Below are 144,179 nucleotides of genomic sequence, written 5' to 3' on the forward strand. Positions count from 1 at the left end.
TGTCTTAGCAGACACACACCATGGAGCCGTTAGGGTGAAGGGCCTTGCTCAGGGGCCCAAGCTGGTTCCTCTTGGTTGCCATTCCAGGTCTTGAACCTGATCCTCCAGACCCAAGCCCACTTCTGTAGCCACTAGAACAGAATACTAGAAGACCACCACCCATCATTAGGTCCAGGCTCTGGTCTCCACAAAGTCTGGTCAATTACATTCAATTCAATTCAATTTTATTTATATAGCGTCTAATACAACAGATGTTATCTCTAGACGCTTTCCAGAGACCCAGAACATGAACATAAACATGAACCCCCGAGCAATTATTACATAAACAATGGCAGGTAAAATCTCCCATAGTGGGAGCAAAGCCTTAAGCCAAACTGGTCCCAATTTGGTCAGTGATTTTATGATAAATGGTCCTAATTGTGTACCGGGTAGAGCCAGGGTATGGAAATGGGACTGGGATGAATGAGAAAGGAGTTTTGTTTTGCAAAAAAGCTTGGTTAAAGTTTTGTCATACCTGACTGAGTTAAAAACTGTAAAAGTGTCTTTGGATTGTCCCAGATGACCAACTCTAGTGGGTCAACCCCCTGAGGGTTATGGGCTGGATCGCAGCGGAAACACGTGGATCATCACACGCTACCGGTCAGACCAGCGGCATGTGAGAAGCTTTCATATTTACACGAGAAAGGTGAACAAATCATCAAACATCATCTCTACTGACCACGAGCATGCTGCCAGACTCTAATTATCTCAGTGATGGACACTGCTGAAGCTAGGAACTCTGGGAAAATGTCCTCACTGTAGCCCGGTGGAGCTTGCAGCGTTATAATCTACATGAGTCAGTAATGCCAAGGTTTTCTTACAGCCAGAGTCACAGTCGGAGAAGCCAGCTGAGAGGAGAAAGGGATGCTGGGAAAGAAAGGACAAACAGGAGGAGGAGAACGGTCCTTTGCTTTCACTCTGTCCCAAAACCTAAGCAGATGGACGATAGCAGTTTCCTGTCGCCTCATTTCTTCTTCTTCTCCTTCTTCTTCTTCTTCTCCTTCTGCTCCTCCTTCTTGGCCTCCTCTCCCTCCCTTGGTGACACCTCCACGGACAGAAGCTCCTCTCCTTTATGCCGTGGCGTCATCCTGATGATGACGGAACTGTCCGCCGTCTCCGCCACGGCCTCGTCTCCGTCCTCCGGCTCCAGGGTCCGGGGTACCGGGGAGCGCCGGTGCATCGGGGATGGAGGCGGCATGGGAGAGATGCGGGTAGGACCCTGAGGGACAAGGAACCAAGGGTGGACGGAGGAGGTTGTTACTTACAACAGTGTTTCCTGTCATTTACACACATCCTTTCTCTCAGTGACTGCGTTTCCATGCATCAATAACCCTTTTAAAACCCCAATATTGGCAATAACCCAAATTTGCACGGCCATGTAAACACCAATAACCCCTTTGAATAACCCGAATTTGCACATATTCAGGTTTTTAAAAACCCCAATATGAGCCCTGGGTTACTCATTTTAAAACCTGAATATTGGGTCATGTAAACACCTAACAGAATATCCCCATCAAACGGAACAGGAATTAGTTTTCTGCACATGCTCTGTTCACAAGGAATCCTGGTCTTTTGAGTCCAGGAAGTTCTTCTAAACACGGAGAAACCAAGACCAGGAGGAGACTAATCACTTCATAAATGTAATGAAGGATATGAACATTTCTGCATTTGTAGACGGTAGAAAGTACCGGGATAGAAGATTTACAAGAAGGTGAGAGAAAAGTTGCGCTAAGCAGCATTTGTTTTGAATTTGGATACAGGAAGAAGAAGCAGAAATGATGGGAATTGTGTCATCATGTTCTCCGTGCGTCGCTGGTTTGATCCAGATATCCCAAATGATTAATTACCATGTAAACGGAATATTCTGAATGTTTCAGTAACCGGAATATTAGCAACAACACGAATTTTGACTGCATGTAAACGTAGTCACTCTTTCTTTCTTCAGTGTACCTTTCAACCCTCGATGCTTTCCTTCACTCCTGTTTGCTTTTTGTTTTGCTTATTTTCTTTTTTCCTACTTCCTTCATTCTCCTCATACCCCACTGGTTCCTAAAGACCAAATCAATACAATATTTGCTTTCCTTCATCATCCCTCTTGTTCTTCCTCCACCTATGTATCCTTCCATCTCCTCTTCCTCTCTTATATCCTCTCTTTCTCCTCCTCTTAATTCTACCAGCTTTCCCTCACTCTATTCCTTTCCTTCCCACGTATTTATGCGGAATGTATCTATCAGCAGGTGTGTTGTCGTCTCCTACCTGTGCCTCCTCCTCTCCTCCCTCCTCAAACGGCTTGTAGGCCTTCTTCAGCTTGGCGAAGGTTCCCTCGATGCCGGCCTGCTCCGTCACCTTCAGAGCTGCCTTGAACATTTCCGGTGTGTCAGGTCTGGGCGGGATCACCTCCGGCTGCTCCTTACCCGCCGCCACTTCAGGCTTGGCGTCTTTCGTCAGCATCGTCCTGTAGAGACAGTCAAATGTGGTTTAAGTCCAACAAAGGCTGAAACGTCACAGCGTTGATCCAGGACAGACGTTGGGACTAAAAACAACACATCCGTCCAGCGTCTCCTCCGTTCACCTGCAGCACCGAGCTCTAAGTGAGCTGGAGGATCACAGCTCCGGTCTGACCCGGTTCTCTCACCCAAATGGAGTGACCGGCTTGAGCTGATTAGAGACAAGAATAATCCTGTCCAGGACGGAGGAGAGATCAGGCAGAGGAAGACACGCAGACAAAGGGGGGCCGAGGAAGGCTCCCAGTCCAGCTCAGGCTCCGGGACCAGTCCAGCTCAGGCTCCGGGACCAGTCCAGCTCAGGCTCCGGGACCAGTCCAGCTCAGGCTCCGGGACCAGTCCAGCTCAGGCTCCGGGACCAGTCCAGCTCAGGCTCCGGGACCAGTCCAGCTCAGGCTCCCGGACCAGTCCAGCTCAGGCTCCGGGACCAGTCCAGCTCAGGCTCCGGGACCAGTCCAGCTCAGGCTCCGGGACCGGGACCAGTCCAGCTCAGGCTCCGGGACCAGTCCAGCTCAGGCTCCGGGGCCAGTCCAGCTCAGGCTCCCGGACCAGTCCAGCTCAGGCTCCGGGACCAGTCCAGCTCAGGCTCCGGGACCAGTCCAGCTCAGGCTCCGGGACCGGTCCAGCTCAGGCTCCGGGACCGGTCCAGCTCAGGCTCCGGGACCGGTCCAGCTCAGGCTCCCGGGCCAGTCCAGCTCAGGTTCCGGGACCAGTCCAGCTCGCCCCAGATCAGGGGCCAGATTCACAAAACATTCTTAAGAAAAAAAATCTTCTTAAGTGTCATTTTTTTCTTAAGAAGAAAAAAGAGAAGTCATATTCTCCAAAAAAGTTCTAAGTATTTTCTCAACTTTCTTCTTAAGTTTCTTCTTAAGAAAAAACTTCAGAATAAATGGTATTCTTGAAATAAAAGTTCTCAAATTTGTTCTTGACTTTTTTCTTAACTTTAAGACAACCTTGACCTGTCTTAAAATGTCTTTTGTGAAAAGTCAATAACAATAATAATAATAATAATAATAATAATAATAATAAAAATAATAATAAAAATAATAATAAAAAGCCTCTAATTTCACCTTTTTCAACATATTTTAGACAAGTTTAGACTAGTAGGTCATAGTTTGAGGATATACTTTGTAATTAATTACACAAAGAGCCTGTTAACTGTTTGTTAGCATGTTAGTTAGCGTGGTAGTTAATTATTATTAATTTTCCCCAATAGTATTTTTTTCGCACATTAATCTCATCCACCATAACCTTGAAAAGTTCCTGCATCTCTTTTCTCCTTCTCCATGTTTAGTGAGTGACTGACGGTTAAGACCAAACTACCTGTATAAATGTTGTTTGTTGGCGCGTGCAATGCAATGACATATTTTAAGAACTTCTTAAGTATGAAAAATAAGAAATTCGTAAGAAATGACAGTTCTTAAGACGGTTCTTAAGAAAATATTGAGGAATTGCACTTAAGAACTTTCTTATGAACTTCTTAATTTTAGATCTTAAGACATTTCTTAAGATCGTTCTTAAGAACATATTGGTGAAGCCCCTGGTTTGCTGAGGGCCACTGAGGGCCACTGAGGCCGCTGAGGGCCACTGAGGGCCACTGAGGGCCACTGAGGGCCGCTGAGGGCCACTGAGGGCCGCTGAGAGCCGCCGTCCTGCTGTGGTGACCCCTAAAGGGAACATTTCCTCATTTTAATGAGGAGTCAGTAGTGGTCCAGGGGCCTCATGTTCCAAACGTGCGGTGCACAAAAAACGTGCGTACTCTACTTTCTACGCTCACCGTCGGATGTTCAAAAATTGATTTGAACGTAGAAAATTGCATTTAGGTCCTTCACGCACAAATCTGGTGTACGCACTTTTCTGAGGTTTGTTCCGTTGGCGACACTCACTGGTGATGCAGTGAAGTGCAGAATATGAGGAAACGTGACGTCAACAATAAGTTCACGACCAACGTAGGCCTCAACTTCTGACATGACTGTCTCCAGCTCACAGCCGATGTTTTTTTAATTTGTTTTACTTGTTTTTGCAAGTTCCTTGATAGGATGAGTGGTTTTTAATGGATAATTATCCTCATTATCATATTCAAATATATCTACTTGAGGGAGGAGACAGGGCGGAGTGTTGTGCTCCCACGTGTGCGCTCAAATCCACGCTGATTGTGATGTTCAAAGAAACCTGCGTGGATTTGGGCGTACACACAGTTTTGAACATCTGAATTTTTTTTTTGCGTACTCAAGAACTCCACGCACAGAATTACGTTGAAATCCACGCATTCGTTGTACATGAGGCTCCTGGTCTGGTCTGGGACTTACTTGGCCTTCTTGCGCAGGAGTTTCTGGGACTCGGGGTAATGAACCAGGATCTCAGCCAGGTCTTTCTTGTCAAGAATGAAGAGGTTGGCGAATCCATGGGCCTTCACGTTGGCCGTACGACGGTTCCCTCCACCTCCTGCCAGCAGACTGACCAATCAGAGAGGAGAGAGAGGAAATCAGGGTGATACACCACTGAGTTTCATGTGCAGCCCCAAATCAGAGACACCTGAGAAAAGACAAACTTAAAGGGGTTTAGGAGCAAAGATCATGGCCCCACAGTGATAGCACTGACACCACTGAAGGAGCTGGGACTCTCTGTTTGTTGGGCATACTGTATGTAGGCGAGGCGTGGGCCGTGGACTGATTCTAAGCCAGGGGTCGCTTAGAGGGCTCTTTAGCACTGCCCTAGTGGCTCCTTGAGCTTTTTCAAAATTTTTTTTTAATTCCTTTTTTTCTCTTTTTTTCCTTTTTTTCTCTTTTTTTTCTTCTTTTTTTTCTTCTTTTTTTCTTCTTTCTTTCCTTTTTTCCTCTTTTTTCTACCTTTTTCCTTTCCTTTTTAATCTCGACATTTGGACTTTTTTATCGACATTTGGACTTTTTCACGAAATTTTGACTTTCTCGACATTTGACTTTTTTCTCAAGATTGTACTTCAACATTAATTTCGACATTTTCAACTTTTTTCTCGACACTTCAACTTTTTTCTCGACATTTCGCCATTTGCCTTCATTCTAAGGCTTATACAAGACTTTTCATTTTTTGCGACTCGAGATAGATTTGTTTTTTTGTGTTTTTGGTCCAATATGGCTCTTTCAACATTTTGGGTTGCCGACCCCTGATCTAGGGGGGGCTGCTCAACAGTTTTGCTCCAATCATTCACCAAAGCCCTCAAATACAAAAGAAGTGGTGTGTTTTTGATCCAAATGATCAAAATCTCTGTAAAGCAGATAAAATTGAAGGAATGGAGAGGACAGGATCCGAGACATATAACAATAAGTCATCAGCGTAAAGTGGCAGCTTAAATTCTGTTCCCAATGGGGAGATCCCAGTAAAAGTGGGGGAGGACCTCAGAAAGATGGACAGGGGCTCTATAGCTAGTGCGAATAATAGGGGAGAGAGGGGACACCCCTGTCTGGTGACACGGGCTAGAGTAAAAAAATTGGACCGAATGCCATTAGTGCTTGCTTGTGGAGACAGGTAAAGGAGACGTATCCAAGAAATGAACCCATTCCCCAGCCCAAACTTCTTTAATACAGTAAATAAATAGTCCCATTCAACCCTATCGAATGCTTTTTCAGCATCGACCGAGATTACTACTTCGGGTGTTGTTGTGGCAGTTTTAGAGTGAATAATATTTAAGAGTGTTCAGATATTAAAGAATAACAACTCATTTGAGACAATAATTAGTACAATGTTGTCCAAGTGATAGGCCAAAGCTTTAGCAACAATCTTAGCATCTACATTTGTTAATGAAAGAGGTCTGTATGAGCCGCAGAGATTCGGATCCTTATCTTTTTTTAAGAAGAGACTTATGGAGGCTTGGTTTATTTTTGGAGTAATAAATCACCATCTTTTGGAACCCCTGCTTCCTGGTCTCTCCTGCGTTTGGGTCCTAACCAACCAACTCGTGACAGAATGGACCAGCCAGCATGGACCTAGCAGGAGAACAGATTACCCTCTGGTAGTTTTTCCGCCGGGAGGCAGAGAAGAACATGCCACAGTTCAAGGAAGAACGGGCCTGGCTTTTGGTGGACCCAAGAGCGTTCAGGCTCAGTGCAGGCAAAAGAGACGACTGCAGCGGCAACCCCCTCCTGTCCCTGTTTCGGGGGTGGTCCCGGACACACCCCAGTCTGTCCTTGTTCCCGAGGTGGTCCTATTCCTTTGCACAAGGGTAATAAAATCTCCAAGGATCAGTGCAACCGTTCTTTGCGGAGCGGATGGACACCATTAAAGGCGGCTCGGGCACAAGCCGTCTTCAGGTTGTGGTCGGGAAAGACCCGAAACACTCAACTCTCCGAACTTGATCCATTGGTGGGCCCTGGCTCGGCGCAATATGTCCACACAGTCTGCATGGTAGTGCAGACGGGCGATGATGGGACGAGGGTGCTCTCCGGGCTTCCGCTGGAGGGTGCGGTGAGCGCAGTCCACGAGAGGCTCCTTCTCCAGCTTAAAAGCTTCCTTGAGCAGAGAGGAAATATCCGTAGCAGCAGAAGAGGTGGAAAAATCTTCAGGAATTCCCACTATCCGTATGTTATTGCGCTGCGATCTCGCTTCCAGATCCTCGCATTTATTGTCCAGCCTTATCAGTTCAGTTGACAGATGCTCCAGTTTAGCCTGTAAAGTTGTAAAGTCATCGGTGCAGGAGGAAAGAGATGTTTCCATTTCACCCGCGGTGTTCTTCAGAGTGCGCACATCAGACTGGATGTTTGTAATGCTGCAAGATAACTCTGACTTCACTGCCTGTAGCTCAGCCTTGATGCTCAAGGCAGCCTGAAGCTCTGCTTTGAAGACAGCCGCCATCTCAACACGGAGTGATGCGAGCAGTTCAGCCGTCGTATGAAGGAGCGCCACCGGCGAGAGGGGGGGTCACCACGAGGCGGGGATGCGGCGTGCGAAGTAGGCCGCAACGGTTTTACAGGTGGTTTAGCAGGTACTCGAGTTGTAAAAAAAAATCAGGGGGGATGGTGGATTTTATTATATGGGGACAGATAATTTGTGCTGATTACAAATAATATAATATATTACAAATAATAGCAGTGACCAAAACATCAAATACATCAAAACACAACAATAAAAAACAGTTTTCTGAACTTATCAATATGCCTCTGTCCTTCACAGGATAAGTAAAATGGATCACTGCAAAAACTCAAAATCTTAACAAGAATATTTGTCTTATTTCGAGTTAAAATGTCTCATTTGAGTAAAAAAATCTCATTACACTTAAAACAAGACTCATCACTGGAAAAAACAACAATTTTCCCCTGTTTCAAGTAGATTTTCACTAGAAATAAGTAGAAAAATCTGCCAGTTGAACAGGATTTTTTTTCTTGTAATAAGAAGATAAATCTTGTTCCACTGGCAGATTTTTCTACTTATTTCAAGTGAAAATTTACTTGAAAAAGGTGAAAATTGTCAAATAAGTTATTTTTCTGGTGATGACTCTAAATGTTGAAATAGCAGTAAAACCACATTCATTGATGAAATGACATAAGGGATGGAAAGGAGGGATGGCAGTTTTACAGGGGGGGATGATTTGGACCGTTTTTATTTCAGGGGGGGTGATTTGGACCGTTTTTATTTCAGGGGGGGATGCCATCCCCCCTCATCCCCCCTCATCCCCCTCAACTCGAGTACAGGGTTTAGCTTTTGGAGGCATTTTGGTCGGCAAAAAGACAGCGTTAAAGTCGAATTATGTTGGTGGGGAAAAAACACACCGAAGAAAGATGAAAAAGCTGTACCAAAAATAGATTTTTTAAAGGTTGTTGCTGGAGTTCAAAGAACACGTCCTACTCCATTAGTCGCTACACTGGAAGTCCCTGCATGCAGCTTTCTAATTGGCTGACAGGATGGCAGGAAGCAGCACTGACCTGATCTCACCGAACACAGAGCCGGCTCTGATGGTGACGAACACCGTCTGCAGGTCGGGACCGCCCACCACCTGGACCTCCCCCTGCTTGATGATGTACATCTCCCTGCCGATCTCTCCCTGGAACACACGCACCACATGCAACATGCAACACATCAGCAAGGAGCCGTGAGGAGCAACCCAGACCCCCACACACCAACAGCTGAGCTCCAGAGTTATTATCGTTCACGAAAACGAACGGAATAACGAAAACTAAAATTGAACAAACAATTACGTTAACTGAACTAAATACAAATTTAAATTAAAAGACAAAAACGATAACTAACTGAAACTATATTGTGTGTTTAGAAAACTAACTAAAACGAACTGAAATTATAGATATAATTTCCTCTGTTTTCGTCCCTGTCAATATAAGCCTCTTGGTATGATCAATTTATTTCGCTCTGGCCGTTTATCTCCAACTGGCAGCTGCGGCAGCTTAACGCCTCACGGTCCGTGACGTCAAAACTAAAACTAAAACTAAGCATTTTTGAAAATATAAAAACTAGCAACCCCACACTAAAAACGAATTAAAACTAATTGAATTGAAGGAGAAAAAGTCAAAACGAAATAAAACTAAACTAAAATGAAAAATTCAAAACTATTATAACCCTGATGAGCTCTCACCTTTTTACAGACAAAGTCTCCAGGCAGGTACACGACGGACTTGAGCCTCGTCAGCATGTCAAACACCATCTGCCTGTCACAGCCCTGACACACACACACACACACACACACACACACACACACACACACACACACACACACACACACACACACACACACACACACACACACACACACACACACACACACACCTGAGTACAACACAGGAAGGCTCCAGGTCTTGATTCTTTCATTAACGTACACTCTTATGTCTTCAAAGACAGTCAGGTCCCAACATCGATTTATACGTTTCAGGCCTGCAACACGAGCCAATAAAGCCAGGACAGTAAAGCTTTTTCCGTACTATAATCTAGTCATTTCTTTTCACAGCACATAAAGGTCCGTCTGTCCTGGAGGAAACCAGGGCTGAAGGCTTCTAGGGGTTATTTTCTCTCCACAGGAGCGTGTGAGGGAAGTCTTCAACCTGAGAAGTGTGTATTTTAGCACTCCACAGTGTATTTTGGGGGCTGGTAGTCTAGTGGCTACAGGTGGGCTTGGGTCTGGAGGACCAGGTTCAAACCCCAGAATGGCAACCAAGATGAACCACCTTGGGCCCCTGAGCAAGACCTTAACCCTAATTGCTCCATGGTGTGTGTGTCTCAGATTTAAGTCGCTTTGGATAAAAGTATCTGCTAAATGACAGTAGTAGTAGTAGTACCGTATTTTCGTGACCATTCGGTGCACCATGTGGAAAGGCGCATCCTCAGTTTTTTATGTCATTTTTGGATTTAAAACACACACACGGCGCACCGACCGAAAAGACGCCATCTACACACACGGAGCGCCGCCTTACAACAACACACACGCGCGTCTCCTTCTCGGTAGCGAGGCCGAGTCGCGCCCCCCCCCCCCCCCCCCTCTCATGGTGGCCTCAATTACATCCGCCTTATGGATCTGCGTTAAGTCGACGCAGCCCTATCTGCGTCGGTGTAACGTGGAACCATAAATCAGCCTTTAAATAATACATTGGGTGCATTGCATCATTGTGCGCGCAGCACATTAAAAAAAAAAAAAAGACGTTTATATGCGCCTAATGGTCACAAAAATACGGTAGTAGTTTTCTGGGGTTTGCTGTCTGCAGTTGCAGACGGACTCTAGATGGCCAAGACCAGGACAGAGGTAGAGGGGGCCCCAGCCTACCAGGGTCCTGGCTTCTGCAGATTTTTTCAGGGGGCTCATATGCAACATAAGCGTTGCTAGTGCTCCTTTAAAAGGTCTTGCCTCTCCCAAGGTGCCCTTGTCCTGGTTTGTTGCTGCGAGCGATACTTTTAGTCAACTAAAGAGGGCCTTCCCTTCTGCTCCTATTTACATAACACCTCATCCACCTCTTAGGCTTGAACTTGAGGTGGATGCCTTGGTTGGGGGAGTTGGGGCTACGCCGTCAAAGACAGTAAAATGGATTCTTATGTTCACTGGAGGAGTGGACACACAGGTGGGAACAGCTAGGTGGGCCCTCTTTTCCTCGCGTGTCCTCTCATATGACCAGGTTTCAGGATTCAAACCTGCACTGGCCAGTTTTCTGTTGAGAGGGAAGAGTTGGAACCTCTGCACCATCATCCATCCCCAAAGGGATGTTATTCGTCCCTATGTCAGTCCTCTCTCAGGTTCTCGAGTGGGCTCACTCGTCACCCTGGGGTCCAGTGAACTTTGACTCGTCTCAACCAGTGGTTTTGGTGGTCTCGTGTGCCTGTTGTCCTGAAAGTTTGTACTTCTGCCTGTTTCCGTGGAACGGCCTCTACTCTGGCCTCTGATTCTGCCTTTAGGGCTTGTGGTTCGGGACAATGTCGTCTCTGCGTTTTCTGATTTGAGTTTCTGACCTGAAACAGGGCCACTTTGCTGACAATGGAGTAGTTGACATCCACGGCGATGTCCAGCCTCATCTTGTCAGGAAGCTGGACCAGGAGCTCCTGCTCATCTGTGCAGGAAGCACGAAGAGAATGAACTCAACATGAGGCTTTTATCTTCCAGATGTGCCTGAATCCATACCGTCTGTACACCAAATGTAATATAAACCATTTATCTCCAACTCTGAACCTGTTGCAATGTTTAACTCATTAAGCTGTTCAGCTTCTGTTAACATGGAACATGGAATGTCAACTTTTATTTGAGAAGGACTCTTCATATTCATGAAATTAAACCAGTTTTTCCTTACCCAGCATGCCTTGGATCTTCCAGGTGTAGTCAAACCAGGTCTTGATCCGGTTCTGGACATCCTTCGGGATGTGGTAGGAGTTCATGTACTTGACGGTGCTGTCCATACAAGCCCGGTAGTAGTTCTCTCCTGCTGTTGCTGCTCCGACAACGTCCCTCATCTGAGGCCAAGAGATCAGAGTGGAAGCCAGACATGAACCACATGAGTCCAGAAGTACCGCTCTGGGCCCAGACTGCCCATAGTTAGTGTTTAGTAAACCTCTAGCTGGTGTTGGTAAATCTCTAGGTAGTGTAAACTCTAGTGTGTTAGAGTCGCTCCTGTAGTTTCTTGTGCTGGCCCCCCCTTCTCTTCTCTATTTTCTCTATTGTTCATGGTGCAGCATCCTCTGCCAGTGGCGAAGAGCATCTCTGAATGCACAACACCGGAACCTGCAGCGTGGGAGTGAGAGGGGCAGGGTAAAGGCCCGGTCAGGCGGGGGAGAGATTTTTCCGTCAAGACTCCTCTCCCTGGCCCTGCCCCTTCTCAACCTTTCCCCGACCCTGCACTTAACCTGGGGCTTGCTGATTGGGCCGGAGCTTTGGGAGCTGTGTGCTGGCCTGCGGTCCCCACCCCCGGTCATCCCGCTGCGGCTTCCACCTGCCTGCGGTCCTCACCCCTGGTCATCCTGCTGCTGCTTCCACCTGCCTGCTGTCCCCACCCCCGGTCATCCCGGTGCTGCTTCCACGTGCCTGCGGTCCTCACCCCCGGTCATCCTGCTGCTGCTTCCACCTGCCTGCTGTCCCCACCCCCGGTCATCCCGGTGCTGCTTCCACCTACCTGCGGTCCCCACCCCCGGTCATCCTGCTGCTGCTTCCACCTGCCTGCTGTCCCCACCCCCGGTCATCCCGGTGCTGCTTCCACCTGCCTGCTGTCCCCACCCCCGGTCATCCTGCTGTGCTGCTTCCACCTGCCTGCTGTCCCCACCCCCGGTCATCCCGCTGCTGCTTCCACCTGCCTGCAGTCCCCACCCCCGGTCATCCTGCTGTGCTGCTTCCACCTGCCTGCTGTCCCCACCCCCGGTCATCCCGCTGCTGCTTCTACCTGCCTGCTGTGTGCTGTTGACGTCCCCGACCCCCAAGTCTGGCTCTCTGCAGGAGGGTCCCCCCTTATGATCCAGGTCCTACTCAAGGCTTCTTCCCTCCTAAAGGGGAGTTTTTCTTGCCACTGTTTGGCTTATAGAGGACATATTATGAAAAACACGTTTTTTCTTGTTTTAACATATATAAAGTGGTCATATATAAAGTGGTCACTAAGCACGGTGGCTTAGTGGGGCAGCACGGTGGCTTAGTGGGGCAGCACGGTGGCTTAGTGGTTAGCACTGTCGCCTCACAGCAAGAAGGTCCCCGGTTCGACTCCCAGGCCCGGCAGGGGCCTTTCTGTGTGGAGTTTGCATGTTCTCCCCGTGCTTGCGTGGGTTTTCTCCGGGTACTCCGGCTTCCTCCCACAGTCCAAAAACATGCATATTAGGTTAATTGATTATTCTAAAATTGCCCGTAGGTGTGAGTGTGAGTGTGATTGTGAGCATGGTTTGTGTGTCTATATGTGGCCCTGTGATGGACTGGTGACCTGTCCAGGGTGTAACCCCTGCCTCTCACCTAAAATGAGCTGGGATAGGCTCCAGCAGACCCCCGTGACCCCGCAAGGGATAAAGCGGGTAAGATAATGGATGGATGGATGGAAAGTGGTCTCCCCTCACCCTGCCAGCAGAGGGGAGACGAAATCCCATGAATTTCTGCAAGGTCTGTGACCCCCGCCCGACAGGATCCCCCAGTGTCACGTGATTTTTTTTGAGCCGATTAGAATCTGCGCCTAGGGTGACGTCACCATGGGCGCAGAGGTTCGGCCTCCGCTGCTGAAACCACGCCCACAACCAGCTCTCTCCGCCGGCTGGAGCTCCGCCATTGTTTAGAAGCGGTGGCTGTTTGAACAGCGAGGGAGAGTAGAAATGATATTTTGCATCGACATTTACCCTCATAAAAGGATCAGTTCCCACAGAACGGACCCGGCAACTGCACACAAGTCAGCGGTAAGATCCTTTTTTTTATGTTATTTATATTTGTATGATCTTTGCATGGGCTAAGTATTCAGCTTAGCTCCGGAGCACCGGCGCCGCATACGGAGCTGCCGGAGCTGCTCACGGACCGGGCCGGCTCCAGTGTTCCCTAACAGAGCCACTAACTCGTTAGGTAAATTAGTAATACATTTTTTCTGTCTGGTTTCAGATCTTCCAAGCACCTGAAGCTGTTCAACAACACCTTCAGAAAACGCACGGTCCTTCCTTGAGCCAGCAATAGTACATAAATGTTATTTATATACAACTCATATTTTATTTTTTTAACAATAAAGTTGCCATTTGTGAAAATTCAGTGTTGTGATTTATTTACAGTTAACATGATTCATCTGTCTTGTAACATAAGAAATGATGAGAAATCTTCCTGCGTGAAGACGAGGTGACTTAAGGTTGATTTATGGTTCCGCGTTACACCAACGCAGAGCCTACGGCGTAGGGTACGCGTTGATTTAACGCAGAACCGTAAATCAGGCTTTAAGATCCGTTTACAGCGTGTAACTGAATGAGAGCGTCCGACTATCAGGTCGAGCTGCGTGACATCGGACGCTCTCTGTCCACACTGAAACTGTTAAACTCTCTCTGTCCACACTGAAACTGTTAAACTCGCGGCCAGTTAGGACAGTCTAATACAAAAAAAAATAAAGCCATGGAATTGATTTTGTCGCAGAAGCTTCTCGCATGGGACACATTTTGTGTACGATGCAGCCGGCTGCTCTGGCCGGAGCAAGGTTTATTCTCCTCTCCTCCTACACGTCATTCAAGCAGCCAATCAGCACAGAGCCTCATTATCATAGCCCCCCCTGCCCTTAAGATGAAGCACAGAAAAAGGCTTTAGAAGCGGTAAAACTAGATACAGGGCCCACAGGCTGGATTTCTGATTTATGTAGAAAAAACAAGCTTTAGACTGTTTTTAAGACATTCAAGGCCTGTTTAAAATATACATTAAATGCCATAATATGTCTCCTTTAAGGTTTTTCTCCCACTAGGGGAGTTTTTACCTGCCATTGTTTATGTAATAATTGCTCAGGGGTCATGTTCTGAGTCTCTGGAAAGCGTCTAGAGACAACTTTTGTTGTATTAGACGCTATATAAATAAAATTGAATTGAACTGCCCCCAAAAAAACGTCATCAATGCCCTGGGCCCTCTCGCCTCTAACATCAGGCCATCTGTCAGAAATCTGGGCGTGATTTTTGACAGTGCCTTTAAGTTTGAGCAGCAGGTCAGTGTAGTAGTTCGTAAAAGCTTCTTCCACCTGAGAACTATTGCAAAGGCCAAACCCTACCTGCCACAGAGCGATCTGGAGAGAGTCATCCATGCTTTCGTCACTTTGCAACTGGACTACTGCAACGCCTGATACACCGGCATCGTCCAATCTCAACTCTGACGCCTGCAGTTACTTCAAAACTCAGCTGCTCGACTCCTTACTTGTACAAAGAAGCGAGATCACATCACCCTGGTCCTTGCATCTCTCCACTGGCTCCTCATCCGCTACCATATTCATTCAACTTCTCCTGACCGCTTACAAATCCCTCCATGGCCTGGCCCCCACATACATGTCTGAGATTCTCCACCACCACATCCCATCTAGAGCACTCCGGTCAGCTGACCAACTGTTGTTGGAAGTGCCCAGGACCAGCTTAAAACTAGGGGGGACAGAGCTTTGGCTGTGGCCCCCAGACGCTGGAACTACTGGTACTGTAACTATAACTGGTACTATAACTGGGGACAGAGCCTTGGCTGTGGCCCCCCTGACGCTGGAACTACTGGTACTATAACTGGTACTATAACTGGTACTACTGGTACTATAACTGGGATTATAACTGGGGACAGGGCCTTGGCTGTGGCCCCCAGACGATAGTACTACTGGTACCATAACTGGTACTACTGGTACCATAACTGGTACTACTGGTACTATAACTGGTACTACTGGTACTATAACTGGGGACAGGGCGTTGGCTGTGGCCCCCAGACGCTGGTGCTACTGGTACCATAACTGGTACTACTGGTACTATAACTGGTACTATAACTGGTACTACTGGTACTATAACTGGGGACAGAGCCTTGGCTGTGGCCCCCAGTCTCTGGAACTCCCTCCCCTACACATCCGGGCGGCCCAGTCTAAATATTTATAAATCTCAGTTAAAGACCCACCTTTTTTCTCTTGCTTTTTTTAGTGTCTTTTTATATTGTCTTATCCAGATTTTGTCTTTTAGCCCTTTTCTTTTCTTATATCTTTGAAAAAATGTTTCTTTTTATGTCTTCGCTTTTAGCATTTAAGCACTTTCAGTGAAGCACTTTGGTTGCGGCTCATCCGTTTGTATACTCTATGTGCTATACAAATAAAATTTGACTTGACTTGACAGAACAGAACCAGAGCCCTGAAGGGGTTGGGTATATTGTGTGGGACAGTTGGACCGACCTGACCGATCATGATGGAGAAAGCAAATACGCCAACGAAGTAGTTGATGAGCTGGAAGGTGATCTCAAAGACGGTGGTGGGGTCCGGCAGGCCTCCGATGGTGATGAGCGTCTTCACAGCAAAGTAGTAACATCGGATGTAACTATGGAAACCAAAGTGGTAGAGACAAAAATGTCTTTGAGACAATTACATTTATTTTCATGTCACAAAAAATGAAATATTTCAGGAACAATGAAGCCTTATTTTTTTGTTTATGTCCTCCTCCTGCTCTGCAGAACTAACCCCAGGTATATTGATCGGCGCCACATTTTGCGATTATTGTAATGGTGTATTATGAGTAGTGGTGTCAAATTAGCATGTTAATTGCGATTAATTAATTAGAGACATATTTAGCACGTTATGTTTCTTTTTTTTTTATCCCCATTTTTTCCATTTTATCACCCACTGCTCCTACCTAAGCAACAGTCCTGGGCATTGCCATCCTCTACCAACCCCGAGAGGGCCTACACTGAGCTCAGGTCTCCTTCTTAACCTGAGGAGTGAGCAGGCCGCTTCTTTTCCCCAGACAGGTTGGGGATTCTCTGGCCGGACGTAGCGCTGGAAGGATCACGTTATTCCGGCCAGATCCTCTCCACCCCATCTGGTGCCCCGGTGGGCCAGAGCACTCTGCCTCAAACCGCCCCAGCACATGCTGAAGGTCCCGGTCCAATGAAGCCAACAGGACAACGTCATCCGCAAAAAGCAGAGATGAAATCCTGAGGTTCCCAAACCGGATCCCCTCTGGCCCCTGACTGCACCTAGAAATCCTGTCCATAAAAATTATGAACAGGACCGGTGACAAAGGGCAGCCCTGCCGGAGTCCAACATGCACCAGGAACAAGTCTGATCTACTGCCGGCAATGTGAACCAAACTCCTGCTCCGATCATACAGAGACCGGACACGACCGGGACGAAAACCGCATTGTTCCTCCTGAATCCGAGGTTCAACTATCGTCCGTAATCTCCTCTCCAGTACCTTGGTGTAGACTTTCCCGGGGAGGCTGAGAAGTGTGATCCCCCTATAGTTGGAACACACTCTCCGGTCCCCCTTTTTAAACAGAGGGACCACCACCCCGGTTTGCCACTCCAGCGGTACTGTCCCCTTCCTCCATGCAATGTCTCAGAGGCGTGTCAACCAAGACAGCCCTACGACATCCAGAGACTTGAGGTACTCAGGGCGAATCTCATCCACCCCCGGTGCCACTGAGGAGCTTATGAACCACCTCAGTGACCCCGGCTTGGGTGATGGATGAGCACGCCCCAGAGTCCCCACTCTCTGCTTCCTCAGTGGAAGGCATGTCAGTCGGGTTGAGGAGATCCTCGAAGTACTCCTTCCACCGTCCGACGCTTTCCCCAGTCGAGGTCAACAGCTCCCCACCAGCACCATAAACGGTGCCGGCAGAGTACTGGTTCCCCCTTCTGAGGCGCCGAAGGGTCCTCTAGAATTTCCTCGAGGCCGACCGAAAGTCTTCCTCCATGGCCTCCCCGAACTCCTCCCAGACCCGAGTTTTTGCCTCCAGGACCGCCCGAGCTGCGGCTTGCGGCATTTTTTTTTTAACTCTAACTGAGAATAGAATAAAATTCAAGAACCAAGAGAGTGAATTCCAGTTCTCTTGATTAAAGCCTTTTAAGATTATCCACACCAGTGACCTGGAGGTGATCAAGTCCTGCTGCTACGTTCTAGAAATCTCATAAATCTGAAAGCTATCATTGTGGTGTAGCAGCAGAGGCCATGATGGCATCTTCATCATGTCCAGACACTAAGAAGGGGCATCTTACGCGTTTCCTTTTCCATTGTAGACCCACTTGGTGGATCCCAGTCCCTCATAGTCAGAGCCCCAGTAGAAGAGACAGGCGTTGATGTGGAGAGAGTACAGCAGGTAGGTGGAGGTCCGGAGCACCCTGAAGAACAAGAATAACAAAGACAACAACCTATGATCAGCAACTGTGGTTAGTGACAGAAAACACATATCGACGAAACCAGCAGCTGAAATGAGTTCTTTCTGCAGGGGGGCTGGACTCCCCCTTAAGCCGGGCATACACTGTGCGATTATTGTCTCATTTTGAGACGACTATTTTTTGGATCGGGCCGGATTTCGACCCAATCGTCGGTCGTGCCTCGTGCAGTAAACGTGGGGTAACGACGAGAGATTAACACCTCACGACGAGCTCCCGATCACAAATCGTGTGCTCGCAAGAAAATCAAATGTGTTTGAAATCCTGGTCGCTCCTCGTGAAGGACTCGCACAGTTGAAGCAGCTACGACCCGATTGGATCATCCTTTCGCAGAGAGCATGCACAATCTCTGATGTCACGTCAAGAACTATTATTTGTAGTTTAAAGTGTTGCAAATTCACATTACAAATCATGTTTTAATAGCAGAAAAAAAAGACCGCATTTCCCACGTCTACCCAGCCAATTCCTTGTCCAATCACGACATTGTCTAATCTTTTTTCATTTATCGCCACACAGAATAGCACAAATTGCTAAAGGCTGATTTATGGTTCCACGTTACACCAACGCAGCGTACGGTGCGGGTCGCCGCATACCCTACGGCGTAGGCTCTGCGTTGGTGTAACGCGGAACTATAAATCAGCCTTCAGTGTGTCTCTGTCTGCTGTTCTGAACTTCTCTGTTGTCTCATTCTGCTGGGACGTCGGGTTCCTCCGCCGAGACACAACTTTTACGGTATGCGTTCATTGTTGTGTCTAAAAATGATGCGCAGTGCCCACCCAATCAGAAACGGTACAGATATTTTGTGATTTTTTTTATATATATATAAAAAAATGTAATTATAAAAAAATAAATCGTGGGCTGTGAACTTTTGAACTCAGCGATCTAGTTTGAGATGGAGCTGAATCAAACGATTTCAAATATCGCACAGTGTATGCCCAGCTTTAAGGATAGGAAGACAAGTTCGGTCATCCAGGAGTCATCTGGTGAGGATGCCCCATGCTAGCTTCCTTGAGGAGGTATTTTGTGCACATCCAGCCTGTAGGAGGCCCCGAGGCCCCCCAGGATATGCTGGAGGGATTTTATCTCTTTGCTTAGGAACGCCTTGCTATTCCCCTGCAAGAGTTGGGAGAGGTTGTTGGGGTGAGTGAGGTCTAGACCTCTTCAAGCTGAAGTTAAAAGATGGATGAACGGCTGGTGTTTTTCAGTGACACCAGCCATTCCTCTGCTGTATCAATATGTTTTTTTTAACTTAGTTTTTATTTCAGTATCAGCAACTTATACATTCCTTTACATACACATTGTCTACCTTTTTACATTTTTTCCGTCTGTACCCACAGACTAGTTTGCACCATTTAATTAGCAAAGCAATAAAGATAAGAGCAATACACAGAAGGAGAGGAAAATAAAAATAAATAAATGAATAAGCAAAGTACATACAAATAAATAATATGAAAAAATAAATAAATGAATCATTAAAAAAAGGGTGGGGTGGGGGAGGGTATTAGTGTGTGTGCATGAGTGTGTCTTATGTATTTATGTATTACTCAGAATGTGTAGGAGAGTGTATTCACTGCGTTAACAGAGCCACGGCAGGGCTCCACACTTTTCTGAAGTCTAAGAGAGTATGTTATCTGTTCCATCTGAAAGATTTCACATACCTTTTCAGTCCACATGTTGTATGTGCTGTATCAATATTTTAGTATCAACTGGTTTTATTGTTTATACCTGTAAAGGTGATGCTCATATAATTACTGATCAAAGACTTAACGCAAAATCATTCATAGGTTTTCTGAAGAGCCTCATTCTGCTCATACTGTATGGCACCACATTATAAATGGACTGAATGAACAGGCCTGGGAAGGAGACTGGGACACGCCCACCTTATGCCAATCACAATTGGCCAGTTTAGTTAAGCTGACTATGTGACCTGTGGTGCTAATTACCTTACATTCATTCTATCCAAATCTGTCTGAACATCCTAACATCAAATGTCGCTACCAAAAAGACATCTGAGGCCAGTGCTGGCAGAGGTTAAAAAACAAGGACGAGCAGAGCTTCCGACCTCCCCCTTCACTCAGCTCATTGCTTGTGGGTTTTGACCTGTCTGAGATGGGAAAGCCTGCCAGCATGACTGCAGGTCCTGGACTTCTGCTTGGAATGGTCCTGAAAAGATCTGCAATGGCTCTTAGCTCCTTCCCAGATACCGAAATGTGTTAAATCAATGTTCAATTATGGTCAAAAAGGTAGATCTTTGGTTAAGGGTGACGATTGATGGTGGATCAACCATCAATCAATCATCCAATTCTAATGCCAACGTGTAATCAATTTTGAATCAACGTATTCTGTTTGTCGTGGACATGGCTTCAACATGGATTAAATGTTTCTGCCTAGCCATATTTCAACATTGATTCACTCATATTTTGCTATCAGGGTTCTGTGAAGCAAAAATGATGACAACTGGCCACTAGGTGTCCCTGCCCCTAATCATACATTGATATCTTGCTTTACATCATTTTAACTGATGAGATGTAATAACCCCAAAATGTGAAAATATTTATTTTCAGAATCTCCAAATGACAATGTTCCTGTTTTCTGTTACTTGTGACCCCTAATGTTGGGACGTTATTGACATGCCTGCAGTTACAGACCTGAGAATAGCTGCCTGTCTCGTTGAACTGTCCTCACCTGTAGATGTAGGCTTTCTTCATCACAGCTTCCATCCTGTCGTTGAACTCAAAGAAAGCCATGTACTGGAAGACAGAAGCAAGCGTAAGTCCAGAAGGATCTGCTGGGTACGAACGAAGCTCAGGAGTAACCTCACCTTCAGCAGACGAGGGAACCTCAGCAGAGAGTTCACTCCAGTGAAGACGTAGAAGACATCCATGGGAAACAGACTGATGACGTCCATCTGAGAAGCACACGGAGAAACAGTGGGAAATAAAACCAGGCTCATCTGAAAAATCTTTCAGAAATCTTCTTCTACAGCAGCAACAATTCTATCCAGAAATGTCATTTGAAAAGACATTTAGCTTAGGAATTCCAACTTGCCATTTGAAACTTGCTGTATTTTATAAATAAACACAATTCACACTGCAGTTAATAATGTAATGTCTTTTTGTTCCTTTATCAGTACCAAGAACCTTCTGCAACCGGTTCTGGCTTGGACTTTTAGGTTTGGGCATACATTTAGGAAAAGCCTAAAGCAGCTGTGGTCACAGCAGGTTGAAGGTGCTATCCTGCTGGACTACTGCTACAAGAGCAGGCAGCAAGAGCAGGCAGCTGGGTTCTCCTGTTAAGTGACTTTCACCTTGGATCATTCCAGGAACCTTTCAACTGGACTACTAACCGGTGGTAACCCAGGGGTCTGCAACCCGCGGCTCTAGAGCCGCATGCGGCTCTTTAGCGCCGCCCTAGTGGCTCCTAGAGCGTTTTTAAAAATGTCTGACCTTTTTTTTCCTTTTTTTCTTCGTTTTTTCTCTTTTTTTTCTTCTTTTTCTTCTTTTTTTCCTTTTTCTTCCTTTTTTCCTTTTTTTCTCTTTTTGTCTTCCTTTTTCCTTTCCTTTTTAATCGCGACATTTTGACTTTTTTCTCAAAAGTTTGACTTTTTTCTCTATATTTCGACTTTTTTCTCGACATTTCGACTTTTTTCTCGACATTTCGACATTTTTCTCGAGATTGTACTTCAACATTAATCTCAACATTTTTCCCTTTTTTTCTTATTTTTTTCCCTTTTTTTCTCTTTTTTCCTTCTTTTCTCTTTTTTTCTTCCTTTTTCCTTTCCTTTTTAATATCAACATTTTGACCTTTTTCCCTATCCCAGTGTTACCCTTGGAAAACAGGCACATAATACCATCTGTGTCGCCGCCGGTGTATCCGAAGTCAAATACATTGTTTTTCTAAACTGCCAAATAAACCTGATTCTGATTCTGATTTTTTTTCTTCTCTTTTTCTTTTTTTTCCTTTTTTCTCTTTTTTTTCCTTTTTTTTCTTTTTTCCCTTTTTTCCATTTTTTCTCTTTTTTTCTTCCTTTTTCCTTTCCTTTTTAATATCAACATTTTGACTTTTTTCTCAAAATTTCGACTTTTTTCTGGACATTTCAACTTTTTTCTCGAAATCTTTACTTTTCTCTCGAATTTTTGAATTTTCTCTTGACATTTCGACTTTTTTCTCGACATTCCGACTTTTTTCTTGACATTTCGACTAATTCTCGACATTTTCGACTTTTTTTACAAGATTGTACTTCAACATTAATCTTGACATTTCGACTTTTTTCTCGAAATTTCGACTTTTTTCTCAACATTTTGACTTTTTCTCGACATTTCGACTTTTTTCTGGAAGTGCATAAAAAAAGAAAAATCTTCCCCCAGTAATAACTAATATAGATCCATACAGCATGTGTTGTCTTCATTCTAAGGCTTATACAAGACTTTTCATTTTTTGCGGCTCCAGACATATTTGTTTTTGGTCTAATATGGCTCTTTGAACATTTTGGGTTTCTGACCCCTGGGGTAACCGAACACGCTCCACTGGCCCTGGGTAAAGCCTAGCCTACTGTAGCTTTGCTTGACCTGTGGGTGACTGTGACCAGACTCCCAGCCTTGGGCATAGGTTGCTTGCAGGCACCTGCAGGTCTCAGGGGAGCTCTGCTAGTCCTTATTTCGGTTCCGTTAGCACTGGTTTTGGATGTTTGCAGACCAGAGCTTCAGGAGCTGCATGCTGACCTGCTGTTTTTGCTGTGGACAGATGACATATTTGACCTCACCTTGAACCTCTCGGTGGTCATGTAATTTTCTCTCATGTCTTTCTTAGTGCTCTGCAAAATAAAACACATTCCAGGTCAAAGATATTGTTTTAGTACAACATGGAAAAACGAAAACGGTGTGTCCTATTAGTTCTGCTGACCACAATGTCTCCTCCGCGGACAAACTGCAGTCTGGGCTGGAAGACCAGGATGTCGAGAATGTAGATGAAGTCACACGTGTAGTCGGCCAGCAGCCACAGGTGGACGTTCTCGTCTGTCTGATAGGGGAATGCCCAGCGCACTGGGATCAACCACACATTCCAGTTCCACGCCATCACCACGCAGAACAGCCAGAGGACGTAGATCAGATCTGTGGAGCAGAAAAAGAGCAAATCAGGATAATGGGAAAACTTGAAGCCTGAAGCAGGAACCTGTGGAACTCTGCTCACATTTACTCAGCAGCAACTTCCCATCTAGAAACAAACAAACAAAACTCTCCAAATACTGGTCATCAAGACCCAAGACATAAAAATCTGAGTCAGATTTTCTTATAAATAAAAATCTTTCAATTTAAGCCCAGCTGCAGTGTTCCCATCTGGCTTTCTTTTTTGTCAAGGGTGACCCCTGAATACGAGCTGGGATAGGCTCCAGCAGACCCCCGTGACCCTGCAAAGGACAGGTGGATGGATGGATTTTATTTATAATTTTTTTATTATTTATATTTATTTTATACACCTCCCTAGGGAGGAGGGACATGCCTGGAACACCTCCCTGGGGAGGAGGGACATGCCTGGAACACCTCCCTAGGGAGGAGGGACATGCCTGGAACACCTCCCTAGGGAGGAGGGACATGCCTGGAACACCTCCCTAGGGAGGAGGGACATGCCTGGAACACCTCCCTGGGGAGGAGGGACATGCCTGGAACACCTCCCTAGGGAGGAGGGACATGCCTGGAACACCTCCCTGGGGAGGAGGGACATGCCTGGAACACCTCCCTAGGGAGGAGGGACATGCCTGGAACAACTCCCTAGGGAGGAGGGACATGCCTGGAACACCTCCCTAGGGAGGAGGGACATGCCTGGAACACCTCCCTAGGGAGGAGGGACATGCCTGGAACACCTCTCTAGGGAGGAGGGACATGCCTGGAACTCCTCCCTAGGGAGGAGGGACATGCCTGGAACTCCTCCCTAGGGAGGAGGGACATGCCTGGAACACCTCCCTAGGGAGGAGGGACATGCCTGGAACACCTCTCTAGGGAGGAGGTACATGCCTGGAACTCCTCCCTAGGGAGGAGGGACATGTCTGGAACACCTCCCTAGGGAGGTGTCCAGGAGGATCCGGTACAGATGTCCAAGCCACCTCAGCTGACTCCTCTCAATGTGAAGGAGTAGCGGCTCGACTCCGAGCTCCTCCCGGGTGACTGAACTCCTCACCCTATCTCTAAGGGGGCGTCCAGCCGCCCTGCAGAGGAAACTCATCTCTAAGGGAGCGTCCAGCCACCCTGCGGAGGAAACTCATCTCGGCCGCTTCTATCCGCGATCTCGTCCTTTCGGTCACTACCCAAAGTTCATGACCATAGGTGAGGGTAGGTGCGTAGATTGACCGGTAAATCGAGAGCTTCGCCTTTCGACTCAGCTCCTTCTTCACCACGACAGCCCGGTACACCCAGTACTGGAGTTGAGGGGGGGTGAGGGAGGATGGCATCCCCCCCTGAAATAAAAACGGTCCAAATCATCCCCCTGTAAAACTGCCATCCCCCCCTTTCCATCCCTTATGTCATTTCATCAATGAATGTAGTTTTACTGCTATTTCAATATTTAGAGTCATCACCAGAAAAATAACACCAGAAAAATAACTTATTTGACAATTTTCACCTGTTTCAAGTAAATTTTCACTTGAAATAAGGAGAAAAATCTGCCAGTGGGAAAAGATTTATCTTCTTATTACAAGCAAAAAAATCTTGTTCCACTGGCAGATTTTTCTACTTATTTTAAGTGAAAATCTACTTGAAACAGGTGAAAATTGTTGTTTTTTCCAGTTATGACTCTTGTTTTAAGTGTAATGAGATTTTTTTTTAACTAAAATTACATTTGAGTTTTGATGTATTTGATGTAAGCCCAGTGGATATTTAAAGCTTACAGAAGGCTGCATTTAACTGCTGCTATGTCATTCCTGCAGTATTTATGCAGGTGTTTTGGTCACTGCTATTATTTGTAATATATTATATTATTTGTAATCAACACAAATTATCTGTCCCCATATGATAAAATCCCCCATCCCCCCTGATTTTTTTTTACAACTCGAGTACTGGCTACACTGACCACATAACTGCGGACGCTGCACCGATCCATCTGTCAATCTCACGCTCCATCTTTCCCTCACTCCTGAACAAGACCCTGAAATACTTGAACTCCACCTGGTGGTCGAATGTTTCAGTCAAAGGTTCTTGTGTGAACCTGTTGCAGGTTCCTGTCTGGCAGTTTTACCTTGACCCCCCGCTAATGGAAACGTATCTAATGTTGCGTAGGTTGAAATATGCAGACTGGAAGATATTATTGATGTGAGAATGAAATGATAACGAACTAGGACGACACCCAGGCTCCTAACCTGAGGGGGGGGGAAAACTAGCGAGGTGTCAATAAAAAGAGATACTGTCAACTTCCCAGTGAGAAGGAGTTCTATTGTGTCACTGTTTAGTTTAGAAAGTTTGAGGTGAACCAGGTTTTTGTTTCAGATTGGCAGGTAGTGAGGGAAGAAGACAAGAATATGGAGTTTGGTTTGCTGGAAAGGTTGTCCAAAATTCATACTTAAGCCCAGTCCCAATCCCCCCCCTAGTCCTACTTTTCAGTCCTACCTCTAAATTGTGCGCATTCCCGTGAGGTTAGTGGTGTCCCAATTCCTCTTTGCATGTAGGGGTAGTGGACATAACGAGGGCTAGTGTGTATCAATCTAACCCTTCACAGTGAGGGATTTCAGATACTGACTCACCGACCGAGGGCCAGAAAGATTTCCCAGAATGCTTTACGTCATCATTTGCAGACTGAATCAAATAAAAAAACATGGCGGACATTTCTTATTTTTAGTGAATAAAATCAATATTTTGAGTTAGTTTCTGCATAAAAATGCGTTTTGATTACATTTCTAGCGAGAAATATATATTTTACTTTCATAATATTCACTCAGTGAATGTACATAATCACTCGCTTGCTCGTTGTTGCGTTGTATATTCAGATCTCGCCAGAATAAAAGCTGATTTATGGTTCCGCGTTACACCAACGTGTAAACTACGCCGTTGGCTCTGCGTTGATTTAACGCGGAACCATAAATCAGCTCCCGAGCCGGCGGCTCTTCTCATCCCCCGAAAACATCAGAGCAAATTTCTTACCAGGCGTTATTTGGATAAACTGAGCCCAGGTTGGGGATCTTAACGGTTACTTTTACGGCTGAAAAAATATTAAAACTTAATAAAGTGGCATATTAACAGCGCTACAGCTGAAATTAAAACAGCTTTTATCTCTGAGCTTCCTGATATGGTGTGACGTTTGTGCAAACGTAACTACGCAGTCGCTTACGTACCCGAACGTAAACCACGCAGTGACGTAGCAAGTGGTGTCCCAATCCCTAGGGAACATTACAAGGACCTACGCCTGTGGCTTCATTTTTAGGGCTAGTGGTAAAAAGTAGGGGGTGTATTGGGATTGGCCCTTATATTACCAGTGATCTGTGAAACAGTGGAAATAATTTTGTAGAAAATATGGTCAAGCGGAAGAAGATAGATTGATGAAGAACAGAGTGAAATCCATCAAGGGTGGTGTGAGTGGTGCCAAAGGAGAGTAACCTGTTGAGGAGGAGGATGGGAGAAATCGGGTCAAATGCTGCACTCAGATCTAAGAGGACAAGAATAGTGAGCAAACTGGAATCAGCTGCCACGTGGAGGTCGTTAGGAATTTTGATGAGAGCTGTTTCTGGACCACGGTGGGGGCGAAAACCAGACTGGAATTGTTCATGAAGGCAATTTTGAGTTGAATTATGGTTATGGTTATTTCAAATGTTTTCAACTAGTTTTGAAATGAAAAGTGGGTCAGAAATGGGGTGGAGGTTATTGCAGTTGCGTGGGGCCTGAACCAGGTTTCTTCAGGATTGGGGGTTCCAGGGGTTGCAGACATTTGTTAAACAGCTGTCAGGCTAGCTCTGAACTCAAGTTTTTATCTCTATAATTTGCAAGACTATAAAGTTAGTACTTTTGAGTTTACATCACTGAAAAGGTTTGTTTCCGTGGTATGAGTGTGGGAAAGTTCTCACCAGTGAACGGGTCGATGCTGGAGGGGAAGCGATACTCCAGGATGGCTCTCAGCCAGCCGGGCAACGGTGGAAGTTTGGGCAGTTTGGGAATTTTCACTTTATAGCCCATAAATTCTAACAGGGGCTCCTCTTCCTTCTTCTCCTCTTCCTCTGCTGCTTCCTCAGGTGCGTCCTTCTCCTCCTCTCCTGCTGGCGGTGGAGGTGGAGGTGGAGGCGCTGGTGGAGCTTTGGCTGGGGCTTCAGAGGAAAGAAACAAGTAGCATGCACGGATGTTAAGACGAAGAAATGAATGCTTAGTTGTTGACATGGCAAGCAGACATTGATTCAATCAAAGAACAGAGGAGTGACACCAGTGAAGATGTTCATACTTTCTACACCTGCAACCGCCCAAAGACTGGACCAGTCCCTGTCCCTTGTAAGGATATGGGGGGGGTGCTGAACTCCAAGAACTCTAGCATGCTAAAGTTGCATGCTAAATCTAATGTTACATGTAGAAGGAGAACTGGACAAACCATCTGTGATGTCATCCACAAAGAGCTTTTGAAGCTCTTTCTCCTTGTACTGCACGGCGCCATGTTGCAAACAGGTGGAACGAACAAGCCTAGAAGCTGACTGGACCACGCCCACCAATCGTCACCTTAGCTTGGCTTTTTTTCTCTTTTTGTCTTCCTTTTTCCTTTCCTTTTTAATCGCGACATTTTGACTTTTTTCTCAACATTTTGACTTTTTCCTTGACATTTCGACTTTTTTCTCGACATTTCGACTTTTTTCTTGACATTTCGACTTTTTTTTCGAGATTGTACTTCAACATTAATCTCAACATTTTGACTTTTTTTCTCGAAATTTTGACTTTTTTCTCGACATTTCATCTTTTTTCTCGAAGTGCATAATGAAAAAAAAAATCTTCCCCCAGTTATAACTAATATAGATACATGCAGCATATATATATATATATATATATATATATATATATATATATATATATATATATATATATATATATATATATATATATATATAAATATATATATATATATATATATATATATATATTGTCTCAGAAAATTAGAATATTGTGATAAAGTTCTTTATTTTCTGTAATGCAATTAAAAACAAAAATGTCATACATTCTGGATTCATTACAAATCAACTGAAATATTGCAAGCCTTTTATTATTCTAATATTGCTGATTATGGTTTACAGTTTAAGATTAAGATTTCCAGAATATTCTAATTTTTTGAGATAGGATATTTGACTTTTCTTAAGCTGTAAACCATGATGCAGCAGGTGCAGCAGAGAGCAGCGTCTTGCTGGTGCAGGTAACTGCTGGACGCAGATGAGTGACGGACAGTAAAGCCTGAATTATGGTTCCGCGTTAAATCGACGGCGTAGGGTACCTTTATTGGCGTACGGTGTGCGTCGCCGCGTAACCTACGCCGTAGGCTCTGCGTTGGTGTAACGCGGAACCATAAATCAGCCTTAAAGCGCGCGCACTTGTCAGTTTTTTTTTCGTCTTTTCAACTGAGCATGCAAACACATAAACTGAGGGTGCAATGCATGCTTATGCACCCTCATAGAACCGGGCCTGCTGCAAGGGGAGCTGTGGAGCAGCGGTTCAAGTGGTTATGGCAACATAGAGTGCACTTCTTGCACCCACTTAAACATCTTGAGACGAAGGCAGACCTCTCGCGTCACTCTGAAAGGCATATTACAATTAACTGTGTTGATAAAATCCCTGTATGCTCTGGATATTTCATCAGCGGTTGAAGCCTCTTCAGAGACCTGGAGGTGACATCACAAGCGGTTCAAGCAGTTCTTCTTATCCAATCTGGTAAGACTTACCGGTACATAACTGGGTAATGTGGAGTTTTCACTCATTGTTGATGAAAGCTCCAAAAATACGTCTTGTACCAGGAGAGGAGGCCTGGGGGCAGATTTGTCTGGCACACCACTGTAAAAGTCACTACTTTATATTTTTCATCAAGGTGAAATGCTGAGGCAGTAAAATATGATCAAAAAGTCATTAAAAAGTAGCTCCACTTAAAACCTTCCATTTGATGGAACCACAATGATGTGACTCCTTTATGAACTCGTCGACTAAAACTAATCAATTCACATTACTTTTAAACAGTGGCGGCTGGTGATAAATATTTTGCGGGGGCGCACTGGCGAGTGGGGATTACAACACTATAAACTATAAACTCTACTTGAACATACATTTTTTTGTTATTTTTTATTATATATCACTACATATACTACATATACATATACATTTACATATACTACATATACATGTAGCATATTTTACATAAAAATATTTTAAATTTTTCAAGTAACAAAATAACATATTTGAACCATTTTTCAGATTTGTTCAGTTATTATATAGAGATATTGACAGATATTGTCTGAAAAATGGTTCAAATATGTTATTTTGTTGAAAAACAATTTAGAAAAACGGAGGCACTCAAGAAGTTAGAAAAATATAAAAAGCCTTTATTGACTCATGGCTTAGTAAAAGTTAAAAAAAACTTTTACTAAGCCATGATTCAATAAAGGCTTTTTATATTTTTCTAACTTCTTGAGTGCCTACGTTTTTCTAAATTGTTTTTCAATCTTTTGGATCCCCATGCCGAAGAGCACCTGAAGTATACTTTTCATACACCCAGCAGCACTCCATGCGTTCGTAGTTAGACTTATGTTATTTTGTTATTTGAAAAAAATAAAATTTGTTTTGTTGATGAGAAAATATGTTTCTCTATTTTTCTTATTTCTGTGAGGGGATATATATAGTTTTTCGGCACTACCTTGTTCTCTATAGCTGATATAACATGAATTACTCCTATGTGGGATCAATAAAGTTCTTATTTTTTCCATCTGAGAAAATTAAATATATTATATTTGGTGCCTAACTGTTTCCCAAGTATATTAGTGCGTGTGTGAATGAATAAATGAGACGTAAAACGTACATTTCTTTGTAGAAAGGCGCTTTATGAAAAGTGTGCACAGATGTGATAATTACTTTTTATTATGTAATTTATGTGTACTGTGTCTATATATATATATTTTTTTCCCTGTAATTTTAATGGGGGCGGCGCCCTAGAGCCCCCTATTGACAAGCCGCAACTGCTTTTAAATGACTAAAACTAACATCATTTTATAATAGTGATATGATATTGAAGTGAAAATGTAGTCAGACTCATGACTAAAAGGACAAAAATCAGAAGTTCTCAGAATGCCGTCCAGCCCTCAGGGTAGGATCAGTATCTGCAGAGGGAAGTCAGACGTGTGAGGAGAGAAGAGAGAAGATGACGTACAGGGTTTGGGGCTCTCCTCTTCGGACTCATCAGCGTCCACCAGCCGGTCTTTCTGATATTCCGTCCGACCTTTGAAGAGCTTGACGAGCTCGCTCAGACGCTCGTGCACCACAAAGCTGCAGACGCTGGCGGCGGACTGAGGACGCAGCCTGCAGGAGGACGGGACAGGGAACATGGAGGACAGAGCTGATGCATGACGCCCAGACTCAGACAGAACAAGTTTTCAACCCAAATTGAATTTGACAGCAAGCAGCATGTGTGATAATAATCAGGAGATGGACCACAGACGGCTGGGATGGGCTGCTGGCACATCTGCATACGAAACGGCATACGGGTTAAAGCATCGAAAGCTTTTACAGCAACCCTTCCAGACAACGTCTTTTTCAGGGAAGGTCGTGCATCATTCAGCAAGACAATGCTAAACCACTTACTGGATCCATGAAAACAGCATGGCTTCATACTGGAATAGTCCAGGTGTTGGAACTGTGCTGCCTGCACTCCAGAACTTTCACCAAATGAAAACATTTGTTTCTGCTATCTTGTTTGAACATCCTGCTTTCAGAAATCAGAAGCTGCCATGCGTGCTGTCACATAACTGCATTTTCAGTGGTATACAACATATCAATGATGACCCCCGCACCAATGACTACGTTTACATGCAGTCAAAATTCAGGTCAAGGTCAATATTCCGGTTACTTGGTGATTAATCATTTGGGATATCTGGATCAAACCAGCAACGCACGGAGAACGTCATGACGCAATTCCCGCCATTTCCGCTTCTTCTTCCTGTATCCAAATCCAAAACAACAACAATAACAGCAGCACGGTGGATAATGAACAGCCCAGTAGAAGTAGTTTTGTTTCTCGTCCCTGTAGTTCTCCTTTTTCAGCGTCTTCCAGCGGAGCTTGATCTGGTCTGCCATACAAATCTTGCTTCGTGCAACTTTTCTCTCACCTTCTTGTAAATCTTCTATCCCGGTACTTTCTACCGTCTACAAATGCAGAAATGTTCATATCCTTCATTACATTTATGAAGTGATTAGTCTCCTCCTGGTCTTGGTTTCTCGTGTTTCTAAGAACTTCCTGGACTCAAAAGACCGAGATTCCTTGTGAAAAGAACATGCGCAGAAAACAAATTCATGTTCCATTTGATGGGGATATTCCGTTAGGCGTTTACATGACCCAATATTCAGGTTTAAAAAGGAGTAACCCAGGGCTCATATTCGGGTTTTTAAAAACCGTAATATGAGCAAATTCTGGTTATTCAAAAGGGTTATTTGTGTTTACATGGCCGTGTGCAACCGGGTTATTGCTAATATTCCAGTTAGAAAAGGGTTATTGATGCATGGAAACGTAGTCAATGCTAGCATTACCTACATAACACATGCTGGCATGGTGGTTGCACATTGATCCACCCATCCATGAACGTCCTCTTATCTAAGTTCAGGTCATGGTAGCAGCAGTCTAAGCAGAGAGGCCCAGACCTCCCTGTCCTCAACCATCTCCTCTTCCAGAAGCCCAATCCCTCCAGTGTGTCCTGGGTCTGCCTCAGGGCAACTACCCATTGGGTATGCTCATAAAACCTCCCCAGGGAGGTGTGGAAGAGGCATCCTGACCAGATGCCTCAACCATCTCAACTGGCTCCTTTCGATGTGGGTGAGCAGCAACTCTATTCCAAGTCTCTTCTGAAACGTGACACTTCTCCCCCGATCTCTAAGTGACTATCCTGCCACTCAATAGAGGAAACTCATGTCAGCCGCTTGTATCTGCGATACTATTCTTTCTGTCACTACTCACACTGGTGACCATAGGTGGGGGGTAGGGGCATAGATCAACCTGTAAACAGAGAGTCTTTGGCTCACCTCTCTTCACTACATCAGACCAGTGCAGGGTCCACTTTACTGCACCTGCACCTGAAAGCCTGACACCACCACCAGAAAAAGGACAGCCATCCTAGAATTGGACTTACAATACCCATAGCAGGAGACTCAGATAAGACTATATTACATGGTTAGTGCCATACAGCGATAAGATCACCCCGTCAAACACCCGCTGCTGCTTCCACCTGCCTGCGGTCCCCCACCCCCCTCTGGGCTTCCCGCTGCTGCTTCCACCTCCCTGCTGTGCTGCTGACATCCCCGACTCCCCCAGTCTGGCCTTCGGCAGGAGGGTCCCCCCTTATGATCCAGGTCCAGGTCCAGGTTTCTTCCTCCTAAAGGGGAGTTTTTCTTGCCACTGTTTGGCTTAAGGCTTTTCTCCCACTAGGGGAGTTTTTACCTGCCATTGTTTATGTAATAATTGCTCGGGCTTCATGTTCAGGTTCTGGGTCTCTGGAAAGCGTCTAGAGACAACATCTGTTGTATTAGACGCTATACAAATAAAATTGAATTGAATTGAATTGAACTATACTGGTGGGGTCGTCATGCCTACATTGGTACAGTATGAGCAATAAAACGGACTTAACAACATATGACCAATAGAGTTGTCACAATAACTTGTGTATGTGTGCGTTGGTCTCACTCATCGTCAGCAGTCAGCAGATCTCCCTGACTGGCCTTCACCAGCTCCTCATCATCCTCAGACACATCACCCACACGGCTGGAGAGACAAGGACACCAACATGAACATGTGAAGATAAAAACAATGTTATATAAAGTTTTACTGAACTGGAACAGTGTACTCAACCAAGACACATGAGCCCTCTGAGAAATTATTTTCTGCTTCAATTTACCATGAAATGTGATCTGATCTTCATCTTCTTCCTCTTCTTCTTTTTTGTCACCACAGCAGATCAGATAATCCATCTTACCCTGTCTTTACATCTTCCTGTCACTCCAACCATCTGCTTATCTGCCATATGTAACCATATCATTTTCCCATTTTCTTATCCCATGCCCAGTTAACCTACTTTTAACCCCCATAGGCCCCAGATACTAGCTCCCCATTTGGGGCCCATAATACTGAAACCATACCCATGCCATTTGCCCAATTTAAGCCCAACCTTCCTTTGTACCCAAGGAACCCACTTTTAACCCAGATGGAGTTTGCATGCACGTGCTGGCTGATATCCCCATATCTTTATTGATCCTCACTTCTACTAAGTTTAAACTGGTGGGCAGACATTCTTAAATGATGGACAGACACCCGTGGGAATGCAATTTCCCCTACATGATGGCAAGATGATGGTAGACTCATGAACAGAGATGCTTCCAGCTCAAGTGACTTCTTCAAGCCTTTAGCTGTTACTTGTGGGTTCTTCTTTCCCTCAGTGAAGATTCTGTGTTGTGTTTTTAGAGTCATCTTGGCTGGATATCCACTTCTAGTAAGTACTTGTAGCCACAATACTAAACTATCTCACATAAAACATTTGTGTATCTGTGGAGGCCTTATCATAGAGATTACTTCGTATGTCTTTCCAGCCTTCTACAGAGCAGCTGCTCTTGATCATATCTTTAGAGGTCTCCTCCTGGTGAGGCATTGTTCACATCAGCAGACACCGTAAACCCATGCCATTAACGGGGTCCAATTAACCTCTGATTAACTATATATGTAGCATACCCCTATAGCAGCACTATCACTGCATTTGCACCCAGAAACCTGGACCAGGCATTCGGAAAAACACCAGGAACGGTTGAAACACAGTTTTAGATTTGGGAAAATGTATTCTTTCAACGAAAAGACCAAAGCAAGTAATTTAACTCTTTTGTGCACATACATATATTGTGAATCCAAGAAAGATCATGTTTATTCTAACGTTATTTCATTTGTTGATATCGTTCCATTTTTGCATTTCAGACCTGCAAAACATTCCAACAATAGTTGACACAGGACAATTTAGCGCCACTAAGGAGAGCCACAAGGCTTTGTATAAGGACCTTTGTGTCTTTAATTAGACATGTCAACACCAATTTTGTGTTAACTAATAAAAATATCAGTTTATATGCAGATGACACTGATTTACAGTTGAAACCAGAAGTTTACATACACTGTGCAAAAACATACTGGACATTTTTTGTCTCACTTTCGGAAGTTACATCAGACTAAACCTCTCCTGTTTCAGGTCAGTCAGGTGTCTAATATTTCCATGAAATTGTAATGTTTTCAATAAAACATATAAAACGTGGGTTTGGCAAACTCAGCCGTTCAATGCGTTCTTTTGTACACACGTTCTTCTACATACCATATAACTGTAACACCCAGGTAGAACTCAGACCTAGACTACCATCTAGTGGATGGGGGAAATAATAACACCTATCACCACAGAAATGTTCTTTCTCCTTGATGCCGTCTCTTTTAGGAAGAACTCCAGTTCCTGCTGGAGTGAAACAGCCCCACAACATGATGCTGCCACCTCCGTGCTTCACAGTTGGTAAGTTCAGGTCTACAAGCTTCCCCCTATTTCCTCCAAATGTAATGTTGGTCATTACGGCCAAACAACTGCACTTTAGGTTCATCAGACCACAGGACATGTCTCCAGAAGTTAGGGTCTTTGTCTTGGTGTCTATTTGCAAACTGTAATCTGGCTTTTTTATGTTTCTTTAGGAGTAATGGCTTATTTCACGCTGAGTGGCCTTTCAGCCCATGTTAGTGCAGGACTTGTTTCACTGTGGATAATGACTCTTTCTTACCAGCTTCATCCAGCATCTTCACAAATTCTTCAGCTTTTGTTCTGGGGTTGATTTACACATTTTGGACCAAAACACGTTAATCTCTGGGACACAGAGTCCGTCTCCTTCCTGGGTGGTGTGATGGCCGGACACCTCCATGATGTTTCTAAGTGCGTATAGATGCTTGAACAGATGAACGTGGCACCTCAAATATCTGGAAATTTCAGCCAAGAATGAACCAGACTTGTGGAGCTCCACGATTCTCCCTGATTTTGATTATTTGATTTTCCCATGATTTCAACCAAGGGAATATAGTGTTTTGAGGTGTGGCCTTAAAATACATCCCCAGGTGTGACTTCAATTAACTCACATGTTGTCAGTTAACCTATCAGGAGCTTCCAAACCCATGACATCATCATCTGGGCTTCCCTACGTTATTTAAAGACATCACACTTTTTGTGAATGTAAACTTTTGACCTTGAAGAAACTAATATAAAATAATCTAAGAAATTCTCTCTCATTATTATAGCATTTAGCAAAATGAAATAATTTTTGTAATCCTGAATTACCTGAAACAGGAGAAGTTTAGTCTGATTTAATGTCGAAATGTCGAGAAAAAAGTTGAAATGTCGAGATAAAAGTCGAAATGTCCAGATTAATGTTGAAATACAATTTAAGGAATAAAGTCGAAATTTTGCCTTTTTCCTCAACATTTCAACTTTTTCTCGAAACTTTGACTTTTTTCTCGACATTGCGACTTTTTTCTCGAAATTGTACTTCAACATTAATCTCGACATTTCAACTTTTTTCTCGACATTTCGACTTTTTTCTCAAAGTGCATAATGAAAAAAAATCTTTGTCCTCTAAAATATTATTTTTATTTTTCTCCTGCCTGGCCCTAATGCTCTTCTGTAGTTTTGCATATCATCCCATTTTCTTCCAATTTGTTTTAGTACAAATACTCAAGCGCCTCTAAAATACCACCAATCATTTGTTTTTTAAAAACATCTCCTTTTTGAAGATTCACATTGCTGTGGGACTTGCAATGCCGGCAGCGCGGCATCCTTTACCTGAGCGCTGGCACAATCAGAAGGTTGGCCTCCGGTTCTGGGGTGGTGATAATTTGTGGGATGTTCCGGCCCTCCACCTGGAGCAGCGAAGCTTCAGCCACATCTTTACTGCCGCTCTCTGAGGACCAGAGAACAAAACAACCGTTGGACTTCAGCTAACTTCCACCCACTGCTGAGACAGCATCACCAATGTCTGTCTGCATGTCAAGAAAGGTGCCCCATTAACTCTTTCTCTGCCCGGCCTCCCATGGGCTACTTGGAAATAGTCTTCAATGAATGGTAGTGAATAATGGGTAAAATTGTTATTTACACCTGGACATGGACAAAGACAAGGCCCCAAATTAAAGTGATAATCAAGAAGTAGTGAGACATGCAGTTCCTCGAATGACCACTGGGGGCTGGTTCAGTTGAATCAGTCTCTATTGACCTCCATGTTAAAATGTCCAACTTTAACTGATGGTGGATTTTATCATATGGGGACAGATAATTTGTGCTGATTACAAATAATATAATAGATTACAAATAATAGCAGTGACCAAAACAGCTGCAGAAATACTGCAGGAATGACATAGCAGCAGTTAAATGCAGCCTTCTGTAAGCTTTAAATATCCACTGGGCTTACATCAAATACATCAAAACACAACAATAAAAAACACTTTTCTGAACTTATCAATATGACTCTGTCCTTCACAGGATAAGTAACATGGATCACTGCAAAAACTCACAATCTTAACAAGAATATTTGTCTTATTTCTAGTTAAAATGTCTCATTTTAGTAAAAAAAAATCTCATTACACTTAAAACAAGACTCATCACTGGAAAAAACAATTTTCACCTGTTTCAAGTAGATTTTCACTTAAAATAAGTAGAAAAATCTGCCAGTGGAACAAGATTTTTTTGCTTATCTTGTTCCACTGGCAGATTTTTCTACTTATTCAAGTGAAAATTTACTTGAAACAGGTGAAAATTGTCAAATTGTTATTTTTCTGGTGTTATTTTTCTGGTGATGACTCTAAATGTTGAAATAGCAGTAAAACCACATTCATTGATGAAATGACATAAGGGATGGAAAGGGGGGATGGCAGTTTTACAGGGGGATGATTTGGACCGTTTTTATTTCAGGGGGGATGATTTGGACCGTTTTTATTTCAGGGGGGGATGCCATCCCCCTTCATCCCCCCTAAACTCCAGTACTGATTGTACCCTATATTTTCTAAGCACTTCTAGACCCTGGACCTTCTAATGTTCAGGGGCCTCATTTATAAAGCTCGCTTGCGCACAAAACAGGGCTTGAAAGATGCGCATGCCACCTTCTACGCAAAGGTTGGGATTTTAAAAAACGGGAAAATGTGCGTATCTTTATGCAAACTTTGATCCTAGCGCACGAACATTTTGAAGATATGGGGAACTGGTGACGCAGGCGGTGAGGTGGTGAAATTAAGCCAGATTCATGTCATACTGTTAATGTCATCACATATCAGACTTATAATATAATAGCGCTGATCGTGTCCCTCTGTGTTTGAAGCTCAGTGTCAGTCAGGACTCTGGTGCTGCTGGTACTGGTACTGGTGCTGCAGCCGCGGTGCAGGACACACCGGGAACCTCCTCTTCACCCACCGCGACAACTGTAGAGTGACTGAGGACAGAACAAATGAGTGCCGGGCCACTCTACGGAGCCCCTAAAGGGACACAGATTTTTTTATATACAGTATATATATAAAGAGTTTTACGTGCACGTGAAACCTTTATGCGCTTAAGAAAACCCAAATATCCTATCTCAAAAAATTTGAATATTATGGGAATCTTAATCTTAAACTGTTAGCCATAATCAGCAATATTAAAATAATAAAAGGCTTGCAATATTTCAGTTGATTTGTAATGAATCCAGAATGTATGACATTTTTGTTTTTTTAATTGCATTACAGAAAATAAAGAACTTTATCACAATATTCTAATTTTCTGAGACAGTCCTGTATTAAAAAAATCCGTGTCTCTTTAGGGGCTCCGTACCTCTTGGCCTCCTCCTTCAGATCACACCACTTCTTTTTTATTTCTGCCACAGATCTGTCCGTGGCACTCACGGCGTTTACAGCAGCAAAGACGTGCTGCCACTCACTCGCTTTTTTTTTGTTAGTGATGCCATGACTGTGACCACCAAATAATGTGGTTTTCCTGCCTCCACCTGATCCACAACATCTCCATCTCAGTCTCCGTGAAATTTAGTGGCACGGTTGCTCGACACGTCTCATTCATCCTGACGCAGCAGAAACAGACTGCAGGTGGCGCTGCGCATGCTCAGCAGGCTCATTCATATGCAAATACAGTCATGGAGTAGTTTGCATTCACCATTCATGGTAGAAAGTGGGCGTGTCGAGGGCGGGGTATGAGGCGAATTCACGTGTGCAAACTACCAGCTGGACTGTTATTTATAAAGAATACATTGCGTGCAAGTGTGCGTGCACACGGTTTTATAAATCAGGATTTTCTTTTGCGCACGCCATTTTCGGCTTTTGAGCGCACGTACACTTTTGGTATGAATCCTACACACTCTTTATAAATGAGGAACCAGGATTGTGTCCACGGGCTGAGCCTAGGAACCATGACTAGCAATCCGCGAGGATCAGGGTTGGCGTAAAGATACACACATTTTTCGGTTAGCTTTTTCTATTTAAATCCCAAGATGCTTGCGCATCTTTCAAGCCCTGTTTTGTGCGCAGGCAAGCTTTATAAATGAGGCCCCTGGACCTCAACAAAAGTAACCCTTCTAGCTACTGAGAGACGGCCACCTGGCTCCTGCAGAGTTCAACCAGACTTCCAGAAGTTCATATCTCAACTATGCCCGTTCTCATTTCAAATGTTGTCTAGGTAGCGTGGATGGACAGGTTTGATCAGAATTAAAGGGCTGGGACATTGGACATTAGCACTAAAATAGTACTAGCTTGTGGTGGTTGAATTAAAGCAGGCTTGCTTGTTTTACCCAGTTGACTATTTTGGATTAAACCGGTCCTGGAAATGGTGCTTTACAATAACTCTTTGGAAAACTTGTTGATGACCTCACAGAAGGATGACCAGCACTGTTTCTTTATCTCCACCTGCAAGAATATGTTTCCCTTAAACCTTTTCTAAAAAACAGACATCCAAAACATGAACTTCACCTTTGGTTACAATAAATATTTGCATTTAATAAGTTAAACCAGCAGGAAAAAAAATGAAATATTTGATAGAAACTGAATGAGTCAAGTGTCTTCTTTCAATATGGTTTTCTGAGTATTTACACTTCTGCTAACAATTATTAAAGCCCCCTGAATTTAATAAACATAATTAAGACTACCTCCAAAAACAAATACAAATACCTTTTCATGTACAACCAGTTTTTTTCAAAAACAAGTTACAGAACAAAGAAGAAACAAGCAGGACAGTGAAGTATTTCAAAGAAGTTCTTGATCTTTCTCGGTTTCTTCTTGAAGCGTTTCTTGCACCTGCAGGTGTTTTCTTTTTTCTACTGGTTTGTGTTTTTACTGGAGGATTTAGATTTAAAACAATCAGCTGTTATTTGTTCAGCTCTCAGACTTTAGACCCCCAGACCTTAGACCTGTTAACCCTTGTACTGTCTTTGGGTCAAAATGACCTAGTTCTCCTTCCTTCTTTCCTCCTGCTCTCTCCTTCCTTCTTTCTCCCTTCCTTCCTTGTTTTCTCCCTTCCTTCCTTCCTTCCTTCCTTCCTTCCTTCCTTCCTTCCTTCCTTCCTTCCTTCCTTCCTTCCTCCCTCCCTCCCTCCCTCCCTCCCCTCCCTCCCTCCCTCCCTCCCGTCCGTCCGTCCGTCCGTCCGTCCGTCCGTCCGTCCTTCCTTCCTTCCTTCCTTCCTTCCTTCCTTCCTTCCTTCCTTCCTTCCTTCCTTCCTTCCTTCCTTCCTTCCTTCCTTCCTTCCTTCCTTCCTTCCTTCCTTCCTTCCTTCCTTCCGTCCTCCATCCCTCCCTCCCCTCCCTCCTCCGTCCGTCCGTCCGTCCGTCCGTCCTCCCTCCCTCCCTCCCTCCCTCCCTCCCTCCCCTCCCTCCCTCCCTCCCTCCCTCCCTTCCTTCCTTCCTTCCTTCCTTCCTTCCTTCCTTCCTTCCTTCCTTCCTTCCTTCCTTCCTTCCTTCCTTCCTTCCTTCCTTCCCTCCTTCCTTCCTTCTTTCCTTCCTTCCCTCCCTCCCTCCCTCCCTTCCTTCCATCCTTCTTTTCTCCCTTCTTCTTTCTTTCCTTCTTCCTTCCTTCCTTGACCCAAAGACAACACAAGGATTAACACAATTCTCTCTTAAATCTCCCGTAATCTTGTGATTTCATCCCTGCTGCTGAGGCAGCTGAGCACTCCCCCAGCATGATACCACCTCCACCATGTCCTACTATACTGCCCTCTACAGGCCTGGTGCAGTGACTACACCTAGACTGAAGGTGGAGCTATGTTGTCCTGACGTGACGTATGTGATGTCACGGACCCCACAGATACTGAACTCCAGTTAAGGTCTAACGTTCTAGCGGCTGAGTAGGGAATAATTATAGTTTATTAAGGTTAACTGATTATAAAGATATCATTTGTCTTTGCTAGTTCTCTGGATTCACGTTTTAAACCGTTCCTTTCCAGCAGGGCAGTATTTAGTGTGTTATGACAGTTCCATGAAGAGGGCAGTATCTGTGGTGTGAAGGCAGAAGCTAGGAGCTAGGAGCTAGGAGCTAGGAGCTAGGAGGCAGTAACATCCCTGACTCTGGACCGTCTTAGTGTGAGCTTAGTAGACCTGAACCAGGAAACTCTGTTACAAGTGAAAATGTATTTGTATTTGTAAATGTGCATTTCCTGCTCTCAGTCAACGGGCTGCTCATTTTCCAGTGACCCTCATAAAACACACAGTTATCACAGTTTACTAATATTTTATGCTTCCACGGAAGAACTTCACCTTTTCTGAGGTTTTTCTGTGCGTTAATTACATTGAGCAGTTTATTTACAATAATTACAATTCGAATTAAAATTAGCATCAAGATAGAGGAGAGAAACTGTTCTAACACATCAAACTACACAGATCAGTGAAATATAAATGTCACTGTGGGGTTCAGGAGGCATTTGGTGATCTGGCTGTACATTGGTGTTTGTCCCATTTATGGTGATCACATGTTCCTCCCAACGTTCAACTCAGAAGAGAGACCTACAGTACGCAGAGCAAAGCAGAAGGTTGTGCTTGATTTGTTTGGCACTTTAAAGGTTTTAAGCTTTACAAAATCAGGTGTCTATGAGGTTTTTTCTAGGGGTTGCGCTGCAGGGCCATGTGGTTAAGGCTGCTGAGGCTGCTGGGAGTTGGAGGTGAGGCGTTTGAAGCGGCTGGCGATGCTCGTGCAGTGCTGCGACAGCTCCTGGGTCAGCTGAGCAAGCTGCGGCGGCGGCGACATGGACAGCGTGGGGGGGGTGAAGTCAAGGTCGAGGTCGAGGTCGCGCTTCAACTTCCTGCAGCACTCCAGGCACTCGGCAGCGAGCGGAAGCTGAAGCAGAAAGCTCTTTATCGGAGCGCAAATGGCGGGAACTGGACGGAGAAACATGTGACTGGTTACTGTGAGATGCTGTGACAGTGAAGCTCAGAAAACTCTCTTCTACAAGACTACAACAATAATAATACGGATTGTTTTGGAGGCCAGAGGGTCGGAGGGGCTTTCAGCTCTCACCTCCACATCCAGGATCTTCTTCTGAAGGTGCTGTGCTGGTCTGAAAAGAAGCAGAATGGTTAAACACCTGTAAAAAGGATGAAGGACATCATGTGCAAATAAGCACTGAAATGATTGACAAATCTCAGAAAACATATATAAAGATTAAGCCATTGAGTTTTTATTGTAATATGACTGTGATTTTTGTAACAGTCAAATGATTTTAATACTTTAATGTATGTTACTTTTTATCGATATGAATATGTATTGTGTCTCACAACTCTTAGTGAGTGGCCCTCAACTTTTTATTATTGCCAATTTTATTAATGTATAATGATATTGTACGCTGGGGGGTGACACATAAATAAAGCTTTATCTATCTATCTATCTATCTATATAATGTTTCGCCTGATTCTAATTAATTCTCATCGTCACCTTGTCTTCGCGGTCTACATAACTCTGTAAATGACACAGCCATGACAGCCTGTCAGGGTGCATTAAAGCATGGAAACATCTAGAATCTGCAGGGCACCGGCCCTGGAGGACCGACTTTGGACACCCCTGAGCTAGAGGAACTCTGGTTCGGCCTGGCGATGGACTTGGAGATGGATGCTTCGCTAAACTTCGCTAAACTTCGCTAAACTTCGCTAAACTTCACCCTCGGACCCTCCGCGACCAACCCAGACCTGGCTGCAGTAGTTTTGTGTATGTAATGTCCAAAACATTTGCTACGTTTTCAGGGTTTAGTTGTAAATATGGGCCGAAGTTCATTCCGCTGGGTTTTATCCACATTTAATGTAGCTTTCCTACTTATTCGGAACTTGTGAACCATTGCAGTTTAAAGCAGCACAATGTAACTTTCCTGAGTTTGGCGGCATCTTTTGGACAAAAGCGGTAGTGCTTTACCAGAAAGAACACTACGTTTCCCATGAGCACCAGCGCGTACTGCCGGAAAACTCCTGTCCCGTCGCGTGCATTTGTTTTGAGAGAAGACAGGACGCTTTTCTGTTTCACCAAGTGAACAGACGGAACGCAAAAAAAATATGCTAAACTGCTGGAAAGGAACTGGAATTTACCGGGATACCTTAAACAAGGAAGCCAGGGAGCGGTATATGGAGAAAATAATGATTATTAACGGTCTGGATCCATATGAAATCCCTACTAAAGAATGGAGCTCCTCGTCGGAGCGCCACTCTTTATAAGGATTTACTGCCACAGTTCTGCACAACCCACGTCTTAGGCTACCATGTTTAGGAGTGTTTGGCAGCTGCTTTGGTAAATGTCAGACTTGCCATGTGTTTCAATAAATTAATAAAATAGTACAACATACAGTACATGTTTTGTATCCCTCTTACTTCTCTTTTCTTTTTTTTTGACTGCTATATTATGCTGAAGAGGCTCCGAGGCGTGAGCAATATTTTTGTTTTCCTCATGAGATTATTTTTTTCCTCTGCAGCCATAAATAAGAGTTAATATTTTTTCCTCAACAAACTAGTTTTATCTGAAGATTGGGGTTAATTGCACCGCAGAGAGCTGGCCAGCAACTGCGTTTAGCTGGAGAAGTGGGGAATAAAACCCGTGTTTTGATCCGACCCGGTCTGTGTGAGTGTTTGTGGCACTGTGTGGAAGGTTATGTTTGTAGTTACAGCCGCGATCCAAGCGAGCCGACGACTCTTTCATTCTTTGACTCTGTTATCTCAGATACTTGGCCTCCGTGGTTCTGCCTCCGAGCAGGAAAGCGGTGAAAAGTTAAACCATTAGCGATCTTTTCCCCACGTCTGTTGTGTGTGGAGCTGCTGCAGCCACAACACAGTAACGGGTTACCAGCTTCTGCTGAGCTCTGCGCTCAACGCCCCGCCCATTTTTGTCTCGACTACGAATCGGGAAGGAGGGGGGAAGTGACGTATGCCGTAAAGCAGTCAAAGTCGTAAAAATGTGTAGTTTTTTTGGCAGGGTTGCTACCATGCTCCTCAAAGTTACATAGTGCCAGTGAAGGAGATACAGAGCCCTCAGACCATGACAGAGGTTCATTAAACCTGTTGGAAGTTGATGTACCATCACAATGATGATGATGAAATATTAGATTATGGTAGAAAAGTTACGTAGTGTCGCTTTAAAGGGACATTTTCATTTAACTATTTCGTTGCTGCTTCCACCTCTGGTCATCCCGCTGCTGCTTCCACCTGCCTGCGGTCCCCCACCCCCCTCTGGTCATCCCGCTGCTGCTTCCACCTGCCTGCCCCCCCCCCTCTGGTCATCCCGCTGCTGCTTCCCCCTGCCTGCGTGTCTGCTGTGTGCTGCTGACGTCCAAACTCTACCGTTGTCAGTTCCTGTTATCTGAGTTGAAAAATAATCTCTACAAACAAATCTTGAAGTCAGTAAGAGTACAGAAGGCTGGTCAACTAGGTTACAAGTAAGAATCATGCTTGTGGTGTTGCACCTGCTCAGAGGGCTCAGCGGGCTCCGAGGGCTCCGAGGGCTCGGAGTGCTCAGAGGCCTGGGCCTTTTCTGGTTGCTGGGTGACCGGACTCTCCAGGTCCCTCCTCTCTGACGCCGGCTCTACGTCTGTAGACGACGGCGTGAGTTTTGCTGCTGGTTCTGATTCCGTTACCTCTGGAGGAGACTCTGTCCTTTCTTCAGGAACGTCTTCGGCCGTGCAGACGTCCACCATACACCTGATGAAGAAAGGCAGGTGTCACCAACCATAAATAAGAATAGAGCAAACCTATATATATATATATACACATGTATACAGGACTGTCTCAGAAATTAGAATATTGTCATAAAGATCTTTATTTTCTGCAATGCAATTAAAAAAACAAAAATGTCATACATTCTGGATTCATTACAAATCAACTGAAATATTGCAAACCTTTTATTATTTTAATATTGCTGATTATGGCTAACAGTTTAAGATTAAGATTCCCAGAATATTCTAATTTTTTGAGATAGGATATTTGAGTTTTCTTAAACTGTAAGCCATGATCAGCAATATTAAAATAATAAAAGGCTTGCAATATTCCAGTTGATTTGTAATGAATCCAGAATGTATGACATTTTAGTTTTTGTAATTGCATTACAGAAAATCACAATATTCTAATTTTCTGAGACAGTCCTGTATATGGTCCACTTTCTTGGTCTTAGTCAAGACTCTGGCAGCAGGTTCTGGACTAACTGCAGCTGGTTGATGGAGGTTCTAGAGACCCGTGAGACCAGCTGGACCAGGTCTTCCAAGTCCTGCTGAGACATCAGTCCTTTAATCCTCCAGATGTTCTTTAGGTGATAACAGACTTCACTACTGTCTTAATGTGGCTGTTAAAGTTCAGGTCTGAGTCCAGAACCACTCCCAGGTTTATGGCTTGGCTCTTGGTTTTTATCTTTACTGCTTAAAGCTGAGTACTGATGTTTAATCATTATTCCCCGGCTCCAGACACTGTTATTTCTGTTTTATCTTCATTTAACTGAAGACAATTCTGGCACACTCACCCTTTAATTAAATCTATGCATTTGATCAGTGTTTGAACTGGGTAATAGTCTCCTGGGGATATAGTTATATAAATGTGTGTGTTATCTGCATAGTTATGGAAACACACTTTGTTTTTTCTTACATGACTTGAGCCAGTGGGAGCACATAGATGTTAAACAACAGAGACCCCAGAACTGAACCTTGAGGAACTACATATGTTATTTTTGTTAACTCCGACTTTAAGTTACCGGTACATAAAGACACAAAATAGTCCCTGTCTTTAGATAGCACTCAACCCAGGCAAGTGCCGTGCTGAATGCAGCGCTGAGATCCAGTAAGACCACAGCAGAAGTGTAAACTGAAGTATACATATTCCCAGCCCAGAGTAAATGAAGACAAAGCACAGCAGATATATGATGAAATCTACTACTTTCAGAGCAAATATCTGTATGGATTCCTGTAGTAAAAACCTTGACATACATTCTACAATATCTCACCATTCATTGGACCAAGACTGACTTTCTTTACGTTTTTAAAGAGGAATACTCTCCAAATTGCTCATTTTGGTACAATTAGTCATAGTTATGTCAATATGGTTTTTACCAAACTGTAAAACTGGTTGCATTTTATGGATATGCCACTAAATGTTAGAATTCCTTCAATAGAACTCTTTTAGGTTTGTTTACATCAGTGGCAATAAAAATTGAAATGGCATTCTATGAATTTTTTAATTTGGACTCAACTGCAATGAATTGGATTTTAAATTGATTGCAACAAATTGGAGTAAATTATACTGCATCTAATTGGATCTCATTGAATTCATTTACTTTCTGTGTGAAGTGGCTTAGTTGGCTGAGTACTTTTTTGGGAGTTGGTGCTATGTAAATGAACTGAGTTCTTCTCAAGCAAAAACCATCTAACTTGCAGGTTGAGTCTCATGAGGAACCAAGAGTGGTTGCAGTTCCTCGACTGGCTGCCAGAGGCTACAAAAACAACTCAATCTTTATTGACGTCCACATTAAAATATCCAACTTTAGGGCAGAAAAAAACATATTTACAGTCTGGTTCAGAAAACTGTTTTGGTCTCAATCGTTTGTTTTCACATCTATGACGACTCTGAGGGGGGATGTCTCTGTACCACGCCAGGAGAATTTAAATAAAGCATTTCATTTATTTCTAATATGGTTGATTGACAGTTGGCTCAGCCAATGGTTAGCCGTTATAACTTCCTCGTCCGTCATTATCATGCTGTTTCTTTTCCCAAAGCAACCAATCATTTGTATTAACCCTGCTACAGTGAAATGCAACTGTCATTTTTGGTTTGAAAATGAGTTGATGTTGGAGAAAATAGCAGAGCGAGTGAACGAGTAGGCAGAGTCAGATATGTGATGACTGTTTCGGATCAGTACAAATTCATGTTCATGAGTCCTCGCAGTTCTGCATTGTTAACTTCCTGATGTAAAAAATAGAGTATGTTCACCATCCACGTCGTTAAGAAAAAAGACATTTGCCAACAACAGCTTATAAAACTACCAACCCTAGTTGTTTTGTGTGAAGTATGAAACTACGTGATATTTGTGATGCGCGGAAGGATACGCTCTTTAAAACCATCCACCATCATGAGTACACGTTGTGGCTGGTTCGATCACATTAAACTATCTAATTAGAGCACTAATATACTTTCCTGACAAAAATGCAACATGTCATCATTCAGACGTCTTGAAACTGTTTGTTTTATGATTGATTGTCGGATTAAATTAAACTCAATCCAGCCTTGTGAAGGGGAGAAGAGTAAAGAGTTGTCGGCCAGTCCTGGAGCTGTCCGTGGTACCAAGGGCACGAAAAGTGTTTGAAAATGTTTTGAAAAATGTTCAGAGTGAAGGGGAGTAAACCTGGTCTTGACAGAGTCAGTTACCATGGTAACAGACTGAGTTTAAGTTACCTCGGTTTCTGAATATGGCTTAACTTAAACCGATTGAGGGGTTATGTAACCTCGCTCTCTGCGAAGGACCCCTGTTGGTGAAACAACCCAACAAAACTATCTGGTTAAAGTGACAGTAACGATCAAACCCACCTTTTGAGCTCTGCTCTGATTCCCAGAGGAAAGTTTGAAGTAAAGCAGGATAAAACAAATCAGATTTTGTTATGGAGATGCTGAGAAAAGCAGCAAAGCTTTGCAGAGGCCAAAATCCAGCAGATGGCAAACTCTGAGAAGCTATTTCGGCCCAATGTCCTGCCCTTGTTCCCAGCAAATGCTGAGCTGAGAGAGCCAAGTGAGTACAAATGGATAACAGAAAAAAATAATACAAGACCTCAGTTGTGCAAAAAGACAGGGGCCACATGTGAACCAGCTCTGGTCGATTTATGACTGGCACATAAATTGTTTGCAACAAGAATCAAACATTGTTTCTCTGGTTAGATGTTGTGGAAAGTCTATTTTTTGTTTCAGCCTTTGAGGTGATATCTGCCTGTTTCCGTCCCTTTCCTGGGTCTTGATCATTCAAGTGAAGCCACACTAAACGGAAGAGGCCTGGACAACCTTCCTGAACGGTCCTTCAGCTACACTGACTGATCTAACTGGTCAATTTGGTCTCTCCATGCATTTATTGGTTCTCTTCTCAGATCTCCTGTCCACTGGACAAACACTCAGTGTTTCATCCTCCTTCTCCCTCAGAACATCCAGTTGAAGTTTCTCAATGGTGGATGAAGAACCTCACCCTCAGACTCAACCCTGCGTTCACCTGTGATGTAGTCACTCTAAAATCAGTCCTACGTGCAATTTTGTACACACCCTACACACCCTTCACCCCTACACACCCTTCGCAAACTCAACATCCTACACACCCTTCACATTGTATACCATTCACACCCTTCACCCCCACACACCCATCACACCCTTCACCCCTGCACACTCTTCACAATATCAACATTCTACACACCATTCACACTGTACACACCCTTCACACTGTACACAGCTTTCATACTCTACACACCCTAAACATCCTGCACCCCCTTCACACTGTACACACCCTACACACCCTTCACTCCTACACACCCTTCAGACTGTACACACCCTTCACATCCTTCACTCCTACACACCCTTCAGACTGTACACACCCTTCACATCCTGCACAGCCTATACACACTACATCCCCCCACACACACACACAACCCTACACACCCTTCACCACTTCACCCTTTCACACACTACACACCTGGCTGTGGAAACCCAAACCCAGGGTTTACCATTCCAAACCATACCAACCAAAACTCAACCATACTATGCAGCTAAAATGTGGCTAAAGACCCAGCTCTCCACTCGGTTTTTTGGTTCATAAACAGAAATGGAAATGTCTTTGAATGGGATGTTCTCTAGACCCATTAGCCAACAGAGTGTTTTCCAGACTAGACTTACTTAAGGACAGATACCAACCAGGAACTGGGCAGGACTTCAGCTTCTTCCAGAATTAGCCATAAAAAGTTAAGAGCAGAGCTGATGGTAGCAAAATATGAGCAAACAGCAAGCTCTACAAAATAGGCTGCCATCTTGGTTTCCTAAGAAAGTCTATGGCAGTTCAAGCCTTTATATAACCACGGCTGAACTTACTCAATCGTTTTCTGTTTCTCAACAGTGCTGTTTGTATCCTCCTCCATTACTTTGTTATCCTCCAGATTATTGTCTTCACTGTCTTCCTGCAGGTTTTGCAACCTGAAAGATGGGCAGACGAAGACAGAGTCTTCAAAGATAGTCATAGTGGTCAGCTAATGACCTCCAATCATCGAATGCCAGGAGTGATGTCATAGTTGAGTAACCGCTGGGAAATTTCTCCTGACCTAAAAAAACACCTGCTGTCACCGAGTACTAAGTGCAGGGTTGGGGACTGAAGCTACCTATTTTGTTGTTTTTGACCTACAAAGACAAGTGGCCCACATCAGGTTCAGACTGTCTTAAAGGACATGAAGAGAATGAGATGGTAGTCCCAAGGTCCTCCCCCTAAGGCTGTAGTGATACACGACAGTAAACTCAGCAGAAACCCGGAGACCGGACATCTGGGTCTATGGAGGATGTGGCTCTACAATGAGCTGAGCCAGGAAGTGGTGTATCTGGGTTAATAAAACAGGGGACTTACTCAGGATCATCCTCGTTCTCCTCCTCCAGGATGTTGGGCAATCTGTTGAAAATCAACAGCAGAAACTCAGCTCAGGATCTCCAGTGCTTCTGTCTAAACCTCTAACGTTGTCTTTTCTCCACACTCACTGGATGATTAAGACCTTGAGTCATTTACAGAAGTTGTTACCCCTTTCTTTTCTTTGACCTGCCTTCTCTGAGTTCTCCCCTTCTCTTTTGGCTCATCTTCCTCTTTCCCGTTTACCTTCTTAACCCTGTTCTTTCCTTTCTTACCTGCCACCGGGGCTGGAGAGGGAAATTAGCTCAACAGCTTTAATCTGGCACAGACCATTTCTATACTTTGTTTGAGTCTAACATCTTCGGTACATGGTCCCTGACAAATAAACAAAATAAAATGAAAATAAAAACTTTTCATCATTTGGTTTTTGTCTAAAATCATAGTAAAATCTGATTGTGGTGAACAAGAAAGTACATCTGTTTCAGTGTATCATCATTTATTCATTAAAGATTCAGGTTCAGGTGTGGACGTTGATTTTTTCTTTTTCGGCCATTTTGATGTAGAATTTATGCTATCTGGCTGCAAAATAGTCCCAGACCATAACTTCTCCACCACTGTGCTTGACAGTGGGTATGAGATGCTGTGTTTGGTTTTCTCCAAATATGATTCTGGACATGAAGACCAAACATGTCCACTATGGTCCCTCCATAGAACAGTGACATTGTAAGGTTAATAAAGGTTGTATATGTCCAACGCTAAGGCCTCATAAACAGCAGGTGACCTCATAAACACTGATATGTGTTGTGTTTCACTTACTGCTCATTGGCCTCTGGTATCGTTTCTATGACAATCTTAGCTGCATGCTCCACCTCCAGCTGTCGGACTGCCTCTGCTGCTGCCTTCCTGGCCATGTCCTCAGCAACTCGGGCCGCCTCCAGACGCTCCTTCTGCAGCCTGTAACAAAGAGAAATCTGACACTTTGCAGGATTCAATCCAGTCAGCCGGATCAAGTGTCGGAATTACAGTAGAAACTGTAGGACATGTTTCAGTAAGAAAGGGGGCTGCAGTGCCGAGTCTGAGTCCAGGTGTGGGAACGGAGGACAGCGGCAGGCACAGTTCAGCGCTCACCTTTCCTCCATTTGAGCTAGGACAGCTTCTCCAGCTTCCTTCTTGATGCTGGCCACCATAGGAGTCAGTTGATCCACTGCGTCATCAGTCTGAAACATAGAAGTGTCGTAAGAAGACCTGGACTGTTATGTCCAACACAGCGCTGAGTATGGGTTTGTTTTGTTGCCATGGGGCACACCATTTAGACAGGACCTGACTCTGCCCAACCATGGTTTATCCAGAAAGTCAATTTAAATTCATATTTAAAATTCTTTACTAATCAACCAAATGAAAATCCCGCTGAATCCATCCACATGGTGTCTTGATGAGTTGAAAACTGGTTCAGGTCCTATCTCGAGGGCAGGAAGTACTTCGTTGAAATTGGTAACTATGTCTCAGAACAAAAGTCTATGACCTGCGGGGTTCCCCAGGAGTCAATTCAAGTTGTCTCTAAGTGCTTTCCAGAGACCCAGAACATGACCCCCGAGCAATTATTACATAAACATAAACAAACATGTACCTAAAAAGATCTTGTGGACAATGATGCATGTTAAATTGGGGGTTGCGACTCAAAAAGGTTGAGAACCACTGCACTCTAGGGATGACTACAGAAGCAGATGTAGACAGCCGACCCCGAGGTGGTCAGAGGGGGCAGGACTGCAGGTCAGGATGTCAGCAGGCATCTACCAGACATCCATACAGACAGGTGGAAGCAAGCAGTGGGATGATCAGAGGGTGGGACTGCAGGTCAGCATGCAGCTCCTGAAGCTCTGGCCTGCAAACATGCACAGAAGAGAAAAGGAAAGGGTAGGCAGACCAGGACAACAAACTACAAGAACAATGGAGAACAATGATGGTGATGAGATACTTCTAATTAATAACTGAGAAAGAAAAGAGAAGGAGGGGTGAGGGGCACCACTCGGTGCCCCCCTGCAGCATAGGCCTAGAGCAGCATATCTACCACGAAGCTATATTTGAGACCAACTATAACAGTCTTGTTCTATAGCTGCAGCTATGACTACTGTGCCTAACACACTAGAGTTTACACTAACTAGAGGCTTTACTAAACAGAAATGTTTAAAAAAAATGAGAAAACTGAAAGGATTTTATCTGCACTCGTTTTTAAATTTAGTTAATGATTAAGTTTATGTTTTATATAATTATTTTATTTGCCTTCTTGGGTTTTTATGTAGCTGTAAAGCACTTTGAACTGCCTTGTGTATGAATTGTTCTCTACAAATACACTTGCCTCACCTCACCTTGCCTCACCTTGCCTTGCATCTCCTTGCTTGCCTCACCATGCCTTGCATCGCCATGTCTCGCCTTGCCTCACCTTGCCTTGCCTTGCGTTGCCTCACCTTGCCTCGCCCTGCCTTGCCTCACCTTGCCTCACCTCACCTTGCCTCACCTTGCCTTGCCTGTCCTCGCCTCACCTTGCCTCACCTTGCCTTGCCTGTCCTTGCCTCAACTTGCCTTGCCTCACCTTGCCTCTCCTTACCTTGCCTTGCCTCACCTCTCCTCATCTCGCCTTGCCTCACCTTGCCTCACCTTGCCTGACCCAGCCTTGCCTTGCCTTGCCTGTCCTTGCCTCACCTTGCCTTGCCTTACCTCGCATTTCCTCTCCTTACCTTGCCTTGCCTCACCTCTCCTCTCCTCATCTTGCCTTGCCTCACCTTGCCTTGCCTCTCCTTACCTTGCCTTGCCTCACCTCTCCTCTCCTCATATCGCCCCGCCTTGCTTCACCTTGCCTTGCCTCACCTTGCCTCGCCTCGCTTCACCTCACCTTGCCTCGCCTTGTCTGAGCTACCAAGTTAATCAGAGTGACAGCAGACTCACCTCCTTCTTCGGGAGCTGGGTCTCTTTGTTCGGAGGCTCTTTCTCCTGTTTGGCCTCCTGCTCCACGTCCTCGAGCACCAGGTCGGTCTTCTTCTGAATGATGCTGACTGGACGACACACAGCAGGAGAAACAGGTTATTATCTGTATATTTGTGTTCCACAGGACTGCAGGTGAGGCAGCCTCCATCGCAGTGGTGGATCATACTCTCAGTTTAACAATCAAAATATCAACCAAAAATTTTTTTTTTCATTTTGTCTCTCATAGTTGAGATGTACCTGTCCTCTTTTATCTTTTTAAGTGGGAGAACTTGCACAACTGGTGTCTGACTAAATACTTTTTTGCCCCACTGTATCTGACAGATTCCAGTCTGTTCATGTACATGAGGTTTCTTCAGAACAGCCGAGGGTCTGTTTTGGTGTTCCACAGGGTTCAGTGCTAGGGCCAACCTTGTTCAGTTTATACATGCAGCCCTTGGAAAGTATCAATGTTCATTGCTATGCTGATGATACACAGCTGTTTTTGTCTATGAAGATGAAAAAGAACCGTTAGTTAAACTTCAAGCATGTCTTAGGGACATCAAGGACTGAATGTCCAGAAATATTTTTATTTAAAACAAATTTAGGAAGAGATTAGATGGTGTTGCGGTGGCCTCCAGTACAACTCTGAGAAACATTGGTGTTATTTCGATCAGGATTTGTGGTTTAAACTGTATATTAATCAGGTTTGTAAAACAGTATTTTTCCATCTCCGTCATATCGCAAAGATTAGGAAAATCCTCTCACAGAATGAAAACTGTGTTTGTATCATCTAGACTGGATTACTGTAATGCGTTATTAGCAGGATGTCCAAGTAATTCTCTGAATATCCTCCAGCTGATCCAAAATGCAGCAGCGCGAGTGCTGACAGGAATCAGCAAGAGAGACCACGTCTCTCCAGTGTTAGGGTCGCTCCCTTGGTCCCCGTAAAACTCAGAATCCAATTAAAAATGTTCTTACTTGTGTATAAAGCCATAAAATTGCTTTATATTTGCTAGACCTGATAGTGCCTTATGTTCCTGGCAGAGCTCTCCGTTCTCAGAGTGCAGGTTTACTCGTAGTTCCTAGAGTATCTAAAAGTAGATTTGGAGGGCCACAGATATTTCTGTTTGTTCCACTGGGAATTGAAAAGGCCGAGCAAACACCTGCTACACCAGCTACACCTGCTACACCTGCTACACCTGCTACACCTGCTACACCTGCTACACCTGGTACACCAGCTACACCAGCTACATCAGCTACACCTGCTACACCTGCTACACCAGCTACACCTGCTACACCAGCTACACCAGCTACACCTGCTACACCAGCTACACCAGCTACACCTGCTACACCAGCTACACCAGATACACCAGCCACACCAGGTACACCAGCTAAACCTGCTACGCCAGCTAAACCTGCTACACCAGCTACACCAGCTACACCTGCTACACCTGCGACACCAGCTACACCTGCTACACCAGTTACACCTGCTACACCAGCTACACCAGCTACACCTGCTACACCAGCTACACCAGCTACACCAACTACACCAGCTACACCTGCTACACCTGCTACATCAGCTACACCTGCTACACCAGCTACACCAGCTACACCAGCTACATCAGCTACACCTGCTACACCTGCTACACCAGCTACATCAGCTACACCTGCTACACCTGCTACACCTGCTACACCTGCTAGACCAGCTAAACCTGCTACACCAGCTACACCTGCTACACCAGCTACACCAGCTATACCTGCTACACCAGCTACACCTGCTACACCTGCTACACCAGCTAAAGCTGCTACACCAGCTACACCAGCTACACCTGCTACACCAGCTACAGCAGATACACCTGCTACACCAGCTACACCTGCTACACCAGCTACACCAGCTACACCTGCTACACCAGCTACACCTGCTATACCTGCTACACCAGCTACACCTGCTACACCAGCTACACCAGCTACACCAGCTACACCAGCTACAACTGCTACACCAGCTACACCTGCTACACCAGCTACACCTGCTACATCAGCTACATCAGCTACACCTGCTACATCAGCTACATCAGCTACACCTGCTACACCAGCTACACCAGCTACACCAGCTACACCTGCTACAACTGCTACACCAGCTACACCTGCTACACCAGCTACACCTGCTACATCAGCTACATCAGCTACACCTGCTACATCAGCTACATCAGCTACACCTGCTACACCTGCTACAACTGCTACACCTGCTACACCTGCTACACCAGCTACACCTGCTATACCTGCTACACCAGCTACACCTGCTACACCTGCTACACCTGCTACACCTTCTACACCTGCTACACCAGCTACACCTGCTACACCTGCTACACCTGCTACACCAGCTACACCAGCTACACCTGCTATACCTGCTACACCTGCTACACCAGCTACACCTGCTACAACTGCTACACCAGTTACACCTGCCACACCAGCTACACCAGCTACACCTGCTACACCTGCTACACCTGCTACACCGGCTACACCTGCTACACCCGCTACACCAGCTACACCTGCTACACCAGCTACACCTGCTACACCAGCTACACTTACTACACCAGCTACACCTGCTACACCAGTTACACCTGCTACACCAGCTACACCTGCTACACCTGCTACACCAGCTACACCTGCTACATCAGCTACATCAGCTACACCTGCTACACCTGCTACAACTGCTACACCTGCTACACCTGCTACATCAGCTACACCTGCTACACCTGCTACACCAGCTACAGCAGATACACCTGCTACACCAGCTACACCTGCTACACCTGCTACACCTGCTACACCAGCTACACCTGCTACAGCAGATACACCTGCTACACCTGCTACACCAGCTACAACTGCTACACCAGCTACACCTGCTACACCAGCTACAGCAGATACACCTGCTACACCAGCTACACCTGCTACACCAGCTACACCTGCTACACCAGCTACACCTGCTACACCAGCTACACCTGCTACAACTGCTACACCAGCTACACCTGCTACACCTGCTACACCTGCTACACCAGCTACAACTGCTACACCAGCTACACCTGCTATACCAGCTACAGCAGATACACCTGCTACACCAGCTACACCTGCTACACCAGCTACACCTGCTACACCAGCTACACCTGCTACAACTGCTACACCTGCTACACCAGCTACACCTGCTACACCTGCTACAACTGCTACACCAGCATTAGCGCCACCTAGTGTCTGAACCCGGCATCAGCCGGCGGCCATGAGTCCATGCTGCGAGGCGTTGTGACTACAGTGTTACGGTGAGCGGCGGTACCGGTCGGACTCACCATTCTGGACCTCGTCGCCTCCCGTGTCCTGCACGACAGAAACAGCAGAGATGTTCAGTGATGGTAAGGAGACCTCAGAAGGAATTGAATCTTGGATATGAGACGGAGGAGCGACTCACTAGCTTGGGTACAGGCTGAGGCAACATGCTGCTGAAGCCGTTCACGATCCATCCCATCATACTGGAAACACAACAACCAGGCGTTAGACCAGGGGTCGGCAACCTGCGGCTCTTTAGCGCCCTAGTGGCTCCCTGGAGCTTTTTCAAAAATGTTTGAAAATGGAAATAGATTGGGAGGGAAATATATTTTTGGTTTTCACACTAGGTTTCTGTAGGAGGACAAACATGACACAAATGTTTTCCAATGCTGCAAAAACGTGTAGAATAAATATTACATTTCAACATTTCTGTTAACGAAGGTTTGTACGGAAGAGTATTAGGGCCATGCAGGAGAAAAAATATTTGAGAGGGGAAGATTTTTTTTTATTGTGCACTTCGAGAAAAAAGTCGAAATGATGAAAAAAAAGTTTAAATGTTGAGAAAAAAGTCTAAATTTCGTGAATAAAGGTGAAACGTTGAGAAAAAAGGCGAAATTTCGACTTTATTCTTGAAATTGTATTTCAACATTAATCTCGACTCGATTTACAACTTCCCGCTAAGATAATAGATTTATTGAATCTAAGCACTTTAAAGTTGTTATCAAAACTCTACAGGTTAGTGTCTAAACTGGACGATTCAGTCTCTCTCCCGATCTCTAAGTGGGAGGCGGATCTCTCTCTTAATACCGACCAGTTTTCTTGGTCACAAATATGCTTAAATACGTTTACTATGACTAAAAACCCAAACCTACAACTTATACAGTACAAAGTTCTTCATAGAATACATTATACTGGACAAAGGATGTTCCAGATGGGCTTTGTCACCTCTAATATCTGTTCACAGTGCACAGAGAACACCCCAGATAATTATATGCATGCTTTATGGTTCTGTACACCGGTACAGAGGTTCTGGAAGGAGATTTGTGAGGATTTATCCACATGGATCAACCACAGAATCCCAGTGTGCCCCACGGTATGTATATTAGGTCACCTGGGAGACACTCAAATAGATCCTAATTGGACACACCGGGTTCTCACTGCCTTATGTATCGCAAAGAAAACCATTCTAGTAAATTGGAAACAAAAATCCAGTTTATGTATCAACCATTTTAGGAATCTTTTATCAGATCATATTAGTAGTGAGATAATGTCTGCCTCCACTGAACAACATTCGGCTGAATTGCACTCTCTGTGGTCCCCGTTTATTGGCTTCGTTACCTAGTGGGGGCGGGGGGGTGGTGATCTCGTAGCCCTTGGGGTTGGGGGTCGGCTTGGGGGGTCTGGGGCGCGGGCCTCGGGTGGCCCCTGGGGGGCGGTGGGGGGGGGCCGCGGGGCCCTGTCCCTAGCCGGTGGGGGCCTTGGGGGCCTGTGGGGGGGGTTACCTCATGGCGGTGGGGGGGGGGTGGCTGGGGAGGGCTCGGGCGGGGGGCTGTGGCTGGGGCGTCTCCGGGCCTCCCGGGGGGGGCGGGGCCGTGGACGTGGGGGTCCCACCCGGAGGGCCCGGCCCTGCCTGGGTGGGGGGTGGCTGTCTGCGCTGGGGGGGCATTGCTGCCTTGGTCCTCCGTCGCTGGGCGGGGGCCAAGTGCCCCTGCGGATGTGGGGACTCCGGGACCCTTGGGGTGTCCGCCGGGGTGGCCTCGGGGGGGGGTGGGGCCGGGTCCGGGGAGCGGGCCTCCCCTGACCGGGGGGTGCGCGGGCGGGCGCGACGGCGGGGTGGCACCATTCCCAGGTATCTATGTCTTATGTTGTCAGTATGACTGGGAGGATGTTGGACCGTTTCCCCCTCCGTCTGGGGGCTCCGGCGGCGCCGGGGGCGCCCTTGGAGGTACGGTGGGGCCCTTGCCCGGCTCGGGGGGCCGGCCCCCGTCTACTGCACGGCCGGTGGGGGGACGCGGGTGTCTTATCAGGGCCGGCTTTGCTGGTCCTGCTTCCTGGCTTCGGCCTCCGCTCCCCCTCTTGCCCCCCCTACACGATTCATACGCACATAGGCGAAAGGCGGGGGGTCCGGGTCGTGGGGGGCACTGTCCCGCGGGGCCTGGCACTCCCCGCCTCACGGTTTTAACAGCAAAATAGACACTGCACATTCAACACTTAATAAATACATTTGACAAGGACACGTAGTTCGGGAGGGGGGGGGGTCTGTGTCAATCGATACTTGGCCCTCCCTCCTCCCTGTTTTTATGGCATTAATCACATGCACTCAACACAAGGGGCGGGAGGGGGTCCCACATCACCCGCGTTCCCTCACCGGCCTGGGCCTGGGACGGGTGGGTCGGGTTACCCGGGCCTGGCGGGGCCCGCCGTGCAGCCTGGGGTGCCTTCTGGCGGTGCTGGATCCCCCCGGGGAGGGGGAAACGGTGCGTGATTGTATGTCTGTGTCGGTGGGAATGCGGTATGGAAGGGTCCTGCCATGGATGATTTGAGCCTCCATTGGCAGGACATCAAAAACTTAATAATTTATCAATATTATTTTATACAAAGATGGTTATTATTATTATTATTATTAGTATTATTATTAGTATTATTATTATTATTATGTATAGTATATTATATTATTATTAGTATAGGTATCGAATAGGTGAATGGATGAATGAATGGGATGCCTGGGTCTGGGGCCCTCCGTTGTCGGGCCTGCGCGGGTGTCGCCTTGTTGGGGGGTTCCCTCTCTCCGGGCCCGTCTCCGGTCCCCCCCGCTGCCTCTACGGCGGGGCGCCCCTCTGGTCTTGGAGGGCCACTTTCGTGGGGGACGGGTGCGCCTGCCCGCGTCGGCGGCCGGGGCGGCTCTGTCTCTCCGGGCAGGCTGGCCCCCTGCCGGGTGGGGGTCGTTGGCCTGAAGGGTGAGGGCCTCCTGGCCGCGTGTCCGGCCCGGACCGGGTGGCCGGGGATTGCCTGGGTCGCGGTCCGCCGCCGCGGGATCCCTGGCTGCTTCTTTCCGCGCCGTGGGGGCCCCGCCCGCGGGCCCCCTCGGCCGCCGCCGGGTGGGGGGGGGGCCTCGCAGGCGGTGGGTTGCCTCCCTCCTACTTCTCCCCTCTGTGGGGTTGCCGGTGGCCTGGGTTCCGGGCTCTTCCTTGTCGGCCTCTGGTCTCGCGGGTGGCGGGGTTGCTCCCCCCCCTCCCCCACTATAGATACACTTCAGGTGGAGCTTTGTTTGGTTTATTACACACACACACACACACACACACACACACACACACACACACACACACACACACACACACACATATAGTCATTTAGTCACATGCATACACACACACACACACACACACACACACACACACACACACACACACACACACACACATGCATGATCATATACATACACACACACACACATAGACATACACACTGGCTTGTTCACCTGCATGCTGGCTCTCTAGTTTTTGGGTTTAGGTAGCGGTAGCGATAGCTTAGCTCAGACTGCGATCAGATCTCAAGATTTAGGTCGATGGCTGTTCGTGTTTTGGATGGCTCCGTGCCGGTTTCGTGCTTTGTTTGTGGTTTTTTTGTTGCAGATTTCCAGTGCTTGACGTGTGTCTCCGTGTGTTCCTGCTTCCTGGATTGGCAGTGGATGTCGTCACCCCACCCCCCCCCCCCCAAAAAAAAAAAAAAAAAAAAACACTGGGTTTGTATGTGTATATTTATGTATGTGTACGCATATGTGTGCGTATATATATGTATATATTACATATAGTAATAATGCACATATATACACTTTTGGTTTCTACCGTCATGGTATCAATCAATAATATGTGTGCAGACAAGGTAAAAAAAAAAAAAAAAAAAAAAAAAAAAACATTAATTTCGACATTTCAACTTTTTTCTCGACATTTCGACTTTTTTCTAGAAGTGCAAACTAAAAATAAAATTTTCCCCTCTCAAATATTTTTTCTCCTGCATGGCGACGATACTCCGTATTGGATTCAATGTTTTTTGGACCGAATCATTTGCAATCATTGCCTGAATGTTTGCTTTGTAGCGAGAAGTTGTCTGATAACAAAAAGAGTCATGTGGAAAGACATTAGCATGCTACATTTGCAGCCGAGGACCCATTTATAACTAATATAGATACATGCAGCATGTGTTGTCTTCATTCTAAGGTTTATACAAGACTTTTCATTTTTTGCGGCTCCAGACATATTTGTTTTTTGTGTTTTTGGTCCAATATGGCTCTTTCAACATTTTGGGTTGCTGACCCCTGGTCTAGACCAAGGACAACAGGTGTGTCGTTGATCGTCTGAGCTACAACTACAACGCTGCACGAGGTGGGCTGTTATTTATTAGTGTTTATCCCCGACCCACCAGAGGTGGGGTGTACGTCAGCGGAGTCCAGACGGAGAACCTGGTCGTACTGATGCTGTGGGGCTCTTATGGCAGGTGTGTTGTTCAGTGCGTCAAACCGTTCAAAATGGCTGTTAAGGTTGTTGAGGAAGTCTGTGTTGTTGTCACACTGAAGGGGGGGGGGGGGGGGGGGGGGGGGGGGGGGGGGTTGTAGTCAGTAATGGATTTAACTCCTTGACAGAGTCGGCGGGTGTCCTTAGAATCATGGAAGTGACTGGATCTTACGGCCAGTACTGGAGTTGAGGGAGATGAGGGGGGATGAGGGGGGATGGCATCCCCCCCAGAAATAAAAACGGTCCAAATCATCCCCCCTGTAAAACTGCCATCCCTCCTTTCCATCTCTTATGTCATTTCATCAATGAATGTGGTTTTACTGCTATTTCAACATTTAGAGTCATCACCAGAAAAATAACACCAGAAAAATAACTTATTTGACAATTTTCACCTGTTTCAAGTACATTTTCACTTGAAATAAACAGGAAAATCTACCAGTGGAACAAGATTTATCTTCTTATTACAAGCAAAAAAATCTTGTTCTACATGCAGATTTTTCTACTTATTTTAAGTGAAAATCTACTTGAAACAGGTGAAAATTGTTGGTTTTTTTTCCCAGTGATGAGTCTTGTTTTAAGTGTAATGAGATTTTTTTACTAAAATGAGACATTTTAACTAGAAATAAGACAAATATTCTTGTTAAGATTGAGTTTTTGCAGTGATCCATTTTACTTATCCTGTGAAGGACAGAGTCATATTGATAAGTTCAGAAAAGTGTTTTTTTTTGTTGTGTTTTGATGTATTTGATGTAAGCCCAGTGGATATTTAAAGCTTACAGAAGGCTGCATTTAACTGCTGCTATGTCATTCCTGCAGTATTTCTGCAGGTGTTTTGGTCACTGCTATTATTTGTAATATATTATATTATTTGTAATCAGCACAAATGACCGCTGCGTTCACTGACTTTGAGAGTAGCTGCTGCTCTTAGTTAAGCTTCATCCTCGGAGCCTTCCAGACAAACTCAACTGTTCACATATTTACACGTCAGGTTTTTAAGTTTAACTTGAAATGATAAAAAGTTACATTGATTAAAGCAGTAAGGATACCTATCAGTTAGTGATGTATACTGAGAAGCATCTACGCTTAGACGTGAATACGAACACTTACTTTGGTTGTTTGGTGGTTTCTGCTTCATTCTCAGGCCTGAAAGAAAATGAAAGAAGAATGAAAACTTTAAATGTTATTAAATAACTTATTGATGAACCTTTCCCTCTATGTACACAGTTAATACCAGTAGCCGTCATGATTCACGGAGGAGCAGTGGATTCAACACCTTAGGACTTCTAGGAGAACTTTTGGCCAGTTAAATGAGGCAGAAACTACAGAAACAGGAACTACAAAGACACTGTCTTCTAAGACCGAAACAGAAACTACAGAAAAGGTACGACAGGAACATGAACTACAGAAAAGGAACTACAGAAACAGGAACTACTAAAATGGGAACTAAAGGAACACTGAACTCTAAGATAGAAACAGGATCTAAAGAAACAGGAACTACAGGAACACTGCCCTCTCCAGGCAGAAACAGGAACACCGCTGTACATTTCCTGGGCCTGACTTACTCCGTCACGGTGGGTGGTTTAGGAGCAGCAGGAGCAGGAGCAGGAGCAGGAGCAGGAGGAGGAGCTTCAGTAATTTAAAAGAAAAACAAATTGAAACATTAAACTTCTTCAACACTCAAATGAAATCAGCGGATCATTCATCTGGAAGAAGGTTTAGGAGTGTTCTCACCTGCTGGAGGAGCTGCTGGGCGGACCTGAGGAGAGACCAAACGAAGGGTTAATGTTTGTGCGTACCGTATTTTCGCGACCATTCGACGCGCCGTGTGGAAAGACGCACCCTCAGTTTTGTGTGTCATTTTTGGATTTAAAACACACATACGGCGCACCGACCGAAAAGGCGCCGTCTACACACACGGAGTGCTGCCTTACAACACACACGTGCCGCACAACACACTCCCACACACAATCATATAAGTGTGCGTGTTTGAAAATAGAGCGGGAGCAAAACTTAGTTTGATTGTAGTTTATTTAAGTTATTACATTAATCAAACCCATTGAAATCTTCATCCTCCGTTTCTGCATTCATCCGAGCCTGATCGCGCTGAGTGCTGCCACCGCCGGGCAATCACGGGCAATTCACGCGCCCCCCTTCCCCCTTTAACGTTCTCATGGTGGTCCATACTACGTCCGCAAATCATGGGCAATTCACGCGCCTCCCTTCCCCCTTTTTAACTTCTCATGGTGGCCTCAATGACGTCCGCCTTATGGATCCGCGTAAGTCGACGCAGCCCTACCACGTAGGCTCTGCGTCAGTGTAACGTGGAACCATAAATCAGCCTTTACAATAATACAATGGGCGCATTGCGTCATTGGGCGCGCGGTACATTTAAAAAAAAAAAAAAGACATTTATATGCACCTAATCGTCCCAAAAATACAGTACTGGGACCAAGAAGGCAGGTCCAGTCCTGGTGTTCTTGGTGCTGAGGAACAGCTAGCATCCCCCTGAACCATCCGTGATGTCCCGGAGCCGGAGCCGGTCCCGGAGCCAGTCCCAGAACCAGACCCTCTGAAGCCAGCTGATGGGTTAAACAAGCACACTGCCGTGCCCAGAGACCACCGTTGCCCGGTCTCCCAGACCGCTAGGCTAGGTTGACCCATATGGGCCGGTATTGACCGAGCAGTGGAAGGACCTTGCAGCCGGTGGCCCTGGGCACGGGGTCAGGCTGGGTCCGGGGTCAGGGCCTGGGCCCGGGGTCCGGCTGGGCCCGGGGTCAGACTGGGCCCGGGGTCTGGCCCTGGGCCCGGGGTCTGGCCCTGGGCCCCGGGGTCCGGCTGGGCCCGGGGTCTGGCTGGACCAGCAGAACTGTTCTAGTCCTGGTTTCAGCTCCAACAACACCTGTTTCAGCTGTGTTTTGTTTATGATTGTGAAACCATCATGAATCGATTCATTACTAGAGTCATCATTAGTTAGCATCATAGCTTAGCATCAGCCCCCCAGTCTCGCGCTCAGAAGCTGTGCCGATTTTTTCCAGTGTCCAGCCGCGGTACTGCAACAAAAAATCCCATGTGGCCCAGAAAGCTTTTTTCCCATAGACCGCAATAGTAAAAGAGAAGCCTCTAAAACTGTTCACAGGAACCTCCAGCTGTAATCACCGGCAATTACTAATCTTTGTATTCTATATTTTTAAGTCATGGACTTTATATCCGTCAAAAATGTTTTATAACGGCCAGAAAAGTCAAAGAAAAGTCTCTTTCTGGGTGTGACGTCACGGCTGACGTCACAGCCGTGTCCGTGCATTCCACGGATGTATTACATTAATATATATTATGTAATTATATTATATTAATACATTAATAATATATGTAATACTATACATGTAATAATATACATTAATTAATATATTATATTAATACATATTATTTTAATATTCGCGTCATTGCCCCGGGGCATGATGGGAGGCCCCAGAGCATCATGGGAGGTGACTCAACTGCGCATGCTCTATGGGCCACTTAACGCGGAAGTAAACCCGGAAGTCAGAGATTTTTTCGGCACATGCGCTGGCTGAGCAGAATGCATTGAAATGAATGGGCGGCCATTTTTGGCACTGTATCCAGTTATATAATAGATCCATGCTTAGCATGAGCTAGGGTACCAGAGCTCTGAGAACTGGATTTCAGAAACCGGGCCCTTCTGGCATAATCGCTCTATCTTTACATGTGACCCCGTGGTGCTTTCCTGCCTTAAGGTTTGGCTTCAGTTCAGGTGTAAGTTTGGATTTGTGCTGCCATCCACCCACATGTCTGTGACTAAGCAAATGTATATATATATAAATAAGTATCCCCCGTCCCTGAGTGACTCTGCTTTTACAGTTTGGTGTCATCCGGGTATTAAGCGCTCAGGGACCTTCATAAGCACCTCGTCTTCTCCACATCTTCCTATTTGAAGTCTGACTTCAATCTGCCTCCCTCCCATTTGTTTTTGGTACTTCCACCTCCAACATTGTGCCTCCACTTTGTTCTCTCACTTTGGGAATTTGGGGGAAGATTATAAGAAAGAAAAACAACACACAGGAAAATGTACTGTGGTCATAACTAAGGGTGTAACAATATATCGTGCCACGAAATTTTGTGATACAAAAACGTCACGATACGCGTCGTGGAGGTGACAAACTGTAGTGCGATATTGGGTTATTAATATTAATAGCTTATATTGTGTTGACTAGTAACGCGCAGTGTATTGGTGCCGACCGCGCCTCGCACCGATCCGTCTGTCAATCTCCCGCTCCATCGTTCCCTCACTCGTGAACAAGATCCCAAGATAATTGAACTCCTCCACCTGAGGCAGGACTTCTCCACCCACCCGATCATACAGAGACCAGACAGCCCTTAATAGAGGGCCCCGGACTCCATACTCACCGACCCCCCCTCTGTCATATGTGTTCATTCAGTTGTAAGCAGTGCGTTTGATTTGGTACTCGTTTAGGGCCACCAAAATCCTAGGACCGGCCCGGTTCAAGAATCTATGAGTGATATCACAGAGTTTGTCTTCATACAGTTTATCATTTTTGACTTGAATTATGTAGACATGAGTCCTGAAGTCTGACTCCTGAGTGCAAGTGGAAGCAGCTTGTCTGCAGCACAACAGCTGACTTTGGCTGATGGAAACATTTTCTGGTCTTTTTAGCGTTTATGTGCTAACATTACCGCTGATGAATGTCAAATAAGGGAACTCTTCCACTTGTACCCTTCCCGGCCACTCTTAGTAGCAGATGAGTTTGTGTAGAAGGCTTTAGAAAGTCTGTTGATGTACCTCGGCCTGAGGCTCAGGGGGCGGCGACTCTTTGCTCCTCAACTCGGGCTGAGGAACGACTTTCTCCAAACCGTGAGAGATCCAGGCGATCATCCCTTTTCTGTCCAGGAAACACAAGTTAGTTTGTTGTTATTAAAAATGTAGCCCACTTTCTGGACACTAGAGAGGGCCCCAGAAACCAGAAGAGCTCACTATTTGGCATGTAAAGCAGGTAAAGCAGATAAAGCAGGTAAAGCAGGTCACTATTTCTCGAATATAAAATAAATAAATAAAAAAGTTAACATCACTGCTCAGAAGTGTTGAAGACAACCTGATCTCACAAAAATTCATGAAATGCCCACGACCTCTCACCACTATTTTCCGTGGCACGGAAATTGTAAAATTCCATGTGAGCACCACGGATATTGTACTATGTGAAGTCAATGGGATCCGTTGTCGTGATATATACACAGATTATTACATTATTATTATGTATATATTATTCTTTCTGGACACTAGAGAGGGCCCCAGAAACCCGAAGAGCTCACTATTTGGCATGTAAAGCAGGTAAAGCAGATAAAGCGGGTAAAGCAGGTCACTATTTGTCGAATATAAAATAAATAAATAAAAAAGTAGCTTACTATCTAGCATCTTAATTTTTGTTTGTTTATATTAAAGCTTGCTAACTGGCATTGTGTCTGTACATGGGTTTGTCATGCAGCTCTTTATCTGGCATCCTGTCAATAGCACAAATTGGCTCACTATTAGGCAATATTTTTTGCTCACAGATTTATAAAGTTGCTCATTTTTTGGTAAAAAAGTTTTAGTGAAAAAAGTACCTCGTCTGTCCCATGTCTGCTGTCGGTTTATAGAAAAGCTCAGTAGTTCTACAAACTGGCTCACAATTTGGCAATATAATACTTCAACAGTCTTTCAATTAGCTCACTATTTTGCATCCAATGTTTTGATGGTTCATAAATTGGTCCACTTCTTGTGAGTGTGGATTGTCATAACAGCTCACTTTTTAGCATTTTCTGTTGACAATTAAAGAAGTAGCTCACTTTTTGACACCACTCTGGTTTACAAAGTGCAATAATTGTCATTGCAGTTTTGTAACATCTTTAAAAAAAAAAAAAAAAAAAAAGCAGCTCAGAATTGTGCAGTTTGCCATCTGTTACTTACTCGTCTTCAGGTTTACTGTTGTCCACGGGTGGACAGAACACAAAGGAGCATCGTTATCAGTTAGGTTAACTCGGACATGATTCAGAATTAGCGGTTCTGAGACAAACGTGACGCTAACTCTGAGTCCTGAGTCCAGGGAGTGTGTTTACCTGGATGTTGCAGCTTCCTCCTGAGAGCAGACGTGAGGAGAGAAAAGAAAAACCTCATCAGAACACAGATCCAGAACTGATCCTGCATCCAGACCCAGCCTGGACAACATTCACGTGTAGGGGTCCGTCTGAGATAAATGGGCTGAAAAAGGGGGGCCACACATGGGATTGCTGGCTCCACGTTGGCCCCAGGGAACTGTTGTCAGTTGTTGTGCTCAGGTACATGGACGAGGAACGGGAATATCCATGATTAGGGATTCACATGGGCTGATACGGAACCAGGCTGCCATCCCCTGCAAGTTCATTTTAAGGTAAGATATCAAATCACCCTACCCTCTTATAAATCTGTTTAAAGGGAAAGTTCGTTTTTTTACAACCTGGACCTTATTTCTGGCATTTTTTATGGTCGTATACTCACCCAGGCAAGTTTGGTGTCATTTAGAGTCCTTCGGAAGATATTAGGAGTTTTGTGCGAGCCGCTTCTCCATATAACGGTAGTGAACGGGGCACAGACGGACACAGACGATGCAGCGTCTAAATGCAGCGTCACGCACTCTGTCCTCCGTTCAGTGAGCTCTTCAGCCGTAAACTCTGGCTCAAAACGGTAAGGACGTCCATCATATTCAAAGTCGTCGTCCACAACCTCAGAATTTGACAAATATTCAGACATGTTTCAAATAACTAACAGTAAACTAACAGTAGTGAACTCCAGCTGTACACGGAGCTGTGTCTGGGACGCGCGCACAGAGATGACGTCATGAGTTCAGAGGTCTTGTTTACAAACTGATTTATTTGTTACACACACAGCCCCGGATGTAGACAACAGGTCCTGGAAGCAGATCTAGTGATTCATAAAAGAAATGAAGAGTTTCGCGGCAATCATGTGTTATTTAGACGCTGCATCGTCTGTGTCCCGCTGTGCCCCGTTCACTACCGTTATATGGAGAAGCGGCTCGCAAAAAACTCACAATATCTTCCGAAGGACTCCAAATGACACCAAACTTGCCTGGGTGAGTATACGACCATAAAAAATGCCAGAAATAAGGTCCAGGTTGTAAAAAACCAAACTTTCCCTTTAAGGGAAATATTGGAATTTTTTTTAACCCTCTCTCTCTCATGCTCCCTCCCTCTCCTTTTTGCATTTGGACTTTAACTGTTTGAAGTTAAACTGGGATGTCCCTGTGATATTGTTGCACTGACATAGTGAATGAAGTAAACAGAATGAGTTAAATTGTGTTTGTCAGATATGAGATTTCTGCTCTCTAACTCTGCCTCTTGCTGTCCGTGGTGCAGAAAACGGATGCGTATTAAAGGCGCATTGACTGAATTGATCAACACGTTGTTAAAGAGCAGTGTTTATAGTTAGCAGGATGTGAGTGAGATTGAATTTGAAAAAGTTCACATTTTCTTGACCACACAGATAAGCTTCATAGACTTCTGTGATGAGTATACTGGGCATGTTGATTGATACTGTAGTTCAGTTCTGAGACTCGTAACCTTGCCATACCTTAGCTTTGACTGAATTGACGCCACTGCCACGTAACCCACGATTAATGTTCAACTGTACTACTTAACGCTATATTAAAGTACAACTGTACTACCTAACGCTATATTACAGTACAACTGTACTACCTAACGCTATATTACAGTACAACTGTACTACCTAACGCTATATTACAGTACAACTGTACTACCTAACGCTCAGAAAGTGGTGCTACTGAACGGTTGTGTACTGGTCCTCACCTTGGTGGTGGAGTTGGCCCGGGTCAGGTTGGGGGGGACGGTGGGATGGGGGAGAGCACTGCTGATCCACGTCAGCACCCCGGCCTGACAGCTCGGCACCGGCCTGGGGACATGAATACATGAATACATGAATACCAGAGTTCAGGCTGGAGGAACTGAGGTTGGAATTAAACATCTGCTACAGTGTATGTCTGATCAGTCACACATATTTATATATATATATAAATATCAAAGAACAGCAGCAAACAAAAACAAATAAATATTAATATTGTAGCTTTGAAAGATTGCTCTACAAAACTTTTTTTGGTAAACTGAAAATGAGCTGCACATTTGGAAATTTAGGTTAGCGTCATTCCATAATTTATGTCCCACAACAGATATACATCTCCTTTTAGTCTCTTTTCTAGCTTTTTGTACAACAAATTTACAAACATCACGCAAATTATATTTTGACTCATGTATTGAGAAAAACTGTTGTACACAGACAGGGAGTAACTTTAATCTAACTTTATACCTTATTTGCATTATTTTATAATAAACCAAATCATAAAATTTCATAACATGGGATTTTATAAACAATGGATTTGTATATTCATAATATCCCACCCTGTTAATAAAACGTATGGCTCGTCAAATGATGATGGATGTTTCCTCCAATACCGGCTTTTTAAAGTAACTCCTACTGAATAAAAAACAAGAAACTCTTATCCATTATTTTTAAGATATTACAATAAATAATTGAAATAATTAATTTGCAAAAAACTAGTACCCTGTCTTTAATCCTTAATGTCTTGCTAAAAATACATCATAAAAATCATTCGATCATAGTGGATCTTAGTTTCAAACAAATACAACCATGTTACCTTTTATCTAACAAAAATCAATGTAAGAGCAGATGTTTTAGCAGATCGCTGTCCTGGAGCCTTTTGATGTGTTAACATAATGCCAAGAGGGAATGACATCAGTGGTGTCTTTTGAAAAGTAATTGGAAAAGGTTATAAAACAATGAAAATATTGTTTGGAAGGGTGTCCAGGATATAACTAATCTTCTGTCTAATAAGACCCCTGATGCACGACGGAGGTTCACTAAACTACATCTGATCAAACCAGCAGACTTCTGGAACAGTCAGTGCGTTTACATGGGAAGTTTAATTCCTCTTTAATTCAGAATTAAAATTAAATCCGATTTAAAAAGAGTAAAAATGACCATGTAAACACCTAGGGGTAAATCCACAAAAGGATTGCGCGGCTTTTGCGGCCGCTAAACAGGTGCAAATGACACAAAAAGAAAGCGTCTAATTCACAAAGCACCCGCAAAGGGCGAATTGCTCCACAAACTGCGCTGCCAAGCAAATAGTGGCATTGTGCGCCTGTGCCATTTGCATGCATGTAAATTAGGTAATATTCATACATTCGGCGCAAAATTGCCCCCTTTCTATGCAAATAAGCCTCGTTGCAAAAACCGTCTAATTCACAAAGGCCAGTGCTATTTGCCACACGCAAAAATAGTGGAGCAAATACCGTCTTTCAGAAGCGTGTATTAACTGCGCGCAAACTCACTCCTCACTCCCGCTCTGTGTTTCTCTCTCTCTTCAATATCATTCAAGCCTGTGTGATACTGAATGATATTAAAGGTGAAATCTACAGTCAGACATAAACAGTCAGATCAAGTGGGGTTGTGGACTTATCTCGGATTTAAAAATAAAAATAACAGGACGGAGCTCAGGATTCATCCATACAGTAAGGGGCTGCTTTATTACAAACAATTCCACCATATAAACTTATAAATCTAGAATGTGTGTGTTTAACAGCTGACCTGTAGGTGTGTGTAGCAAAACACAGAACATGAATTACCGTCAGATCCTGATCTGGGACCTCATCTATAAAGCTTGCTTGCGCACAAAAAGGGCCTGAAAGATGCGGCGACGCGCACTGTACGGTGCGCGTCGCCGCGTAACCTTAGCCGTATGCTCTGCGTCGATTTAACGCGGAACCATAAATCAGCCTTGAACAGCACTGAGGGAGGAGGGAGGAGAGGGAGCGGGGCTCCCGTCCCGTCTTCGCACAGTGTCTTGATGATTTACAGGCTGAGCCTACCGTTAGTTCTTAAACTGTAAAAAAAAAAATAAACGGGGGTGGGGGGGGTGGGGGGGGGGGAGGGAGACAAAAGCATGAGTTTGAAAAGTGGGGGGGCATGTCCCCCCTGTTCCCAGTGGAAATTGCGCCCTTGCACCTCACGGCGTTTTATTTTCACTTGCTTTATTTTTTATTTCTGCAGTTTTCATTATGGACCAATCTGTGTGCAGAAATATGGAGAACACTGGAAACAGCTCAGCTCACTTACTCAGACAAGGGCAAATTGCACTCAGCTCCAAAACTTTATGGGCGTGTTTGCGCCAGTATATCATTAGAGCAAAATCTTTTGTGAATAGGACCTTAAGGCGGGGCAAATTGCGGGGGCAAATTGCGGGCGCAAATGCGGCGCAATTCACAGCGCTATTTGCGGGCGCAATCTGTTCTTTGTGGATTTACCCCCTAATTCCGAATGAAAATGGCCATTCCGAATTAAACTTAATTCCGAACTAAGTGGCTGGTTTATTCCGATTTTAAATCCAAATAGAATAATTCCGCGATCATGTATCCACTCATTCCTCTTTAAATTAATTCCGGTCTTTCTTTCTGCTCGTTCCCTCGCCCGTCTGTCTCCATGACGCTTATATTCCACGCTGGGCTGGTTTTCCAAACAAAGTTTCAAGATGGCGGCACGCAGTAAACGCTGGTCCAGAGCAGAGACCATTTATTTAATAAATAGCTTGGAGGACCTGTAAATTATTAAAAGAACAAATGGAAACAGGAAACATAGAAATTGTGAGCTTTTCAAAGTTGTAGCAGCTAAATTTTGTTTTTCTTCCGGTAGACGTAACTTCCGGTACTTTAACTTCCGGTCCGCCCCCCGATCCAATCAGAACCTTCCCAACCCCCAGCCCTGTAGAGGAATTGGAGAAAGACCTTCAAACGTGTTTTCCATGTAAACCTCATTGCATCAGTGCAGGCTTTATGTGATGGCCCATACAGAAGCAACCAAAAGCCATTACTCAAATGAATCAAACTGACTGCTATTTCATGCCTCATTTCTCTGATTGTTGTATGTCTAGTTTCTTCTGCATCCATTGGTGCTGGGCCTTGGAAATTAAAATTAAATACAGATCAGTGTTTCCCAACTGTTCCTCAGGGCACACTGCCCTGCATGTTTTAGATGTCCCCCTGCTCAAGTACACCTCATTGGATCACCGCCAGCTTGTCATCATGTTCTGGGTATGGGTCTCTGTAAAGCGTCTAGAGACAACTCTGTTGTATTAGACGCTATATAAATAAAATTGAATTGAATTGAATTGAATCAAGGTCTACACAGTTCTGTAACATCTAAGACATGAAGGACGGTTCCCCAAGGAACTAGGTTGGGAGCACTGATCCAGAGAAACCAGAAGGATTATTTGCATTCTTTGCCACAAGTCATACAGGAAATCACCAGTTCAAGTTATTGCTGCCAAACATGGATCTGCAAGCTGTTGAATCATCAAAAGTACTCTTGACTTTCATTTTGGATTCTTTTTTTGTTCAATTATTTAAAGATAATTGTGGGAAATAAATTGTGTTTGTCTCATACTGAGACCCACTGTGGTCACGATTTTATCATGTTACACACACTCACTCCTGCTGTCTTCACAGCTTTTGGCATAGACGTCGGTACTCACCCATTTCCTGCAGGAGCTGGTGCCTCCTGCTTGGGGTTGTCCGCCTTTGGAGCTGTCAATCAAACAGTGGTGGCTGTTTAAGTGATGAACAGAACTGAACTAAGACACTTGCTTTAAATAATTCATATCTAAATGGTCTTACCCTCATTTTTGCACTCGTCTTGAAACGTCACTTTCTTCTCCTGTTTAAAACACAAAGCAAAACACTAAATGTTAACATCACTGCTCAGAAGTGTTGAAGCCCCTCGGTTTTAAAGGGGTTTTCAAGTATTTAGACACTAAAGGTCCAGTTGATGTGCTGAAAACAAATTAAGTTAAACTTTCTTCTACTGCAATAAAAAACATTTTGTTGTTGGGTTGTAGACTACAGCTTTTTGCAGATGATGCTCTATTGGGAACTGATGTCAAATCTGTTGAGATGGTTAATAACACAACCTGGCTTGGTTCATTTTGACCAGAGTTTTAGTGCCTTGAAGTTCATAACATTGAAAATATTGTATTATAATATAATATAAGTAAGAACTGCTCGCTTTAATCCACTTGGATGCTTCAGATGGCAGCTAGCGTCAATCCTAGCTAATGTTAAACACCTTTTTGTCTTTGCAAATTAGACCAAAATTTGATTGAAACATATTTACTTTTTAGGTCAGACTGGAACTAAGGAAGCTTTTTTTCATTCTTGTTACATATTGTCTTTTATGGGTAAACTTTAGCTCAAAATGATGTTTAATCAAACTGCGGCAGGCTAATGTTAGCATTAGCTAATGTTATTCATGACACATTTCATAACACGAGCTGGAGGTCATTCATATGTTTTAGTTCATTTATTTCATTTCACTTTGAGAATAAAGGCCAATAGGACTAGAATAGCAGCTCTGTCTTAAACTATTTATTTTGGTCCCTCTACCGTTGCTACAGCAGCCTGTCTTAATCATTTACCAATAAAAAAAGTAATTTGCTTTGAATCTTGGCTGTGTCTTACAGGAGCAGGGGATGGAGCTGGCACAGGGGGTGGGGTCACATCTTTTTTCTCCTCCTTCGGATCGTCAGCCTTTTTGGTTGGAGGCTCGGGCGGCTGAGGAACGACTTTGACTACCCAGTTCAACATCCTGGAAACAGACGCAGCATTACTGTTACAACCAGCCAGACCACTTCCATGGACTCAACACTCTACTAATACTTTTCTATTTCTATAACACTTTCTATTACAATCCAAGTCAAGGCAAGTTTATTTGTACATTACACTTAATGTACAAGACAATTCAAAGTGCTTTACATAAAAACATTAAAATAAAAGGAAAAGACATAAATTAAAAAGAATAAAATAAAGGAGACAAAATAAGGTTTAAGTGCATTGTGGGAGATTACCGAAAGCAGCAGTAAATGAAAAGTTTTTCAACCTTGACTTAATTGAAAGTTTCAGCAGCCCTGATGCATTCTGGGAGTTTGTTCCACAGGTGAGGAGGATAAAAGCTGAACTCTGCCTCACCGTGTTTGGTTCTAACTCTGGGTAGAGAAAGTAGGCGTGACCCTGACAACCTGAGGGTTCTGGTTGGTTCATCATGGGCCAGGAGACCAGAGATGTATTTTGACCCAAGACCATTCAGGAGTTTATAAACCAGCAGCAGGATTTTAACATCTATTCTGAGACAGCCAGGAAGCCAATGTAAAGATCTAAGAACTGGAGTTATATGGTCCCCGCTCTTGGATGTGGTTCACTCTGTAGGGCTCACTTTCTTGGATATGGTCCACTTTCCTGGTTATGGTCCGCTCTCTTGGGGTCCATTCTCTTGGATATAGTCTGCTCTCTTGAATGTGGTCCATTCTCTTGAATGTGGCCCGCTTTCTTGAATGTGGTCCGCTCTATTGATATGGTCTGCTCTCTTGGGTATGGTCCACTCACCTAGATATAGTCCACTCTCTTGGGTCCACTCTCTTGGATATAATCTGCTCTCTTGGGTCCACTCTCTTGGAAATAGTCAACTATCTTGGGTCCACTCTCTTGGATATAGTCAGCTCTCTTGGGTCCACCCTCTTGAATATAGTCTGCTCTCTTGAATATGGTCCGCTCTATTGATATGGTCTGCTCTCTTGGGTCCACTCTCTTGGATATAATCTGCTCTCTTGGGTCCACTCTCTTGAATATAGTCTGCTCTCTTGAATATGGTCCGCTCTATTGATATGGTCTGCTCTCTTGGGTCAACTCGCCTAGATATAGTCAGCTCTCTTGGTTCCACTCTCTTGGATATAGTCAACTCTCTTGGTTCCACTCTCTTGGATATAGTCTGCTCTCTTGGGTCCACTCTCTTGAATATAGTCAGCTCTCTTGCGTCCACTCTCTTGGATATAGCCCGCTCTCTTGGGTCCACTCTCTTGGATATAGTCAGCTCTCTTGGGTCCACTCTCTTGGATATAGTCAGCTCTCTTGGGTCCACTCTCTTTGAATATAGTCCGCTCTCTTGAATGTGGTCCGCTCTATTGATATGGTCGGCTCTCTTGGGTCCACTCGCCTAGATATAGTCAGCTCTCTTGGGTCCACTCTCTTGGATATAGGCCGCTCTCTTGAATGTGGTCCGCTCTCTTATGTATGGTCTGCTCTTTTGGGTATGGTCTGCTCTCTTGGATTTGGTCTGCTCTCTTGGCTCTGCTCTCTTGGATCTGGTCCGCTCTCTTGGTTAGCATGTGTCTGTGAAAGTTTGATAATGACTGAAAACAAAAAACTAATGCGAAATAGATTTCCTTTAATTATGAACAAATCTTTAAAGTTGCTGCCAGCTAGTTTCCCTGATCTGAGAATATATGATGCAGAATGTTTAAGTAATTTTAAATCACACAATATACACACTCCTGTAAAAATGTGTTCTTCCTAAACAAAACCAGCTAGGTGAACACATTGTGAAAGGACAAGAAAACCAACTTCACTTTTAAAGCTCAACTCTGAAGTCAGTTTTATCTTGAGTCATAATAAATCAGATTTCAGTGGAAAACCAGATCCCTTACAAGATGCCCTCACAACAAAATTACATGGAAACATGAAGAGAACCAGTGAAGTTCACATGATTGAAAAAAAACACAAGTGTGTCTTTGACTTTAAAAATAAAGGGAAATTAGAAATAATTAGCTCCATGTGTGGCCAGCTGGCCTCCTTGCCTCCCCCGCCTCACCATGCTGTGCTTAATGGTGTTTGGATCAGGTCTGGCTGAGCGTCAGCCTCAATTAGAGCTGACTGGCTATGACCCTAATCCTCAGCAGGAGGCCCAGCAGCTCGAGGAAGCGCTGTTGCTGGACACTCATTCACCCCTTTCAAATGGCAGCAGGTTTGTCACTTCCACTTTCTAATTGGCGTATTAACCAGTAAGCCAGCTGCGAAGTCGCCCAGTTAACCACTCGCTGAGTCTACTGGCTGATAATTGGTCAATCAGACTGATTACTGTACATGCAAACAGTGCTATAAACTGGAAGAGTGCCAGTTTGGTAGCGAATGGTCCCTGGCTAGTTCCGGGAGGACCTTGAACCTGGACAGAGACAGAATCATCTCCAGACATCCATCCATCCATTATCTATACTCGCTATATCCTTTGCAGGGTCACGGGGGTCTGCTGGAGCCTATCCTAGCTCATTTTCAGCCGAGAGGCAGGGGGTACACCCTGGAGAGGTCGCCAGTCCATCACAGGTTCTCCAGACATTTACCCACAAAACCACTCACACCAGAAGAAACAGCCGATTCTCAGCAAGTCTGTTCAATAACCAGCGAAGAGATTAGTCAGTGACCTTACCAGTTAAGTCAGGAAACTAGTTAGCAAACAACCAGTTATCCCTTTACAGCTCTAAGACTAGAGCTTTGTTCAGACTCTCTAAGAACAGCCAAAACCAAGATGGTACCAGCTTATGTAGCAGACTGAGAGAAGCAATGGGTTCAGAGCCCAATAACACCTCCATCTGATCCGTTTAGCGTTTTGACGTGATGGAAAGGACAACAGGCTGCAGATGAATCTTTGAGCTTTGGATTGGACTCCAAAGCTCAAAGATTTGATGAATACTTGAAGAAAACTACAATCCTTCTGAAGGCATACAGATGGTTTTGGCGTTGCTTCTGTTGAGTTTCATAAACATTGAATGTCCATCAGAGTTGCTCAGTGGCTGAAAAACGAAATGCTTTACTGTATGTTGCAACCACCATCCTATAGTAATGGGTGGCTTCCTCCGTCTCTGGGCATTCTATAGAAACATTTACATCCCAGTTCACTCTGAGCAGCAGCACAGTCAGTTCCATTTTGATTTCTCATCATCAGACTCCATCCTACGTTTTGATTCATTACTCTTTGTTTTTCTTTGTTTACATCAGATCTATGCATGTAGGTTAACATAATCCAAAGGTACACAAGGGTACACAGGTTTGTGTTGTATCTTGCAACACAACACAAAAACGGTCAGTCATGAATATCAGATATGCCTGATAACTGAATCTAGGATGCAATCCGAACATCGTCTGACAAGTTTGTGAGTTAGCCGGTCATTCAGGAAATCCGGATGAAAAAAGGACAATCTTATCTTATCTTATGTACTAATCTTGGTTTTCCAGTCCCTATTCCAATTCCAGAAATAGAGATCAAATCTCTCCAGCGCGTACTGGGTATGTCTCTGTGAGCTCTATGGTTCACGATATTGTATACCGATTTCGATAATCTTAACAACAGACAAACAAAGTGTCCCTTATTGAACAAACAAGTGTAGAAACCTGTGCAGGTCTGCTGACACAAATCTTTGAACCTTGAAACCAATCGCATCATGTGAATGATCTGTTGTTGATAAATGGGGCAGCTGAAAACCACTGTCCTTTAAAAAAGCACAAAGGACTGTATTTTCATCTTAAAATATCAGTCTCAGTTTCATTTGAGGGAACATTTGATAACTTTTAGGAAGCATCGTCTGAATCTTGCTATCAGCAAAAACTAGCCAACGTAACTCTTGACCTCTGTCCTGGTTGTCTCTTGCGACAGCTGCCCATCACTTCATGGTGCTTTGTTAACAATGATGGAGCTAGCTCACCGAGGACACCATGGCAAAGGAGACTCAAGAAAGTAGAGATGGAAGAAAGAACGAGAGAGAGAGTGACCACTAAAGAGGCCGAGCGATAGTAATCCTGGATTACTATTCAAAGTTCAAAGTTCAAAACTGCTTAAGCCCCCTTGTGATGCTTTGGATACCATGTCTCTACCATGAGAAACCTTTTAAGGCCTGCAGGCATCACCGCCAGAGTTTAACCACACAGACAAACACTGTCTGGCAAAAAAAAGCAGCAGCCCGAGCAGGGAACCCTAGACCTCCCCTCTCCAGCCCTTCCGGAGGAATACTGAAGTGTTTCTTAACCAGCCAACCAACCAATCCTAAGTCGGCCCAGGGTTTCCTCCGAACCACAACTGAGGTTTCAATATCCAATGTATATATACTTCACATGTGTCAGCTTTAGCTACTGCATGTGTCTCTTTAGTCTTACATTTTAAAATGATTCACTCATTTTTAACCATTAAGGGGAAGTCCTGGTGAAGCAGCCCTTGGCTATATAGACTGAAAAACATCCATTCTTGTTGTTGTTGTTGTGATTAAAGTTGTTATAAAACTTAAATTGAAGTGCTGATCAGTTCAATTAATGTAATTGTTTATAAAGTCAACATTTTATGACAAATACTGCTGATATCGCCTGTGGTAAATCCACTGCAGGGTTTAGGGTTTCCATAGTGACGACCTCTGAGATGAAGTTGCGGAGCTCTGACAGTACTACTACTACTACTACTACTACTACTACTACTACTACTACTACTATTACTACTACTACTACTAGCAGACGTTTTTATCCAAAGCGACTTACATCTGAGAGAACAACACAAGCAAGACATCACATAGGAGGGTACAGTATGGGTAAGTGCTGATCAGTCTGCTGAGAGTCCAGATGGACAGGTACTGCCATGCTAGTGCTAGAATTTGAATTTGGGCGGGAAGTGTTCCCTTCCCGCCCAACACAACAGTCCCTTTTATATAAGAAAGCTACGTCTAAAAAGACTCCATCATACGATCATCTTGTCATAAGTGCATGCAGCTTACTCAGTGCTTAGCCCTGCAAAGAGCTGGACAAATCTTCTAACTAAAGTTTACTAGATGCAGAAGGGCTCCTTAAAGAGCTGAGTCTTTAGCTTGCTCTTAAAAGTAGGTCCAGACCCTGCAGATCGGACACAGTTTGGTAGGTCGTTCCACCATCGGGGTACAATGGAGGAGAGTCTAGTTATTGATTTCACGCCACGCTGTCGAGAAGGAGTGTATATCTGGGGGAGTGTATCTCTGGACAGTTAGGGTTTTCCATGGTGACAACGTTGAAGATGAAGTTGAGGAGCTGTGACAGTTAGGGGTTTCCATGGTGACAACCTCTGAGATGAAGTTGAGGGGGTTTCCATGGTGACAACCTCTGAGATGAAGTTGAGGGGGTTTCCTTGGTGATAGCCTCTGATATGAAGTTGAGGGGGTTTCCTTGGTGATAACCTCTGATATGAAGATGAGAGGGTTTCCTTGGTGATAACCTCTGATATGAAGATGAGGGGGGTTCCTTGGTGACAACCGCTTAGATCAAGTGCAACATTGTGTCCAACTCTAACTAAAAAATACTCAAAAACTTTGTTTTAAACTGAATCTATTGAAGACAAACCAGAACTCCAAATGAAATTTGTTTGCCAGCATGAAAACCACAGCACATTTGCTAACACATCGGTGTTGTTTAATGGTTCCAAAGTAAAAACCACCAAGTTATGAACAGCTTAGACTAATCCAGCTGTGTATTGAACTGTAGAAACAGCTGCTCAGCTTTCTCATATTTGGAAATGTCCAGCAAAAAAAGACCAAATCTGTTGCCTCAAGAAATTACACCATGAATGAAAATTCAGATTTCTTTTCTTTGTTTTGATGAAAAGGTGAGTCTGTAGAGTAAAAATGTGAAGCCTTTAAAGCAAAAGCTTTTCCTTATGAGGTCAGTCAGTACTTTAAGAGAACTATGATGAGCTGTCATCATCTGTAGCCGCAAAAATAAAAACATTCAAGAACGTTAATTCGACCAGCTGAACTCAGGACATCATACACACCATCATACACACCATCATACACACCATCATACATACCATCATACACACCATCATACATACCATCATACACACCATCATACACACCATCATACACACCATCATACACACCATCATATACACCATCATACACACCATCATACACACCATCATACTGTACACACCATCATACACACCATCATACATAACATCATACACACTATCATACATTCCATCATACACACCATCATACGCACCATCATACATACCATCATACACACCATCATACACACCATCATACACATTATCATACATACCATCATACACACCATCATACACACCATCATACTGTACACACCATCATACACACCATCATACATAACATCATACACACTATCATACATTCCATCATACACACCATCATACACACCATCATACATACCATCATACACACCATCATACACACCATCATACACACTATCATACATACCATCATACACACTATCATACACACCATCATACACACCATCATACACACCATCATACATACCATCATACACACCATCATACACACCATCATACACACCATCATATACACCATCATACACACCATCATAAACACCATCATACACACCATCATACACACCATCATATACACCATCATACACACCATCATACACACCATCATACTGTACACACCATCATACACACCATCATACATAACATCATACACACTATCATACATTCCATCATACACACCATCATACACACCATCATACATACCATCATACACACCATCATACACACCATCATACACACTATCATACATACCATCATACACACCATCATACACACCATCATACACACCATCATACATACCATCATACACACCATCATACACACCATCATACACACCATCATACACACCATCATACATACCATCATACACACCATCATACACACCATCATACACACCATCATGAACACCATCATACACACCATCATACACACAATCATACATACCATCATACACACCATCATACTGTACACACCATCATACTGTACACACCATCATACTGTACACACCATCATTCACACCATCATACACACCATCATACACACCATCATACACACCATCATACTGTACACACCATCATTCACACTATCATACACACCATCATACACACCATCATACATACCATCATACACACCATCATACACACCATCATACACACCATCATTCACACCATAATACACACCATCATACACACCATCATACACACCATCATTCACACCATAATACACACCATCATACACACCATCATACACACCATCATACATTCCATCATACACACCATCATACACACCATCATACACACCATCATACACACCATCATACATTCCATCATACACACCATCATACACACCATCATACATTCCATCATACACACCATCATACACACCATCATACACACCATCATACACACCATCATACACACCATAATACACACCATCATAACCATCACCGTCATAATTCACTCATAGATTTGCCCGTTTATAAAGACATACGTTTTCCGAGGTTTTGTTAAATAGTAACAGGTTCATCCATCACCCCAGACTACTACTTTATTCATCTGCAGCCTGTTGTCGTTTCCATCTCGTCAAAACGCTAAATGGATCAGATGGAGGTGTTATTGGGTGGCTTGTAGCTTGCATTACGGAGCACAAGTCTTTCCCCGACCCTGCACCCCAACCTGGGACTTGCTGATTGGGCCGGAGCTTCGGGAGCTGCGTGCTGGCCTGCGGTCCCCACCCCTGGTCATCCCGTTGCTGCCCCCCCCTTCTCCTCCCTTTTCTCTCTTTTGTCCTGCAGGTGGCCATGGGTGGCTTGTAGCTTGCATTACGGAGCACAAGTCTTTTCCTGACCCTGCACCCCAACCTGGGACTTGCTGATTGGGCCGGAGCTTCGGGAGCTGCGTGCTGGCCTGCGGTCCCCACCCCCGGTCATCCCGTTGCTGCTTCCACCTGCCTGCTGTGCTGTTGCCGTCCCTGACCCACCAGTCATCCAGGATGGATGGATGGATGGATGGATGGATGGATTATGGTTTGATGGATAGATGGATGGATGGATTGATATATGGATGGATGGATGGATGGATTGATGGATGATGGATGGATGGATGGATGGATGATGATGATGGATGGATTGATGATGGATGGATGGATGATGGTTTGATGGATGGTTGGATGGATGATGGATGGATGGATGGATGATGGATGGATGGATGGATGGATGGATGGATGATGGTTTGATGGATGGATGGATTGATGGATGATGGATGGATGGATGATGGATGGATGGATGGGTGGATGGATGATGGATGGAAAGGTGATGGATGGATGGATGGATGGATGGATGGATGGATGGATGGAAAGGTGATGGATGGATGGAAAGGTGATGGATGGATGGATGGATGGATGGATGGATGGATGGATGGATGATGGATGGATTGATATATGGAATGAATGGATGGATGATGGATGGATTATGGTTTGATGGATAGATGGATGGATGGATGGATGGATTGATATATGGATGGATGGATGGATATATGGATGGATGGATGGATGATGATGATGGATGGATTGATGATGGATGGATGGATGGATGATGGTTTGATGGATGGTTGGATGGATGATGGATGGATGGATGGATGATGGATGGATGGATGGATGGATGATGGATGATGGATGGATGGATGGATGGATGATGGATGGATGGATGGATGGATGGTTGGATGGATGATGGATTGATGATGGATGGATGATGGATGGATGGATGGATGGCAGGATGGATGGATGGATGATGGATGGATTGATATATGGATGGGTGATTGATGGATTATGGATGGATGTTTTGATGGATGGATGGATGGATTATGGTTTGATGGATGGATGGATTGATGGATGATGGATGGATGGATGGATGGATGGATGGATGGATGGATGGATGGATGATGGATGGATGGATGGGTGGACAGATGATGGATGGAAAGGTGATGGATGGATGGATGGATGGATGGATGGATGAAAGGTGATGGATGGATGGAAAGGTGATGGATGGATTGATATATGGAATGAATGGATGGATGATGGATGGATGGATGGATGGATGGATGGATGTTTTGATGGATGGATGGATGGATGGATGGATGGATGGATGGATGGATGGATGGATGGATGGATGGATGGATGGATGGATGGATTATGGTTTGATGGATGGATGGATGGATGGATGGATGGATATATGGATTGATGGATGGATGGATGGATGATGGATGGATGGATGGATGATGATGGATGGATGATGGATGGATTGATATATGGAATGAATGGATGGATGATGGATGGATGGATGGATGATGTATGGATGTTTTGATGGATGGATGGATGGATGGATGGATGGATGGATGGATGGATGGATTATGGTTTGATGGATGGATGGATGGATTGATATATGGATGGATGGATGGATATATGGATTGATGGATGATGGATGGATGGATGGATGGATGGATGGATGATGGATGGATGGATGGATGGATGGATGGATGGATGGATTGATGATGGATGGATGGCTTGATGGTTGATGGATGGATGATGGTTGTATGGATGGTTGGATGGATGATGGATGGATGGATGATGGATGGATGGATGGATGGATGGATGGTGGATGGATGGATGGATGATGATGGATTGATGGATGGATGGATGGATGATGGATGGATGGATGGATGGATGGATGATGGATGGATGGATGGATGGATGGATGGATGATGGATGGATGGATGGATGGATGGTTGGATGGATGATGGATTGATGATGGGTGGATGTTTTGATGGGTGGATGGATGATGCATGGATGGGTGGATGTTTTGATATATGAATGGATGATTGATTGATGATGGATGGATGTTTTGATGGATGGATGGATCGATGGGTGGATGATGGTTTGATGGATGGATGGATGGATTGATATATGGATGGATGGATTGATGGATGGTTTGATGGATGGATGGATGATGGATGGATGATGGATGGATGGATTGATATATGGATGGATTGATGGTTGATGGATGGATGGATGGATGGATGGATGGATGGTGGATGGATGGATGGATGGATGGATGGATGGTTTGATGGATGGATGAATTGATATATGGAATGGAAGGATGGATGGATGGATGGATGGATGGATGGATGGATGGATGGATGGATGGATGGTTGGATGGATGGATGGATGGATGGATGGTTGGATGGATGGATGATGGTTTGATGGATGATGGATGGATGGATGATGGATTGATATATGGAATGAATGGATGGATGGATGGATGGATGGATGGATGGATGGATGGATGGATGGATGGATGGATGGATGGATGGATGGTTGGATGGATGATGTTTGATGGATGATCGATTGATATATGGAATGGAAGGAAGGATGGATGGATGGATGGATGCATGGATGATGGATGGATGGATGGATGGATGGATGATGGATGGATGGATGATGGATCACCGCAGATCATTTCAACTCCCCTGTTTCACTACAGTCTTACCAGAAAGTGGCAAACAGAAATGTTTACGCAGGACCCCAATAAGACAAAATCTATGCAGCTCTTTTTCTTATTTCAAGGTCACATCTTCAGCTCAAGTAAAGTAAAGTAATAAAACGTTTGAGATAATAAATAGCACCTCTGGCACATGTATTTAGTGAAAGCTGAAAATTCAAGCCGTTGGTGTGATACAGTTCCGTGTCACGGATCCTAAACTTCAGCGTTAGCAGATAATACACATCTGTAGTTTTATTCTGAAAGAATTACATGTCCATTATCTGCTGCACCAAAGGAAAGATCAGGGAACCGAATCAAACATCAATTAAAGCTTTATTATATTATGTACCACATTTTTCGTCTGAAAGTACATTTGTCTGGACATCACAAAGGAAATGCACAGTGTGGTCATTGAGTCAGTCGTAGTTATACTAAAAAGGAGGTGTGTTGGTTGTACTTTACGGGTGGGGGTCTTTAGCCTTATTTGCTTGAGCCAGATGCTAAGAAAGTCACCGAAACATGTCACAATTGTGAGCCAACTTGTTTTACCTGAAGAAGAAAACTCAGCAAAACATCCAAACCAACTAAAACTTAAGAAAACCAGGACGGCCCTACCTATCTGTACCAAGTCATCTGTTCCTGTTCATTGTCGTGAAAACTCAGCAAAAAATGACTTAAAAAAGAAACAAGAAGAGGTCCCGTCTTAAGGGTAAGCAACTGACATGTAAAACACATTCAAGCCATTGGATCAAATCTTAACGATTCCTTCAGTTCTCCGTCTGCAAACTTAATCAGGCCTAAAGTGGAAACCCAACACAGTAATGACACTTCTATAGCTACAGCCGGGATCCATGCAGGACCACCTCTGAGAGGGGGTCAGGGTCTGGGTCTAAGGGTCGGGGGGATCAGCCGTCCTACCTGAGTAGTTCAGTCAGGGTCCAGCAGCATCCCACAGAGCTGCGCTGAGGAAGACCTGCAGGGATCTGAGTGCTGTGGAAGGATTACAGCTCTAACAGGATTATTTAGGAACTGAAGGGCAGAGGCGACCTGAGTGGGACAGGGAACTGGATCAGATTACCTAGAGAGGCAGGAACATGGAGGGGAAACTCTGCATGGCACAAATTCAGCCTTCTGGCAGAAGAAAAAGTCACGACCAGGTCAAAGAGCGAAAAGAGATAAGACGTGAAGAGAAATCCTCTTATTGTTCCAGAGACGGGAATATTTCAGCGTCGGTTCACCTTGTTCCGGTCAGAACCGGGTCATGACACACAGATTTCCAAAAAAAAGTCCATCAACTGCCAACTGGAGGCAAAGGATTTTTAACAGCCATTTAACCTTTGAAATAACCATGACAATTCCTTGTTAGGTTTTAAATCACAGCCCAGATGTCAAGTAGTCTAAGGAACTACAGTCATGTCCAATGGCTGTGCCTGCTGCCAATCAAAAAAACACACCCTCGATTTTCCGTAAATCTGTGGTTTAATATAGTTTTACACCCGATCAGACATCATGGATGTGAAATCCATCTATGGAGACCAAAACTGTTTCTGTTCCAAGCTGTAAATACATTTATTTCTGCTGTAAAATTGAACATTTGAACCTGGAGGTCAACGGATCCTGAACCCTCGTGGTCAGTAGAGGGACCGCATAACCTGATCCTGGACCCTCGTGGTCAGCAGAGTGGCTGCAGAACCTGATCCTGGACCCTCGTGGTCAGCAGAGGGACCGCAGAACCTGATCCTGGACCCTCGTGGTCAGCAGAGGGAGCGCAGGACCTGATCCTGGACCCTCGTGGTCAGCAGAGTGGCTGCAGAACCTGATCCTGGACCATCGTGGTCAGCAGAGGGACCGCAGAACCTGATCCAGGACCCTCGTGGTCAGCAGAGTGGCTGCAGAACCTGATCCTGGACCCTCGTGGTCAGTAGAGGAACTGCAATGTCAGACTTTTGTCAGACTGGCAAGTCGAATACAGCTACTAACATACATATATGATTTACAGAGTTACTGCTATAGTCTTGTAAAAGCCACTTTCTCTTCACCTAGTCAGCTCTATAACTGGAACTTTCTCACATGGAGACACCTTCAGTTTGACATAACCCAGGTTTAATTGCATTGTGCCAGTTCACATAATAATCCCAAGGCACTCAAGTACACAAGGCCGAAAGGATAAGATTGCGGGTACAAGCAGCCGAGAGGAGTTTCCTCTGGAGGGCAGCTGGACGCTCCCTTAGAGATAGGGTGAGGAGTTCGGTCACCCGGGAGGAGCTCGGAGTCGAGCCGTTGCTCCTTCACATTGAGAGGAGTCAGCTGAGGTGGCTTGGGCATCTGTATCGGATGGATGCCTCCCTAGGGAGGTGTTCCAGGCATGTCCCTCCTCCCTAGGGAGGTGTTCCAGGCATGTCCCACCGGGAGAAGACCCTGGTCTCTCGACTGGCCTGGGAACGTCTGGGACTCCCTTCGGAAGAGCTGGAGGAAGAGCTGGAGGAAGTGTCTGGGGTGAAGGAAGTCTGGACATCTCTGTTGAGACTGCTGCCCCCGCGACCCGGTTCCGTATAAGCGGTGGAGAATGGATGGATGGATGGATTACCGATAGTCTCCACTTGGATCCAACATCTCATGTCAACCAAGCATAAGGAGCATAAAGAGCTTCCCTTTAACAGGAAGAACTCTCTACCAGAATGGGACGGGAGCAGGGGGACATCTGCCTGAAATGACTGGAAGTTAAAGAAGACTAGAAAATAACACACAAATAAGAAAAGGTTGGGATGGCATGACTGCCCTAGTATCCTTGGAAAAGCTAGAGGATTTGGCCGGCAGGTCAGGATGCCAATGGAGTGAAGCTAACACTGGAGAGACGTGGTCTCTCCTGCTGATTCCTGTCACCACTCGAGCAAGTGTGGCTAGTTTGTTTCTGTGTGATTCTGTGTGCTGTGTGGATTATGTTCTCACTGCAAACGAACCGCTCCAGATCTGGAATGGAAGCGAGCCGAGACCACCTCTCCTAGGATCTCGGCTCGCTTGTTTTGCCCCGCATCCGAGCGCTATTGCTGTGTTCACATGTACCAAACCAACCGATCTTTAGGGGGAAACGCTCCCTGTTTCGGAACAACTGCTCCAAACGGGACAGGTGTGGAAGACAATGTGAAACCCCTGTCGAGGGGTTCCCAAAGATTTGATCCAAGCCAAACGGTTTCAAAATAATTCCGCTAAAAAACAACTAAAGGTGTGTAACTTGTGACCTCATACATTTTTCCATCAGTCTCTGTCATTGATCTGACCTTGCAACCCCAACTCAAAAAATGTCAGAGATGACGGGAACGTCTGAGCACATCTGTACTCAGGAGGGATCAGGGAACCGGCTGGCTCGAGTCGGTTCTGTCCTCCCAAGATCTGGTTCTGTTGAAAATCTCTTCCTGTGAAACAGGACTTTTGCTCACTAATGTTGCCAGTTGCTGCTCAAAGGAAACTAACTAACTAACTAACTAACACTGGCTTCCCATAACCTCAAGAATTCAATACAAGATTGCCCTCATCACCACCTCTGCATCTACAGCAATGCCGTTCAATACCTCAAGGACCTCCTGACCCCTCACTCATCCACCCGTAACCTCCGCTCACAAAACACCAACCTCCTCTATCAGCCCCCCCACGACTCTGTTCCATGGGAGACCGAGCCTTCTGCTCCGCTGCCCCCAAAATCTGGGACTCCCTCCCTGAACCTCCACATCTGGAACTCCCTCCCTGAACCTCCACATCTGGAACTCCCTCCCTGAACCTCCACATCTGGAACTCCCTCCCTGAACCCCCACATCTGGAACTCCCTCCCTGAACCTCCACATCTGGAACCCCCTCCCTGAACCTCCACATCTGGAACTCCCTCCCTGAACACCCACATCTGGAACTCCCTCCCTGAACCTCCACATCTGGAACTCCCTCCCTGAACCTCCACATCTGGAACTCCCTCCCTGAACCCCCACATCTGGAACTCCCTCCCTGAACCTCCACATCTGGATCTCCCTCCCTGAACACCCACATCTGGAACTCCCTCCCTGAACCACCCACATCTGGAACTCCCTCCCTGAACCACCCACATCTGGAACTCCCTCCCTGAACCTACACATCTGGAACTCCCTCCCTGAACAGCTACGTCGACCCCAGTCTGTGGACACTTTTAAAAAGGGGATTAAAATGTTTTTGTTTAGGAAGGTTTTCCCTGGTCTTTTATAGATGTCTTTAGTGTCTCTGTGCTTTTATGCTTTTACTTCTGGTTTTTATGTGTCTTGATTTTATTCCTTTTTGTTTATTCTGTTTTTTGGTTTCTGTAGAACTTTGAGATTATTTTATGAAAAGTGCTTTACAAATAAAATGTATTATTATTTATTTTTATTTTAACTGGCTGACACAATGTTGTGAACCAGCCAATTGACATGTTTAAGCCGTGAGAGCAGCCCTAACGAGGATTAACTGATAACGAGGTTAAGTACAGCGTCAGCAAAACAGAGGATTGGATCCTCAGTGGAGCAGCCACCTGAGCCTGATCACACACGTGGGACGTCATCAGACCAGGGAACCCTGCTCCGTATCACCCCCGACGACCGTCCATACGTCAGCTCTCTGTCTTTCACTTCTCATCCTCCATATGGAGTTTCATCTCTACCTCCTCTTCCCTTCCTGTGAAGTTAACTCCAGATTTCTCCAGATTCACAGAAGTCCTTGCCGTCTATTTTCATCCATACAAGCGCTGCATGACGGACCCTTCAAGCTGGTCAGATGGAATGTGGTCTGCCTCCCTCTGGTGGAAGATCTGTGAACTGCAACAACACACTTCACGGGTTGCTGACGAGTCACTCTGCAGTGTCTGAACGCGTTACCATGGAAACGCAAACAGTAATGCTCCTGGAATGTCCTCAGAGTGGAGTTTGGCCCCATGACGGCAGTTTGAGCTCCAACTCACATTCATCCAGATTACAGCAGTCTGTAAGTGCTGTAAGTGTCCTAAAATAGAATAAAATAAATAAATAAATACATCTGATCATAGCAGGTTTTATGTTTGAAAAACACAACCTCAGACCAGCAACAACAGGTTTTTTAAATTATGACATTTATTTGAAAAAATTAAGCTAAAAAGGCAAAAAATGTACCCCCTTACTGATTGTGAACCCAAAAGGCAAGGCAAGGCAAGGCAAGGCAAGGCAAGGCAAGGCAAGGCAAGGCAAGGCAAGGCAAGGCAAGGCAAGGCAAGGCAAGTTTATTTGTAAAGCACAATTCAACACAAGGTAATTCAACGTGCTTTACATAGACATTAAAAGCGGCAAGACACAATTAAACAGGCGCTTACATCCTGGCATTTCTTTGCGGAACATATCCTCTTTTGCCAGTGTCGGTGCCTCTATGCAAGATAGGCACTAAATCTGATCACCAAAATGCGTGAAAGAGGACAGACTGGTCGTGCATGTAGGGGCCGTCCCCCCATTCCATAATCGAGTGAGAAGTTAACACCGTCCTGATCACATTGTACGTATGGCGACCATAGTCGTAACCACAGAGGCGGATTTCACTCCAGGGATGAGGAGGCTCGTAGTGAAAACATGCTCACAAATGAAACAGCAGCTGGCGATGAAGACCCTGACACTTCCTGCTGGCTATGAAGACCCGTGATCGACCCCTTCCATCTAATTTCACGCACATGATGACATGACCCTTTGATGAGTGCTGGTTTCGTGTATGTAAGGACACAAGCTTGTGGTATTTTCCTGTCTTCTTTGGGCCGGTATGCAAAGGCCAGTGCAGTAACATTGGATTTACATTAGAGTAACATTGGAGTAATATTGGAGAAAAATTAGGGTAATATTGGAGTAACAGAATAATATCGGAGTAACATGTAGTGTACTGCCAAGAGATTGAGGAACCAGCACAAGCTGAACCCAAGGCCAGGAGCAGCAGGCTGAAAAACTCAGTCCTGCAGACTGCACTTAGACTGTTTAATGACACTATTTAGATAGCAAAGACACGGCATGACTGCTAATGAACATTGCATGGTTGCCCATGCAATGAAATATTTTTTTAACTTTGGAATTGTATGTTTTAAAATTGTATGTAATTGTATGTTTTTTATTGATTGCTGTACAATTTTGCTCTTTTAATAATAATAATAATAATAATAATAATAATAATAATAATAATAATAATAATAATAATACATAGAGCACTTTTCATGTATAATCTCAAAGTGCTTACATAAACAAGGGAAAGTCAGGACACATAAAAGACCAGAAGAAAAAGAAAGCATAAAAATAATAAAAACATCTAAGAAAGACCAGGGAAAGCCTTCCTGAACAGGAACGTTTTAAGCCCCTTTTTGAAAGTGTCCAGTGTCCAAAAACATTAGAGTAACATTGGAGTAATATTGGAGTAACATTAGGTTAACATTGGAGTAACATTAGGGTAATATTGGAGTAATATTAGGGTAACATTGGATTAACATTAGAGTAACATTAGAGTGACATTGGAGTGACATTATAATAACATTGAAGTAAAATTAAAGTCATAATGGAGTAACATTAGAGTAACATTGGAGTAATATTAGAGTAACATTAGAATAATATTGGAGTAACATTGGAGTAACATTAGAGTAACATTGGAGTAACATTAGAGTAACATTAGAATAATATTGGAGTAACATTGGAGTAACGTTGGAGTAATATTGGAGTAACATTGCAGTGACATTATAAAAACATTTAAGTAACATTAGAGTAATATTAGAGTAACATTAGAGTAACATTGGCGTGACAGATTAAAATTGGAGTAACATTAGGGTAACTGCCTTAGTGCACGTAGCACCATATTATGATTTATTATCCTCTAAATAAAACTGACTATGTTCTGTTTCTTTCTTCTGTCAGCCATCAATCCCAAATCACACCCTCACAAGACCTCACCCTCACAAGACCTCACCCTCACAAGACCTCACCCTCAGAATGGCCAACTTTGCAACCACCATCCTATTCTAATCTAATCCTATTCTTATCAATTCCAAGTGGATAAAAAAAACAGCTTTTCCAGGTCTTTGAAGAGAAGCTACGGCTTCATATTGACAATCATTTACCTTCAGAGCTGTCCAGAAAACCACACCTGGATTTCTGTTAGCAGAGTGACAACATGGAGCCGAGGGAGGAAGAAGAACTGGATTGATACCGGCTGGTCCTGGTCTGGTCCCGGTCTGGTACCAGCTGGTCTGGTACCAGCCGGTATCAGACCGGGACCAGCTGGTCTGATACCGGCTGGTCTGATACCAGCTGGTCCCGGTCTGATACCAGCTGGTCCCGGTCTGGTACCAGCTGGTCCCGGTCTGATACCAGCTGGTCCCGGTCTGGTACCAGCTGGTCCCGGTCTGATACCAGCTGGTCCCGGTCTGGTACCAGCTGGTCCAGGTCTGATACCAGCTGGTCCCGGTCTGATACCAGCTGGTTCCGGTCTGGTACCAGCTGGTCCTGGTCTGATACCAGCTGGTCCCGGTCAGATACCAGATGGTCCCGGTCTGATACCAGCTAACTATTTAAATTCAGGTTCTCAGCTGCACCTGCCTAAAGATCCAAACCTGAACTGGTACTTTTAAACTTGAATTTAGAAACTGGATCATATCTTAATTACTGCTTTTATCTGTTGTTCTGTTTTCTTTCTTTTTTGTTTAAAATTTAAATCATGCTTTTTAATTATGTTTTAATGTCTTTGTAAAGGTCTTTGAATAACCTTGTTGTTGAACCTTGCCTTCTGGGATGAATAAAGTATTTTTGGATTGAACTGAATATGAAACAATGGAAGGAAATAAAGTTAATCTCAACCTGGAGGTCTGTTTCTCTGTGCATTAGCTTCAGTTTTACGTCAGGGGTGTGGAACCTGGTCCTGGAGGGCTGGTCTCCTGCATGTTGGAGATCTTTCCTGCTTCAATCTTCATGTAACAACTATCATCATCAGACTTGTGCAGACCTTGATGACAAGCTGATAACGACCACTAATGCGAAATAGGTATGTTGAAGGAGACGGCTAAAACATGGAGGACAGCGGACCCCCAGGACCAGGGTTCTAAGTTATTCCTTTAACACACATATTTAGTTAATTTAGCCCCAAGAGAAGTGCATTCTTGGTTCATCAGGACCGTTACACAAAAGTATAAAAACAAAGTGGGAAATCTGATCTACAAGCTGCAACTTTTTTTTCTCCCTCCACCTTCTCTCCTATTGGACACCACCGAGATGCCGTCACAGGGCGCACGGTGAAATTAAAAAAAATTCAATTCTACTGTTGTAGATTAGAAACGATCAAGATGGAAGAAAGAATGATCTTGGTTATGAACTATAGAAATATAGCCTCCTTTTTCTCAGATGAACACCCGAAATTTAGAATTTGATTATTATTTGTGTGTGTGTGTCTGTGTGTGTGCGTGCGGCGTTCATGTCCGTTACCGCTGTTGAATCTACGTTGCTGAATTGCTGAATCTCGTGCGAAACGACACTACATGACATTCAGCACCCACCAGCAAAAACATAATTTGGCGCCTATGCTTGAAACTGCCTTTTCCAGAATTTTAGACACAAATGGAAGGTTGGAAATTGGTCTATAATTAGCTAAGGTGTCTGGGTCAAGAGAAGGTTTTTTAAGTAAAGGTTTAACTACTGCCACTTTGAAAACCTGTGGTACATATCCTAAACTTAGGGATAAGTTAATTTGGTCCAGTATTGTCGCACCAATAAGAGAAAAAAACATTTTTGAATAGTCGAGTCGGGATGGGGTCTAACATACATGTGGTTGACTTAGCTCTATTGACAAGTGAGGTCAGCTCAGGGAGGTCTATAGGATCAAAACAGTCTAGAGTCAAGTCAGAGCCTAGGGAAGTCGCTAAAGCTGAAGAAACGCCCACAACCGGCTGGTTGATTTCTTCTCTAATTCTCATGATTTTACTGTTAAAGAAGCTCATAAAGTCTTCACTACTGAGAGCTGCAGGAATGCACGGCTCCACAGAGTTGTGACTCTTTGTCAGCCTGGCTACAGTGCTGAACAGAAAACGTGGGTTACTTTTATTATCCTCTATCAACGATGAATAATAAGCTGTCACAAATAATAAAATGAGATGTGGATGATGGGGGCCTTGACAACGTGGTGGGACCCAGCCTGTTTTTTTTTGGTGTTGATGTAAGCCGGATGGTTTAGTGCTGATATGGAGGAGTTCCAGCTGTGACTCACCAAAATAAATGCAGTTATTACCATGGGAACAGGTGACCCCAGAAGCATTAGCTGACTCATGATTTACTCTGGGATAAATATGATGGCCAGTGAAACCCGCTGATGTACTGAACTTTACCCCCAACCGGAGATTGTAAAACTGGGCTGGGCTCTTATACCTGACATTCCTTAGACGTGATAACCTCAATGAGGGCCGTAACAACCCTAGACCGCCGCACTCCACCCCTCCACACCCCTGCTATCACTGTCTGTCTGGGTAAATATTAGCAGAGATGGTTGCGCAGTGATTGAAACCCAAGAGGAAACCTCCAGATCACAAAAATGAATCCAACGTCATAGAACCAAAGCATGCATGTTCCTTTACTGACCACAAGGGTCTGGATCCAGGGCTGCAGGTCCTCTATTCACCCCCATGGTCTGGATCCTTTGACCGTTGAAGAATTCAACTCACTCACTCACTCATCTTCTCCCGCTTTATCCGTTACCGGGTCGCGGGGGCAGCAGCCTCAGCAGGGATGCCCAGACTTCCCTCACCCCAGACACTTCCTCCAGCTCTTCCGGGGGGAGTCCGAGGCGTTCCCAGGCCAGCCGAGAGACATAGTCTCTCCAGCGTGTCCTGGGTCTTCCCCGGGCTCTCCTCCCGGTGGGACATGCCTGGAACACCTCCCTAGGGAGGCGTCCAGGAGGCATCCGGTACAGATGCCCAAGCCACCTCAGCTGACTCCTCTCAATGTGAAGGAGCAGCGGCTCGACTCCGAGCTCCTCCCGGGTGACCGAACTCCTCACCCTATCTCTAAGGGAGCGTCCAGCCACCCTGTGGAGGAAACTCATCTCTAAGGGAGCGTCCAGCCACCCTGTGGAGGAAACTCATCTCGGCCGCTTGTATCCGCGATCTTGTCCTTTCGGTCACTACCCAAAGTTCATGACCATAGGTGAGGGTAGGGGCGTAGATTGACCGGTAAATCGAGAGCTTCACCTTTCGACTCAGCTCCCTCTTTACCACGACGGTCCAGTACATCGACCGCATTACTGCGGACGCTGCACCGATCCGCCTGTCAATCTCACGCTCCATTGTTCCCTCACTCGTGAACAAGATCCCGAGATACTTAAACTCCTCCACCTGAGGCAGGAATTCAACTTTACAGCAGAAATAAACATTTACAGCAGGGGTCGGGAACCTATGTCTCGCGAGCCATATATGGCTCTTCCGGTCACGGCGTACGGCTCCCAGACAACCTTCTCTGTAGCGAGGCCGAGGCAATCACAGGCAATTCACGCGCCCCCCTCCCCCCTTTAACGTTCTCATGGTGGTCCATACTACGTCCGCCTTACAATAATACAATGGGCGCATTGCGTCATTGGGCGTAATTGTAATCATTCGGGATATCTCCATCAAACCAGCGACGCACAGAGAACATCATGACGCAATTCCCGTCATTTCTGCTTCTTCTTCCTGTATCCAAATCCAAAACAACAATAACAGCAGCACGGCGGATAATCAACAGCCCAGTAGAAGTGGTTTTGTTTCTCGGCCCTGTAGTTCTCCTGTTTCAGCGTCTTCCAGCGGAGCTTGATCTGGTCTGGTGTTCGTACAAATGCTGCTTCGCGTAACTTTTCTCTCTCCTTCTTGTAAATCTTCTATCCCGGTACTTTCTACCGTCTACAAATGCAGAAATGTTCATATCCTTCATTACATTTATGAAGTGATTAGTCTCCTCCTGGTCTTGGTTTCTCCGTGTTTAGAAGAACTTCCTGGACTCAAAAGACCAGGATTCCTTGTGAACAGAGCATGAGCAGAAAACAAATTCCTGTTCCGTTTGATGGGGATATTCTGTTTGGCGTTTACATGACCCAATATTCAGGTTTTAAAAGGAATAACACAGGGGTCATTTTCGGGTTTTAAAAAACCGGAATATGAGCAAATTCCGGTTATTCAAAGGGGGTTTGGTGTTTACATGGCCGTGCAAAACCGGGTTATTGCTAATATTGGAGTTAGAAAGGGGTAATTGACTGCATGTAAACGTAGTCATTGTAGGAGGTGCCCAGGTCCCCCGAAGGGCTGGGAACAGCCCTGGTTGGAACTCAGGAATTCCAACGTGCTAAACTTCCTCTTCACTTCCACCAGAGTCTGCAGCTGGCATTATGACCTTTCTGTATTTGGAAACTTCTGTCCAGTCTTTTGTCCTGTTTTTGATTCAATCAGCATTATTTGTGTCCCGCTGCAGGACGAGGTTAAACTCTGATCTGATTAATCAGCTGCTTTGAATGTTGCAGGAATCTCCCTATTTGACATTAATGGACTCTGTACGTCCAGCCAATCAGAAGCCAGCATTTACTCTAGCCTTGGCGAGATGATCCGAGCCTCGCTGAGGAATTTCTGTTCATGAGTAGATGTGTAAAAGTCTGGTGCTCTGAGTCATCCTGTGTGTGTGTGTGTGTGTGTGTGTGTGTGTGTGTGTGTGTGTGTGTGTGTGTGTGTGTGTGTGTGTGTGTGTGTGTGTGTGTGTGTGTGTGTGTGTGTGTGTGTGTGTGTGTGTGTGTTTGTGTGTGTGTGTGTGTGTGTGTGTGTGTGTGTGTGTGTGAGTCAGCTGGTCTATAAACACCACGCCCTGTTCTGTCCGGGATCATAACGGAGTTCCTCCTCGCTGCTGCTGCTTCTCTTAGGTAAGAACTCCTTACACTCACAAATTCTAGTTCACAATTCAGTCCAGCTGTTCAGAAACAACTCTAAACTGAAGAACCAGCTTGTAACTTTAACACACTCAGACCTATTTATGCATTTTTACTAGTTTCAGCATGTTGGAATATAAAAAGAAAAAAAGAAGAAATCAGAGGAATCAAGTTTTTGGCTTATCACTGACCAGATGCTTTTATTTTGAAAGGTTTCAGATGGCGTTGCAGGGAAATGGATTTAAAAAAACTCTAACCAAATACAAAACATTAAAATGAGGCATGAGCATAGTTTTTACAAGGATAAAACAAATGCCTCTCTTGAAGCCGTTCAAAGTAAGAGTCTATATTTGTTCACAGCAACATGTAAGAATTCACAGGGCAGGAATACAGGACTGTCTCAGAAAATTAGAATATTGTGATAAAGTTCTTTATTTTCTGTAATGCAATTAAAAAAACAAAAATGTCATACATTCTGGATTCATTACAAATCAACTGAAATATTTCAAGCCTTTTGTTATTTTAATATTGCTGATTATGGCTTACAGTTTAAGAAAACTCAAATATCCTATCTAAAAAAATTAGAAGTAAAATAATAAAAGGCTTGCAATATTTCAGTTGATTTGTAATGAATCCAGAATTATGACATTTTTGTTTTTTTAATTGCGTTACAGAAAATAAAGAACTTTATCACAATATTCTAATTTTCTGAGACAGTCCTGTAAAGATGGGGGGTTTCACTTAAAGACAATGAACAGAAAACTCAATATGAGATTGTAAAACTTGTTGATCATTAACTTATCTGACCACTATTTTCTCATTTATTCATTTATTTGTTGTCTCCTGTGTGAGGTAGCAGAACATGTGCTGAGAAATGTTCTCTTTCTTTTACTTAAAGTTAATAGTTTCTTTAGGTTAAAATGACATTTCTATTCAATATTGTGGTAAAAGAAAATACAGTACAACAGCTCACTTTACAACCATCTCTTCACACCTATGTTGAGAGGAGCTGATTTTACTCCAGCCCAACCCACTTTAGAGTTACAGAAAATCAGGTAAAATATGTGTTGGAAAAGAGGACCTTTTACACAATATATCCCCTTTACCGTGTTCTATTTATCTGAAAATGTAAAAAAAAAAAAAAAAAAAAAAAAAAGCAATACAAGCCCAACGCTGAATCTGGCTTTGGGTTCTCGTTCCATTTTGTATTCTCAAAATTCACAATTTTGGGGCACTTTCTCGTAAATGTACACGTTTAAAAACTCACCATTTCAATGTTTTTCTTGCAAAATTTTCAATTTGGATGTCACCTTTGTTGGCTCTTTCAAGAAGGTCATGTTAATTTGCAAGTTTAAAAAGTCGTTTTTTTTACCAAAACTTGGAATTTATAATGTCAGGATTGTTTCGTGCAAAGTTATGAGTTTATAATGTTGGAATTTCTAAGTTTTGGTCTCACCAGTCAACAGGTTTGTGGAGTCACAATTTCTATGCTTTTTTAAAATCATAAATTTGAGAGTTTTCTCTTTCAAGCTTCCACGTTCACAAAAAGCCACATTTTTGTCTCACAAATTTGAAATTTTATAAAAAACAAGATTTATCTTAGGTTTTTCTTTTTCTTAATACGCACACATATAAGAAAAAATATATTGTTTTTCATGAATTTGAGAGGAAAAAGAGAAATTCCAACTTTATTATTGTGCAAATTGATAGCAAACGCTCAGAAATTGCAGTGATCCATGTTACTTATCCTGTGAAGGACAGAGTCATATTGATAAGTTCAGAAAAGTGTTTTTTATTGTTGTGTTTTGATGTATTTGATGTAAGCCCAGTGGATATTTAAAGCTTACAGAAGGCTGCATTTAACTGCTGCTATGTCATTCCTGCAGTATTTCTGCAGGTGTTTTGGTCAATGCTATTATTTGTTATATATTATATTATTTGCGATCATCGTCATTAGTTGAGATAAGATACTGGTGTCCATGATGAAAAAGCCTGTAAAACCTGCCGTGCCACAGAGGACAGAGTCTCCGGTCTGTTTGTACAAGGCGTTGCTACGCGATGAAACCCCCCCCTCCTTCCTGCTGCTAGTGTTGGGAGATGGTCAAAGGTGGGAAACTCTCCAGTAAAGTTACGGCAGGTCTAGTCGGAGTTTAACCGCTGCAGCGCTGATGTGTGTTACACAACACACTCCACATTCCTGACCTGAACACAAACACGCCCCCGGCACCTCCCGCTCAATAAATCCAGCACACATCCAGGAGTGTTCCCTGTCCTCCGGCCTCTTTACGGCCATTGTTCTTCTGTTTCTGGAGGATCTGAGGAGGAAATCAGAGTTTCCACTGGAAGCTTCACTCCGTTTGTTTCCACTGAGAGATCCAACCAATATGACACCGTTCTGAACTCTAACAAGCCAGATCTGGCTGCCCTCTTTGATTGTAGGCTTGAAGAGCCATCTTTGCTGGTATGGGCCCGTTTCCTTGTGTGTTAACACAATGCCAAGAGGGAACGACACCAGCAATAGTCTGGAAAAGGTTCTTAAACTATTTGTTGTTCACTGTTATACTGTGAGAGACAAACTGACAAGTGGAAAATGTTCAAACGGTTTTTTTTTCCCAAGAGCAATTTTATCCCAAGTTGAGACTATGACATCATCAGAGAAATACAAAATAAAACAACAGCAACAACAACAGAAGACCTGCAGCTCCTCTACCGACCACTAGGGTCTGGTTCTGAGAGTGACTACATTTACATGCAGTCAAAATTCGGGTTATTGCTAATATTCCGGTGACTGAAACGTTCGGAATATTCCGTTTCCATGGTAATTAATCATTCAGGATATCTGGATCAAACCAGCGACGCACAGAGAACATCATGACGCAATTCCCATCATTTCTGCTTCTTCTTCCTGTATCCAAATTCAAAACAAATGCTGCTTCAGCAACTTTTCTCTCACCTTCTTGTAAATCTTCTATCCCGGTACTTTCTAGCGTCTACAAATGCAGAAATGTTCATATCCTTCATTACATTTATGAAGTGATTAGTCTCCTCCTGGTCTTGGTTTCTCCGTGTTTATAAGAACTTCCTGGACTCAAAAGACCAGGATTCCTTGTGAACAGAGCATGTGCAGAAAACACATTCCTGTTCCGTTTGATGGAGATATTCTGTTTGGTGTTTACATGACCCAATATTCAGGTTTTAAAAGGAGTAACCCAGGGCTCATATTGGGGTTTTTAAAAACCCCAATATGAGCAAATTCCGGTTATTCAAAGGGGTTATTGGTGTTTACATGGCCGTGCAAATTCGGATTATTGCCAATATTCGGGTTTTAAAAGGGTTATTGATGCATGGAAACACAGTCAGTGAGTTCATCTCAATGGAAACTCCATGTTAAAATATCCAACTTTACGGGTAAAATAAGCATATTAACAGTCTGTTACAAAAAATACTTTTTTTGTCTTCTTAGTTAGGTCCTCCCTCCACAACAACTGCAGGGGGGGATGGTAAGCATCTGTTAATACGTTCAAGAGAAAACTGGCAGGGACACCCTTTGAAATATCTGATTATTGCTCTAACGGTTGGGAAGACAATCCCACAGTTGCAGATTACATGTTTATTCTCTGGTTAAATGATGATGTATCTGACGGGTGGAGTTGTGTCTTGCAGGTGAACCGACATGGCGCTGGTGTCCGAGTTTCTGGGTCAGCTGACGCTGTCGTACACTGGGGTGAGTCTGCTAACGCTGATAACGGGACAACGACCCTCCAACCAGCAGGACGCAATCATTTAAGAAGAGATTTGATTCTTGTCAACATTTTATTACTTCTTGTTTGCTCTTTCATGATATTTTCTTCATTTATAAGTTTAGTTTACTTTAGTTTATTGGTCCTTTCAATTTCCACAACACAAATAACACAAATAACCCAGGATTTCCCATCTGGTTTTATTATATACTTTCATAACTATGTTAACTTAACTGAAGTTCACTCAGACAGCACACAGTTTCATATCTTTATGACGAGGAGCTGTGAGTGTTTTAGCGCCTTCATAAAGCAGTGAATCATCTGTTTTCTGTTGGCTAATGGAGCAATCTCAGAGCTGAGGAACTGATGGAATTCAGACTTTGAGTGTTACGTCAAACTGAAGTGAAATCAGACGGCATGGCAAACATCTCCAACACTGTTTAGTAGAATGAGCCACGCTGAACACAGTTAAGAGAATCAAAGTCATTCTCACAAGGAAAAACGCAACTCAATAACCCAGCCCGCAGGTCCATGTTGCTCCACCTGAGTTAAAAGTGACGTATCTGGGCACAGAGTTGCCTGGAGATGGACGGACTGATCCCTTACTATACTATACTATACTATACTATACTATACTATACTATACTATACTATACTATACTATACTATACTATACTATACTATACTATACTATACTATACTATACTATACTATACTATACTATACTACACTATACTATACTATGAATTACACTGTGGGATTAATTAAGCAGTATTCAGTCTCTGAAACATCCTTTGTCCTCTCCAGGAGCCAGATCCCAGATTTCCCACTGTGGTCCCAGCACGAGACTTTGACCCGGCCAGGGATGCTGCCAGGATTGAAACCGCCATCAAAACTAAAGGTGAGGGATTCCTCACCTAAAGGTGAACCCTTCCATCCATCTATGCTCTTCCCCTGGTGAGGGTCCAGGTCATGTGGGCAGCAGTCTGAGCAGAGAGGCCTAGACCTCCCTCTCCTCAGCCGCCTCCTCTTGCCATTCTGAAGCGTTTCCTCAACAACCCAGAGACAGAATCTCTCCAAAGTGTCCTGGGTCTGTCTCTGGGTCTTCTATTTGTCAAACAGTGGTAAGAAAAACTCCCCTTTAGGAGGGAATAAACCTGGACCAGGACCTGGATCATAAGGGCGGACCCTCCTGCTGGAGACCAGCTGGACAGAGCAGGAAAAGAGAGAACAGACAGTATGCAGCTCATGAAGCTCTGGCCTGCAAACATGCACAGAAGAGAAAAGGAAGGGGGGGGGGGGGGGGGGGGGCAGACCAGCACAACAAACTACAAGAACAATGGAGAACAGTGATGGTTATCAGATACTTATAATTAATAACTGAGAAAGGAAAGAGAAGGAGGGGTGATCATGTCGATGTCCACCTGCAGCATAAGCCTATAGCAGCATATCTACCACCAAGCTATATTTGAGACTAACTATTATAGTCTTGTTCTATAGCTGCAACTATGACTACTGACTCTAACACACTAGAGTTTACACTAACTAGAGGTTTACTAACACCAGCTAGAGGTTTACTAAACACTAACTAGAGGTTTACTAAACAATAACTAGAGGTTTACTAAACACTAATTAGAGATTTACTAAACACTAAATAAAGGTTTACTAGCACTAACTAGAGGTTTACTAACACTAACTAGAGGTTTACTAACACTAACTAAAGGTTTACTAAACAATAACTAGAGGTTTACTAAACACTAACTAGAGGTTTACTAAACACTAACTAGAGGTTTACTAACACTAACTAGAGGTTTACTAAACACTAACTAGAGGTTTACTAACACTAACTAGAGGTTTACTAAACACTAACTAGAGGTTTACTAACACTAACTAGAGGTTTACTAAACAATAACTAGAGGTTTACTAAACACTAACTAGAGGTTTACTAAACAATAACTAGAGGTTTACTAACACTAACTAGAGGTTTACTAAACAATAACTAGAGGTTTACTAACACTAACTACAGGTTTACTAAACAATAACTAGAGGTTTACTAACACTAACTAGAGGTTTACTAAACACTAACTAGAGGTTTACTAACACTAACTAGCAGTGACGTGCAGTGAGATTCATGGATGGTGAGGCACTGACTTCATCAGTCAGATTTACAAGCATATGAACCCTCCAGAGCAACTTATACAACTTATTCATTTGAATGGCAGCAGTTAACTGGTTATGTTTAAAACCTCCTATCCTCATTCACATACAAATGCTTTACACATACAAACTGTAGCGCATAAAAAGCACATTTAATTAAGAAAAAGTTATTATGGTCTTTACTTATAAATGAAGTCCATGCGACGCTCTTTCTTATTCTGCAGTCAATGAGTCGCAAGAAGAATCCCTGAGCTCACTAGTGCCCCCTACCGTGAGGCAGGAGAAGTGCGTGCCTCACCCCGTGCCTCTTTTCAGCCGTTTTATGATTGCGCCGGCACAAGAAACACTTTACACACATATAGTTGCTGTTCATTATATAAATCAGCTTAACTATGGAAACTTATTTCATATAGCAAACGTGTTTGAAAATTGTAATAGTGACATACAAAGAGACAGCGATCTGGTCCCACTATACAGCATGGCAGCAGAGTTAGCCATTGAGTCATTGCGCAATCCATGGTGAGGCTCAGCATCTTCTCAGCATTTGAATGGCAAATGTGAAAATTCTGCAATTTTGAAGAAAAAATAATCTAAAAATGGTGAAGTTAAATTGAAAATTAATTTAAAGTACAAATCAATTGATAAATATAAAAAATATTTTTTTTTTCATTTTACATTTCTTTCTTTCCATGATGGCAGGTGAGGCACAGCCTCCCCTGCCTCCCCTGACCGCACTTCACTGCTAACTAGAGGTTTACTGACACTAATTAGAGGTTTACTAAACACTAACTATAGGCTTTACTAAAGAGAAAGGTTTTAAGTTTAGTTTTAAAGGTGGAGGTGGTGTCAGCCTCTTTGACCCAGATTGGAAGTTGGTTCCATAGTAACGGTTCCTGATAGCAGAAGAACCGTCCTCCAAATCTACATTTAGATACTCTAGGAACTATGAGTAAACCTGCATTCTGAGAACAGAGAGCTCTGCCAGGAACATAAGGCACTATCAGGTCTTGAGAATATTGCGGATCTAAGCTGTTTTGGGCTTTATACGCAAGTAATAAAATTTTGAATTTGATTCTGAATTTTACAGGTAACCAATGGAGCGACGCTAACAGAGAGACGTGGTCTCTCCTGCTGATTCCTGTCAGCACTCGCGCTGCTGCATTTTGGATCAGCTGGAGGATATTCAGCAAATTACTTTCTGAGTTTTGCTCAGAAAGTTGCGAGAGCTTCCAGGAGATGGTCCATGCCGCAGCAGAGGACAGGCGTTTCATTTCAGTGCTCTTTACCTCCAGGAATGACGAGTTTCCACTCTCCTCTGCAGGATTTTCCAGCTTCAGCTTCCTGTGTGGGAGCTGCTGTAGAAGCAGGATGTCCCAGAGTATGATGTCAGGTTTACACCGTCAGACGAGGTTTCAGGGCCCAACACAGACAAACCCAGCTCAGGAAACTTGCTTCTTCTAGGACACAACACACAAGTGATTACATTTCTCATGAACAGGTCACGTGATGGCAGAGAGCCTGTGGCTTCTTTCCTTTTCTTCTATGGGGGGGTTTGGGAGAACCTTCTGATTCAATTCAAAGACTCCTCGTCTTCAGTCTCATATCCAAACTAAACATCTGTAATCTTCTTCGCAGGAGTAGACGAACAGACCATCATCGACATCCTGACCAGACGGAGCGCCGAGCAGCGAAGAGACATCGCTTTTGAGTATGAACGACTCGCCAAGAAGGTGAAACATATTTTCCAGTTTTCATAAACTAACGAGGAATTCAGGGCCGAAGGTCGTTCCAAATATACCACCATCACCTTCCAACCTCCAAACACTGCTGTACGTTATGTAGCTGGACCACTTCCACACAGCAAAGAAGGTTTGGCCCAGGCTTGGCCCATATCTGCACTTTTCTTTTGGCGCTTTTCCACTAGTACCTACTCAGCCCGACTCGCCTCCACTCGGTTTGGTTCTTTTCCACCAGGGGTCTAACGTGTCGAGTAGATACTTTTCTGTATCTATTTTGTCGAGGTTCTAAGCTGCTGAGTCGGCTGTATCTGACATCATCACACTACAGGCCACCGATTGGTCGGGGGGTTGGAGTCAGACGTCTGAGTCAGGAGGAGGAAATCAGAGAAAGAGACTCTCTATGTACTAGTAGGTTCTAGTGGAAAAGCGCCATTAGTGTGTCAAAACTCACGTCTGGCCCAGTTCATGAAACTTATCGCCTCATAGCGCTGGCCAGCATCATAACTGTGCATAAGCAACCAAAGTAGTCCAGATTAGCTGGAGCTGCTAACAGTGTCTCAGTCAAACCAGCACCACCCAAGGACACGCTGGGAAGATGGCACAGGATTGGAAGATTTAGGCTACTAATAAATAAGTTCATAAATAGCGAAAATATGTGTTCTCAAGGAGGATTGCGCAGATCTGTCTATTTTTTTTGTCTGAATATTGTCTAAGAAACTGCTTTAGATAACGAATAATGAGGCACACTTTTCCAGTTCTGTCAGCTGTAGTAGCAAGAAAACGTATGTGAAATAACCACTGATTCCATTCAGGTATAATGAGGTTGTTATTTGTGATCTAAATGCTTTTCAAATGTGTGTGGATGATTGCAGGATCTGAACACCGCCCTGAAGGGGGCGCTGTCTGGCTCTCTGGAGGCTCTGATGCTGGGACTGATGAAGGGAACCACCCAGTACGACGCCTCCGAGCTCAAAGCCTCCATGAAGGTCAGAGCTGCTTTTTTGCAGGATTAGTGTGAGTTTCCCATTAACCCTTGTGCTGTCGGGTCAAGGAAGGAGGAAGGGAAGAAGGAAGGAAGGAAGGAAGGAAGGAAGGAAGGAAGGAAGGAAGGAAGGAAGGAAGGAAGGAAGGAAGGAAGGAAGGAAGGAAGGAAGGAAGGAAGGAAGGAAGGAAGGAAGGAAGAAAAGAAGGAAGAAAGAATAATAAGGAAGGAAGAAAGAAAAGAAGGAAGGAAGGGAAGAAGGGAGGAAGAAAAGAAGGAAGGAAGGGAAGAAGGGAGGAAGAAAAGAAGGAAAGGAGGAAGGGAGAAAAGAAGGAAGGAAGGAAGGAAGGAAGGAAGGAAGGAAGGAAGGAAGGAAGGAAGGAAGGAAGGAAGGAAGGAAGGAAGGAAGGAAGAAAAGAAGGAAGAAAGAATAATAAGGAAGGAAGAAAGAAAAGAAGGAAGGAAGGGAAGAAGGGAGGAAGAAAAGAAGGAAGGAAGGGAAGAAGGGAGGAAGAAAAGAAGGAAAGGAGGAAGGGAGAAAAGAAGGAAGGAAGGAAGGAAGGAAGGAAGGAAGGAAGGAAGGAAGGAAGGAAGGAAGGAAGGAAGGAAGGAAGGAAGGAAGGAAGGAAGGAAGGAAGGAAGGAAGGAAGGAAGGAAGAAAAGAAGGAAGAAAGAAAAGAAGGAAGGAAGGGAAGAAGGGAGGAAGAAAAGAAGGAAAGGAGGAAGGAAGAAAAGAAGGAAGGAAGGGAGAAAAGAAGGAAGGAAGGAAGGGAAGAAGGAAGGAAGGGAAAAAAGAAGGAAGGAAGAAAATAAGGAAGGAAGAAAGAAAAGAAGGAAGGAAGGGAGAAAAGAAGGAAGGAAGGAAAGAAGGGAGGAAGGGAGAAAAGAAGGAAGGAAGGAAGGAAGGAAGGAAGGAAGGAAGGAAGGAAGGAAGGAAGGAAGGAAGGAAGGGAGAAAAGAAGGAAGGAAGGGAAGAAGAGAAGAAGGAAGGAAGAAAATAAGGGAGGAAGACAGAAAAGAAGGAAGGAAGGGAAGAAGGAAGGAAGAAAGAAAAGAAGGAAAGAAGGGAAGAAGGGAGGAAGAAAAGAAGGAAGGAAGGAAGGAAGGTTGGCTGCATGCGGCTCTAGAGCCGCGGGTTGCCGACCCCTGGCTTAGTTGTTTTACAGAACATGACCAACCACAGAACCCCATTAAAAAAGTAAAAACTGTACATTTGACAAACCAAGACGTGAGCAGGATTGTTCTCCTGGTTTGTGTGCAGGGGCTAGGAACCGACGAGGAGACCCTCATCGAGCTGGTCTGCTCCAGGAACAACGAAGAGCTGACGGAGATCAAGAGGGTCTACAAAGAGCGTGAGTGTCCTCCACGCTCAACCATCCACTTACAAGCTGACAAAAATAACTGGATCAGAGATCGGTGCTCACTGGACAGCACTTTAGCGTGCTAAATATAAGGAACTGTCCGCAACGCCATATCTGAGCTACAGCCAATCAGAGAGAAGACGACGGATGATGTCATCGTAAAGCAGGGCAGATCCGGGCTTTGTTTGGGGTACCAGTTCTAAGATGATCCACGGCGGTGCAGCCTAGATTTGTGAGGTCTGATTTAAGTTGAGCTAACCAAACTGACCTAGCTAGCTAACTAACTATCTGCTATTGATTCGGCGGGCAAAGTTACCGTGACAACAGTGTCATTTGAGGGGAAAAACCTGCAGTGAGGCGGGGCAAAAAGAAGACTTAAAGCTTTATACGCTTTAAAAACTCAACTTTTCAAGACAAAAACAGATTTTCATTAACTTTATAAACTTGAGACAAACAATCTGATTGTTTCAACTCACCCTTTTGCTAGAAACCTCTTTAGAACCAGAACAAATGGTGAAAAAGAACAAATACGGGATGGTGAAGTGTCCTCTAAAAACTGTAAGTGGAAGCAGCAGCTGGGACCGTCTGTCCAACATCTGTCCACCAGCTGCTGCTCCAAACATCAGCGTTAAACCTCCATTTCAGCACAGCGTTGTCTCTGATTTGTGTCGGCAGTGTTTAAGAAAGACTTGGAGAAGGACATCGCAGGAGACACGTCGGGAGACTTCCTGAAGCTGCTGCTGGCTCTGGTTCAGGTACGTCTGTCCGTTGATCCGTGACGTCTGGATCAGAATCAGAATAAGCTTTACTGACAAAGTTTGAACATATCAAACAGGGAATTTGACTTTGGTTAACACCGTTGGCACCAATGTTGTTATATGGCACCATTTTTTCAAAAGAGGATGACACTGGGATGGAGGAGGGAAAAAAGACATTTTCACACAGTGTCAAGGTGCAAAAAACACCTCAACACCAGAAAAGCAACATACTCAAAGAATTTAACAACATCATAACGAGACTTGCATGTGGGTGTGGGGGTGGGTGAGTGGGGGGTGGGGGGATCCCGGCACAGTTCATCCAAGTGAGCGCCGCGGCCATCGTGGTGCTCCAACCTGGTTAGGGGGGGTGATACGAGAGGAGCTGGGGAAGGTGTTGAAGAATGATGGAGGTCTATTTATCATTGTGTGTGTGTGTGTGTGTGAACTTTGCCCCAGAGCTACTCCTCAGCCATCATCCTTGATGTTATCAGACGGCCCGGTACAGTTCTAATCCAGGTCCACAGGTGTCATGAGGGGAAGGGGAGGGCTAGTGGGAGCAGAGCGTCTTGTTTTTATTCCTCCAGGGAGATTGTGACTGGAGCGGCCTGCCAAACCGCTCTGTCAAGGTCAGGTTGTAGAAACAACAATAGCATTTGGGTCAGGCAGGTTCCAGTAATTCTCCTCCAAACAGACGAATGTGTGGTCAATTCCCGCCAAGCCGAGCTTCCAACTTCTCCGAGGTCTTTTCCATCCTGCCAATGAGGTCCAAAACCACAGCTAGCCTGCAATTCTGTTCAAGAATCGCATCCTACTTGCGATTTTGCTCCCCCAACGTTAAAGTCTGAGTGTTGGTCGTACAGCTTATCCCTTCCGCCACGTCAGGCAGCTCTGAAAGAGCCAGAATAGCTGTCGACGACTTCTGAATCTGTCGATATGCCAGGTAACCGCCAGCTCCAAAAAGCAGAAAACCAGTTATCAGAAAACCAATTATGTAGGCATCTTCAACATTCTCGACCGACAGTATAGACAGACGCACGATCCTCCACGTCTTCCAGGAATCCATCGTGTATCCGGCAGCAAACGTCCCGTCGGGGCAAGAGCAGAAAATTGGGTCAATTGCACTGAAAGACCAGTTAACCAATTCCATGATTGTAGAAGGTTTGGGAGGATGTGAAAAGAGAGGCTCCAAGACAAGACAGAACAAGACAGCGCAGCAGCAAGGCAGATAGGGACGGAGCAGGAGCAGAAAAGCTGAGAACAGAAGGAAGCGGGTGAAGAAGGGTGCATAAATACGAGAGTGTTCTTGGGAAGCAGAACTGAAATCAGATGACTGAGGGTGGCTGGACTACACTCACACTGAGGATGTAAACGTTTCATACCTGAACTATATCCATATCTGAACTGATTTTCAGACGAAGAGAGACGAGCCCTCCAATGTTGTGGACTACGAGAAGATCGACGACGATGCCAGAGTGAGTATGAACTTCTGTCATGACTTTACAAGATCTTATTCATTGGAAGACAGTTTCTTACAGTTACTGTTTTATTTATATATATATATATATATATATATATATATATATATATATATATATATATATATATATATATATATATATATATATATATATATATATATATATATATATATATATATATATATATATATATATATACATATATATATATATATATATATATATATATATATATGATTGAGAAAACTCCACTAATAATCTACTTTTGACAATAACTATTTAGTCTACAACTCTACATAAATGATTCCCATGACGTGAGTCATGTGACTAATGTCAACTTTAGAGCAGAAAAACGAGCTAGCTAGCTGTTTAAGAAAAGAAAATTTGTTGGGAAATTGACTTGGCTATTTCATATTCAACGCTAGTTAGACCTGATGGATAAATTAGTGAGAATAACGAAGCCTAAAGCTGGAGATTGTAACGTTCCAGCTCGGCCTAACGTTACTCCTTCCACGTCTGACGAGGACAAAGTTTCATCAACCGTAAACACATGTAGCTAATAACCCAGTCAGGAACTGGTTAATAAGGTGAAATAAGCAGAATAAAACACATTCAAAAGTTATTATAAGCCAGGCTTAAAACTTGACACATTAAAAAAAGGGAAATAATAAGAACTACAAGCGGGGGTCCCTGCTCTGTTTTTCTCTCATCCAAGGGGTCCCTGCACTGCAAAAAGTCAAAATCTTACCAGGAATATTTGTCTTATTTCTAGTTAAAATGTCTAATTTTTAGTCAAAAAATCTCATTACACTTAAAACAAGAGTCATTACCAGAAAAATAACTTATTTGACCATTTTCACCTGTTTCAAGTAAATTTTCACTTGAAATAAGTAGAAAAATCTGCCAGTGGAACAAGATTTATCTTCTCATTACAAGCAAAAAAATCTTGTTCCACTGGCAGATTTTTCTACTTATTTTAAGTGAAATTCTACTTGAAACAGGTGAAAATTGTTGTTTTTTCCAGTGACGAGTCTTGTTTTAAGTGTAATGAGTGTAACTAAAAATGAGACATTTCAACTGGAAATAAGACAAATTCTTGTTTGAGTTTTTGCAGTGTGGGCTAAAAAATGTTGAAAACCCCTGCTCTACAGACGTGGGCCGAGGGAATGATGATGGCCAACGTTAACCCTTTGTTTGTCGGTTTTTCCAGCATCTGAAACGAGGCTGACGGACGGACTTGATCAGAATACACGATAATGTTGCTTATTAACTGTTGCTTAATGTTGCTTATTATAGGTTAGCATAAGCTAAGCTGAATTAGCGAGCTGAGTTAGCGAGCTTGTGACTGGTGTGAGGTGGACTCGTATTTGGATGTGTCAACATGCATTTACATGCATCATTTGTGTCCCAGTAGCTGTGAATCTGATGTGCAGTGTGAGGTTTGTGGGGTTAGGGTTAGGATAACGTACGCCAACGCTAACATGTGCATGCATGTTTGTGTCTCCTGTGTGTCCTGGTAAAGTCTCTGTACGAAGCCGGGGTGAAGAGGAAGGGAACTGACGTGGCCACCTGGATCGCCATCATGTCCCAGAGGAGCGTCCCCCACCTGCAGAAAGGTGAGATACAAACACCCTCACACCAACGCTAAAGAGATAAAATCATCCCAGTTCAAAGAACTATTCAGTTCAGTTTTATTCATACAGCGTCTATTATAACACAAGTTGTCTCCAGGATCTCCCCAGAGACCAGAACATGAGCCCCCCAGCAATTATTACATAAACAACGGCAGCTAAAAACTCCCTTTAAGCCAAACTGGAGTTTTTACCTGCCAGTGAGCAGAAGTTGTTGAGGTCGTGAATTCTATCCGTTCATGAACAATGACGTGTGTGGAACTCTGAAACAGGATTTTACTTTGAATAAAAGGATATTTAGCAGGGTTGAAGCATAAGTTCATGTTATTTTGTGTGATAAATACTAACACAAGACTAACAAATACAAATATTCATTACAATATACATGTTTACGTTTTTTTTAGGTTGATTGCCAATATTCTTTTCATTGTCTTTTTTTAAGTCTTGGTGTGAAATGTATAGCTTTAAGTTCATGGAAATGTGAAAGCTGATAAGAACTAAACATTGCACATGTACAAATACTAAAAGGTTTAACAGAAATGTCCAAAAGTTGACGTTTGTAAATGTGTTTTGGTCGTCAGTGTTTGAGCGGTACAAGAGCTACAGTCCCTACGACATCAAGGAGAGCATCAGGAAGGAGGTGAAGGGAGATCTGGAGAGGTCCTTCCTCACTCTGGGTACGACCAGCACCACCCACACCACCCACCACCCAGCACCACCCAGAACCCATTACACACCACCACCCATCACCACCCATCACCACCATCACCAGACACAACCACACACATCACCCAAAACATTGGTGTTTCATGGCATCAGAGAAAAGTCAACTTTATTTGACCTAAAACCCAGACAGGAATCCAAAAATAGTCCAAGAAGACCAAAATATCCAGGATGAACAGAGATGTTCATCCGAGATGAGGTCAGTGGAGGTCAGTAGAGAACAGTAGAGGTCAGTGGAGGCCAGTGGAGGCCAGTGGAGGTCAGTGGAGGTCAGTAGAGAACAGTAGAGGTCAGTGGAGGCCAGTGGAGGTCAGTAGAGAACAGTAGAGGTTAGTGGAGGTCAGTGGAGATCAGTGGAGGTCAGTAGAGGTTAGTGGAGGTCAGTAGAGAACAGTAGAGGTTAGTGGAGGTCAGTGGAGGCCAGTGGAGGTCAGTGGAGGTCAGTGGAGGTCAGTGGAGATCAGTGGAGGTTAGTGGAGGTCAGTAGAGATCAGTGGAGGCCAGTGGAGGTTAGTGGAGATCAGTAGAGGTCAGTGGAGGTTAGTGGAGGCCAGTGGAGGTCAGTGGAGGTTAGTGGAGGTCAGTGGAGGTCAGTGGAGGTTAGTGGAGGCCAGTGGAGGTCAGTGGAGGTTAGTGGAGGTCAGTGGAGGTTAGTGGAGGTCAGTGGAGGTCAGTGGAGGTTAGTGGAGGTCAGTGGAGGTCAGTGGAGGTTAGTGGAGGTCAGTGGAGGTTAGTGGAGGTCAGTGGAGGCCGGTGGAGGTCAGTGGAGGTCAGTAGAGATCAGTGGAGGCCAGTGGAGGTCAGTGGAGGCCAGTGGAGGTTAGTGGAGGTCAGTGGAGGTCAGTGGAGGCCGGTGGAGGTCAGTGGAGGTCAGTAGAGATCAGTGGAGGCCAGTGGAGGTCAGTGGAGGCCAGTGGAGGTTAGTGGAGGTCAGTGGAGGCCAGTGGAGGTCAGTGGAGGCCAGTGGAGGTCAGTGGAGGTCAGTGGAGGTCAGTGGTGGCCAGTGGAGGAACTGCAACCAATCTCAGTTCCTCGTGAAACTCAATGGAACGTTACATGGCTGCACCACGGTGGAGACTTGTGTCAACTTGGGACAGCAAAGTATCCCAGATTGCATTCCATACCACCAAGTGGAATCAGAGAGAGGAGTTAAACTAAATTTGAGCCAGAGAAACCAAAACCCTGACTTCATAAACTCAGTGACATCACAGCGGGTTAACTGTGTTTCTCTTTCCAGTGGAGTGCTTTGAAAACAAGCAGCTGTACTTCGCCAACAGACTCAGTGAGGCCATGAAGGTACTGTAGCATTTCTCCGTCGGGTCATTAGACGCCGCTGCTCCTGTTGTGTTTCCTGTGGTCCACACGTCTGTGTGTTTCCCCTCAGAGTAAAGGAGCCAAAGAGAAGGTGGTGACCAGGATCATGGTGTCTCGCTGTGAAGTGGACCTGGTCAAGATCAGGACAGAGTTCAAGAGGCAACACAAGAGGTCTCTGTACCAGACCATCGCTGTGAGTTGCTGCGATGCCTTACATGGGTCAAGTACTCCTGAAGAACCCATTAACCACCGTTTTGATCAGCAGAGGCAGGAAAAACAAGGAGATGGTGATCAATAGACCTACAAAGGCCCATTCCCAATCCCCCACTACTCCTACTTTTCAGTCCTACCCCCTAAATTTTGTGTTCCCGTGAGGGTAGTGGTGTCCCAATTCACATAACGAGGGCTAGTGGACATAACGAGGGCTAGTGTGTATGAATCTAACCCTTCACAGTGAGGGATTTCAGATACTGACTCACCGACCGAGGGCCATAAAAATTTCCCAGAATGCTTTACGTCATCATTTGCAGACTGAATCAAACAAAAAAACATGGCGGACATTTCTTATTTTTTTGTGAATAAAATCAATATTTTGAGTTAGTTTCTGCATAAAGATGCGTTTTGATTACATTTCTAGCGAGAAATATATATTTTACTTTCATAATATTCACTCAGTGAATGTACATAATCATTCGTTTGCCCATTTTTACGTTGTATCTTCAGATCTCGCCAAAATAAAGGTTGATTTATGGTTCCGCGTTACACCAACGCAGAGCCTATGGCGTAGGCTACGCGGCGACGCGCGCCGTACGCCGTACCCTACACCGTAGGCTCTCGATTTAACTATAAATCAGCTCCCAACCCGGCTCTAGATATTCCCCGAAAACATCAGAGCAAATTTCTTACCAGGCGTTATTTGGATAAACTGAGCCCAGGTTGGGGATCTTAACGGTTACTTTTACGTCTGAAAAAATATTAAAACTTAATAAAGTGGCATATTAACAGCGCTACAGCTGAAATTAAAACAGCTTTTATCTCTGGGCTTCCTGATATGGTGTGACGTATGTGCAAACGTAACTACGCAGTCGCTTACGTACCCGAACATAAACCACGCAGTGACGTAGCAAGTGGTGTCCCAATCCCTAGGGAAGATTACAAGGGCCCTACGCCTGTGGTTTCATTTTTAGGGCTAGTGGTAGAAAGTAGGGGGTGTATTGGGTTTGGCCCTAACGTGCATGTCTTGGAGCTCCAGCGGCCTGTGGGATGTGACTGAGGGCTCGTGGTAACGGTGCATCAGCTGGATCCTGTCATTGTTGCAGCAGCGTCACGGCCGGGCCTGTGGAGGGGTGTGATGGAAATAAAGATAAGATTTATATATGATGCTCTGATTTACGCTCCTAAAAATAATCAAAAAGTAGTTTAAACAGATGTTTTCGGCGTTTCCTGTTTGGGCTTGTATTTAGGTCTTTGTCCGACTTCCTTGACGTGACTGATGGGTGCTGTTGTGTTTGTGTTTGTGTCCCAGGAACACACTAAAGGAGACTACCAGAAAGCTTTGCTCAGCCTGTGTGGTGGAGACGACTGAGAGCTCCCAGAATGCAGCGGTGCTGAGCCACTCCCATCTTCATGTCTAATATCATATTAAATATCTGTGAACATTTTAACTCTGATCAGCTTCACTTTCAGCAATAAAATACATCAAAAACTGCTCACTTGTTTAGTTTTTTTGTTGTGTGTTTAACTGTATGGCCACCAGGGGGAGGCAAAGGCACATGTACGGTTTATTTCTTCTTCATTCCCTTAACTGAACACCTTATACATGAGGCGCGAGTCAGACTGAGTTTAAAACCAGGAAGAGTGCGTTGACATGCTCAGGTTGTCCAAATATTTATTTTAGAAATTCAGATTTAATAAATGTTTCTTCTTCTTGAGCTGAAAATGAAGCGGGTCTTACTACAGTTAAGACTTAGGATGTCCAAAAGCATAAGAACATGACAGGTTGATTTTTGATTATATACCAGTAGAGAAAGGAGAAGGAAGCAGGCTGTCCAGCACCGTAATGCCTGGAGGAGAAGTGGTGATAAACTACTAGTTAAATGAGACTCCCAGGGGAAGAACTGGGGCTTTGCCCGGCAAAGTCTGGAGTAGCAGAAAAGTCTTTTTGAAAGGTCTCCTGAGAAAGGGGAACCGACACTCTAGCCTGCAGATCCAGAGGGGCCCCCACCTGCCACTGTTTCCATATTGAACTCCAGGTAGTTTGGATGAATGTCCAGCAGCAGCTGCATCACTAAGACCATTGCTGATGTCTTTACCTTTTGGCATTATGTTTACACGCCTGATTGTCCCATAACAGGAAATGGTCAACGGATGTGTTTTTGTTTCCTTTTGGACTGATTATATTAAATAAATGATGGGTTGTTCACCTGAGGGTGTGTTTGTCTGAAACTAAGACAAACAACAAGGCTCTTATTCTGAAGGGACACCTGAAAACAACAAGGCTCTTATTCTGAAGGGCCACCTCAGTTGATGACGGGCCTTCATCACCTTTAACCCTGGTACTGTCTTTGGGTCAAAATGACCTCATTCTCCTGTCCTTCATTCCTCCTGCTCTCTCCTTCCTTCTCCCTTCCTCTTTTCTCCCTTCTTTCCTTCCTTCTTCCTTCCTTCTTTCCTCCCTTCCTTCCTTCTTTTTTCCCTTCTTTCCTTCCTTCTTTCCTCCTGCTCTCTCCTTCCTTGTCCCTTTCTCTTTTCTCCCTTCTTTCCTTCCTTCCTTCTTTCCTTCCCTCCTTCCTCCCTTTCTTCCTTCCTCCCTTCCTTCCTTGCTTCTTTTTTCCTTTCTTTCCTTCCTTCTTTCCTCCTGCTCTTTCCTTCCTTCTCCCTTTCTCTTTTCTCCCTTCTTTCCTTCCTTCCTTCCTTCCTTCCTTCCTTCCTTCCTTCCTTCCTTCCTTCCTTCCTTCCTTCCTTCCTTCCTTCCTTCCTTCCTTCCTTCCTTCCTTCCTTCCTCCCTTCGTACATTCTTTCCTTGTTTTCTCCTTCCTTCCTTCTTTTTTCCCTTCTTTCCTTCCTTCTTTTTTCCCTTCTTTCCTTCCTTCCTTCCTTCCTTCCTTCCTTCCTTCCTTCCTTCCTTCCTTCCTTCCTTCCTTCCTTCCTTCCTTCCTTCCTTCCTTCCTTCCTTCGTTCTTTCCTTCCTTCCTTCCTTCTTTTCCTTCCTTCTTTCCTCCCTTCTTCCCTTCCTCCTTCCTTGACCTGAAGACAGCACTAGGGTTAGGTAGATAGAGTGATCACAGAAACTGATGGGTGGGTGTTTACTGTGCTTCCTTTCTGAGTGTAAACAGCGTTCATTCTCAGCACAAATTCAAATGAACATCCTATTGCTGGAGGTAAAATCAGCATCTTGAATTAAAAAATTAGCAGCAAACAAACATCAGAAAACCTACGAACAATTAAAGAAAAAACAGCCGGAGGTGGTCCGGCCGGACCCGACGATCACACACAACACGGCTCTGCTCTGCGTTCTGGGACTCATTAATTCCTATTTTACATCACATTCTCACTTTGATCACACAAACACTGATGGATGGCTCCGAGAGCAGCGGGGAGTCCTGGCGGAGCGCGTTAACCCGCTCACAGCTGAGAACCAATCACAATCAGAATCATGTTTATTTGGTCAAGTCAGGTCAGACAAGACATGGAATTTGACTCGGTTATTTTCGCTCACTCTACAGTAAATAGACAAATGACAGCTCTTATTAACATATATACAATTCTAAAAGTGAAAGGTGCAGCAGTATGAGGAAGACATGATTATTGAAAGGTGCATTGTTACAGCATATAAATGTGGTTATTATTATTATTAATAGGGCCTGGGCACTTACAGTGCCCAGGCCCAATTGTACGACGGAGCAATAGGGCCAAACTAAGACAAAAAAAAGAGGAAATTACGAGAATAAAGTCGTAAAATTACGAGAATAAAGTCGTAATATTTTGAGAATAAAGTCGTAATATTAAATATATTATAAATATATAAATATAACTTCACAAGATGCTCAATATTCCTCATTTTTACACAGGGAGAAGAGTTCTCATAAATTATATTCTCATAATATTACGACTTTATTCTCATAATGTTACTACTTTATTCTCGTAATATTACGACTTTAATCTCATAATACGACTTTATTCTATTACGACTTTATTCTCGCAACATTATGACTTTATTCTTGTAATTTTACGACTTTATTCTCATTATATTATGACTTTATTCTCGTAATTTCCAATTTTTTTTTGTCTTAGTTTGGCCCTAATACTCCGTCGTACTATTGTATCTGTAGAAGATGTTTTTATTTTTCTCGTTTTCCTTCCGATGAAATGAGGGCCTTTTTTCCCCCTAAATGTGCCGCAAAAGTCACCAAATTTTGCACCAAGCCAGGCCTGGTGATAAATGTGATATTTAATGGTTTGCATTAATGGGCGTGGCCTAACGGCTCAACAGCGCCCCCTAGAAAACTGTGCGCCTCAAGCCCCACAATACGGTTTGACGTACATGCACGAAAATCGGTACACACCTGTATCATGGGGCAACTTAAAGAAAAGTCTCTTGGAGCCATGGCCGAAACCCAACAGGAAGTCAGCCATTTTTAATTAATCGTGTAATTTTGGCGCAATTTATGCCATTTCTTCGGCCGCTTCTTCGCCCGAACCGTAACGTGCACCCAGGCGTGTTATACAGCAAAATGTGCGTCTCCATCCTGTGACGAAGCGCATTACTTTTCTCAGTCAAAAGTGTTAACGTGGCGACGATAGACGGCAAAAAGCGCACCCCCCCTTCATCTAATTGGTCCATATTTGATAGTTCCTACTTTCTGCCATAACTTTTGAATGGTTTGACATACAGAGTCGTTTTTGGCGTACAGTGCTCTGTAGCGCCGTCCAGAGGGGAGGAGTTCAAACAGACTGTGTCCTGGGTGTGAGGGGTCTGGTCCTGGTCCTGGTCCTGGGTGTGAGGGGTCTGCAGAGATGCTACCTGCCCGTTTCCTGGTCCTGGACCGGTACAGGTCCTGTTTCCTGGTCCTGGACCGGTACAGGTCCTGGATAGATGGGAGGTTAGTCCCAGTTCTCCTCTCCGCAGACCTAATTGTCCGTTGCAGTCTGTTCAGTCTAGTTTGGTGGCTGATCCAAACCAGACAGTGATGGAAGTGCAGAGAACAGACTGTATGATGGCAGTGTAGAAGGTGATCAGCAGCTGCTGCAGGTTAAACTTCCTGAGGTGATGCAGGAAGTTTAACTTCTGCTGAGCTTCTTCCTGACGGAGTTGATGTGGGTGGACCACTGGTGGGGGGGGTTTCCTGAAGTAGACCAGAGAGGATCCTGGACCGGGACAGGACCACAGCAGTTCTGGACAGTACGCTGGTCTGGAGGAATCCACCAGGGCCCCTGGGATACCAGGGGCCGCTAGGGTCTCTGGGTGAAAGGTCCAAGAAAAGATACTACAGTAAAATACTTCACTGAAAATGACAAGACCATTAATAATATGGAAGATGTGGTGAATGGTTTTAACAGATTCTTTGGAAACGTGGGACCAGAATTAGCAACAAAAATAAAGAAACCAGAGACAACAGAATGTGGGGTTGTAGAAGATGTGGGCGACAGAAATCCAAGTACAACCTTTCTCGGAGCTGTTGATGAAAAAGAAATCACGGAAACAGTAAGAAACTGTAAAAACAAAATCTCTCCAGACCTGAATGATATTGGCCGGGTTTCCCAGATCCAACCTCTCTTAAGGATTTAAGAGAGGTTCAAAGAAGGTTTGAACTAAGAGAGAACCCTAAGATACGGGTGTTTCCCAGATGACTTCTTAACACCGTCCTTTAGTTTCGCTCTTTCAGAAGCTCTTTGGAGCAGCTGTCCGGTTCTGAAACCAAATCAATCGATGTCAGGCAAATCGATCACCGATCACTATCAGCGCATTTTCACACGCAGCACTGCTGCCTAACGCACTAATTCCCTGCTGCCTGTGCGTTATAATAAAAAATTAAGATGATAAATATAATTCAATGACCCTTTTTCATCCAAACGGTGCGTTACTCCGTTATTTCTGGCTACAGTGAGGCTTTTTTCCCCACACGCAGAGACCGGGAGGAAACGGGGTGGGCGTGTGTGTGCGTTCAAAAACATGAGCCAAGAGAAGGCGAGTTTCGCAAATCGCAACGTGGAATTACAGCAATCCCTGGTTTTTCATAGGGGTTATGTTCCAAAAAGAACCCGTGAAAAGTGAAATTCTTTTTACAATTATAGAGGGCTTCAGATTGCAGAGATCATCCCCGCCACGCACGTATTCCACTGCGCTTCTGAGACGCTGCATCCCGACTCGCGTCTTTTTCTCCTAAACCCCGCGGTGCAGCTGTGAAGAAAATAGTTATGGGTTGTTGTCTTCGCTCTTTTTTCTTCTGGGCAAAAAGATTCTTTAATATAAACCGACACCATTGATTATATTTGAGACTGTAATGAACGATTCATCAAAGGATCCCTGCTTCCCTGTCATCACACAGGTGTAGGTGCGCTCGGGCTCGGGCTCGGGCAGGAGGATCGGTGTCGGTGTCTGGACAGCCCGGTCCGACTGCACGTCCAGGGGACTGAAATGCTGACGCACGAATGCGTTCATATAAACAGTTCTGCTTCGCGCACGGTGACGCGGTTGATTTGCAGCGAGAACATGCTGTATAGCAGCCAAATTATCAAATAAATGATATTCATGATGATCGTTTTATTTGTGCGTAATGCATAAATCACAGGAACACACTTGTTATTCCTTATTTTTCTTTTTTTTTTTTCCCCTTTGCTGTCACCAATAAATGCTAAACAATATAATTCTAAAGTATAAAATAGATCAAAATTTGTGTGGGGTGCATTGTTTTAATATCTCATTGCTTGGTGTGATATTGATTTGCCTGACGCGGCTGGATCTGTGAGTCTTTGTTCACTAAGATGGTTGTAAAGACTGGGTCAGCAGCATCTTTCATTTCCTTCTTAATGAAAGAGATACTTAAGCTAAGAGCAACTCTGGGAAACGCGATTTTCTTTCACAGGCTCCTTAAGAAGGTTTGAAAGAAGTCTTTCGCTGTTAAGAACTACTTAACTGATCTGGGAAACCCGGCCATTGACATGACAACAGTGAAGAATGTTATTGAAGGAATTGCAAAACCACTAACCCACATCTGCAACTTGTCTTTTCAATCAGGTACATTTCAAAACAAAATGAAAAAAGCAAAAGTAATACAGCTGTTTAAAACTGGAGATAGACACCACTTCACAAACTACAGGTCTGTTTCTTTACTCTCCCACTTCTGCAAAATACTTGAAAAACTTTTTACAGACAGCCTGGACAAATTCATAGAAAAACACAATCTGCTTACAGACAATATGGATTCAGAACAGACGGATCAACATCTCTAGCATTTATTGAGTTAATAGAAGAAATCACAAATTGTATAGACAGCAAGAAAATAGCAGTTGGAGTATTTTTGGACTTAAAAAAAGCTTTTGACACAATCGATCACAACACATTATTAAATAAACTGTAAAGGTACGGTATAAGGGGGGTTGGGTTGAGCTGGCCGAAGAGCTTTTTAAGAAACAGGCAGCAGTTTGTACAAATAGGTGATTATAAATCAGAAGATATGGAAATTACTTGTGGAGTACCACAGGGGTCGGTATTGGCTCCAAAATTGTTTATAGTATACATCAACGACATATGCAGGGTATCAAAAACACTTAAATTTGTTTTATTTGCAGATGATACAAATATTTTCTGATCTGGGGAGAGTCTGCAGCAGATTTTGAACATAATTACAACAGAAATACACAAACTAAAATTATGGTTTGATAGAAACAAACTATCACTAAATCTGAACATAACTAAGATTATGTTGTTTGGAAAACATAAAACAGAATCTCAAATAGATCTTATAATAGACAATACACAAATAGAAAAAGTAAACGAAATTAAATTCCCAAAAAATATCAGAGGAATGTTCACAGAGAGAGAAAGGGGCTGTGATAATCTAAGGGGAGAACTACATTTTAGAAAACATAAAGTAGGAACAACAATGTGCAGCATGTGCATATGGAACTGTGGAGACTCTGGAACAGTTTGGAGCAGGAAATGAAACAAAGTACTAACATAAATCTGTTTAAAAAGAGATACAAAAAATGATTTATAAACAGGTATATGGAAGAGGAAATAGGTTAACGAGGAGTGTGAGAAACAAATAAAATAGGGAAAAATGGTATATTATATTTGCTTAAGATATGTTTAGATATTTATGTAGTGTATATTATATGTTGAGAGGGATAGTTATAATTATGTTATATATGTTATATATTTATTGGGTATGTAGCACATATATATAGCAATATTTATGTAGTTTATATAGTGTATATTTATATAGATTTATATAATATTCTTATTTTCTATATATTGATATAATATTTATGTAATATTTATATTTTCTATATACTTATATGGATAATTTTGTAGTAATAGACATGTTTACATAGTATTTATATAGACTATATTTATATGGATATTGTGTAGATATAATAGCAATAATGTAAATTCATAGTTATAAAGGGGTAGGCACTAGGAAAAAGTGTAAACTTCTTCCTACTCCTTTTTCAAACCTATGTGCAAATGAAGATGTTACTGTTTATTTTTATTTTTTTATATACATGTTCGAAATAAAATTCACTCATTCATTCATTCATTCATTCATTCATTCATTCATTCATTCATTCACTCGAGAAAAAAGTCGAAATGTTGAGAATAATGTAGTACAATATCGAGAAAAAAGTCAAAATTTCGTGAATAAAGTTGAAATGTTGAGAAAAAAGGCGAAATTTTGACTTTATTCACAAAATTTCGACTTTATTCTTGAAATTGTATTTCAACATTAATCTCGACATTTCAACTTTTATCTAGAAGTGTACAATAAAAAGAAATCTTCTAATATTTTTTCTCCTGCATGGCCCTGATACTCTTCCGTAGTTTCTTGACATAGTCAGAGACTGGTAACATCCATGGAGTTTCCTGTAGTTTCCTGTAGTTTCCTGCTGATGTTTTTGCAGACGTGTTTGGAGCAGCAGACTGCTCGTCCTTCAGAGCGGGTTCTGGTGCGGATGGAGACGTGGATGGAGACGTGGATGGAGACGTGGATGGAGACGTGGATGGAGACGTGGACACAGATAATCAGGTAATGAAGTCGGCAGCAGCTCTTCAGGCTGAGTTCTGACCCGCCGACCTCCTCCCATCCTATTTGTTTAAAGCACAGATAATCCTGACCGTCACACTCCCGTAATCTCATTGCCTCGCCCGCCGGCCCTTTTCAAGTCACACACAGAGCGCAGAAATCAGCGCGACATCCACTCCATCATGAACCAAATGTCAGATCACCTCCATCCCCAGAACTCCACCAGGAGAACCAGGCGGGAAACGGAGACCAGCGTTTCTGACGCCTGAAAACTAGGCCTGTGTTGAAAAAATCCATTTTCCGATTCTAAATCCATTCCTAAAAATCAATTAATGTCTAAAGATTGATTTTTTTTTTTTTTTTCATCATTACATGCCAAAAAAAGGAATGTTTTGTTGGACACGAGAATAACTGGTGCCATGTTTTTGCCTTTAAATATGTTTAAAAGTATGAAAACATTAACATTTTCAGTTATAATTGCATACATTGGCCCGGTTTCCCAGATAAGTTAAGTATTCAATTCAATTCAATTTTATTTATATAGCGTCTAATACAACAGAGTTGTCTCTAGACGCTTTACAGAGACCCATACCCAGAACATGACCCCCGAGCAGATATTACATAAACAATGGCAGGTAAAAAATATATATATAAGTAGTTCTTAACAGCGAAAGACTTCTTTCACAGGCTCCTTAAGATGGTTTGAAAGAAGTCTTTCGCTGTTAAGAACTACTTAACTGATCTGGGAAACCGGGCCAATATTTCATTACTTTATATACAGTTTTGGGGTTACATTTGCATAAAATGCTAACTAGCAAATTCTCAAAAATTATAAAACCGAAACAGATTGAAAATGGAAAAAATAAAAATGCAATGTGGGAAAAAATAAAACTGATTTCATCCGTCTCTGTTTCCTCCCTGGATCTGTTTGGTAATTCTGCCCCACGATGTTTCCTAAAGCAGTTCTATCAGCATTCTGGGAGCTGATTGGTCCTTACAGCATCATTAGCTGCAATACTTGCTGTTGAATCTCAATATAATACTGGTATTAATATGTTGCAGAACTACAGTCATATAATTCACGCAACAGCTCAAAAAACAGTTTTAATAACACTAACCCAAATCAATATTGGAATTGAATTGAATCAAATCCCGATAACTGATTCTGAATCTTAAAAATCGGAATCGAATCGAATCTTGACATTTGAATGGATCCCCAGCCCTGCAGAAAACCCTGACAGAAAAGAAAAATCCACCATGATTTCTTGCATATTTACTTGTTTCTGTGGTTTGGGACCTGGTTTGTCCTGCTGAGAAGTTTAAATTCTGGTCAGGGACAAGAATGGAAGGAAAAGTGGCACACGTCTGTGGTAAATATGCACGCTGTTCGTTCTGTGGGGGGTTGTGATTTCAGAAACATGTTTAAAGGATAAATAAAACACTGAGAACTTGGGACGTTTCTGAAACCAAAACAAATCTGCACAAGAAAGAGAAATCTGCATAAACCCTCGAAGGTTTTGTGGTTTTTCAAATGAGGAAGGAAATAAAAGTGTTGACTTGTTTTCTTTGGCCCAACCTAAAATCAGAATAACTAAGGGGGAGATAAACGCAATAAATCCACAAAATCATTCGCTCTTATGTTTGTTTTTAGGGTGTTTTTGTGTTATTTGGTGATGCTCTGTTTGTTACTTGTTTTTATGACCTTACATTGTCTCGTCGCGCTCTCTGTTCACCGTCGTTATCGTTAGTGTGCCCAACCTTTGACTGCTAGTCAATATATATATATAAAGTATATAAATGTGTGCATAGAGCAAACCTATGGAAACATGGACCACACTTATAGATATTACAAATACATACTTTTGATGACCCAGTCATCGTTTCAGCCAACGAATTCCCGAACCGTTTCCTCTTGACTCCTCCTTCTCAAGGAGTAGAGTCAGCCTGTCAATCAAGGAGTCAGCCTGTCAATCAAGGGTCAGCCTGTCAATCAAGGATCCGTCTGTCAATCAAGGAGTCAGCCTGTCAATCATGGAGTCAGCCTGTCAATCAAGGGTCAGTGCCTCATAAAGTCTCCGCCCCCGGCCCTACAACCGGAAGTGCTCCAAACCTGCAGGGGGCGCTCTCTGCGTAACAGAGACCAAACATCTGACTGAAACACAGTGTTTACATCCATGGTTTAAACATACAGCGGGAACGGTAATGTGATTTTTATCTGACTAAATTTATATACGATGTTTATATCACTGTACAACGCTGAACATTACGAGACGTTTCTTTATTATATTTTAACGTTACAGTCAGCTGTTCGGTCTCTCTCTACATCCCGTGTGACCAGTGACCGGTTATGAAGTGTTTTTCTTTTGAAGATGGTTTCTTGTTTTATATCGTTTTGTGCTTTGCATCGTTTCTCTATTTGCAGCGTTTGATGATGCTGCATTTGTCTTTGTTTTTTGCAGCACGTTCTTTCATTTGCACCACGTTCCTATTTTTGTACCTGGTTTTCAGTTTGTGAATTTGAATCGTTTCTGTACTTGAAGCCGTTTTCCTTAACTTAGACGCATTAGGCCGTTTGTGGTGGCCGCAGTGCGTTTGGCCCTTGTCGGCCACCGTACAAAAGCCCCAGAAGCACATTGGTGGTTTTTGACCAGTAAAGTGACTTTGTGAACCGCCACACCAAGTCTCCACATGTCACATATATTCTGGTTAGTGTTTCACCTTTGTTCTTTGTGGGCGAGCATTTAAAACATGTATCATTTTATGCATCGTTGTCTACGTATTTTAAGTGTTTTCAGCCTCTCATTGTTATCCCTTTTTAGCATTTTTAAGCGCCATCGTGTTCAGGACGCGCTGAATCAATAACGTTTGACTGATTAACAAACTGCGTTTTGTATTTGATCTGAGGAATACCACAGCGCATTAACAGTCTATAAAATGATCATAGAGGATCTTTTGTCCCTGAATCGTTGGGAGTCGTCCCCTGGGGACCGGTGTGTGAGGAGGGAGGAGGAGATGGAGGTTTCACTTCCTCCCCTGGCTGTTAGTCCCCCGCAGGTTGGATTTTAATGGTTTTAGTGGCTCTCAGCTGCGTTTCATCTCATTAAAACAAAGATTTCACCAACGCTGATGTCACCACACCAGGCTGGACATGATCACCCGATCTATGAGTTTGAACCGCTCACAGGAGGAAACGATCCGCACCAATATCTGAGATTAAAAAAACACCCAGGACTCATGAATAATGCACAGTGGCAGATTTCAGGCTCTCAGTTAAACCACTTAGCAGCTTTTCAGCTTGAATCAAAGCTTCCAGTCATGAATTGTGATGAGTGCGCCAGGAGGCCGCGCCTCCGATCTCTAATACGAACAATTAAAGAAGCGAGGCGCTAATGAAGCTGAGAGATCAAGCGCCTTCTTCTTCTGAGCCCAGAGGAGGTTTGGAGCATCGGGCCCGCGATCAAAGCCAGGCCCACGGCGGCCGGGCCCGCCGAGCCCGCCGAGCCCGCCGAGCCGCCGCGGCAACGGCTGCTCCCAGAGAAAACCTAAAACTGACACAGGCGGGAAACACAACAAATATTTCCTGCTGTACGAGTGTGTTGAATCATCACCGCTCACATAAACCAGCACCCATCCCAAGGCCAGGGCCACATCTCTGGAAATAATAAAACAACATGTTAACCCTTGTGCTGTCTGTGGGTCAAGGGAGGGGGGAGGGAAGGAGGGAAAGAAGGAAGGAAGTAGGAAAGGAGAAAAGAAGGAAAGAAGGAAGGAAGTAGGAAAGGAGAAAAGAAGGAAAGAAGGAAAGAAGGAAGTAAGTAGGAAAGGGAGTAAGGAAGGGAGAAAAGATGGAAGGGAGGAAAGAAGGAAGGAAGTAGGAAAGGGAGTAAAGATGGAAGGAAGGAAGGAAGGAAGGAAGGAAGGAAGGAAGGAAGGAAGGAAGGAAGGAAGGAAGGAAGGAAGGAAGGAAGGAAGGAAGGAAAGATGGAAGGAAGGAAAGAAGGAAGTGAGGAAGAAAGGAGAAAAGAAGGAAAGAAGGAAGGAAGTAGGAAAGGGAGTAAGGAAGGGAGAAAAGATGGAAGGGAGGAAAGAAGGGAGAAAAGATGGAAGGAAGGGAGAAAGGAAGGAAAGAATGGAGAAAAGGAAAGAAAGAAGGGAGGGAAGAAGGAAGGAATGGAGAAAATAAGGAAAGATGGAAGGAAAAGCAAAGAAGGTAATAAAGGAACGAATGACGAAAGGGAGGTAGGAAGAAAAAGGAGTAGAGGAGGGTAAAAAAGGAGGAAAGGAGGAAAGGAAGAAGGAAGGAGAGAGCATGGCAGGAGGAAAGAAGGATAGAAGAATTGGGTCATTTTGACCCAAAGACAGCACAAGGGTTGATCTTATAGTTTGGGCAGTTTTTGCACAGTTTTTAAGGTGAAACCCTTATAGCAAAAGATGTTAAATCAATGCTGAATTATGGTCAAAAAGGTTGATTTTTGGTCAAGGTCGACGATTGATGGTGGATCAACCATCAATCACTGGCCACGGTTACATGATGTTTTTTAATTCGTAATTAATTATTCAGAATTAAATAATTCAGAATTAAACTATTTTCCTTGGAGTTTACATGGAAATAGTAATTCTGAATTGAGATTTACATGGAAAACACGTTTGATGATCTTTCTCCAATTCCTCTCCAGGTCTGGGGGTTGGGAAGGTTCTGATTGGATAGGGGGGGGACCGGAAGTTAAACTACCGGAAGAAAAACTAACTTACTTGATTAACAACAACATGGAGAAACAACATCTGTTCTTTTAATTATTTCTATTTATTAAATAAATGTTCTCTGCTCTTGACCAGCGTTTACTGCTGCTGCATCTTGAAACTTTGTTTGGAAAACCAGCCCAGCGCGGAATATAATCGTCATGGAGACAGACGGGGAGGGAACGAGCAGAAAGAAAGACCGGAATTAATTTAAAGAGGAATGAGTGTAAACATGATCACAGAATTATTCTATTCGGATTTAAAATCAGAATAAACCAGCCACTTACTTCGGAATTAAGCTTAATTCAGAATGGCCATTTTAATTCAGAATTAGGTGTTTACATGGAAATTTTTACTCATTTTGAATCGGATCTAATTTTAATTCTGAATTAAAGAGGAATTAAACTTCCCATGTAAACGGACTGAATCATCCAGTTCTAATGCCGATGTGTAATCAATTTTGAATCAACATATTCTGTTTGTGGTGAACATGGCTTCAACATGGATTAAATGTTTCTGCCTGACCGTATTTCAACATTGATTCACTCATATTTTGCCCTCAGGGAAACCATGAGCTGGATCCACAGACTGTATAAGAAGACCTGGACAACCCCCTGTGATGTCACCATGGTCATCTCTCTGCACAGTCAAACATTAGTAGACTCTGCCTAACCGGTTAATCCAAAATTGGGTAAGGAGGGGTAAGGTACGGTGGCCGGGACCCACCATTGCTGAAAATAAAAGAAACGCCGCAAATAAAAAGAAACGCCGCTGCAAATAAAATAAACACTTTGCAAATAAAATAAACGCTGCAAATAAAAACAAACACTGCGGCAAATAAAAGAAACGCTGCAAATATAAAGAAACTCCACTGCAAATAAAATAAACGCCGCTGCAAATTTAAAAAAAAACAACGCAAATAAAAAAGCCACAACAGAAGTGAATTCCCGGGGACTATTTTTGCTGACGCACCGGTGTTTTTTACATGAGAGGAGAAGAAGAAGACGAAGAGGACGTAAGTGAAAAGGAAGAAATAAGAAGAGCGAGGAATAAGAAGAACAATGAACGAGAAAATAAGTATAAAGGTTAGTGTTCAACGTCGCTACGTGTCATTTTTAATGTGCAACACCGGTGCATCAGCAAAAATAGTCCCATTTTATTTTATTTGCAGCGTTTCTTTATATTTGCAGCGTTTCTTTTATCTGCAGCGGCGTTTGTTTCTGTTTGCAGCGTTTATTTTATTTGCAGCGTTTCTTTATATTTGCAGCGTTTCTTTTATGCTCAGCCAGACGTTCCCAACAGACCCGCACGATCCGTTTGGGTCTGCCCGGTCTGTTTAATTACTGTAACTTTGAAAACCTGTGGTACATATCCCGATTTCAGGCATCGGTTGATCTGGTCCGATATGGCAAGATTGTTGTGGTTATTAAAAGAACTGCAGCTCTGGATCCAGACCCTGGTGGTCAGTAGAGGAACTGCAGGTACTATCGCCTAGTGGAAATCCTTTAAAGGGGACATATTATGGCATTTAATGTATATTTTAAACAGGCCTTGGATGTCTTAAAAACAATCTAAAGCTGGTTTTTTCTACATAAATCAGAAATCCAGCCTGTGGGCCCTGTCACTAGTTTTACTGCTTCTAACCTCTTTTTCTGTGCTCCATTCTAAGGGAAGGGGGGGGTATGATAATGAGGCTCTGTGCTGATTGGCTCCCTGAATGACGTGTAGCAGGGGAGGAGAATAAACCTTGCTCCGCCAGAGCAGCCTGAGCCTGTAAATAAATCCCAACACTGAATTTTCACAAATGGCAACTTTATTGTTAAAAAAATAAAATATGAGTTGTATATAAATAACATTTATGCACTATTTCAGCCGGATCTGCCCGGCGGATGCTGAACACTGGCCCCGCAACCCCACGGCGGGTGCCCAGCATGGCTCCGGGGCGCATCGCCCGTTACCGGTGATCAAACCGACAGATTTCGCTGAAAATCTCGGAGGGTGAAGCTGATCCAGCCTGGGACGTACCCCAGAAATCCCTGCTCCCAAAGCGGCTGGGAACCTGGACAATTTAGTCGGACGGACCGCGCTTTGAGAACCAGGAAGTAGGCTGGAGCAGCGCGCATCACCGCGGCTTTAAACGGGGAATCTGAGCGGTTCCGACCGGCCGGGACCGCAGGAACCCGCCTGGTCTGGTAGCAGGGACTCCCGGGGACTGACCAGCGGAATTTCAGCCGGATCTGCCCGGCGGATGCTGCGCGCTGGCGCCGCAACCCCCCGGCGGGCGCACAGATCGCATCCTATGCGCATCGCCCGTTACCGGTGATCAAACCGACAGATTTGGCTGAAAATCTCGGAGGATGAAGCTGATCCGACCTGGGACGGACCCCCGAGGACCCAGCTCCCAAACCACCCGGGAACCTGGATGATTTAACCCGGATCCGCTCCGCCGCGGCGCCGCGTCCGACTGGCTGAAGGAAGGACCGCTCCAGCCTGCGGAGAGAGCTGGTTGTGGGCGTGGTTTCAGCAGCGGAGGAGACCGAGGGCGTGGTTTGCATTTTGCTTACGTAAAGAAAATGCACAAATCCAAACGGCTCACAGAAACCACATGACACTGGGGGACTCTGTAAGGCGGGGGAGAGCAGACCTTGCAGATTTTCATGGGATATCATCTTTTCTGTGTTGGCAGGGTGAGGCGAGACCACTTTATATATGTTAAAACAAGAAAAAACGTGTTTTTCATAATAGGTCCCCTTTAAAAGAGAGTGAAGAAGAGCCAAGTTGGTACTAGTGGAAAAGGCCCATTAGTTTTGGAGTGAGCCTTTAGTGGTTGTCAGAGGAATTATGAATTTTTCCACTTCGTATTAATGTCAGATGGGCGAGGTGCATGTCACCCCTCGTTTCACTTTCAGTTTGAATACATTTAAATAAATTGTGTTTCTTGTGAATACAAATACAACATCTCCTTTCTGGATCTCATGACAGTGATGACATCATCAGAAAAGTTTTCCATGTCCACTTTAAAGTGCTAATAGACTAATATTAGTGTATGTACACTGCAAAAAATAATTTCTAAGGAAGCAAAACAAATATTATTATTTTTTATTATTTCAAGAAAATGTGCCCGTTTATCTAGTGGCTGGACTATATACAGGACTGTCTCAGAAAAATAGAATATTGTGATAAAGTTCTTTATTTTCTGTAATGCAATTAAAAAAACAAAAATGTCATACATTCTGGATTCATTACAAATCAACTGAAATATTGCAAGCCTTTTATTATTTTAATATTGCTGATTATGGCTTACAGTTTAAGATTAAGATTCCCAGAATATTCAAATTTTTTGAGAAAGGATATTTGAGTTTTCTTAAGCTGTAAGCCAGCAATATTCCTGTATATATAGGTATTTTTGTTCAATAAAAGACATTTTGACTACATTTAGGAACATTGAACTTATTCCTAGAAACACGTTTTTTGCAGTGTATCAGCAGGTTGCTAGTTCTGTTTTTTTGGGGCACTGCATTCTCGTCTTCTTTACAGTGTGTTATCTTAGCTGCTTGGTGTTGTGTTTTGGTTTAGGTGGAAACAGTCCTCGGTAGGATTAAAGCGGAGTTCTTTCCCGTTCGTTTGGTGTGCTGCATGTGTATATTGCATGATGCTTTGTGTGATTAAAAATGGCTCGTTAGGAACAGGTTAAGGTTTTATTTATGCCCCCCGACCGAGCTGCTCATGTTTAATGTTGCCTCCCGTTTTCTTGTTCTTGGGGAATATGCAAAGTTTATCAGGCCTGGATCCGGGCTTTTCATGTCAGTCTCGGGATGACGGAGATTGAGGGATGGGGTGGCGGTGGCGGCGGCGGCGCTCGCCTGCAGGGCACGTTGACGCTCGTCTCGACTAATCGGGCCTGACGCGCTCCTGATGCCACCCCGTCATTAGAAACACCTCAAAAGAGGCTGCGACCTTTGATTCCCGCTCCTCCGCGGGTTTCCCGCTCGTCACCGTGACAGCGCTGCTGACAGCTCCTCGTCACAGAGCTCTTGTCGTCTTTTGTGGGAAGTTTTGCAACACTTAGCATAAATGTTTGATCTCCTTCCGTCCCAGCGCCACTGGAGCGAGATCCGGCTGCAAGGCTGAGCGCCCGGGAAGCGACAAACCTTTGTAAAGTGTACTTTTCTCCCTGTTAACACACAAAGACGAGGCAAGGGAGGCAAACAGCCAAACATATGTACCCTTTGTGGGATCTTTTATTGAACATATTTGGGAGCAAAGACAGCAGAGTTTGATCATGAGGAAAAAGAGACCTCAGTACATCTCCAAAATCTGCACACTTGTTCACATTATTTATTTCCCAGCAACTTATTTACACTCTAGATGGAAAACAATGGGGCTTTAGTTTACCGAGGGATCACAGCTCCTCGCTGACGCAGTGACAAGAGGGAGAAAATCAAGAAACTTTCAGGTAAGTCATGCAGAAACTCACAGAGCAACTTCTGCTGGGGAGATAACGAAGCTCCGTGATGAGGGCACACGGTCTTCTGCCAATTAACGCGAGTGTCTCCCAGCGCCGGCAGCTAAATTAAATATATACTTACAAGAGATTTCAAAGGAGGCATAAAGGCTCCTTCCCACTGTGGAAGACTCCAGTTAAGATGAGAAAGAGCGTCATTAAAATTCCGGAGAGCTGAAGGAAGCCGAGTGTTTCGGCGGTCTTGCCTCCGGCTGAGGCTCGGCTCTTCAGAACAGACGACTGGGCGGAGCGGTGGAAGCTAACGCTGCTCGTACCGCCCGGTAAACACACGCTGCTCGTACCGCCCGGTTAACACACGCTGCTCGTACCGCCCGGTAGAGACATCACACACAAACACAGGCGGGCTCAGAGAGAACCATCCACCGGTCAGAGGGTTGCTGGTTCAATTCCAACTCCTTAACATAGATGTCTGAATCAGTACTGCTGGATCCAGACCAGCGGTTTTAAACTGACCACTAGGGGCTAGATCTGGATCCAGACCTGCAGTTCCTCTACCGACCACCAGGGTACGGATCCATTGACCTCCAGGTTAAAATCCATCCATCCATCCATTCCATATATCAATCCATCATCCATCAAACCATCATCTATCCATCCATCCAACCATATATCAATTCATCCATCCATCCATCCATCCATCCAGGTATCCATCCATCCATCCATCCAGGTATCCATCCATCCATCCATCTATCCATCCATCCAGGTATCCATCCATCCATCCATCCATCCATCCATCCATCCATCCATCCATCCATCCAGGTATCCATCCATCCATCCATCCATCCATCCATCCATCCATCCATCCATCCAGAACCGGCTGGTCTGGCGACGGGGCCAGGTCGGTAGCACCAGGCTGAGCTGATCAATGATTCTGCCTGGTCGCCACTGAACCATTCGGGACCAGCCCAGGGGGTCCAGGTCACCGCTGCAGTTGGACTTCTGGGTTTAGACCTCCGACATCGATTCTTTTTAAAACCACAGCGCTCCCATGTGCTCCGTGGGCTCAGTGGGTCCGGTTCTCCTCAAGAGTCCGGGCAGTGGTAGGGTGCTTTCACACCTGTCCCCTTTGGAGCAGTTGTTCCAAAACAGGGAGAGTTTCCCCCTAAAGATCGGTTGGTTTGGTACATGAGAACACAGCAATCGTGCTCGGATGCGGCACAAAACAAGCGAGCCAAGATCTCCTAGGAGAGGTGGTCTCGGCTCGCTTCCATTCCAGACCAGGAGCGGTTCGTTTGCAGTGAGAACATAATCTACACAGCAACCGACACAACACACTTTAAAATTTTATTACTTGCGTATAAAGCCCAAAACGGCTTAGCTCCGCATTATTTGCAAGACCTGATAGTGCCTTATGTTCCTGGCAGAGCTCTCCGTTCTCAGAGTGCAGGTTTACTCGTAGTTCCTAGAGTATCCAAATGTAGATTTGGAGGGCGGGCGTTCTGCTATCAAGCACCATTACTATGGAACCAACTTCCAATCTGGGTTAAGGAGGCTGACACCACCTCCACCTTTAAAACTAAACTTAAAACCTTTCTGTTTAGTAAAGCCTATAGTTAGTGTTTAGTAAACCTCTAGCTGGTGTTGGTAAATCTCTAGGTAGTGTAAAATCTACCTAGACCTAGGCCGGAGGTCAATGATCGACTTTGTTGTCGTTTCATCTGACCTTCGGCCGCATGTCTTGGACACTCGGGTGAAGAGAGGGGCTGAGCTGTCAACTGATCACCACCTGGTGGTGAGTTGGATGCGCTGGCGGAGGAGGAGGTTGGACAGACCGGGCAGACCCAAGCGGATTGTGAGGGTCTGTTGGGAACGTCTGGCTGAGCCCTCTGTCAGGGACATCTTCAACTCCCACCTCCGGGAGAGCTTCTCTCGGATCCCGGGGGAGGCGGGGGACATCGAGTCCGAGTGGACCATGTTCTCTGCCTCCATTGTCAACGCGGCGGCTCGAAGCTGCGGACGCAAGGTCTCCGGTGCCTGTCGTGGCGGCAATCCTAGAACCCGGTGGTGGACACCGGAAGTACAGGATGCCGTCAGACTGAAGAAGGAGTCCTACCGGGCTATGTTGGCCGGTGGGACTCCTGACGCAGTAGATAGGTACCGGCAGGCCAAGCGGGCCGCGGCTCGGGCAGTCTTGGAGGCAAAAATTCGGGTCTGGGAGGAGTTCGGGGAGGCCATGGAGGAGGACTTTCGGTCGGCCTCGAGGAAATTCTGGAGGACCGTTCGGCGCCTCAGAAGGGGGAAGCAGTACTCTGCCGGCACCGTTTATGGTGCTGGTGGGGAGCTGTTGACCTCGACTGGGGACATTGTCGGACGGTGGAAGGAATACTTTGAGGATCTCCTTAACCCGACTGACATGCCTTCCACTGAGGAAGCAGAGGGTTGGGGCTCGGAGGCGTGCTCATCCATCACCCAAGCCGAGGTCACCGAGGTGGTTCGTAAGCTCCTCGGTGGCCGGGCACCGGGGGTGGATGAGATTCGCCCTGAGTACCTCAAGTCTCTGGATGTCGTAGGGCTGTCTTGGCTGACACGCCTCTGCGACATTGCATGGAGGAAGGGGACAGTACCGCTGGGGTGGCAAACCGGGGTGGTGGTCCCTCTGTTTAAAAAGGGGGACCGGAGAGTGTGTTCCAACTACAGGGGGATCACACTTCTCAGCCTCCCGGGGAAAGTCTACGCCAGGGTACTGGAGAGGAGATTACGGCCGATAGTCGAACCTCGGATTCAGGAGGAACAATGCGGTTTTCGTCCCGGTCGTGGAACACTGGACCAGCTCTATACCCTCCGCAGGGTGCTCGAGGGTTCATGGGAATTTGCCCAACCAGTCTACATGTGTTTTGTGGATCTGGAGAAGGCATTTGACCGTGTCCCTCGTGCCATTCTGTGGGGGGTGCTGAGTGAGTATGGAGTCCGGGGCCCTCTACTAAGGGCTGTCCGGTCTCTGTATGATCGAAGCAGGAGTCTGGTTCGCATTGCCGGCAGTAAGTCAGACTTGTTCCCGGTGCATGTTGGACTCCGGCAGGGCTGCCCTTTGTCACCGGTCCTGTTCATAATCTTTATGGACAGGATTTCTAGGCGCAGCCAGGGGCCGGAGGGGATCCGGTTTGGGAACCTCAGGATTTCATCTCTGCTTTTTTCAGATGATGTTGTCCTGTTGGCTTCATCAGACCGGGACCTCCAGCATGTGCTGGGGAGGTTTGCGGCCGAGTGCGACGCGGCAGGGATGAGAATCAGCACCTCCATGGTTCTCGACCGGAAAAGGGTGGCATGCCTTCTCCGGGTGGGTGGAGAAGTCCTGCCTCAGGTGGAGGAGTTTAAGTATCTCGGGATCTTGTTCACGAGTGAGGGAACAATGGAGCGTGAGATTGACAGGCGGATCGGTGCAGCGTCCGCAGTAGTGCGGTCGATGTACTGGACCGTCGTGGTGAAGAGGGAGCTGAGTCGAAAGGCGAAGCTCTCGATTTACCGGTCAATCTACGCCCCTACCCTCACCTATGGTCATGAACTTTGGGTAGTGACCGAAAGGACAAGATCGCGGATACAAGCGGCCGAGATGAGTTTCCTCCGCAGGGTGGCTGGACGCTCCCTTAGAGATAGGGTGAGGAGTTCGGTCACCCGGGAGGAGCTCGGAGTCGAGCCACTACTCCTCCACATTGAGAGGAGTCAGCTGAGGTGGCTTGGGCATCTGTACCGGATGCCTCCTGGACGCCTCCCTAGGGAGGTGTTCCAGGCATGTCCCACCGGGAGGAGACCCCGGGGAAGACCCAGGACACGCTGGAGAGACTATGTCTCTCGGCTGGCCTGGGAACGCCTCGGACTCCCCCCGGAAGAGCTGGAGGAAGTGTCTGGGGTGAGGGAAGTCTGGGCATCCCTGCTGAGGCTGCTGCCCCCGCGACCCGGTAACGGATAAAGCGGGAGTCGTTCCTGTAGTTTCTTGTGCTGGCCCCCCCTTCTCCTCCCTTTTCTCTCTTTTGTCCATGTTGTAGCATCCTTTGCCGGACACCGGAACCTGCAGCGTGGGAGTGAGAGGGGCAGGGTAACGGCCCGGGCAGGCGGGGGAGAGGTTTGTCCATCAAGACTCCTCTCCCTGGCCCTGCCCCTTCTCAACCTTTCACTTGAGAAAGGTTGAGGGTTTCACTTGCAGGGAAACCCCAGGTTGGGGTTTCCCTGCACCCCAACCTGGGACTTGATGATTGGGCCGGAGCTTCGGGAGCTGCATGCTGGCCTGCGGTCCCCACCCCTGGTCATCCCGTTGCTGCTTCCACCTGCCTGCTGTGCTGTTGCCGTCCCTGACCCACCAGTCTGGCCCTCGGCAGGAGGGTCCCCCCTTATGAGCCTGGTCCTGCGCAAGGTTTCTTTCCTCCTAAAGGGGAGTTTTTCCTTGCCACTGTTTGGCTTAAGGTTTTTCTCCCACTAGGGGAGTTTTTACCTGCCATTGTTTATGTAATAACTGCTCTGGGGTCATGTTCTGGGTATGGGTCTCTGGAAAGCATCTAGAGACAACTTTTGTTGTATTAGACGCTCACTCACTCACTCACTCATCTTCTCCCGCTTTTCCGTTACCGGGTCGCGGGGGCAGCAGCCTCAGCAGGGATGCCCAGACTTCCCTCACCCCAGACACTTCCTCCAGCTCTTCCGGGGGGAGTCCGATGTATTAGACGCTATATAAATAAAATTGAATTGAATTGAATTGAACTCAGTCATAACTGTGGTTCGATGCTCCATAGTTGTTGTTTTTCCCGCAGTACGGAATAGGAAACTCCATCCACGTTCATTTCTGACCAATGAGAGTTGGTTTGCGCATGGCATTTGTTATCAGCTTTGAACTGCTACAGACGGTTGCCTTGTGAACACAAACCCCACAAACGAGAAACAAAACAACTGTATTGATTTAGCCCCTGAATAGGAACAAAACAAACGGGCCACAGGTCTGAAAGCAAACCCGTAGTCTAGTGGCTACAGAGCTGGGCTTGGGTCTGGTTCAAGCCCCGGAAGGGAAACCAAGATGAACCACCTTGGGCCCCTGAGCAAGGCCTTAACCCTAATTGCTCCCCAGGCTCCCCAATGGTGTGTTTGTTCTTTCAGATGTAAGTCGCTTTGGACAAAAGCGTCTGCTAAATGATAGCCGTAGCAGTCACCAGAGAGCCTTCTCTAACAAAGACATCACGTAAATGGACTCAGTCAGCCGTATCTTCCATCTCTGGTCCCCCTCTCCAGCTCATACATCATCAGCATAATAAGACCAACCCCCAGGTGACCAGGGGAGCCCTCATCTCCAGAGCCCCCCACCAGGGGGATTCATTGTCAGAGACGTCCCACTGGGCTGACTCCCAGGTCCACATCACCTTCACAGATGAACGCAGAAACGTCGTCTTCTTACATCGCTGTTACTTTTAATGGCTTTTTTTTTCGTGTTTTTTCTTTCTGATTTGAGTCACTTTGGTCGAAACAAGAATTAACATTTCATACAATTAACATTACATAGACGAGACAGAAGTTTATAAGGACCCGCCAGAGTCCTTGAACCGCTCGAAGTTACACTAGTGATGGATAAGCCCTGAATGCAGGCATTGTGACGTAGAATTTGAATTACCTTGTGTTGAATTGTGCTATACCAGGGCTCGGCAACCCGCGGCTCCAGAGCCGCAAGCCGCTCTTTAGCGCCGCCCTAGGGGCTCCCTGGAGCTTTTTCAAAAATGTTTGACCTTTTTTTTCCTTTTTTTTTTCTTTTTTTCCTTTTTTTAAAATCTTTTTTTTTCTTTTTTTCTTTCTTTTCTTCTTTTTTTCCTTTTTTTCTTTTTTCTTCTTTTTTCCTTTTCTCAACATTTTGACTTTTTTCTCGACATTTCAACTTTTCCTCGACATTTCAACTTTTTTGTCAACATTTCGACTTTTTTCTCGAAATTTTGACTTTTTTCTCGACATTTCGACTTTTTTCTCGAAGTATAATGCATATAATGAAAAAAAAAATCTTCCCCCAGTTCTAACTAATATAGAAACATGCAGCATGTGTTGTCTTCATTCTAAGGCTGATACAAGAGTCATTTTTTGCGGCTCCAGACATATTTGTTTTTTGTGTTTTTGGTCCAATATGGCTCTTTCAACATTTTGGGTTGCCGACCCCTGTGCTATACTAATAAACTTGCCTTGCCTTGATTAGCAGCAGCTGGTCGACACCTTTCTTGTCTGACTCCATCAGGGTCTCCTGGTTCTGGAGGAGTTCGGGTCCGTTCTTCTTTCCAACGGTCACTGAGGTTTCTGGACGTTCACGTCTACTCAGCTCTCTGCAGGTCTCACCACAGCATCTCAACCGGGTTCCGGTCTGGACTTCAACCAGGTCGTTCCAGAACCGGGATTCTTTTATTTTTCATCGTTCTGTTGCTGTTGTTTTTGAGGTCATTTCCTGTCACATGACCCAGTTTCAGCCACATTTTATCCGTCAGACAGATGTCCTCACATGTGTCTCTGGTCTACAGAGGAGTTCAAGGCCCACTCAGTGACTGATAGGTGTCCAGGTCCAGACCATCATCCCTCCACCACCGTGGTCTCCAGTGGGTCTGAGCTGGTCCTGCTGGTTTCCTCCAAACATGGTTCTGGACATGAAGACCAGACATGTCCACGTTGGTCTTATGTGTACAGAGGACATGGTTCCTGAAGTTTGCAGATTCGTGGACCTCAGTCCTGCTTCCAGGTTCTTGTTGGACAGAAGAAGTTTCCTCCTGGCGACTCTTCCAGACGAACCGTCCCGGTCCGGTCGTCTTCTACTGGGCCGTCATGGACTGGACGGCCCAGTAGAACATTTCAAACAAAAAAAGATAACAGTCCACAAAGAGACACCACAGGAGACACTGGAGTTGTGATCCCAGGAGACGTCCGGTTCAAAACATTCATGTTCGTGAGACGTCCGGCAGAAATGGACTGTTGTTTATTCTTCTCTGAGCATCTAGTTTTCCACTCGCTGAACTACAAATACATTTACATTTTCATACTCAGAATGTGGCTTAATAAAGGTGCGACAACAATTTTGGATTTGTATGCAGAAAGTAGCTTGATGTCATATTATGACCTGTGTGAGAAATATGATATTCGAAGGAGACACTTCTTTTACGGAATAGTATTAGGGCCATGCAGGAGAAAAAATATTTGAGAGGGGCAGATTTTTTTCTATTGTGCACTTCGAGAAAAAAGTCGATATTTTGAGATTAATGTTGAAATACAATTTCGAGAAAAAAGTCGAAATTCCTTGAATAAAGTCGAATTTTCGCCTTTTTTTCTCATCATTTCAACTTTTTTCTCGAAATTGTACTTCAACATTAATCTTGACATTTCGACTTTTTCTCGACGTTTCGACTTTTTTCTTCAAGTGCATCATGAAAAAAAAAAAGTTCCTCCCTTAAAATATTATTTTTATTTTTCTCCTGCCTGGCCCTAATACTCTTCCATAGTAATTTACTTTAATGTTTTCAAGTAAACTTTTAAAAGCCAAGGAAATTATCACGTTTCATTGCTCACGTCGAAAATAGTGTTTTTGTGGTACAAATACAAATAAGTGGTAGTACAGTACAGTAGTGGTACAAATAAGAGTGAACAGACTGCCGCTACAGTATAACCTTTTATTGGAATGTGGACAAAAGAACTGATGTCCTGTCTCACTTTGGAGAGACTAACATATATTGTAAATAAGAAACAGAATTTTGCTCATTTGTGGAGACCTAGACATAGATTGTCTGGAAACTCACAACCTTGAATTGTGATTAATTATGCAAGTTCTGTAACTTGCACCGCTGTAATGTTTGTATATTTCATAGTTTTTTTAATTATCATTTATCTACATTATTGTTACCATTATTAGTTTTATGTATTTATTCATTTTATTTTTGCCAGATGGGAGTATACTGTTTAAAATGTCCATGTTTAAATGTCAATATTTGAATCACTGAGAGAATCACAATAAAAATACTTTTACATTTTCAACTTTCAGCTTGAACATTTGAAAAAATGTGAAAATTCAAGTTTTGGAATTTAAAAAAATAATTGAAATTTTTTTAAATATTTTTGGGGATTTTTTTATTTTCAAAAATTCTTGATGTGTTAAAGATGTGTTATATTTATTCCAAATTTTTCTTCAAAAAATGTAAATGCTGTCGGCGGGTCCACGGGTTCAAACGGTGAGCCAGGTTGTTGGATTTCTAATTTTACTTTTATCAATATTCAGGAAAAATTAACTCAGTTTTAAGTGTAATTTCTAAAACCCCGTTTCTTTTTTCACATCTTTTTCAGAAGCTTTTCTAAAGTGGACCTGGCATGAATGATGAGGATGGACCAGACCTGAACGGGTCTGGTTCTGTCTCCTCGTCTCACCCACAGAGCCTCATCCCATCGCTCTTCGCCGCTGATTCAGGCCCCGTGAGTTATTATCACATCCAGAGAATATGCAAATGGAAGCAGCCCGACGGTGTGTGTTTTTGATGGAGGAGAACAAATCACCGCAGACATGGCACTTTTTTAATTTTCCTGATGAATGTAATGCTTCAGGAAGAGGAAGGATTGATGACAGGGCGTAATGAACTCTTTAGCACACGACCACTCGCAGGCTTTTCATCACAGCGTCCCGCGTGAAGACGCTCCTCCACAAATCTGCCTCTGGGTCTCGTCTGAACCCGGGAGCACCACGGTGCTGGCGGTCCCAACGTGGAGCAAACCGGTGTACGTGCTGTTATCCTCCTCATGTTGTTGAGGGAGGAGCTGTTCCGGGGCGATCTCTAAACCCTTGCAGCCCATTTTAGGGATCCTGCTGGTCCAAGATGAAGACTGGATCATCAGCTGATTTAGGTTACTGAGGGTGCTTTCACCTCTGTCCCGTTTGGAGCAGTTGTTCCGGAACAGGGAGCATTTCCCCCTAAAGATTGGTTCGTTTGGTACATGTGAACACAGCAATCAAGCTCGGATGCGGGACAAAACAAGCGAGCCGAGATCCTAGGAGAGGTTGGTGTTAAGTTCTCGGCTCGCTTCCATTCCAGACCTGGAGCGGTTCGTTTGCAGTGAGAACATAATCCACACAACAACCGACACAACTCCATTCATTGTGTATGTGCGACCGCGGCGCAAGGAGAAGAGTCGGTGCAGCCTCCACCCCCTTCTCTCCTATTGGACACAATTTTCTCTCTTCTCCCTTCTCTCCTATTGGACGTGCCGAGATGTCGTCACAGAGCGGCATGGGGAAATTAAAACATTTTCAATTCGGGCAGGCAGACGCAACAGGCGCCGCTGAGCTCGGCGGCACAGCAGTCCGCCCTTGCGCCGGTAGCACATACACAATGAATGGGAAAGCCAGTGGCGGTCTGCGCTTTGCGCCCTCTCTGTGAAAGGGGTGATAACCATTGTTGTTGTTTTTCCCGGGGTACGGAAGAGGAAACTCCTTCCGCGTTCATTTCTGACCAATCAGAGAACAGTTGGTTCATGGCATTTGTTAACAGCTTTGAACCGCTACAGACGGTTGCCTTGTGAACACAAACGCCACAAACGAAAAACGAAACAACTGTATCGATTTAGCTCCTGAATCGGAACAAAACCAACGGGCCACAGATCTGATAGCAGCTTGAGAGGGTCCTTCTGGATTTGGTGAACCGGGCCGAGCCCAGCTCTTGTTCCGAGCAACATGAGCCTTTCAGCAGGAGCTGCTGACGGATTGGACATCTCTCAGTCGTCCCTGAGCAGCTGTGTTGGAACAGACATTAAAATGCAATTTACAGGAGAGAACTGGTTCCCTGATGTCGTCTTTTAATATAAATCGAACAGGTCGCTGAAAATTTGGATGTACAAAGTGATGAACTTCTAAATAATGTTTATGTAAACTTTCTGGTATCGAGTCTTGCAGGTGCTGTAGGACTCCATGTGGTGTCTGTCCAGGGATGGAGGCCGGTGTCCCCGATGATGGAGGCCATGATGGAGCCTGGTGTCCTGGATGATGGAGGCCGGTGTCCCCGATGATGGAGAAACCGGCCGAGGGGACCCGCGGGCGGGGCCCCCAGGACCATGGGAAAAGGCAGCCAGGGAACCCACGGCGGCGGACCGGGACCCAGGCGAACCCCGGCCACCCGGTCCGGGCCGGACATGCGGCCAGGAGGCCCTCACCCCGCAGGTCAACGACCCTCACCCGGCGAGAGGCCAGCCTGCCCGGAGAGACAGGACCCTTCCATACCACATTCTTACCGACAAGGATACTCATTCACTCCCCGTTTCCCCCTCCCCGGGGGGGTCCAGAACCGCCAGAAGGCACCCCAAGCTGCGCAGCGAGCCCCGCCAGGCCCGGGCAACGCGACCCACCCATCCCAGGCCGACGAGGGAACGCGGACAGCACTCGAGTTGAGGGGGGATGAAGGGGGATGGCTATGTCATTCATGCAGTATTTCTGCAGGTGTTTTGGTCAGTGCTATGATTTGTAATATATTATATTATTTGTAATCAGCACAAATTATCTGTCCCCATATGATAAAATCCACCATCCCCCCTGATTTTTTTTTACAACTTGAGTACTGAACGCGGGTGATGTAGGCCCCTCTCCCGCCCCTGGTGTTGAGTGCATGTAACTAATGCAATAAAAGAAAGGGAGGTCAGGTGATCATATTTGACAATGACCTCCCCCTCCAAGACGCTAAGTATTTTTGTTAAGTGTATCTATTAAATGTTGAGTGTGCAGTGTCTAAGATGTTATTAAAACCTTTGGGGTGGGGAGTACCGGGGCCCGCGGGACAGTGTCCCCCATGCCCCGGACACCCCGCCCCCTCGGACCTATGTATGTGTGAGTCGTGTAGGGGGGGCATGAGGCCGGCCGTCCAGGTCGACGGGGGGCCGGCCCACCGAGCTGGGCCAGGGCGCCCCCGCGGCAGACACCCATTGTCCCCCCCCGCTGTTCTTTCTTCTTGATGCCGTCTCTTTTATGAAGAGCTCCAGTTCCTGCTGGAGTGAAACAGCCCCACAACATGATGCTGCCACCTCCGTGCTTCACAGTTGGTATGTTTTTCTCAGGTCTAGAAGCTTCCCCCTATTTCCTCCAACTGTAATGTTGGCCATTACGGCCAAACAACTGCACTTTAGGTTCATCAGACACCAGGACATGTCTCCAGAAGTTAGGATCTTTGTCTTGGTGTCTGTAATCTGGCTTTTTTATGTTTCTTTAGGAGTAATGGCTTATTTCACGCTGAGTGGCCTTTCAGCCCATGTTAGTGCAGGACTTGTTTCACTGTGGATAATGACTCTTTCTTACCAGCTTCATCCAGCTTCTTAACAAGGTCTTTAGCTTTTGTTCTGGGGTTGGTTTGCACATTTGGGACCAAAACACGTTCATCTCTGGGACACAGAGTCCGTCTCCTTCCTGGGTGGTGTGATGCCCGGACACTTCCATGATGTTTATAAGTGCGTATAGATGTTTGAACAGATGAACGTGGCACCTTCAAATATCTGGAAATTGCATCCAGGATGAAACAGACTTGTGGAGCTCCACGATTCTCCCTGATTTTGATTATTTGATTTTCCCATGATTTCAACCAAGGAAGTATAGTGTTTTGAGGTGTGGCCTTAAAATACATCCCCAGGTGAGCCTTCAAGTAACTCACATGTTGTCAGTTAACCTATCAGCAGTGGTGTAAAGTAACGAAGTACAAGTACTTCGTTATTGTACTTAAGTAAGATTTTTGAGAATTTGTACTTTTATTGATACTTTCATTTTTCTGTACTTTTACTTTTACTTCGTTACATTTTCAAGGAAAAAATCGTACTTTTAATCCGCTACATTTAAAATTGGACACGTCGTTACTCGCTACAAATGAAAGAACAGCACAGCAGGGGCTGATTTATGGTTCCGCGTTACACCGCCGCAGAGCTACGGCGTAGGGTACGCGGCGACGCACACTCTACGCCGTAGCCTACGGCGTAAGGTGTGCGTCGATTTAACGCGGAACCATAAGGCGGACGGGAAGGAAGGGGGGCGCGTGAATTGCCCGTGATTGCCCGGCGGCGGGTCCGTGACGAGACACCTTTAATACCGTTAATATTATAGATCCATGCGAGACACCTGGGGCAGACGGGGAGACTCAGCCTCCCCGAGAAGGAGCCGCAGCTCCCGGGAGAGTTGCGCCGCAGAGGCGGGCCGGAAAGGCCGGAGGAACCGCCGTCGCGTCAAGTACCGATGAGGACTGAAGCCTGAATTATGGTTCCGCGTTAAATCGATGCAGAGCCTACGCCGTAAGGTACGGCGTAGGGTACGCGGCGAAGCGCACCGTACGGTGCGTGTCGCCGCGTACCCTACGCCGTAGGCTCTGCGTTGGTGTAACGCGGAACCATAAATCAGCCTTGAGCGGCAGCCGACGCTCAAGCCGACGAAATTAAAATGGGTTAATGGAAACAAACGCTAAAGGGGTCAGAATAATATCACCATTATTTAGAGTTGTAAGCAAATTCTTGGATTCTTCATTTCTTTGCAATCCTTTTGAAAATAATTTTGTACTTTGAATTTTGTACTTTGTACTTCGTACTTTTTACTTTTTACTTTTTACTTTTGTACTAAAAGTAAATTTTACACCATGTACTTTTGGTACTTTATTATATTTAATTTGAGGTACTTTTATACTTTTACTTAAGTAATTTTCAAGCAGAAAATTTGTACTTTTACTTAAGTACAATATTTTTGTACTTTTTCCACCTCTGCCTATCAGGAGCTTCCAAACCCATGACATCATCATCTGGGCTTCCCTACGTTATTTAAAGACATCACACTTTTTGTGAACTTTTGACCTTGAAGAAACTAATATAAAATAATCTAAGAAGTTCTCTCTCATTATTATAGCATTTAGAAAAATGAAATAATTTTGGTAATTAAATAATTAATCCTGACTGACCGGAAACAGGAGAAGTTTAGTCTGATTTAACTTCATGTATGTGTAAACTTGTGTAAACATGTATGTGTAAACTTCATGTGTATGTAAACTGGAGGAGTGTCACTGTGTCAAGTTCACGTACACTGAAAAAAATAAATCTAAGCACATGTAGATAACATATAACATATTAAATAACATATTAATATAGATAATATTAGATAACATATTTTAATCTGTGATATTAAGAAATTAAAAATGAAGTTTGTTGCTTTACATGAATACATCTAATTTTGAACTTAATCCGCATTTGTTCAAAAAAAGAAGACATTGTGCATTTTTCCTTAACAAGCAGTATTTAAGTAATCCCAGGCAATCTTTTCATTTACACACAAACAACAAGCAATGATCTTGTTGTATTTACCTTTCCTTTAACAATTTTAATCTATTGGGCAGATTGACCAACGTTTAGATGAAACATGCTTTATTTGTTTAAGTAGAACACCACAGTAAAAATATCTTGCTTGATCTACTTGAAAAAAATTAAGGCAACTTTTTTGAGATTTTTATGTAGATCAAGAAAGACTAGTCTTTGTATAAACTACTTAATTTTTAGTATGTACAAAATTAATTTGCAAGCAAAGTCAACTTAATTTTGATAAATAAAGTAAACTTAACACAATTAAGTTGACTGTACTTGTAAAATGTATTATTTACATAGAACAAATTAAGTAGTTCATACATAGACTAATCTTTCTTGATCTACATAATAATCTCATGCAAAAAGTTGACTTATTTTTTTTAAGTAGATCAAGCAAGATATTTTGTATCAGTGTAGAATCTGAGAATTTGCATGGATTTGTTCACACAATTTTGAACTTCTGATATTTTTGCGTTGGCAAGATTTCCACACAATGATTAAAGATGGACATGAGGCCCCTGATCTGGAAAATCTCTCAAGTGAGAGCTGACATTTCTTCCAGAACAAGGAAACGAGAACAGCTTGTTACTTCCATGACCTGGAACACCGGAACATCAGCAGGAGTCCATCTACTGAATTTATCTTCAGATGTGTTCAAGCACAGTTGGTCATTTCTTTCCTGATGAGTTTCAGGTCCTGTAACTGTTAAACCCAGTTAAACTCAGTTAAACCCAGTTAAAACCAGTTAAAACCAGTTAGAACCAGTTAAAACCAGTTAAACCCAGTTAAACCCAGACTTGTTAAACCCAGACTTGTTAAACCCAGTTAAACCCAGACCTGTTAAATCCGGACAAACCCAGGTAAACCCAGTTAAACCCAATTTAAACCAGTTAAACCCAGACCTGTTAAACTCAGACAAACCCAGTTAAACCCAATTAAACCTAGAACTCTGATGGGAACATACTGGCCTTTTTACTGCTGTAACCGTGTGTGTGAATGTGTGTGTATGTGTGTGTGTGCTGTGTGTGTGTGTGTGTGTGTGTGTGTGTGTGTGTGTGCTGTGTGTGCTGAAGTGTGTGGTGTGAATGTGAGTGTGTGATGTGAGTGTGTGGTGTGTGTGTGTGTGTGTGTGTGTGTGTGTGTGTGTGTGTGTGTGTGTGTGTGTGTGTGTGTGTGTGTGTGTGTGTGTGTGTGTGTGTGTGTGTGTGTGTGTGTGTGTGTGTGTGTGTGTGTGTGTGTGTGTGGACTCAACAGAGTAATGGCTTCATTCATTATGAGGACAGTTGATTTTCATTTACTCTGAGCTCCAACAATTAAAGGGAGCAGCTGAGGAGGTGATGGAGTTGGAG

At 44.4% G+C, this 144,179-nt stretch overlaps 2 protein-coding genes across 6 annotated transcripts; one reads left to right on the forward strand and one right to left on the reverse strand.

Annotated features, from left to right (window-relative positions):
- Positions 1-207: 207 nt before the first annotated feature.
- cngb1a (cyclic nucleotide gated channel subunit beta 1a) lies at positions 208-84,235 on the reverse strand. Of its 5 annotated transcripts, none has more exons than XM_061736160.1 (37): positions 84,156-84,235; positions 72,502-72,628; positions 71,662-71,701; positions 71,520-71,571; positions 67,765-67,867; positions 66,022-66,041; positions 65,873-65,887; positions 64,712-64,811; positions 61,630-61,654; positions 61,461-61,524; positions 61,006-61,041; positions 55,530-55,590; positions 55,411-55,438; positions 52,055-52,161; positions 50,240-50,328; positions 49,928-50,065; positions 49,115-49,156; positions 48,592-48,693; positions 44,130-44,193; positions 41,540-41,579; positions 35,853-35,970; positions 32,696-32,773; positions 30,176-30,324; positions 26,862-27,098; positions 22,721-22,929; positions 22,581-22,631; positions 20,640-20,726; positions 20,504-20,568; positions 17,642-17,764; positions 15,824-15,965; positions 11,294-11,453; positions 10,959-11,056; positions 9,103-9,186; positions 8,438-8,556; positions 4,853-4,999; positions 2,296-2,494; positions 208-1,258 (listed from the first exon to the last, which is right to left on the reverse strand). In XM_061736160.1, exons 2-37 carry the CDS (start codon positions 72,625-72,627, stop codon positions 1,004-1,006), a joined length of 3,573 nt encoding a protein of 1,190 aa, XP_061592144.1. In that variant the 5' UTR covers position 72,628; positions 84,156-84,235; the 3' UTR covers positions 208-1,003. The 5 variants fall into 5 exon arrangements, with proteins under 5 accessions (XP_061592144.1, XP_061592117.1, XP_061592125.1 ...); XM_061736133.1 differs by having other exon boundaries at positions 43,959-44,193; XM_061736141.1 differs by lacking the exon at positions 65,873-65,887 and having other exon boundaries at positions 43,959-44,193.
- Positions 84,236-95,080: 10,845 nt separating this feature from the next.
- Positions 95,081-112,738, forward strand: LOC133457199 (annexin A2-B-like). Its single transcript, XM_061736182.1, has 13 exons — positions 95,081-95,141; positions 98,811-98,871; positions 99,695-99,788; positions 102,680-102,774; positions 103,656-103,769; positions 105,027-105,117; positions 105,802-105,881; positions 107,297-107,356; positions 108,885-108,978; positions 109,575-109,670; positions 110,954-111,012; positions 111,101-111,223; positions 112,556-112,738. The coding sequence occupies exons 2-13, from the start codon at positions 98,821-98,823 to the stop codon at positions 112,613-112,615; spliced, it is 1,017 nt and encodes a 338-aa protein (XP_061592166.1). The 5' UTR covers positions 95,081-95,141; positions 98,811-98,820; the 3' UTR covers positions 112,616-112,738.
- Positions 112,739-144,179: the final 31,441 nt, after the last annotated feature.

Source organism: Cololabis saira, chromosome 2 (genome assembly GCF_033807715.1).
Source record: "Cololabis saira isolate AMF1-May2022 chromosome 2, fColSai1.1, whole genome shotgun sequence".
In the NCBI taxonomy this organism is placed as follows: domain Eukaryota; kingdom Metazoa; phylum Chordata; class Actinopteri; order Beloniformes; family Belonidae; genus Cololabis; species Cololabis saira.

Excerpts from the sequence above, each read along its gene's own strand:
- cngb1a (XM_061736133.1), bottom strand. The coding sequence starts at position 72,627 with ATGTTGAACTGGGTAGTCAAAGTCGTTCCTCAGCCGCCCGAGCCTCCA. Across the intron at positions 66,042-67,764 it reads GGGCCAACTCCACCACCAAG|GAGGAAGCTGCAACATCCAG; the intron begins GTGAGGACCAGT and ends GTCTGCTCTCAG. Across the intron at positions 11,057-11,293 it reads GAAGATCCAAGGCATGCTGG|ATGAGCAGGAGCTCCTGGTC; the intron begins GTAAGGAAAAAC and ends CTTCCTGCACAG.
- LOC133457199 (XM_061736182.1), top strand. The coding sequence starts at position 98,821 with ATGGCGCTGGTGTCCGAGTTTCTGGGTCAGCTGACGCTGTCGTACACT. Across the intron at positions 99,789-102,679 it reads AACCGCCATCAAAACTAAAG|GAGTAGACGAACAGACCATC; the intron begins GTGAGGGATTCC and ends TCTTCTTCGCAG. Across the intron at positions 105,118-105,801 it reads CAAGAGGGTCTACAAAGAGC|TGTTTAAGAAAGACTTGGAG; the intron begins GTGAGTGTCCTC and ends TTGTGTCGGCAG.